This window comes from Thermobia domestica, chromosome 8, assembly GCF_964235325.1.
Source record: "Thermobia domestica chromosome 8, izTheDome1.hap1.1, whole genome shotgun sequence".
NCBI classification, from domain to species: Eukaryota; Metazoa; Arthropoda; class Insecta; order Zygentoma; family Lepismatidae; genus Thermobia; species Thermobia domestica.
The window spans coordinates 76,563,318-76,707,496 of record NC_137461.1 but is presented as its reverse complement, the minus strand read 5'-3'; positions in this window follow the sequence as shown (position 1 = coordinate 76,707,496).

Sequence of the window (144,179 nt, the reverse complement as noted above, 5' to 3'; positions counted from 1 at the left end):
AGAAATAGAATTTTCATATGGTATAGCGGGACTTGGTCAAATACCCGTGATACTTCGGAAACAGCCTTTTATACCGTCATCCTTATCAACTGTTGGAACACTTACATTTTTGGTCAGGCCAGATTTTGGGTACAGCGATATTTTGGGGCGCGAGGTTTTGGAAAACGAGGTTTTGGCTCGGCGAGATTTTGGCCCGCGAGGTTTTGAGTGACGAGGTTTTGGCCATGCGAGGTTTTGTCCCCGCGAAATTTAGGTCCGCGACGTTTTGGGCGGCAAGGCTTTCGCCAGGCGAGGTTTCGGCCCGGCGAGACTTTGGGCCGCGAGGTTTTGGTCCGCGCGGTTGTCGCCGCGCGGTTCTGGCCGCGAGGTTTTGTAAACTAACCGGTTCTGGATATTATCGATACAATGTAATTTGAACTTCCTTCACTAGTTGTCTTTAGCATATAATTTTAATTCCCATTGAAGCCTTTTAAGGTCTATTGCAATGTCGATAGTTGGAAACTCAATGTCCATTTGATCACAAATAAACTGTTTATCAATACAGGTATGCACCCACGAACGATGTTGACAACTATCACAACATCTAGATACATGTTGTACAATATGCATGACACATTTCTCAAAATAGTACTTTTTCAGGAATATACTTCTTTTTTTTTTTGCATACTTCCACTACATGTTTAACACATTGGAATACGTTAATGAATTTGTTCCATTCCGTTTGCAATGTACTCTTGTAACAGCACCATCTTCTTCTCAAGGACTGTACGTAGCAGCACCTAATGATTTGAGCCTAATGATTTGACTATGGTCACATTTAGCTCATCATGAAAAATCATTCATTTGGTCGATTCGTGAACATAATATTTTCCGTTCTTCACAGGTCAGTTGTACACCAAATTGTTCTGCTTTCCTTCGAACCTGCTTTGAATTACATGTTCAAATGTTGTAGCACTGATACCAATCATCACATGTATGGTTTGAAACATATTTATTGGATAATAGCTTACTAAGAGGAATTCTTTATCGTTAGAAGTGCACATCTTTCCTGCTGAAGCTCACTTGCTCAAATGATTTCATGGGCTTACACTGCATTTGTTGATTTCATAGAGTTACGGTTGACGTCATTGGAGAGGAATGTGCTGACGTCTAAATTCATGATTTCATCACATTTGCTGACATCATGCTGACCAACCAAATTTATAGATCGCATTCTGTGATACAGATTTCACCATACAGCTACGTCTGATGTCATTGAAAAGGGATGTGCTGACGTTTGAATTCATGATTTTATCACAATTGCTAACGAATCCAAATTCACAGATGAGGCTGTGTACTAAATTCAAATTGACGACTTCGACCCAAGTATCCTGTGTAGCATAAAGATACAGATCCAGTATTTAAGAAACGTAACTGTTCTTCTTGTTTTGATGCTTCGATGGGTAAATATCTTGCTGGTATAATTATATTCTTATCATCTTCAAGCTTCACTACGACTCTTAATCCAAACTTTGTAGGTATTATTTGGCTAGCTAAGATTCTATAAGGTACATTCTGTTGTAAATCAGTAATCTTGGTAAATGATTTCATCACATCAGGTGTGTTTAGAAACTGCAGACTTGTAGCCATGATGATGTTATCATGAATACTAACTCGAAAGATACTTGGGGCCGCGGTGGCTCAGTGGTAGAGCGTTCACCTCTGGTGCTTGGGGTCCCGGGTTCGATCCCAGCCCCCGCCAAGTGAATTTTGTGGTGGACAAACACCGTGTGCGTGGGTTTTCTCGGGGTTCTCCCGTTTCCTCCCACTTTCTTCATTCCACCATTTCATTCATTTCTCATAATCACCGTCTCCTTTAGCCTAACCGGCATAACCGTGGGACGTAAAACTCAAAGATTTCATTTCATTTTTTCGAAAGATACTTATATACGATGCAAAACTGATGACTTTGCATTAACATGTTCAGACGTGTATTATTGCATCATCATAAACAACGTTGCCAGATGTTTTTGTTCAAACAGTTCCGGTTCTTTACTAATGAATGCACAATCTTAAAAAAATTGAAACAAAAAATTTTCAAACGAAAAATTTTCAAACAAAAAATGTTCAAAAAAAAATTTCAAAAACTTTTTAAATGTTAAACAAATCTCAAAACTGAATGCAGCAAATATTTGAAAATCATCAACCAATCAGATTGCACTAAAGATGGTGATCAGCCAATCAGATTACACGAAAGATAGTGATCAACCAATCAAATTGCAACAACAATAACTCTGCCAGTGTTGTAGCATGTATTGACTTTCGTCAATAAGTCATAAGATTCAATAAGGTAGCTATGAGATTTCTAAAGCTGAGGGTCAAATCAACCACCACCAATGATCTTAGACTATGAGCTTAACTAAAGTCCAATGTATTGTTTCAAATTTCGCGCCTTATGTTAAAATTCTGTTTATCACAATTCCCAAATTTAAATAATATTTCTCTCGATATACCTGTCTTAGAATTAATCATATAATTACATGTTGTAGTTAGGTCTCAATTAGGTCAATTGTTTGTCTTAGCAGAACAGTTGTCTAGAAACGTCTTATTTGATAATTTCAACGAATTTTGAAAAGGAAATGATTCCCTGTACACTACCTCATCAAGGTCAATCACGTGGTACATCGTATTGCTTACGTTTATATTTGGTCCATAGGCTTCAATCATCAAACCAATGACGTAATTTCATTTGACAATTCTCAAATTATCCTACAAAGTTGAAATGTACCTATGTCCTGAACACCTAAAACAATCATAGGTCAATTACAGATCACGTGATCAGACTAATATTTGACAATGATTTACCCAATGAATGAGATACCATCCAAATTTTAAGAACAATTACCAATTATTGATATGACAATAAGAAATGTACCCTTCCCAAAATTTAAATTTAAAAGGGAACATAAACATATAAAGGTAATAAACCTCTGTGCATACCCATATAACGTGCTAAATCCTTATCAAAGGGGACAGTAACCTCGGAAATTTGATTTTTTGGTAGATTTTTACCCATGAAAGGGAACGATGTGGACCATCCAAATTTGTAGTGATACATATTGAAACCCTGTACTATGATACCAAATGCTTTTATTAAACAATTTCTAAAACTGAGTGCATGAGCCAGGATACCCCCTCCCAAATTTTTAAAGGGTTTATCAATGTATCCATGTCTTATGATAGGAAATGAACCTATATACATGACCATATAACCATATAAGGTAATAAGACCGCATCAAAGGGGAGAAATTGGGGCAAAAACCAAACACGTGGTACAACATATTGCTTATGTTCATATTTTGGCATTTTTTTACCCATGAAATGGAACAAGATGGACCACCAAAGTTTATCATGATACATGTTGAGGTCATGTACTATGATACCGAATGCTTAAATTGGAAAATTTCCAAAATTTAAGGGGATAGGGAACGGAACCCTATATATGATCGTATAACCATATAAGGTAATAGAACATCATGCAAGGGGATAAATTGGGCCCAAAACCAAACACGTGGTTGTACTAAAATTTGGCAATTTTGTACCCCGAAAAGGGAACAAGTTGGACCACTCAAATTTATAGTAATACATATTAGGGTTCTATACTATAATATCAAATGTTTAAATTGGGCAACTTCCAAAATTAGAGGTGTGGGCCAAAGTACCCCTCCCAAAAATTTAAAGGGATGCATCATTATACCCATGTCTTACGATAGGGAATGGACCTCTATACGTAACCGGATAACCATATAAGGTAATACGACCTCATCCAAGGGGATAAATTGGGCAAAAACCAAACACGTGGTTGTACTAAAATTTGGCAATTTTGTAACCCTAGAATGGAACGAGGTGGACCACCGAAATTTATAGTAATGTATATTACGGTCCTATAATATAATACCGAATATATAAAATGGGCAATTTCCAAAATTAAGGGGGTGGGCCGAGGTACCCCTCCCAAATGTTTAAGGAGGTGCACAAATGCACCTATGTCTTATAATAGGGAATGGACCAGTATACGTGACCATATAACCATATAAGGTAACAGAACCTCATCCAAGGGAATAAATTAGGTCAAAAACGAAACACTTGTTACAACGTATTGCTTACGTTTATATTTTGGCAATTTTGTACCAGTAAAAGGAAAGAGATGGACCACCCGAATTTATAGTAATATATATTATTGTCCTATACTATTATACCAAATATATAAAATGGGCAATTTCCGAAATTTAAGGATGGGTCAAGGTACCCCTCCCAAATTTTTAAAGGGGTGCACAAATGTACCTGTCTTATGATAGGAAAAGTACCCCTATAAATAACCATATAACAATATAAGGTAATAGGACCTCATCCAAGAGGATAAAGTAGGTCAAAAACCAAACACATGGTATCCTCGTCGCCATAAGTGCCTTTACATCGCAGTGACGGGTATGTGACCGCGCAATACTCCAAGGAAGGGATGGTTGTATAAGAATTTGTGATTAATTTTGAAGAGTTTTTATTTTGACTAGGGAATTAACATAGGTGAAGGGAGAAAAGACACAGATTTGAAGCATCAGTGCACTGTTATTGAGGCATCAGTGCACGAAAACATTCGTATTCTCAGTTTTTCTATTTATTGTTTTACTAGCAGCGTTCACCCCGCTTCGCTGCGGTCACCCCGGAACGCAATAAACGTTGTTACTTAGATAATTTTTACTTTTTCGCTTTCAAGTGATATGATAAAAACCATAGAAGATTGCAGTAAATGTTAACATTATATCGCCTGTCATTTATGTTAACCCGCCCCGCTTCGCTGCGGTCACCCCGGAACGCAATAAACTTTGTTACTTAGATAATTTTTACTTTTTCGCTTTCAAGTGATATGATAAAAACCATAGTAGATTGCAGTAAATGTTAACATTATATCGCCTGTCATTTATGTTAACCCGCCGAGTGACACGGTCATGCGGGTTGCATATAAATACGTTTATTTTTACCTATGATGAACTAACAAAGGATTTGTACGTTATGGACACTTGAATGGTCAATTATCTCAAGACACTGGTAATTAAAAATTAAAGTGATATGATAAAAACCATCTAGGGTCCAAATCCTAATAACCCCCCAAAAATGAAAGAAATTGGTTCAGCCGTATTAGCGTGATGAGGGAACAGAGGATTTGTGCGTTCTCTTTTATATATATAGATATGTTAAGTTAAACACCACAATATGTATCACTGATATCGCAGATCGTATTATTTTTAAAATCGTGTTTGTAACCTATTGTCAAAACATTCATCTCCAGACATGATGTAGAGAGAAGAGAAAGAGATACGACATCTGTAATATATGTATATGTGATTCACTAAGTAACTGTAGAAATTAGTTAAAGGACACATAAGAGAGCGAAAAGCAGGTCTAGAAGTCTGAACTTTTTAAAAACGTCCTAGATAGGTGAAAATATAGTTAAAAATTGCGAAAGGTATCATGTAATTTACCTTTCTTTTCTAGTATACTTTTTCTTTCACATCCAAACATCTCTATTCAGAATTACGAGATAAAGGTGAGGAGAGAAACATTTCCATTTCAAGAATTATATCAGGAAAAAAATCTTTTGACTTAGACTGGTTTCGAACTCGCAACACTTGAATCCATAGCTCAGCGCTATACCGACTGAGCTAACAACTTCTGCAGGAAAAGCCTGATTTCTACAACTACCGGTTGCTGAATGGTGTGTATTAACCAAGTTGGCCGAGATAATTGCTTCACATAGCTATTGCAATAATAATAATAATAATAATAATAATAATAATAATAATAATAATAATAATAATAATAATAATAATAATAATAATAATAATAATAATAATAATAATAATATAAAGCAGAAGAACATAATTTAAAAAGTCGCATATGTTAAAAGTTTGACGTGCAGAGTAAGTCCTAATATGAGATTTTATTAATTATATATAATCAATGTAAGCGTGGTTTATTCGTGCATGCTACTCAAACTGCGCAACTCACTACCGTAGTCCCATAAGGGTTGTACGCGCATGGTACCGTAGCCTTGCGTCCTCCAACCGTGAAGAATGTTTCGGTTTGAACCTATGCGTGTCCTAAGAGGAAGGAGGAGATTCAAAGAAAGAAAAGTGGTTTAGAAATTATACAAACGTAGAATATCTCACGAGGTGAGGTGATATAGAGTTCAGCGTGTCTTTCAGCTACTACTCTATACAAGACGTGCATCTACGACTTAACGTGAAACCCGAACCACACGACTCCTGACGAGAATCGAAACCCGTATCACCTCTAATTCTATTATGGGAGACACAGGAACATGTAAAAATAATCGAAAATGAACTATATTAATGTTAAATCCATAGCTTTTGAGTACAAAATTTCTCAAAATTAAATCCCCACGTTAAGCGGGTTTGCATATCCAGGCTCCTAACTATGAAAACATTTACGATCACTCTAACCCCAATCATTTCACAGATTCAACCTGTTGTATATAAGTTATTAGGACGTAAAATTGAACATAATTTATACGAAAAAGACTTTTATGCATTGCAAGACCTGTAACTGCCAAATATTCACCACAAACTTATAGTCGTATCGACATAAACAAAAAGAAGTGTGAAGCAGGAAACTACTTTACCCAAAAGTCAAAAGAGACACACTGAAGACATAGGAACGGGTTGAGCGGTTTGGGTCATTCTTCTTTCAATTACAAGTTTTTGTGTTCAAACCGTGAAGTGTGTATTCGTTTTTTTTTCTTTTTTTAAAAGTGTGTTCCTATTTTCATGAGAGAACTGAGAACATTTCTTTAAATAAATCTTTGGCAACTACTTTTCTCTCAAATTCCATTAGAGGGGAACATTATATGAATTGCAAATCTAAACTCCACAGCTGAGAACAAAATATTATGTTCAATATTTCATTATTATCCTTTGATTTGTAATGAAAAACTAACTATAAGCATTGACGATTTCAGAAGATTCTCCCCCGGTAATGGTCAATATATGAATGAGAGAAAACTGATAAAACATTATTAGTCCACTTTGAGCATGATCGAAGATAACTTATGGCCACGAAAGGGGAAATTTATGTCGACAGAGTCTCAAATTCTCCCACAGGTCATGCCCTGAAATCATCACTGTTTGAAAGGTTTCCTTAACAAATAGAATATTACATTTATTTCTCGTTCTACGTTTTGAAATGGAAAAATCATAATTTTAAAGTGAATTATAATACGATAAACATAAAGATTTATAGAACTAATGAAGTAAATATTCTTGTGTAAGTTATCGATTTCTAATCAGATTAAAACTCGAATATTCGTTTGCATCGCACTTTAAAGTAAATCCTCTCTCTATATAATTCTTACTGGAAAGTATGTTTAACTCCAATTACTTAATCAATATTTTTAATAATATATTTTTATTGTAATACTTTTACTATTCAATGTTGTATACACTTCATTTCCCAAAGCAAAACCTCGCAAATGTATAGTGGACTAGTGAATATTATCAAATAAATTATCATTTTGTTTACGTAAATACTTCATCTCCTCGTTTGCAACTTCGTACTTTAAATAATAATAATAATAATAATAATAATAATAATAATAATAATAATAATAATAATAATAATAATAATAATAAAATCATAGCCATACCTTTATCAGAATTTCAGGCTTAGTCAATAAATGAATACAACGTGGTCTCTATTCGAAGTTCTATTTAATCGAAACCGATAGGAATACAGAGAGAAACTTCGAGAACAAGTAAAAGAAAAATGTTACTTTGGTGGGATTGGAAGTATCTTTTACAGTGCATGAGAATTATCCTGGCAGTGACGTAGACTTCGCTCTTGTTCAAATGCTATCCCAGTGGTTAAAGCAGACGCTTCGTTCAATTTAACGTCCAATCCCAGGAAAGAGAAAATGCGCGAACAGAAATACCAACTTAAAAGCACGCTCCGTTCTCTACAACAGGAAAGCTAAAGGAAATGAACCGAAATGGGAGATTCGTTTTTGATAAATATACTTCTCATCTTTGTATAACGATAACTGGAGTTCGAGGAGACATAAATGCTACATTTTTTGCTATTATATTTATATAATTTTCATGAAGAACATGGTTATTTTATATTTGAATTTTATATTATAAGTATGTAGAAAATAATTTTAAATGATAGCCATTTATGTTTATTCTGTTCTAATAATACTCAGATTTCAACATGCTACAAACTTTCGTTCTATTGAAGATAGACACAAACATGCTGTGGACGAAATGAGAAGGGGGAGTCCAAAGTTTGTTTTAAAGAAACTCCCATGTCTTTACCTATCACGGTTCTTGAGTTAGAGGATGATATATGAATGTGTTTCCTGGTCGCGGAAACAGAACGTGGGGGTTAGTGAGTGTAGCTTCGAAAAGTATAACATTTACCAATAGGACATAAGAACAGCATTCCAGGAAAAACACACAAACAAATTAAAAAACAAAAGCGAAATGAAATGAACTGAAAAGCGCGTGTTTTCTTTGTGTAGGGCTGTACAGTCTATGCTGACTGGTGAAAGTTGTCAATCCTTTGTTTTATTCTCGTTCTCGAAATTTAGTGTATAAGAATGGGTGATAGTACCTTAAAGAAAGGCAAGCCGTTGCATTGTGATGCAGGAGACATTGTTTTTAATGTTTACAACTTTTCTTGCAGCAAACAATAATAAATCTGACAGTGTTCATGAAACCTCTCGAGCAACATGTGTCAGTGAGAGATCCGTGTGGCGAATTGTGAAAGAGAAGGAGTAAAGTCTGGACAACCCGTCGTAACACCCTGTAAAGCAAGGCCAAATATACAGAAAAGACAAATAAATTTAGATTCTTTCGATGAAGTAGTAGTTCGTAGAACAATTCACAATCTCTATGCTGAAGACATTGTCGCCACCTTAAATAAATTATTGTGCGAACTTAAGAAAAGCATTGACTTCAAAGGTTTTGAGTGGGCATTACAACAAATACTGCGCATGTTGGGACTTAGTTTTTTTTTAAAAAAAATCTATTGGAAATAGAAAACTGCTTTTTAAAAGGGAAGATATTGTTGTTTGACGACATAAATATAGGATCTAATCTTATTTTTTCTTTCTTTGTCGTAACAATGCACATATATATGCTAGCATTATTCAAATACATTGTTATCTAAATTCTCTCTAGTTCGCTACCAGCATTATTTTACGACGTGGCGTGCGAAGCGTACCATCTAAGCACTATTTGTGAATAGCGTAAGTTGGTAGCCTTGCAACTGAGAGCGTTGACGTCACTGCCAAGATAGTTCTCGCCGACTGTAGGAGTTCTTTACAATTTACAAACAAATGCCTTAGACAGTTTTTTCTTTTCGTTAAGTTAACTTATTCACCAAACGTATCTGAGTAGCTTGTCTCTATTTTCTACTCGGTTATATATGTTTTACAATCATTTCCGTTAATCTTGAACGACAGGAACACGAATACAAAAACATCTAAGAGAATTAAAATTCCAAACTACCTCACCGGGAATCGAACCCGGGACCCTATACAACTAAAGCACACGTGCTAGCCACTAGACCAGCGGGGAAAGCAAGTAAAATGCATTTTGTAGTATCTGAAGTTTACACCTATTTCTTCCTGCTGTAATAATGTTTACCGTAGGTTCTCTTACGTATTCGTCTGTAAATATTATATAAATTATCAGAATTATTCATGATCTTTCATGGAAATTCACTGGTGCATGCGCAGTAGAAACAGAAGAATGCAGTTTACTGATATTAGTCAGAATGCAAATTTCTAACAGGCTATCAGAATTCCTTATTTGAAAGTAGTGGTTCCCAACCTGGGGACGCGCAGCTTCCTCCTGAGTAAGCATGAAGTGGGAGTAAGGGGGCGAAAGCTACTGGCAGAAATGAATTGTGAAATAAATGATTATTATTATTATTATTATTATTATTATTATTATTATTATTATTATTATTATTATTCATACCACTAAATCAATTTCTTCACTGCTTTCTCGTCGCAACCCAAAACCCAAGCGATCTGAATGAGAGTTTGTTCCACTTTTACTCGACTATAATTTCTCCTCGCAGACTAACAGATAGTTCTCTACAGCCTTTAGAGCTAGGCATTTTGACAACTTGTAGAAATTTGCATTGCGATTCGTATTAGCAATGACAGTAAATGGATCTTTCTGTTTCTTCTGTGCATAATCAGCATCATTATATCAGAAGTATTCCGCCATTACCAGCGGTCACTTACCGTAGCTGAGAAGCTGCCATGCTCCACAATCTTCTGTTAACCTCTCCATCTTCACATACGATTTTTCTGTTTTGATATCGCCAATAGCCTAATTATGTTTCTATATAGTCTAATTCGTCCCCTCCATCTCCAGCACATCCCTCATGATACAGTTCCTTCCTAACCAATATTCCAACCAGTTTCTCTTCCTCTTCTTAATAATATTTTTTTCCTTCCATTTCCAACCATCTCATTCGTTTTCCTCTCGACCCAACTATTTCTCTCCATTCTTCTCCACGCACATATTTCGAAAGCCTCCAATTGTTTCTCATCATTTCTGCGTAATGTCAATGTTTCTGTCCTATAAACACAGTAAAATACAGTACACGAAGCATTTTATGAGTCTTTTCTTTTCAACTCTAAGGCCCCACAAAATAGTATTTTCTTCATCCTAAAGGCTTCTTTCACCATTTCTATCCTTGCTTTTATTTCACGTTCGCATGTCATATCACTAATAATACTATTCAGACATCAAAAACTAGTCACCTGTTTTTTTCCCCGCTCCTACTTCTATATTTGACACCGATCGCTTCGTTTCTATCACTATGGATTTTGTCTTTCTAACATTTATTTTCATTCCATATTCTTCAGAAGCCTTTCTCAAGTTTTCTACATCTTAATTTTCTTTGTAGATTCTGCAACAACTATCATATCAACCCCAAACCGTATACACCTCATCATTCTATCTCCTACCGAAATTCCATCTTCATTATGAAAACTCATTTTTTGCTATCTCTTCTACATAGCTATTAAATAATGTTGGCGAAATATATAATATCTGTTGAACTCACCTTTCAATTACACTGCCTGTCTACTGTGCATGCGCCAGTGAATTTCCATGGAAGACCATGAATAATTCTGATAATTTATATAATATTTACGGACGAATACGTAAGAGAACCTATATGAATAACATATATCATTCCTCTAAGTAACGAATACGGTAAACATTATTACAGCAGGATGAGATAGGTGTAAACTTCAGATACTACATAATGCATTTCACTAGCTTTCCCCGCTGGTCTAGTGGCTCGAATAACGTGTTTGGTTGCTGGAGTGTGTGGACGTGTGCTGCGCGCTCTCTGTGATTGATTCACTTCGTAGTGGTTGGTTGTCAAATACCTCGCTTTCTACGTGTGAGTGTTTGTTTTCCCATTGTTTGATATAGTGAAGCTTCTATTAATTTTTTCAAGTTTTTTTTTTGTTTTGCTTTTCTTAAGTTTTCGTTTTCTTCCTTTTGAATACTGTGCTCCATTTAAAGATGTCAACTCTCAAACGAGTAAACACTCTGAAGTTTGATTTTGGCCCTGTCTCTGAGCGCCCTACGTCTCTTGTAATTCATGAGTGGTTGCATAACACCTTCGCCTTTACTGTTGATCAAGTGTTGAGTATCGAAATGGACATGTATCGTAAATGTATTTTTGTCAAATTGGTCTCTTTACATTTATGTGAAAAAATCCTTCGTGATACAAATGGTGTTGTAAAGTTTCGCGGTTCACAAAGTTCATATGACATAAAAGTAACTTGGGCAAATGTTAGCATTCTAACAGTGAAACTGCATGTAACTCCCTTGGAGTTGTCACATAATGAAGTCAGGGATGTCTTTGAGAAATACGGCAAGATATATAGTATACAGGATGAACTTTATTCAGCCGACCATGTCTACCCTATACGAACAGGTACTAAGTTGATCAAAATGGAACTGAAACATGCCATCCCTTCGTTCATAAGTATTCAGAACAGTAGATATTGTGTTACCTATCCCGGTCAACAAAAGACATGCTTACGCTGCAATTCTCTCCAACATCTACACTCTGCATGTCCACTCCGTCCTCCCCCACAGGCTGTTTCTGGTACCTTGAGTTATGCTGGACGAGTATCTGTTCCAAAGCCCTCCAATTTGACATCACCGCCGGATTTTGTTCCGAAATTTTCCAACCTTGCCCCACCTATTCTGCCACGAGGAAGTGAAGCAAGTTTACCTGCAGTGTCTCCAAAGGTTTCAGTGTCCGAAAGTTGTGTTTCCCATGTTAGTGAGCATCATACCGTAACACCTGTGTCATCTGATATCAACAATACCAGTGATTTTCCACCCCTTATGTCTCAATGTGCTGCTGATCGTGACAAAACCTTTTCATGTGATAATGAGGCTGATGAGCGCCCCTCTCTGAACAAACAACCAGGTGATATTCCGGAGGCAAAACCGCAACCTCAACGTTCAACTCCCTCCCCACTTGGCACCCCTTCAAATATGGTTACTTCCTTTTACCCTCTTGTCCAGAAGATGATTCCAGTACCATGATTACCGATGAAAGTGCAACCCCCATTCAACCAATCTTAGGAACTCTCAGTGCTTCGTCTCTGTCTTCCCCCGTTCTCAGTCTTCCAGCAGATGATCAAGTGCAGGCCTACCCGTCTCCACGAGAAACAGTAAGAAGTGCACCCAGTTCCCCCGACCATACTAAACGTAAACGCACCAAACGACAAGAACTGAGTAAAGCCCTCTCTCAGAGAAGTGATCAACAGTCTGAACATAGCGTTTCTACATGTTTCTCCGATAAAAAGTAAGTACTTTAACCTTAGGTTAGTTGTGTACAGTATACGCTTCGTGTCTGTTTCCTGTTTGTCAATTTCTTGACAACATTGAACGTTGTATGACATTTCCGTTTCCAGTAATAGTGCAGTTTGTAGGATATTTCTATTCAGCATATCGATTCTTCCTGATTTCAATAGCTTGTGTAAAATATGATGTCCTTACAAACCGATTTACATTTTTCTACAATGTTTTTCTTTTTCATCATCATGTCTATTAAAATAGCTACTATCAATATTAACAACCTGCAGTCACCTACGAAAGAATTTTCGTTACGTGATTTTCTAAGTCAGTCGCATATAGATGTCGCGCTACTACAGGAAGTTGGCTTAGAAAGGCTAAATCTCGGTGCAGCTTATACAGTTTATAATAATTACACCACCAATGGCACAGGTACTGCAATAGTGGTCAAGAGTGACGTAAACTTCACACCTGAAATATTTCACCCAACCGGCAGAATAATGACTGGCACGTTAGGAAACATAAAGCTCGTAAATCTGTATTCACCATCCGGATCACAACATCGTGTAGAAAGGAATGAATTTTATGTACATGATGTTCCATCTGCCTTCTCCTCAAACACTGACCATTTTTTACTGGCTGGAGATTTCAACGCCGTACTCCGTCCTGAAGACCAATCTCCTGGTTTTAACTACTGTCCTACCTTAAATGAACTGGTTAAAGGGTTTCACTTACAAGACAGCTGGCCATTGAAACGTCCACATGAACGTGGATATACTTACGTTCGGAATAATTCAGCTTCAAGAATTGACCGTATCTATTTGTCTCCCAGCCTAGCTAAAAAGATTATAGACGTAGAAGTAACTCCTACCATCTTTTCTGATCATCACGCATACGCCATATCTTTGAAAATTCCTGATGTCAAAATTGAACGTGGTAGAGGATACTGGCACTTCAACACTTCCCTTCTCGCTGACACTAATTACTGTGAAGCTTTTACAGCTAAATGGCACTATTGGGTGACACAACGACGACATTTTCGAACGCTCAGCGAATGGTGGCATCAATATCTGAAACCTCGTGTTTCTAGTTTTTCCAGATGGTATTCGTCAGAGAAGAGTCGAGATGATCGTAACCTGTACAATTTTTATTACAGATGTTTATGTGATGCTCAACATTCAGCACTTTCTGATCGTACGCTTCTATGTACTGTTAATAAATTTAAAGCAAAACTTTTAACCATGACCAGAAACAGAATGAAAGGTGTACTTATCAGAAGTAAATCTCCTATATTCGACCTCGAAGAAGAGCCATCCCTACACCATGTTATACAGGAGTATAAGCGTGGTGCGAGTAAATTAGTAGCACGCATTCAAGATGACGAAGGGAACACATTTTCCTCTTTCTCTGAAATCAAAACAGCGTTTTACACCTACTATTGTTCCCTATTTGGTGACTGCGGCGAAGCAAACACCCAACAACAGATTTTCCACAACCTTTCTCCAGTGCTCGATTATGATTCAGCTAGAGCGATGGACACCCCGATTTCGAAAGAAGAGGTAGAATCTGCTGTGATGAATGCCCCTTCTAACAAATCTCCTGGTCTAGATGGACTTCCAGCAGAATGGTACCAACGCTTCTTCCCTTTGATAGGAGACACATTAACAGACATAGTCAATGAATATTTCAGTGATGCGCTTGTGCAAAAGTATAAATCTCCAGGAGTGACAGTCCTTATTCCCAAAGTAAATACTGCGACTTTAGTTACTGATTACCGACCCATCACACTAATGAACTCTGACTATAAAATTCTGGCCCGCTGCTTGAATAACAGACTACAACCATATTTGGAATCCTTGGCAGGGCCATACCAATTTGCAAGTGTAGGAGATAGGAAAATCTATCATCTTCTGCAAACGATTCGGGATGTAATTGCTAGTTTCCAAGCTTCCTCTAGCACTCCTGCGGTTTTATCTATTGATTTCCATCAGGCATTTGATAGAGTAAATCATGCCTATTTATGGGCGCTTCTACAAAAGTTTGGCATAGGAGAGAAATTCATCAGATGGATTCGTGTACTCTATGATGAAGCACAAACAAAACTTAAACGGATTTTTGAGTGAGCCCATAAAAATCAAACGCAGTGTCCGACAAGGCTGTCCTCTGAGCATGACCCTTTTTATTATTTCCCTTAGTCCTCTACTCTGGCACATTGCAGCACATATACAAGGGATTTCTTTTCATACTAATGGATTAAAAGTTTGCAGTTATGCGGATGATGTGACGGTGTTCTTACGTGACCAAGAGGATCTTCATTCTGTAGAAGCATGCATTGAAGATTATGTGAATATGTCTGGCACACTGGTAAATCGTGCAAAGACTAAAATACTGCCACTTGTACAGAACTCTTTTATCACACAAATACAAACGGTCGACCAATTAAAAATCCTTGGGATAACGTTCACGCCTCTCCTTGCTGAAACCATACAGTTAAATTACAACCAGTTAGTTAACACTGTGCGACATGTTCTCCCACTTCACAGATCCCGTCAACTCAGTTTACGGTCCAGAGTGTATTTTCTAAATGTCTTCGCATTTTCCAAACTATGGTATCTAGCCCAGATCCTACTTATGCCCTCACACATTGCGAAACGTCTTACCAGTGTTGGAAATTGGTTTCTTTGGCACGGTCACGTCTTCAGAGTCAAATACCCATATACATGTCTACCCACCGGACATGGAGGTTTGGGTCTTGTTCATATTGAATGTAAAGCTACTGCTTTATTCAAGTTTCGATCATCAGAAAATATTCAACACAATGTAAATTGGGTCAGCCATGGTATCTTAGCTGATTGTATCGACCGTATAGGTAAAAACTTGCCTCTCCATATTAATTCAATCCCTTGTTGCTACTGGTATTTCAGAGACGTGGTTGCTGATTATATTTATATGAGTGCTGAACAACAAGCATCAATAACTTCATTGAAGTGCTTTTATATATTGCTCCTCAACCAGCTGAACCTTGAGCCTCCTCGTATGGAACTGAAACATCCAAACAACAATTGGTCCCAGATTTGGGGCAATGTGTTTGCTCGTCACATTCCACGATCTGTTCAATCGACTTGGTACACTGTTGTCAATGAGCTTCTCCCCACGAATGCCAAAAAGCACCGTCTCAAATTTAGTGACACTACTAGTTGTGTCACATGTGGTAATGAAGATGATATTGTGCATCGCTTAATTCAATGTGGATCTGCAGCGACAATATGGCTCAAATTCCAAACAACTGTCAGCAAAATCTGCCGTACAGTTCCTACTCTTACCAAAGTTCGCATATTCGTTCTACCGGACTTTCACTTTTATCCAACCACTAAACTTAATTCAATTACCTGGTTAGCAGCTCATACGATTGAATACATACTACAATCCTCAAAACTACGCTTTGTAACAGACTATCAAGATTTCTTGTGCGCTCAATACAGACACTTTCCGCCCGCTAGAAAGAAAAAGCTATTTGCGAACTACCTGGACATTGTACTTTCTGAATATATTTGAAGTTCAAAAATAGCATGGTAACATTCTACTTCTCTCCATCAAATCACGATTTTAGCACTCTTGTAACCTATTTGTCGATATCTGTGTGACACTTCTCTACTGTATAAATGCTGTAAATATTATTTGTATATTCATCCTGTAATCATGTAATACTCCTGCTGTTATAGTATATTGTATTCCATATGTAATTACTCTGTAATCCTTAAAGAACAATCAAAAAGTGAAAAAAAATTGGCTAGCAAGTGTGCGTTAGGTGTATAGGGTCCCGGGTTCGATTCCCGGTGGGGGAGTTTGGAATTTTAATTCTCTTAGATGTTTTTGTATTCGTGTTCCTGTCGTTCAAGATTAACAGAAATGATTATAAAACGTATATAACCGACCAGAAAATCGAGACAAGTTACTCAGATACATTCGGTGAATCAGTTAACTTAAAGAAAAGAAACAAAGTGATTAAGGCATTTGTCTGTAAATTGAAAGGAACTCTTAAAGGTTAGTTCCAGTCCCACCAAGGTAACATTTTTCTTTTATCTGTTCTCGAAATTTCTCTCTGTATTTCTAGCGGTTTCGATTAAATAGAACTTCGAATAGAGACAACGTTGAATTCATTTATTGACTAAGCCTGAAATTCTGATAAAGGTATGGCTATGATTTTATTATTATTATTATTATTATTATTATTATTATTATTATTATTATTATTATTATTTAAAGTACGAAGTTGCAAATGAGGAGATGAAGTATTTACGTAAACAAAATGATAATTTATTTGATAATATTCACTAGTCCACTATACATTTGTGAGGTTTTGCTTTGGGAAATGTAGTGTATACAACATTGAATAGTAAAAGTATTACAATAAAAATATATTATTAAAAATATTGATTAAGTAATTGGAGTTAAACATACTTTCCAGTAAGAATTATATAGAGAGAGGATTTACTTTAAAGTGCGATGCAAACGAATATTCGAGTTTTAATCTGATTAGAAATCGATAACTTACACAAGAATATTTACTTCATTAGTTCTATAAATCTTTATGTTTATCGTATTATAATTCACTTTAAAATCATGATTTTTCCATTTCAAAACGTAGAACGAGAAATAAATGTAATATTCTATTTGTTAAGGAAACTTTTCAAACAGTGATGATTTCAGGGCATGACCTGTGGGAGAATTTGAGACTCTGTCGACATAAATTTCCCCCTTCGTGGCCATAAGTTATCTTTGATCATGCTCAAAGTGGACTAATAATGTTTTATCAGTTTTCTCTCATTCATATATTGACCATTACCGGGGGAGAATCTTCTGAAATCGTCAATGCTTATAGTTAGTTTTTCATTACAAATCAAAGGATAATAATGAAATATTGAACATAATATTTTGTTCTCAGCTGTGGATTTTAGATTTGCAACTCGCTAAAGCTCGCTGGGGGCTCCGCCCCCAGGCCCCCGGTCAGGCCTTTGCCATGAGGTGTCATGTTCTAGAAAACTATTCCTTCAGGAATTCACTTCCCTTTACAGCAGACACCTGTTTCCAACACATACTTCAATTCCACCCGTTATTATTCCTTCCATGTAACTTTGAAAAGCAAATACACAATTTATTAGAAAGAACTCTATTACTACTTCTACTCTGGTAATCATGTGCATGGCTTATTATGTACACTTTGCGCACACCTATACATGTTAGAGACAATAACAGAATTTATTTTCTCAAACATAAACAGCGGACACTGTCTTCCAATAGCCTACCTATTAAACCTTGCATTTTGCGAAAACACTCACTGTTTACAAATGTGATTTTTGCAACCTTTCAAATATTTATTCGTAGCATTTTTTAATATTATGTTTTGCAGTGTAATTTAGTACAATGTAATATAATAGTGTCCTTGTAGTTAATTGTACATATTACCAGCAGGAAAAGTAATTCATATCTGTGATATAAGGGTGGGAAAATATTTCAGTCTTCCTGCACATTTATTCTTGTATTTACAATGAAGACTACATTTTACTAGATAATTTACAAATATAAATATTGTTGGAGATTGTTTAAATTTTTTTCATAGCATTTGAGTGAACACTACTTTTGTACTATAATGTAGTACAGTGGATTATAATGGAAACCATGGGCATAGTTGTACATATTACCTCAGCAAGATTTCTTGAAAAGCTTCATATATACTGCACAAATTCTTGCAGTATCCCTGTATATTTATTCATGTATTTTCAATGAAGACTACAATTTGTAGATGATTTACAAATATGATTATTGTTGGAGGCTTTTTAAACATTTGTTGGTATCATTTGAGAAAACACTATTTTGCACTGTAATATAGAAAAGTCCCTTATAAAAGAACCCTTAGGCATAGTAGTACATATTACCTGCAGCAAGACTTTTTGAAATATTTCATATTTACTGGACAATTTCTCGGAGTCTACCTGTATCTCTCGTCTTGTATTTTCATGATGACTAAATTTGTTAGTAATTTACAAATATGAATTTTGTTAAGGCTTTTTAAACATTAGTTCATAACATTTGATTGAACACCAGTTTTTGCACAGTAACGTAGTAAACTGTATTACAATGCTGTCCTTTGGTACAAAAGTAATTATTGGGCAGCAGGACGTGTTGAAATGATTATTTATACTGGACAATTACATACAGTCTTCCTGTATCTTTACTCTTATATTTTCAATGAAGATGTTTATTTACTAGGTAATTTAAAATATGAATATTATTGGAGGCTTTTAAAAAAATTGTTTATAGCAACTTAAACAACACCACTTTCTACACTATAGTAAAACATTGTACTAGAATCGTGTCTTTCCAATTTCTTATTACAATCAAATAACAAGAGATCATTTCCTTAATCATCCTAAAAAATACATATATAACACGATTACTATTCCGATTTTAGAGGTGTAATTCCACAGACGCGGGCCCGCTACGTACCAGTACTATGTGAGCAGTAAGTAGGAAATCCAAAATCTAAGGTATTGAGTAGTGTAGGGGAACGACGTGAGCCTATTGTGCAAAAGACCTGGGTTCGATCCCCAACAAGTTTTTCTCTCACTTTTTCTTTCTATGAAAGTTTATTTTTATAGCATAGGTGATTGAAAGTAAGCTTGACTTTATTATATACGGCATTTCATTCCAACCGTACCCGCAACTAAAACTATTAAATCGAAAGGGGCACTTTTCCACGTATCTTATATATTAAAATTATGTACGCTGCCGACGAGACAATATTCAAAGGTGCCCATTTGTGTGTGTGCGTGTGCGTGTGCGTGTATGAGCGTGTGTGCGCAGTTGCGTACGCAGGAATTTATTTCGGGAAGGGCCAAACTCAATATGAGTGTATTTTATATTGAAATTCCTAAACTTGTCCCAAAAATTAGGCAAAATTTACTCAAAAGTTGGAATTTCGGTGGTGGTCCGGACCCCCAGGACCCACCCCCTGCGTACTTCCCTGTGTGTGTGTGTATTTCCTTAAAATTAATATTTTATATTTTCCATTTGTGGTATTCACTTCAAATTTGGTATACGCATGTATCTTAACGAGGAACATGAAAGGGGAGAGAGATATTTTGCAATCGTTTCTGGTTTGAAGCAGACACTGTTGTCGCGAGACAAAATGTATTGTTTTCTTGTATGGACACTATATCGTGAAAATGATGCCCAATGTTTCTTTCAGACTCTTTTTGGGGGACATTGCCTCCTCAGAGCGCCCCTGGCGAGATCAAAATAATACGTTTATAATACAATAACAAATAGAATGTTATCAGCAGTGCCCCCGGGGTAATACTCCCCCCGCAACATACCGTGGGACGTAAAACTAAAATATTTCATTTCATTTCATTCCCCCCCCCAACATTGCTTCCGATAGAGACACTGGTGATGCTGCATTTCCAAAGCTACATATGTCTGATTTTAAATACTTCAGTATCGTCTCGAAACTTTACACGAACATACTGCCTAGTTTCGAGACCATCTCAACAGTTAGCGTATAAATATATCCTTTCCGTCTGTCTGTAATAACGAAAATATTTTGTTCACGCAATGCCAACAGAAACTATTTGGTAAAATGGAGCAACGTGATAAGAAAAAAATGCAAGATAAAACATGGTCTGCGGGGATTCGAACCCAGACCTGCTACTCAGAAAGCAGACACTTTACCGCGGAGCTAACTTACTACGTTGAGTTCTGCTTGTTTTATTCTCCTCAATATACCACATAAGAGGCCAAATGAAGGCAATTCAAAAATATGGCAATTTTGCATTCAAGATGGCGACTTCTCCAATGATTTGTTTATTCACTTAAACTGAACTACGTCCTTAATAACATAGCGAAACCTGGCTTACCTACCAAGAGCACAACTTACAATTTTTATGGTTACAAATTTTTGAGCCGCCATTTTGAATCGAAGATGGCGGCTTTTCCAACATGTCGGATTTTTCCCCTCATATGCCCTGTAATCTACACACTTGAACGCAATTTCGTGATTCAACCATATCTACAAGTTGTGTAGAATTAGACGTCCCCTTATAACATTCCTAGCACTTTCTGACACCGAACATGACTATTTTTTCAAGTTTAAGGGCGGATTCGCAAACTACGCATCAGAATAAACATCACCTCGAAATTTCAACATCCTACATACAGCCATTACAAATTTCACATTTTTTCGATTTGCGCCGCGAAACGAAAACGAATTTTAAAGCTCTTTTTTCTATCATAAACTATGTGCCTAGCTTCACTGCCTGACAAAACATGACGTTTCTATGGTGTGCGGAACTACTCTAAAAACCAGCATTTCGAAACGACGAAAAATTTCGACACTTCATTTACATGGAAAATGTCGCCTTTCTCGTGACATCGGAATTTTCCCATTACTCACATCCCATGACGAACAAGTATGCAAAATTTGGTGTTTGTATGTTTTGTGGAACTATGCAAACAATTAAGTGTGTTTCCGATTATAGAGGTATATAATTCCACGGACGCGGGCCCGCTACGTACCAGTACTATGTGAGCAGTAAGTAGGAAATCCAAAATCTAAGGTATTGAGTAGTGTAGGGGAACGACGTGAGCCTATTGTGCAAAAGACCTGGGTTCGATCCCCAACAAGTTTTTCTCTCACTTTTTCTTTCTATGAAAGTTTATTTTTATAGCATAGGTGATTGAAAGTAAGCTTGACTTTATTATATACGGCATTTCATTCCAACCGTACCCGCAACTAAAACTATTAAATCGAAAGGGGCACTTTTCCACGTATCTTATATATTAAAATTATGTACGCTGCCGACGAGACAATTTTCAAAGGTGCCCATTTGTGTGTGTGCGTGTGCGTGTGCGTGTATGAGCGTGTGTGCGCAGTTGCGTACGCAGGAATTTATTTCGGGAAGGGCCAAACTCAATATGAGTGTATTTTATATTGAAATTCCTAAACTTGTCCCAAAAATTAGGCAAAATTTACTCAAAAGTTGGAATTTCGGTGGTGGTCCGGACCCCCAGGACCCACCCCCTGCGTACTTCCCTGTGTGTGTGTGTATTTCCTTAAAATTAATATTTTATATTTTCCATTTGTGGTATTCACTTCAAATTTGGTATACGGATGTATCTTAACGAGGAACATGAAAGGGGAGAGAGATATTTTGCAATCGTTTCTGGTTTGAAGCAGACACTGTTGTCGCGAGACAAAATGTATTGTTTTCTTGTATGGACACTATATCGTGAAAATGATGCCCAATGTTTCTTTCAGACTCTTTTTGGGGGACATTGCCTCCTCAGAGCGCCCCTGGCGAGATCAAAATAGTACGTTTATAATACAATAACAAATAGAATGTTATCAGCAGTGCCCCCGGGGTAATACTCCCCCCGCAACATACCGTGGGACGTAAAACTAAAAGATTTCATTTCATTTCATTCCCCCCCCCCCAACATTGCTTCCGATAGAGACACTGGTGATGCTCCATTTCCAAAGCTACATATGTTTGATTTTAAATACTTCAGTATCGTCTCGAAACTTTACACGAACATACTGCCTAGTTTCGAGACCATCTCAACAGTTAGCGTATAAATATATCCTTTCCGTCTGTCTGTAATAACGAAAATATTTTGTTCACGCAATGCCAACAGAAACTATTTGGTAAAATGAAGCAACGTGATAAGAAAAAAATGCAAGATAAAACATGGTCTGCGGGGATTCGAACCCAGACCTGCTACTCAGAAAGCAGACACTTTACCGCGGAGCTAACTTACTACGTTGAATTCTGTTTGTTCTATTCTCCTCAATATACCACATAAGAGTCCAAATGAAGGCAATTCAAAAATATGGCAATTTTGCATTCAAGATGGCGACTTCTCCAATGATTTGTTTATTCACTTAAACTGAACTACGTCCTTAATAACATAGCGAAACCTGGCTTACCTACCAAGAGCACAACTTACAATTTTTATGGTTACAAATTTTTGAGCCGCCATTTTGAATCGAAGATGGCGGCTTTTCCAACATGTCGGATTTTTCCCCTCATATGCCCTGTAATCTACACACTTGAACGCAATTTCGTGATTCCGCCATATCTACAAGTTGTGTAGAATTAGACGTCCCCTTATAACATTCCTAGCACTTTCTGACACCGAACATGACTATTTTTTCAAGTTTAAGGGCGGATTCGCAAACTACGCATCAGAATAAACATCACCTCGAAATTTCAACGTCCTACATACAGCCATTACAAATTTCACATTTTTTCGATTTGCGCCGCGAAACGAAAACGAATTTTAAAGCTCTTTTTTCTATCATAAACTATGTGCCTAGCTTCACTGCCTGACAAAACATGACGTTTCTATGGTGTGCGGAACTACTCTAAAATCCAGCATTTCGAAACGACGAAAAATTTCGACACTTCATTTACATGGAAAATGTCGCCTTTTTCGAGATATCGGAATTTTCCCATTACTCACATCCCATGACGAACAAGTATGCAAAATTTGGTGTTTGTATGTTTTGTGGAACTATGCAAACAATTAAGTGTGTTTCTGATTATAGAGGTATATAATTCCACAGACGCGGGCCCGCTACGTACCAGTACTATGTGAGCAGTAAGTAAGAAATCCAAAAATCTAAGGTATTGAGTAGTGTAGGGGAACGACGTGAGTGGGATTCGCGCTGTGAACGTTGTCGAGTAAACACGTTCTCTGTGCTCTCTGCTGCTACGCTTGTGTTGTGTGAACTGAGTCAAACTCACCCATTAAGTGAAGCATTTTTTTTTCTTTTTTTTTTTTTTTTTTCGTGTTATTTTTCACTGTAATTTTTGTGGATCTTTCGGCGACAGTTTTGGTGTTTTTTTTTTCCCTTGGTTTGTGACTGCGAATAACTTGAATATGTCTACACGTCGAGTGAATACATTGAAATTTGATTTCGGAGCGGTTAGCCAGCGGCCTACCTCTCTGACAATTCATGAATGGTTATATGATCGTTTTGCCTTTCCTGTTGAACAGGTTTTGAGTCTTGAACTGGATATTTACCGTAAGTGTGTGTTCCTCAAACTTTCGTCTCTCGCGTTATGTGAGCAAGTTTTGAATGACACTAGTGGTGTAGTTCAATTTACTGATCCCTCAGGCACATATGATATACGGATTTCTTGGGCTGATACTCAGGTTGTTACTGTGCGCTTACATGTAATTCCTATGGAACTCTCCAATGACACCATTAAGGATGTAATGAGTCAGTATGGTACTATTTATAATATCCATGATGAACTATATTCTAGTGACCATGTTTACCAAATTCGAACTGGGAGGAAATTATTACGAATGGAATTACAGAAATCGATTCCATCATTCGTACTGATTCAACAGCACCGTTACTGGGTCACTTATCCTGGACAGGAGAAAACTTGCATACGGTGTCACAGTACCCAGCATTTACATTCAAAATGTCCCCAACGTCCCAATAACGCACCTCGCAGCTCTAATAGTTATGCGGGTAAATTGGTCCCTTCTACTACTAGTTTGGATGCTGCAGTGAATTCTTTTGTTCCTCACTTCTCCAGCCTACCAGTGACGTCTCAGGATCGGGTTCCCAACCTATTGCAATCTGAGGCACCTCAGTCCCATCAGATCTCCATGGACATGAATGTTCCTCAAACAACAGATAATCTTCATGAGAACCATGCACCTCGTCTTCAGGATAGCGACTACCCCCCTCTCCCCTCTGTTGCCATCCATCCGGATGATGTTTCTTCAGTTCCGTCTGTCGCACAGCGCAGCTTATCAACATCTGTCGATGATCGTCCCCCGATAGTCTCCTCATCCTTGTCATCTTTGGTCGTCAGTGATTCTCCGCATACTTGTGCTACAGCAGCGTCAACTCCCGACGTCCGATTGGCCCCTGCGATTTCTTCGGCTTTACCCACCACAGGTATGACGACCAGTGATAGTGCGTTCAGTGCACGAACTCTCCCTTCTGTGAATGTTTTGCCAATTTCTACCAGCTCTATGGCGCCGGCGGTCTCTGTGGTTTCCTGCGTGCTCGGACCTGGCAACCCAGAAAGTGTCGATGGTGAGAACGCTTTGTCACCTTCCACTGTTACTACTGTTCCTTCTCCTCTCGTTGTGGAACCTCCAGTTGTGGGCGCTAGTGTGAACTCTCCTACTTCTGCTTCTGGTACTGGCGAACGGTCTCGAATTAAACGTTCGAGGCGCCAAGACCTCAGTGACAAACTGTTCAAGAAAAATAAAGAAGAGGCTGAGATCCTTCCTGACGTTGATATTCCAATTGTCACTGCTGCTGTTGACTCTCAACCAGATGATTCCTCGCAGAATCAACTCTGATGCTATAATATTTATAGGTAATCCTATTTTCCTTTGGCACATTTCTTGCTCCTGATGTTTGCTTTTTGTGTGTGTGTATTGCAGTGCTGGTGCTAAGTGCGAATTGTGACAAATGTGTTATTGTTTGCCTCTTTTTTTTTTTTTTAATCTCTGTGCTCCGCCCTTGTTTTTAGTGCCTATTTGAAAGCTCTGTGATGTGAGCGTGCCTGTCATGCACACTTTTCATTTCTATGTATGGTTCCTTCTTTCTTCAATGACATTGAAGATTGCCACTATTAATATTAATAATTTACATAGTAATACCAAGCTATTCTCGCTGCGTGACTTTTTACAACAAGCACATATTGATATAGCATTATTGCAAGAAGTTGGATTGGAAGTGTTAGACCTTGGTCCTAATTTTACTGTTTACAATAATTTTACTGTCACTGGCACTGGAACGGCAATTGTTGCTCAGCATCATGTTCAGTTTTCCCCTATATTACTACACCCAACTGGCCGTATTATCAGTGGTCGGCTCGGTAATATTCACCTTCTCAATCTGTATGCTCCTAGTGGCTCTCAGGCACGTGTGGCTCGTAACAATTTCTTTGCATCTGATGTGGCTTCCTGCATTCTCCCCAACAGTGACATGGTTCTTCTTGCTGGTGATTTTAACTGTGTTTTAAATCCTGGAGACCAGTCTCCGGGGTTTAATTATAGTCCGACCCTGCAGGAGTTAACACAAGGTCTTCATCTCCAAGATAGCTGGCTGTCTACATCTCCACGTCACCAAGCCTTTACTTATGTTAGCCGTCATAGTGCTTCTCGCATCGACCGCATGTACATGTGTCCCATGCTCATTCGCAACATATTTGACGCTGAAATTGTGCCTACCATATTTTCTGATCATTGTGCTTATATTGTTACCTTGCGTATACCTGATGTCAAGGTTGAACGCGGGCCTGGTTATTGGCATTTTAATACTTCTCTTCTTGAGGATAACGAATTTTGCGAATCTTTTATGACCAAGTGGACGAAGTGGTTAACCCAGCAGAGACATTTTCGCACTGTTACTGATTGGTGGTATCAATATCTCAAACCACGTGTTGCCAGCTTTTGCCGCTGGTATTGTGCTGAGCGGGAGCGTGATCACCGAACTCTTTTCCATTTCTACTATCGTTGTTTGGCTGATGCTAAAAGTGCTGTTCTACATAACCCTTCTGCCTTACCTCTCATGAAGCAGTATCAAGCTAAATTGTTGTGTCTGACCCGCCGTCGCATGGAAGGAACGAAAATCCGCAGCAAATCTACAGTCATCGACCCTCAAGAAGAACCGTCGCTCTACCATGTCTTGGCAGAATATAAACGAGGTACACGCAAATATATTGAGAACATCAAGGATGACGAAGGCAACATCCACCATACTTTTGCAGGTATTAAGCGGACTTTTTACACCTATTACTCCACCTTATATGGAACATCGGACACCGTTGACATACCATCTTCCTTCTTAGATCGCCTCCCATGTGTGCTCGATCAACGTGAAGCGCAATCACTGGAAACTCCATTCACCAAAGAAGAGGTGCAAACCGCAATTATGAGTGCTTCGTCTGGAAAATCTCCTGGAATTGATGGTCTTCCGGCTGAGTGGTACAAACGTTTCTTTCCACTTATTGGTGATACCTTAACTGCTATAGTGAACGAACATTTTGCTCCTGCTGCAAGGACCCCGTATAAAGCTGCTGGCGTGACTATCTTTTTACCGAAGCAATCACATCCTACTACCGTTTCCCATTACAGGCCAATCACCTTGCTGAACTTTGACTACAAGATTCTCGCTCGCTGCTTGAACAACCGCTTACGCCCCTATTTAGGCAAGTTAGTGGGTCCTCACCAATATGCGTGTGTTGAAAACAAGAAGATCTATCATCTTTTACAGTGCATTCGTGACGTTATTGCTACCCTTGAAGACTCTTCTGCCTGTCATGCTCTCCTGTCACTTGATTTCCATCAAGCCTTTGACCGCGTACGTCATGATTACTTGTGGAGTATACTCTCCACCATAGGTCTCGGGGAGCAGTTCATTCGCTGGATTCGTATCTTGTACGACAATGCTCAAAGTAAACTTAAAATCAATGGATTTCTCACTGAGCCTGTGCGTATCAAACGAAGTGTGCGTCAAGGGTGCCCATTGAGTATGAGCTTGTTTGCCATTTCTCTTTGCCCTCTTCTTTATAGTATTCATGCTCGTCTCTCCGGCCTTTCCCTTCATGGTCATACCTTACGAGTCTGCAGTTATGCTGATGATGTGACAGTTTTCATCCACGATTGCAGTGCTATTCGCACCCTTGATACCTGTTTGATGGAATACACCGCCTTATCTGGCGCTCAGATCAATCAGTCGAAAACTAAGCTTTTGGTTCTTGGCACACAAGCTTCTTCTGAGTATCCACTTATCACTAACGTCGTGCCTCAGTTAAAAATCTTGGGCATCACATTTTCCTCTACCATTTCTGAAACAGTCCATGTGAACTATAAGATACTCGTAAACAGCATCCGGCATATTCTCCAGTCTCATCGTTCACGCCAGCTGTGCTTATTGTCTCGGATATACTTTGTGAATACTTATGCTCTATCCAAATTGTGGTATGTGTGTCAGCTGCTTCCTATGCCCAGTGACATTGTTCAACGCATTACAAGTGTTGTTAATTGGTTTCTTTGGCATGGTCACGTCTTTAGAGTTAAGTATCCCTTCACATGCCTCTCACCAAAAGCTGGTGGTCTCAACCTTATCCACGTTGGGCTAAAAGCTCGGGCTTTGTTTCTGCTCCGAGGCTTCCAGAGCCTTACAACCAGCCTTACGGGAATCAGCCATGCCCTTCTTTCTTACTGTCATGACACTGTATCATATACATTTCCACTTAATGTCTGCCATATTCCTGATATTTATTGGTATTATAGTGATGTTATTTGTTCCTATGCTTATATGACTGCCGGTCTGACGGCTGCGTTGACTAGTTCAGTGAAAGACTTGTATCAGTATTTACTTAGCCAACTTTCTCTCCCTCCTCATCGCCTCTACGAAAAGCACCCTGCACGACAATGGACGAGAGTATGGAGTAATATCTTTGCCTCTCACCTTTCTGGACCGACAATCTCGAGTTGGTACGTTGTGGTGAACGACCTTGTGGACACTCGTGCTAAACGACATCGCTTACATTTCAGTGACAGTGCCCTTTGTATCAAGTGTGGTCGTGTCGATGATTTGGAACATCGATTAACAATTTGTTGTAATGCAGCTCATATTTGGGCGAAGTTTCAACGAATGATCAGTACTATTTGCCGTACAGTGCCAGCTTCTGTTACCAGTGATCTCGTCTTATTTCCTGATTTCCGTCTCTTTCCCAGCGCTAAACACAACTCAGTGCTGTGGTTAATATCGAGTACTGTTCATTATATCCTTACTCCTGAGTTACGCCGTATCACCGAATACCAGGATTACTTGTATACCAGATATAGACATTTTCCACCAACCAGACGAAAAACCCTATTTGCACATTTCCTCGATGTAGCTCTTGTTCAAGCTTATAACTAACGCCCTGACCTTGAACGTTCTACCACAATGTAATCGTGCATTCTGATCTCTGTCAATCTACTAATAGAAAACACGGAACTGTTCTCTGATACTCATGTAATCTGACTGTACTTTATGATTTATATGTAACTCTACTGTAATAAAGAAAATGAAAAAAAAAAAAACGTGAGCCTATTGTGCAAAAGACCTGGGTTCGATCCCCAACAAGTTTTTCTCTCACTTTTTCTTTCTATGAAAGTTTATTTTTATAGCATAGGTGATTGAAAGTAAGCTTGACTTTATTATATACGGCATTTCATTCCAACCGTACCCGCAACTAAAACTATTAAATCGAAAGGGGCACTTTTCCACGTATCTTATATATTAAAATTATGTACGCTGCCGACGAGACAATTTTCAAAGGTGCCCATTTGTGTGTGTGCGTGTGCGTGTGCGTGTATGAGCGTGTGTGCGCAGTTGCGTACGCAGGAATTTATTTCGGGAAGGGCCAAACTCAATATGAGTGTATTTTATATTGAAATTCCTAAACTTGTCCCAAAAATTAGGCAAAATTTACTCAAAAGTTGGAATTTCGGTGGTGGTCCGGACCCCCAGGACCCACCCCCTGCGTACTTCCCTGTGTGTGTGTGTATTTCCTTAAAATTAATATTTTATATTTTCCATTTGTGGTATTCACTTCAAATTTGGTATACGCATGTATCTTAACGAGGAACATGAAAGGGGAGAGAGATATTTTGCAATCGTTTCTGGTTTGAAGCAGACACTGTTGTCGCGAGACAAAATGTATTGTTTTCTTGTATGTACACTATATCGTGAAAATGATGCCCAATGTTTCTTTCAGACTCTTTTTGGGGGATATTGCCTCCTCAGAGCGCCCCTGGCGAGATCAAAATAATACGTTTATAATACAATAACAAATAGAATGTTATCAGCAGTGCCCCCGGGGTAATACTCCCCCCGCAACATACCATGGGACGTAAAACTAAAAGATTTCATTTCATTTCATTACCCCCCCCCCCAACATTGCTTCCGATAGAGACACTGGTGATGCTCCATTTCCAAAGCTACATATGTTTGATTTTAAATACTTCAGTATCGTCTCGAAACTTTACACGAACATACTGCCTAGTTTCGAGACCATCTCAACAGTTAGCGTATAAATATATCCTTTCCGTCTGTCTGTAATAACGAAAATATTTTGTTCACGCAATGCCAACAGAAACTATTTGGTAAAATGAAGCAACGTGATAAGAATAAAATGCAAGATAAAACATGGTCTGCGGGGATTCGAACCCAGACCTGCTACTCAGAAAGCAGACACTTTACCGCGGAGCTAACTTACTACGTTGAATTCTGTTTGTTCTATTCTCCTCAATATACCACATAAGAGTCCAAATGAAGGCAATTCAAAAATATGGCAATTTTGCATTCAAGATGGCGACTTCTCCAATGATTTGTTTATTCTCTTAAACTGAACTACGTCCTTAATAACATAGCGAAACCTGGCTTACCTACCAAGAGCACAACTTACAATTTTTATGGTTACAAATTTTTGAGCCGCCATTTTGAATCGAAGATGGCGGCTTTTCCAACATGTCGGATTTTTCCCCTCACATGAGCTGTACTCTACACACTTGAACGCAATTTCGTGATTCCGCCATATCTACAAGTTGTGTAGAATTAGACGTCCCCTTATAACATTCCTAGCACTTTCTGACACCGAACATGACTATTTTTTTCAAGTTTAAGGGCGGATTCGCAAACTACGCATCAGAATAAACATCACCTCGAAATTTCAACATCCTAAATACAGCCATTACAAATTTCACATTTTTTCGATTTGCGCCGCGAAACGAAAACGAATTTTAATGCTCTTTTTTCTATCATAAACTCTGTTCCTAGCTTCACTGCCTGACAAAATATGACGTTTCTATGGTGTGCGGAACTACTCTAAAAACCAGCATTTCGAAACGACGAAAAATTTCGACACTTCATTTACATGGAAAATGTCGCCTTTCTCGTGATATCGGAATTTTCCCATTACTCACATCCCATGACGAACAAGTATGCAAAATTTGGAGTTTGTATGTTTTGTGGAAGTATGCAAACAATTAAGTGTGTTTCCGATTATAGAGGTATATAATTCCCCACAGATGCCGGCCGCAACGTACCAGTATTATGTGAGCAGTAAGAACGAAGTCGAAAATCTAAGGAAATCTGTAGTGTAGGGGATTGACGTGAGCCTACTGGACAGGAGACCTGGGTTCGATACCTAACAATCTTTTTCTCACTTTTTCTTTCTTTGAAAGTTTATTTTCATAGTATATATTGTTTGCCTATAGGGTTGAGTCTATTATAAAACGCATTTCACTCCAACCGGTCCTGTAAACAAACTACTGAACCAAAAGAGGCACTTTTCCACGTATCCCGTATATTATAACTATATACGCTGCCAACGAAAAAATTGTCAAAAGGTGCGTATATATATATATATATATATGTGTGTGTGTGTGTGTGTGTGTGTGTCTGTGTGTGTGTGTATTTCCTTAAAAGTTATAATCTTATACTTTTTCAGTTGTGGTATAGACTTCAAACTTGGTATACGCATCTATCTAAACGACCAGTATAAAAAGGGAGATTGTTTGCAATTATTTCCGGTTCGAAGCACACACTATCCTCGCGAGACAAAATGTATTTTAGTCTCGTCTGTATACTATATCGTGGAAATGATGCTCAATATTATTTTCCAAAATGTTTTTGGGGGGTACACTGCCTCCTTGGGGCTCTTAGAGTGCCCCCGCAGGAGACCAAATAATACGTGTATAATAGAATAATAAATAGAATACTATTAGCAGTGCCCCTGGGAATACTAACTGTGATCCTCAGGAACATTGTTTCTGAAAGAAACACTGGTGTTGCCCCATTTCTAAAGCTACATATGTTTCTTTCTAAATAGTTGAGTATCGTCTCGAAGCTTCACACGAACATACTGCCTAGTTTCGAGACGATATCAACAGTTAGTGTATAAATATATTCTTTTCGTCTGTGTCTGTAATAACGAAAATATTTTGTTCACGCAATGCCAACAGAAACTATTTTGATAAAACGAAGCAACGTGATAAGAAAAAAAACGTAAAAAGAAAGAAGGTTCGGCGGGGAATCGAACCTAGACCTGCTACTCAGAAAGCAGACACTTTACCGCGGAGCTAACTTACTACGTTGAATTCTGTTTGTTCTATTCTCCTCAATATACCACATAAGAGGCCAAATGAAGGCAATTCAAAAATATGGCAATTTTGCATTCAAGATGGCGACTTCTCCAATGATTTGTTTATTCACTTAAACTGAACTACGTCCTTAATAACATAGCGAAACCTGGCTTACCTACCAAGAGCACAACTTACAATTTTTATGGTTACAAATTTTTGAGCCGCCATTTTGAATCGAAGATGGCGGCTTTTCCAACATGTCGGATTTTTCCCCTCACATGAGCTGTACTCTACACACTTGAACGCAATTTCGTGATTCCGCCATATCTACAAGTTGTGTAGAATTAGACGCACCCTTATAACATTCCTAGCACTTTCTGACACCGAACATGACTATTTTTTTCAAGTTTAAGGGCGGATTCGCAAACTACGCATCAGAATAAACATCACCTCGAAATTTCAACATCCTACATACAGCCATTACAAATTTCACATTTTTTCCATTTGCGCCGCGAAACGAAAACGAATTTTAAAGCTCTTTTTTCTATCATAAACTATGTGCCTAGCTTCACTGCCTGACAAAACATGACGTTTCTATGGTGTGCGGAACTACTCTAAAAACCAGCATTTCGAAACGACGAAAAATTTCGACACTTCATTTACATGGAAAATGTCGCGTTTTTCGTGATATCGGAATTTTCCCATTACTCACATCCCATGACGAACAAGTATGCAAAATTTGGTGTTTTTATGTTTTGTGGAACTATGCAAACAATTAAGTGTGTTTCCGATTATAAAGGTATATAAATAATTCCACGGACGCGGGCCCGCTACGTACTAGTACTATGTGAGCAGTAAGTAGGAAATCCAAAATCTAAGGTATTGAGTAGTGTAGGGGAACGACGTGAGCCTATTGTGCAAAAGACCTGGGTTCGATCCCCAACAAGCTTTTCTCTCACTTTTTCTTTCTATGAAAGTTTATTTTTATAGCATAGGTGATTGAAAGTAAGCTTGACTTTATTATATACGGCACTTCATTCCAACCGTACCCGCAACTAAAACTATTAAATCGAAAGGGGCACTTTTCCACGTATCTTATATATTAAAATTATGTACGCTGCCGACGAGACAATTTTCAAAGGTGCCCATTTGTGTGTGTGCGTGTGCGTGTGCGTGTATGAGCGTGTGTGCGCAGTTGCGTACGCAGGAATTTATTTCGGGAAGGGCTAAACTCAATATGAGTGTATTTTATATTGAAATTCCTAAACTTGTCCCAAAAATTAGGCAAAATTTACTCAAAAGTTGGAATTTCGGTGGTGGTCCGGACCCCCAGGACCCACCCCCTGCGTACTTCCCTGTGTGTGTGTGTATTTCCTTAAAATTAATATTTTATATTTTCCATTTGTGGTATTCACTTCAAATTTGGTATACGCATGTATCTTAACGAGGAACATGAAAGGGGAGAGAGATATTTTGCAATCGTTTCTGGTTTGAAGCAGACACTGTTGTCGCGAGACAAAATGTATTGTTTTCTTGTATGGACACTATATCGTGAAAATGATGCCCAATGTTTCTTTCAGACTCTTTTTGGGGGACATTGCCTCCTCAGAGCGCCCCTGGCGAGATCAAAATAATACGTTTATAATACAATAACAAATAGAATGTTATCAGCAGTGCCCCCGGGGTAATACTCCCCCCGCAACATACCGTGGGACGTAAAACTAAAAGATTTCATTTCATTTCATTTCCCCCCCCAACATTGCTTCCGATAGAGACACTGGTGATGCTCCATTTCCAAAGCTACATATGTCTGATTTTAAATACTTCAGTATCGTCTCGAAACTTTACACGAACATACTGCCTAGTTTCGAGACCATCTCAACAGTTAGCGTATAAATATATCCTTTCCGTCTGTCTGTAATAACGAAAATATTTTGCTCACGCAATGCCAACAGAAACTATTTGGTAAAATGAAGCAACGTGATAAGAAAAAATGCAAGATAAAACATGGTCTGCGGGGATTTGAACCCAGACCTGCTACTCAGAAAGCAGACACTTTACCGCGGAGCTAAATTACTACGTTGAATTCTGTTTGTTCTATTCTACTCAATATACCACATAAGAGGCCAAATGAAGGCAATTCAAAAATATGGCAATTTTGAATTCAAGATGGCGACTTCTCCAAGGATTTGTTTCTTCACTTAAACTGAACTACGTCCTTAATAACATAGCGAAACCTGGCTTACCTACCAAGAGCACAACTTACAATTTTCATGGTTACAAATTTTTGAGACGCCATTTTGAATCGAAGAGGACGACTTTTCCAACATGTCGGATTTTTCCCCTCATATGCCCTGTAATCTACACACTTGAACGCAATTTCGTGATTCCACCATATCTACAAGTTGTGTAGAATTAGACGCCCCCTTATAACATTCCTACCACTTTCTGACACCGAACATGACTATTTTTTTTCAAGTTTAAGGGCGGATTCGCAAACTACGCATCAGAATAAATATCACCTCGAAATTTCAACATCCTAAATACAGCCATTACAAATTTCACATTTTTTCGATTTGCGCCGCGAAACGAAAACGAATTTTAATGCTCTTTTTTCTATCATAAACTATGATCCTAGCTTCACTGCCTGACAAAATATGACGTTTCTATGGTGTGCGGAACTACTCTAAAAACAAGCATTTCGAAACGACGAAAAATTTCGACACTTCATTTACATGGAAAATGTCGCCTTTTTCGTGATATCGGAATTTTCCCATTACTCACATCCCATGACGAACAAGTATGCAAAATTTGGTGTTTGTATGTTTTGTGGAAGTATGCAAACAATTAAGTGTGTTTCTGATTATAGAGGTATATAATTCATATAATGTTCCCTTCTAATGGAATTTGAGAGAAAAGTAGTTGCCAAAGATTTATTTAAAGAAATGTTCTCAGTTCTCTCATGAAAATAGGAACACACTTTTAAAAAAAGAAAGAAAAAAACGAATACACACTTCACGGTTTGAACACATAAACTTGTAATTGAAAGAAGAATGACCCTAACCGCTCAACCCGTTCCTATGTCTTCAGTGCGTCTCTTTTGACTTTTGGGTAAAGTAGTTTCCTGCTTCACACTTCTTTTTGTTTATGTCGATACGACTATAAGTTTGTGGTGAATATTTGGCAGTTACAGGTCTTGCAATGCATAAAAGTCTTTTTCGTATAAATTATGTTCAATTTTACGTCCTAATAACTTATATACAACAGGTTGAATCTGTGAAATGATTGGGGTTAGAGTGATCGTAAATGTTTTCATAGTTAGGAGCCTGGATATGCAAACCCGCTTAACGTGGGGATTTAATTTTGAGAAATTTTGTACTCAAAAGCTATGGATTTAACATTAATATAGTTCATTTTCGATTATTTTTACATGTTCCTGTGTCTCCCATAATAGAATTAGAGGTGATACGGGTTTCGATTCTCGTCAGGAGTCGTGTGGTTCGGGTTTCACGTTAAGTCGTAGATGCACGTCTTGTATAGAGTAGTAGCTGAAAGACACGCTGAACTCTATATCACCTCACCTCGTGAGATATTCTACGTTTGCATAATTTCTAAACCACTTTTCTTTCTTTGAATCTCCTCCTTCCTCTTAGGACACGCATAGGTTCAAACCGAAACATTCTTCACGGTTGGAGGACGCAAGGCTACGGTACCATGCGCGTACAACCCTTATGGGACTACGGTAGTGAGTTGCGCAGTTTGAGTAGCATGCACGAATAAACCACGCTTACATTGATTATATATAATTAATAAAATCTCATATTAGGACTTACTTTGCACGTCAAACTTTTAACATATGCGACTTTTTAAATTCTGTTCTTCTGCTTTATATTATTATTATTATTATTATTATTATTATTATTATTATTATTATTGCAATAGCTATGTGAAGCAATTATCTCGGCCAACTTGGTTAATACACACCATTCAGCAACCGGTAGTTGTAGAAATCAGGCTTTTCCTGCAGAAGTTGTTAGCTCAGTCGGTATAGCGCTGAGCTATGGATTCAAGTGTTGCGAGTTCGAAACCAGTCTAAGTCAAAAGATTTTTTTTCCTGATATAATTCTTGAAATGGAAATGTTTCTCTCCTCACCTTTATCTCGTAATTCTGAATAGAGATATTTGGATGTGAAAGAAAAAGTATACTAGAAAAGAAAGGTAAATTACATGATACCTTTCGCAATTTTTAACTATATTTTCACCTATCTAGGACGTTTTTAAAAAGTTCAGACTTCTAGACCTGCTTTTCGCTCTCTTATGTGTCCTTTAACTAATTTCTACAGTTACTTAGTGAATCACATATACATATATTACAGATGTCGTATCTCTTTCTCTTCTCTCTACATCATGTCAGGAGATGAATGTTTTGACAATAGGTTACAAACACGATTTTAAAAATAATACGATCTGCGATATCAGTGATACATATTGTGGTGTTTAACTTAACATATAAAACAATAAATAGAAAAACTGAGAATACGAATGTTTTCGTGCACTGATGCCTCAATAACAGTGCACTGATGCTTCAAATCTGTGTCTTTTCTCCCTATACCTATGTTAATTCCCTAGTCAAAATAAAAACTCTTCAAAATTAATAAAAAATTCTTATACAACCATCCCTTCCTTGGAGTACTGCGCGGTCACATACCCGTCACTGCGATGTAAAGGCACTTATGGCGACGAGGATACAACGTATTGCTTACGTTTATGACTTGGCAATTTTGTACCCCTAAAAGGGAACTATGTGAACCATCCAAATTTATCATGATACATATTAGGGTCCAGTACTATGATACCAAATATTTAAATTTGACAATTTCCAAAATTTAAGGGGTGGGCCAATGTACGCCTCCCAAAATTTTGAAGGGTGCATCAATATACCCATGTCTTATGAATGCTAATGTACTCTGTATTAGTCCATGTAACTATATAAGGTAATATCACCTCATCAAAGGGGACAAATTAGGTCAAAAACCTCCGAAAATTAATTTTTGGCAATATTTAACCATGAAAGGGAACGACATAGCCCCAATACTACTAGATGTTCATACCATCATCCTAGGCTACCATACCAAATTTTTAGATTTCCAAATTTCCAAAATTTAATGGGGGTGTTCCTATGTACCCCTGCCAAAATTCAGGGGGTGGGCCAAAGTACCCATGCCGAAATTTAGAGGGGTTGTTCCTAGGTACCCCTAAGTCAGTGAACGCGGGCCAAGGTCATTGACCTTTGAGCCAAAATGGGCGTCGAGAGCCCAGGGCGCAAAATTTTGGCGGCGGCGAGCTCCACGCCCCAAGAGGCGGAAAGATTTGCCTCAAGTCATGCGAGTACTTCTTTGGCTCACCCTTAAAGTTAGAAAATTGCACAATTTGGTATAATAATACATTCTTTAAATCTTGTTCCCTTTCATGGGTAAAAAATCGTGAAAAATGTAAATGAACCCTTTGATAAGGATTTAGCACGTTATATGGGTTTGTACCGAGGTTTATTACCTTTATATTTTTATGTTTCCTTTTAAATTTTGTTGTGGTACATAGAATTATTCCTTAAATTTGGGAATTATAAAATAACAAAATTCGGCAAACGTTTTCTAGGACCCAATGTAAAGGTTGGTGTCACCCTTATGACCAAATATTCAAACTTAAGGTTATTGACCTTTTTTTTATATTTTTGATACGGTTTTCTTATTGAATCAGTACAGGATTTTTACTTTTTCATAAGACACAGTTGTATTTGTGTTCCAATCTCATATTTTAGGAGGGTTATGTTTCTTATTGTCATATTAATAATTGGTAATTGTTATTAAAATTGGGTGGTGTCCCATTTTTTGGGTAAATCATTAGTATGATTACGTGGTCAGTTATTAACCTATGATAGAATTAGGAGTCCAGGACACTGGTACATTGAAACTTTGTGGGATAATTTCAGAATTGTCAAAATGAAATTACGTCATCGGTTTTGATTATTCCCGAATTTAGGCCAATATAAACGTAAGCAATACAATGTATCACGAGATTGACCTTGATGATGTAGTGTACAGGGAATCATTTCCTTTCCTAAATTCGTGCAACTTATCAAATAACAGAATTTTACACAACAGTTGGTTCTGCTAAGGTAAACAATTGACCTAATTGAGACCTAACTACAACATGTAATGATATGATTAATTCTAAGGCTTAGGTATATCGACAGAGGTACGTAGGACCATTCCTTAAATTTGGGAATTGTGATAAACAAAATTTTATTATGAGGCTCGAAATTTGAAACAATACTTTGAACTTGAACTTACAGCTCATAGTCTATCATCGTTGGTAGTGGTTGATTTACCCTTGAGTTTCAGTTATCTGATAGCTAACCATATTGAAACTTATAACTCATAGTCTAAAGACAATACATGCTACAACACTGACATTTAGTCACAAGATGATGCAATCTGACACGCAAAGTATTGTTGATGCAATTGGATTGGTTGGTCACTATCTTTCATGCAATCTGATTGGTTGATCACTATCTTTCGTGCAATCTGATTAGCTGATGATTTTCAAATCTTCGCTGCATTTAATTTCAAGTTTTGTTTAACATTTATTGATTACTGTTTAAAAGTCTTGGGTTTAACATTTTCGTTCAACGTTTTGCACTCACTGATAAATATGATCAGAACCGTCTCTTTGTTAATCGAATAGTTAAAAACAGAATAAAGTTTGATGGTTAAACGTGAAACGTGAAATTATTTTCGTTGATATTTTTGGTTTGAAAACTTTACCGTTTGAAACTTTTTTACTTTTTTTAAGTTTTGTTTGAAAATTTTTTGTTTGACAACTTTTGTTTTAAAATTTTGTTTGAATTTTTTTTGAAAATTTTCGTTTGAAAATTTTTCGTTTTCAATTTTTGTTTGAAAATTTTGTTTTTAAATTTTTGTCTGAAAATTGTTTTGTTTCAAACTTTTTGTTTGAATTTTTTTGTTTCAAAATTTTTGTTTGAAATTTTTTCGTTTCAAAAGTTTTGAAAATATTTTTTTTAAATTTTTTTCGTTTTAACATTTTTGTTTGAAATTTTTGTTTGATACTTTTGCTTTAATATTTTTTTTTAATTTTGGTTTCAAATTTTTAAGTTTGTGCACTCTTTGGTAAAGGATCGTTTCGTAACTCTTTAGAACAAAACATCTGGATACATTGTTTATCATGATGCAATTGTACACGTCAGAAAATGTGGTTATACTTGAAATGAAAAGCACAAATCATTGAAATTGATCATTTTACTACTCTGTACTCACTAATCACATACATCCATACCAGATAAAGGATCTGGATATTGTCGATACAATGTATTTTGAACTTCTAACCTTAGTTTGTCTTTAGCGTATACGTTTATGTTTATTTTTGTATTAAGTGTTAAGTCATGCAGGAGACTGTTGTTCTTTCGTTTGATCTGCAGTGTTTACAGCAAATGAGTGTTCACTGAATGTGGAATGTAGATGAAACATTCATGAAAAAGAAAATAGATTTTTTGTGGATGGTCGAACGGCACATGACTGATCACTTAGAATGGATTGACCCATATATAAAAAATGGGTCACCTTCAGACTTTCAAAAATTTCTCCTGACCTTAGTTTTCAAGATACAATAATAACGTTTTGCACACGTATTATGTACGCAACGCTTTTTTTTTAAAGTTCAGATCCATACATGAACTCAAGCCCAGGCCAGAGGAGCACAACATTTTCGAATATTTTTTATTCGAAAAATATCCCGGTTTTCTTCGATGTTTCCGTTTCCGATGTATAATACGGACAAGCGAGTAGTACCATTGGAACGTATGATCTATCCTAAGAAAAACAGGTATGAACCATGATCCTACAATAACTATTCAGGAAGCAGTAGCTGTTTGAGTGAAAGTCTAGAATTTACCTCAAAAGGTGGAAATCCTAAAAGTTAAAGAAGTACATATGAACATTAATAAAATTATTTCTATTTGTTTTACTGATGTAACTTCAGTCAATACAAACACCGAAAGAACTTTGCTAATCAATGTTGCCACAAACACTACTTCGATCTTGATGCTGAAAGGCACTATTTCACATCATCCCATGGGAAAAAGGCATGTGATGATGTGGGTGGAACTACAAAACAAAGTCGCAAAAGCAAGTTTGCAAAGGACAATAAATAATCATATACTCAAAGTTTATGACATGTTTTCATCTTGTAATGAACATTTACAAAACATAAAATATTTTCTGGTGAAATCAGATGAAGTAGCTAAGATCTTCGAGACTATACAAAAACGTTTTGACTGTTGTGCTAGATTTGTTGGTACTACATGGTATCACAAATACATACTATCTCCGAAAGCATTGCCAGATGTTACGTTACTTCAGATTCAAAGGACTATGACGACTAGCCTATGTTATGTATTCTGCAACTTGCACTAAATTACTTTGTTAGAATCTAATGGAATTGATATATTGCTAACATGCAGTTACGTTTCTTGTTTTTACAACAACAATACTTTAAAAAAGTACTACCTTTTTATTGCAATCTCAGTTTTGCTAAACGCTTCGATTAAGGTACTCTCTCCAAAATACTAATAGGTTAATAATATTGTTTAATCTCCATGTATTTAGGAGCTGGGAACAGGAAAACCCAAAATACATAATTATTGTTCAAATATTGAAACAGTACAGAACATATAGGACAAGTATACCGTATATCAACGTGCTCTGAATACAAGTAACTTTCTACATAGCCCTCCTTCAGTGCGCCAAAACGATATCACTGCAATGGAGTATTCATTTTTGAGAGGCTATAACTTTTGTAGTATTACATTACACAAGAATGTTTTTTTATTTGTAATAAACATATACAACAGCATTACTACATCCTGTGCTAATTTCAGATTTTTATCACAATCCTCATCAGAGTTATTTGAATCCAAACTTCGGGTTTTTCGACAAAACCGGGATTTTAACACAATCATAGAAGCACAAGGATAAGTATATCGTAATCATTTCTTTTCCTGGTAAAACTACTGATATATCTCTTGATTTCACAAACTAAATCAAACTGTGTTACACCGCTATATCACTATTGCTCCTTCCTACTTACAAAACATTACAAAACGTGAAATTGCACCGATATTGATGTTTACGTTTACTTGTAAGTTTCTCATGGACAGGAGAAACATAGGTAAATAGCTATAGACTAACGTTTACTTCGATTCATTACCAATCAAATGATTTATGTTTTATCCTTCTAGACCAAGTACTTGCTTCGTAATGAACGTTTTTGTTAACTCTTACAATCGTGAAAGTTGACGCGCGCCTCGAAACAAACTTGATCACCACTGGCAAACCGCTTCAAATAAACATATTGCAAACTTAGCCTAATTTCTTAATACATGAACCAAGCTACTGCGTAGGTTTCATAATTTCCAAAAATGATCGAGCAAACAATTTTTTTTCTGGGTCATTTCACATGGATTGAATAATTATTGTTAACTTTGCACTACTTTGATAGTGCAATACAAAATAATTTTTCTCTATTTTACATACACCGTGTATATAAGTTATACATATAATAAAATCATTTAATTTTAAATCTTTCCTTAATTTTCTGGAATGCTCAAGAATTATTTTTCAAGAAGGCAGACAGTGCTTCACATATCTCTAAATATCAAGAAGAGCAGATAAACACAATAATAAAAAGATATGTTTAATATACTGAATATTCATTTCTGTCTTTCTATTATTCCGGCAAAGATAATTTCATGAGACCAAACACCGGAGTGGCGCATTGTAACACTACAATATTTTTCTAACGGGATTTAGAATATACAATCTTCTTTCTTGCTAAGTGGAAAGATGGAAGAAACATTGAAATATGTATTATGAATTGAGAAACATCATCTCAGTTTAGTTTTAAGAAATAATAAGAGATTTCAAGGCTAGTTCAATACAAAGAGGCAGGACGTAGGTTTCAAACGTGTCCAGAATGATCATATGATAATATTATGTTGATAAACGTCATGCGGACATGTTGGGAGTTGAAGAATTTCGTATGACTGTAAGCCCTTGTACGGTATATATTGTACAAGGATAGCGTCCGTTTTGGCAAACAATACAAAAACATTTCACGCACGGGAGATATCCAGACGTCGGTGGGCCTATTTACTCTCGTACGCGTAAAGATATTTACGAAATTTGAGTTTTAATACTATTTATGATATTAAATTTCTTAATTTTCCCCAATATAAATAAAGAGCTTAATTTTTCTGTACCAGAAGTAGCAGTTCTTAATTGCTATTCTTCAAACGTATACCCCATCATCGTGAAATACATCTATTCTATTGTCCCTACACCCCTATAAAAAATGCTCACATGTCAGAAGAAATCTGCTACACATTCGTTCTCACCGCCCCATTTTTGGGACACACACTTTTAAGTAACACATTTATGAACACAAGGAAATTGACTAGCGTGAAAGAACATTCTAATGAAACAAGGACTTCTAACAATTTAAAATATACCACAAGTAAATGCCAACATGTTTTAAATAATTTAAAACCGAACTGCCTTTCGTTTTCAGATATTGCGCAGAAAAACCGCCAAATTTACTCCCTCATTGTCCTAAAACGTAGAAAGCTGCCGACGAGAGAGCGTACTGCATGTGTTTCCAGGTACCCCCATGTATTAACTATGTGTAAAACTACAGAGCTGACAAATTATTGAACACTTCCTGTAGGGCTACAATGATTACGTTTGGAATGATTCGGAATAAATTTGGGATGATAGCTTTTCGGGACTAACCGAAAGAAAATATGCCAAAAGTGAATATTTTTAATTTTTAGGGGGTCTAAAGGCGAGATGAAGAAATTTCTCATGTTATTTAAAAGGGTCTTTTTTGGAGATATAATCTCAAACTTTTGGTACTTGGAATTGAAATAAAAACTTGAAATTCGGTATTCTTATCGTTTTAATTAGCATTGCCTAAGTGAATCATCAGAAAAAAAAATTCCAACTATAGAGTGGTTTTATGGGGAACTGAAAAATCTTTCCCATGTTATTTATGTGGGACATCTTTTACACCCCAAAATGTTTAGGCAATTTCGGCAGGATTAGAATGATGAAATTTCGCATGATTGTAGCCTTGCGGGACTAATCTACAGGAAAATTGCCAAAAGTGAATATTTTTTGTCTTTAAGGGGTCTAAGGGAGCATGAAGTAATTCCATGTTATTTAAATGGGCGATTTCTTGGGATATAAAAAAATCCTGTAGATAGTTGAAATAGGAAAAGGAACTTGAAATGCCGTAGAATTCTGGTTTTAAGAGGTGCGAGGCCGTTAGCCGAGCAAAGGCGCGAGTGTAGGAGCGAAGTCCCCAGCTGGGCAAATTCAGAAAATATGAAGAGCAAATGCACGAAATTCACTGCTGATGCAAAGTCTGATACATAAGAGATGCTCGGAGCCCCTAGCTAGCAAAAGGCTACTATATATATATATATATATATATATATATATATATATATATATATATATTCTTCGTAAAGAATTCGAAACAAGACAGTAATTTCATGATAAAATATTATAAGCACTGCCCCCATTTTTCGCAGTGGGAATAAATGGGTAAGACTGTAGCATCAAAGCACACAAGTCCAATGAAAAGAGAATGACCCATGTATTAAATCATATCATCATATCATATAGTAAAAGCTAATCAAAGAACATAAATTATATAAATAACGGAAAACGTGGCAACATTAATATTTGGAAATAACTAAACTAAATAACTCTATGGCCTATGGAACATAAGTTTCCACGCACCGTTCACAAAAGCTCTGGACTGACTTCTATCCTTAACCAACTGGATCCAGTTTTCTACTTTGTGTTCCACTTTCTGCGAGATCCATTTTAATATTGTCCTCCCATCCGCGCCTAGGTCTATATGATGTTCCTACATGTTAATTCTTTTACTCGTTTTCTCATTTATATATATAGGGTGTTAATGAACTATACCGAAACATTTTAAGAAGTGATTTCTCACACCAAAATAAGAGAAAAAGATCATATGAACCTATGGCGAAATTTCATAGTTTTAGAGCTAGGGCTGACAAAAGTCACGAAAAAGCCAAATTTCAAGTTGTCCTGTTTCGAATTCGAGAGACTTTGGATGGTGGCTCTTCTCAGCGTAAAGGGAGTCACGCATTCTCAATCCAAAAATGCATATTTAATTAATGTTCAATAGGTTTACGGATTATTCCATGCACCGTGAAATTCCCAGACATACCGTCAACCGAATTTTAAGATATGCTCTGACTTTATGATTGGTCCAAAGTAGGCAAACGATAAACCTTGATAGCAGAGAACGCGTTATCCTTTGACGCAATGTTGGAAGTGTTAAGAATCCTTACCAGCAATATCTCGCGTACTCGGGAAAACGCATGATGCTATGTTTTCTTTCACCTTTACAAGTGAAGAAAACGTGAAATATACCGTGACGAAATACATATTATCACACGTTATGGAGAACACAAAGACACATGTAGCAGCCAGTTCCTAACACTCCCGCATTCGCTCCGAAGCATTGGATGTCCATTATTGTCAAGGTTTATCTCCGGCCTACTTTGGACAATTCTTGAAATCACGGTATATGAAATCTCTATTGAAAACATATCTGAGAATTACACCCTATAGAGATAACGCTCTACACCTATTGACAATTGATGAAATATGAACTTTGGATTGTGTATGCCTGGCTTCCTTTACACTGATAAGGATCGCCATCCGCAGTTTCTGGAATTCGAAGTAGGGCCTATTGGAACTTAGCTTTTTCGCGATTTTGGAGAGCCCTAATTCTGAAACTATGCACTTTTCGTCATAGGTCCATATGAACCTTTTTCTCCTATTTTGATGTGAGGAACCACCTCTTACAGTTTGTCGGAATAGTTCATTAATACCCTATATATATATATATATATATATATATATATATATATATATATATATATATATAACTCTTTTGACTATAACGTAACTCAATTCTGGTCAATATAAGAAACTTTGTCATTAATTTTTATGAAACATACTATCTTATTGAGGACATTCAGCATTCTATACTCTGCACGCGTGGTGGTAGCGGACTTTTATAAATGAGGTTATATTTCAGATTTTGAAAACAAAATAAATGTAGTAAGAAGTCTTACCTCCTTTACTGTTATACAAATATTCAATGAGTGGAAAGCATACACGTCCTTCAGTCTTTTTACTTTTAAGCACTTGAAGAACTGCTTCTTTTTTGCTCAGAATTATCTGAATGAACCCCATTTGGTTAAAAGTAAGTTCTGATCCATATTTAGTGCGAGCATACATTGCCATCTTACTCCATGAACGTAATTGTACCCAAAGGTAAGCAAACATTAGGAAATTTCCAAATAATGGAATGGACATTGGAGCTAAGAAAGAAAAAATTAAAATTGCTTAAATATAACTGAAAAATTCAAAGATTGAACTTTTAAATTGGTACGTAACCGTAAGCAAACCGGTTTAAAGATACGAAGGAATTTAACAAATATTTAGAAAGTATAAGCACAAAGTTTTACAATAAGTAGTTTGGTAAAATATTATTATTGCCTTCCTTTATATGCATATTTGCTAAACCTCATTCAGATTTTTAATATTAAAATCTCTATTACTGTCTGGAAAAATCACAATCAACCAATGTTTATTGATGTGTGAAGTAACATCGATTGCTCAAAGTTTTCTTGAGAGAAAACCAAAACAATATTACAGTAAAATACTTCTGATTAATATCAAAAGTTATCACATTTATCTAAGCAACTTAGTAATTTACCTTATTATTAGTTCTAACATTTTCATTGAAAAAAAGAAAACGTTGGTAGTCGATTTGTAATGTAAATAGCGCCACTCATTTTATAGCGGAAATAATTGATACTAGTAGCCTAGTTGGTTCGATGTTTGTAGCCAAACGCATATAATTGCGACAAGGATGGAAAAGTGGACACAGTCAAATTCTCATGGATCAAGTATTGTAATAATTGGTCTTCGTAAAATTTACTATCAAATATTTATTCAGTTAAAGTGAAATAGTGGAAAAGAATACAGAATTCTGAATAACCGAATACAGGATTATACAGGATTAATATTACACTGGATTATGATATCTATTTATCGTATATCGTCAAAAGTTTTCTGTAATAAATTTATGCTGGAACTGGAATAAATAACGACCGATAAGCAAGAAGCGGTATGTTGTCGGGAGATGTTGAATACTACGAGTATATAAACCTGTGCTATTACGTTCGACTTATCGCTTTATGATTCGTGTTACTAAATGAATTTTCCTCAAATGTTTCGAGAATTTATTACATTTTGTGAGTGTAGAGATATTAGTGATTTTGAAGATATTGAGTGGCAAATTAAATTCAACTCATATTTATTGTGATTACGGCCATAAGGTTTATTATTATCAGTTCCGTTTGAGTGAGTGTTGTGTATCAATTAATGGTCATTAAAGTAGATTTAGTGGTCCATATTTACTTATTTTGGAATAAAAACCACAAATGCATTGTATAAGCACGAACGTTGCTATGGAAGAGATTTTATTGAGATGCGGAAAACTTTGGTAAGTATTAAGTTTGTAACTGAACATTCGTAGTCTTAAGGTTATTGCATTAAATTCTTATTTTTCGGTATAACCTATTTTGACGTTTTTTTTTAAATTCATTCAATTCATTGAACTTAAATCCCTGGATTTCTTTAGCTAATCAAATATATGTTATTTTTCACTGCAGATTTCAATAGCGATATTGGATGATTTATTCTTTCATTTGTAATATCAATTATGTGTTTGTTCTTTAACAGTACACTTCCAATGGCGATAATTTTTGTGGGAATATTTTTAACCACACACTCACCCTACGTTACATAGTATTAAGTATTCTGTTTTTGGCAAGTCCTAGACTAATAAGGATTTTCTTTTACTTTTAGTTTTGGGAGGGAAATGTTTGTTCCATGTTTCTCGATTTTCAGCTTCCTCTTTCAACTTTTAATATTTTCTTCTATTTCTCATATCATCGATCAGTTGTGTTCTTCTTCCTATTCGTCGTTTACTTTCCATCTTTCCTTCTATGGCGGTATGAAAAAAATCTATGCATGATGTATCCAATTCAATTGGTTTTCCTACGAAGAATGGTGGCTAGAGTTGTCCCCTTCTCTCCTATACGTTTCCTACGTTTGTTGCTCTCTCAGCCCATTTTATCTTCTCCAATTTCCTCCAACACCACATTTCGAAGCTCTTCAAATACTTCTCCTCTATCTTCCGTAATATCCAAGTCTCTGAACCGTACAGTTCAATGTTCCGTATATAGCATTTGTCCAACAACTTCATAAGTCCAATATTAAGCCTGCTAGTTAAGACTGATCTTTCTTGTTCACTGCTTCTTTCGTTATGGCAATTCTTGACCTAATATCTTCGCTTCAGTAAGCGTATCTCTACTACCCAGATCTTGACATTATCGATCTCTTCAAGTTCTCTATGTTCTACTCTGATTTAATTAACTTTATATTACTAGTAATTTGAATATGTAATACACACACACATATAGTGTATATGCAGGTATATATATATATATATATATATATATATATATATATATATATATATATATATATATATATATATATATATATATATATATATATATATATCGAGACCAGAAGAAACAACGAGTGTTTCACCTATCCCGAAATCGAATAATAATAAGAGTGAAATTAAAAACTATAGACCTATCTCAATCTTAAGCACCTTTGCTGAAATTTATGAAACAGTCTTATACCAGCAGATAATAGCACACGTGAGGTCATCTATATCAGAATCACAACATGGCTTTCTTACAGACAGGTCAACGGTCACAAATCTTAGTCTAATATCTACATTTATAAGTAAAACACTAGACTCGGGGGGGGGGGGGGCAAGTAAATGTAATATATGTAAATTTCGCGAAAGCGTTCGACAGCGTAAATCATAATAGATTGCTCAGTAAGCTTAAACAATTTAGCTTCAGCAGCGAACTTATTGATCTATTTAAATCTTACTTGGAAAACAGAAAACAATTCGTCCTGTACAAAGGTTGTAATTCTCAGGAGTATGTACAACTATCATGGGTGCCACAGTTGTCGAATTTAGGGCCATTGTTGTTTCTACTATTTATCAATGATCTACCGCAAAGTATACAAAACTCTCACACTCTGATATTTGCAGATGATGTTAAAATATCATGGCAATAGAAGCATTTAATGACTATAAAATGCTTTAAAATGAATTGAATGAACTGATGGAATGGTCCAAAGAGAGCATCATAAACGTGAACACTAACAAATGCAATGTAATGTCCTTTACAAACCGCAAAACCCCTCAGAAAATTTCGTATAAGATGAATGACATCACTTCACCAACCTCAAATGCTGTCAGGGACTAAGGGGTGGTATATGACATAAATTTAACGTTTAATAATCACATAAATCACATGATTGTCCAGGCGTACAGAAACCTTGGATTCAACATCAAGATCAGTAAAGAGTTTACTAGTATTACCGCTATCCGAAAGCTATATGAACACTACGTACGTACAAAACTCGAATACGCCGCCACTATATGGAACCCTCACACAAAAACAAATTTAAATAATATAGAAAAAGTTCAGAATAAATATCGAAGGTACTTGACATATAGGGAGACACAAGTGTATCCGAAAACATATAATAGTCAATCTTTAAATTTAAAATTTAATACATTATGTCTACAACAGCGACGAATAATGCAAGATATGTTGTTTCTATATAAGTTATTTAATAATAAAATCGACTGCGCTAATTTATTGCAAGAATTTAAAATACGCACTCCTACAAATGTAACTCGTCTTGAAAATTTCAATTTCTTTTATTGCGACAGATTACAGACGGATGCAAACAAGAAGTCACCAGTATGGAGATTGAGTACAACCTACAATAGGTTAACAAAATACACAATGGATTTGGATATTAATAGTAACAGCGTAAGTCAATTCAAGGAAATTCTTTGTAATGTAATAACAAATAATTGTAAATGAAAGAACATCAATGATATTGCAATAATAGCATAACTATAAGTGTATTATAATATGAATGTGTTATAGTCGCTTAATACGTGTAACGGACACCGTAATTGGGTTATGTTGCCTGTTGTGTCTAGAAATATATATATATATATATATATATATATATATATATATATATATATATATATATATATATATATATATATATATATATATAAAGGGTGTTAATGAACTATACCGACAAACTTTAAGGGGTGATTCCTCACATCAAAATAAGAGAAAAAGTTCATATGGACCTATGGCGAAGAGTACATACTTTAAGAGCTAGGGCTGGTCGTAATTGCGAAAAAGTCAAATTTCAAGAAGACCTATTTTGATTTCGAGAGACTGTGGATTTTGGTTCTCCTCAGCGTAAATGAAGTCACGCATACGCAATCCAAAAGTGCACATATCGTTAATGTTCAACAGGTGCACAGATTATTTCCTGGAAGGTGAAATTCCCAGACATGCCATCAACAGAATTTTCAGATTTGCTCTGATTGTTTGTTTGGTCCAAAACAGGCAATCGTTAAGCCTTGATAGCAAGGAACACAGAATCCTTTGCAGCGATGTCGTAAGTGTTAAGGATCCTCAGCAGCATGTCTATCTTACTCGGGAAAACGCATGGTGCGATGTTTTCTTTCACGCTTATAATTGAAGAAAACGTGAAATATACCGTTATGATATACATATCGCACGTTATTGAGAACACGAAGAAACATGGAGCCCCTTCCTAACAATTCCGCCTTCCCTCCAAAGCATTGGATGTCCATTGTTATTGTACCTTCTGCCCACTTTGGACACTTCTTGAAATCACGGTATATCTGAAAACTCTATTGAAAACCTATATGAGAATTGCACCCTATAGGGAATACCCTGTACAACTATTGACATTTGACGAAATATGCGCTTTTGGATTGTGTATGCATAGCTCCCTTTATGCTGATAAGAACGATCCACAGTTTCTGTATTTTGAAATAGGGCCTATTTAATTTAATTTTTCACGATTTCGAACAGCCTTAGCTCTGAAACTATGCACTTTTCGCTATAGTTCCATGTGAACTTTTTCTCTTATTTTGATGTGGGGAAACATCTCTTACTGTTTGTCTTTATAGTTCATTAACACCCTTTATATACGAAATATACACCGGATGAAACATTTAAATGGTGGTAAAACACTGTGTGCGTGGGTTTCCTCTGGGCTCTCCCATTTCCTCCCACTTTCTTCATTCCACAATTTCATTCATTACTCATCATCACTGTCTCCTTAAGTCTAACCGGCATAACCGTGGGACGTAAAACTCAAAGATTTTATTTCATTTCATGAAACATTTAAAACTGTTTTCGGAAATATCTGAAGAACTAGAAATCCGATTTAAGGAAAAACGTTGTAACAAAAGTGGTTTGTCTCGAAGGGAGACATCCAACAGTACCGACTGGACCCCTACTGCTCCTCCGGAGACAATAAGGGAGTCAACTTACAAATCTTAAATACGAACACCCATTTGCTATTACAGGTTCGGATTCTCAGGGGAAAACAATACTTAACGTTTGTATTGACATATTTTTTCGTTTTGTAATATGTGACGCTGTAATAGACGAAAATAAAAATGAGTAAACACCGCTCACAAATGATAAGAAAATGCTTGAAATGGTGACTGCGATATATTTTTTATTATTCAAATTATTGTCTATGAAGCTAGACAGCTACCATGTGTCGCAGTCCGTAGTTTGACTTCCGCTGTAGATGTAACACTTGCAATGTGTATTGCAGAATTACGGGGGCCATTTCGAACGTTTGTTTCCATACACAATTGAGATTTGTGAGAGACAAGGCGACTCCCACCAAACAAGCATCTTGATGATGAGAAGCAAGGGATTCACCTTAAAGACCTCAATGATGAGACGCAACGGGAAGCACCTGTAACGAGGACTTTGATAGTAATAGGCATGGAGAATCACATTAAAAAGCACAACGAAGGGAATAAACTATTTGATACTACGTCCGCTTCGTTGTTAATGGGGAACAACTACATTTTAAATCATTAATAAAACAAACTATGAATGTTTCCAACTGGTGTCCATTTCACCTACATTGGTGACTGAAATTAGACCTACACCAACAATACAGTGGCCAAAGTAATGAGTCATGTTCTGGAAGATCAACTGTTTCTGCTGTGCAATACCAGAAAAATGTAGAATGTCCCCTTTCGAAACAATGTAATGTAGTCTAAGTGGGGGGTTCAAAATATTCCTACAAAACGTCAAAATAGGTTCCAAGGTAAATTAAGAATTTAATGCAATAACCTTGAGATTACGAATATTCAATTCAAACTTAACAATCATCAAAGTTTTCTGCATCTATACATAACCTCTTCCATAGCGAATTTCGTGCTTGTACAATAAATTGATTGTTTATATTCCGAAAGAAGTAAATATGAACCACTAAATTCACTTTAAAGACCATTAATCGATACACAACACTCACTCAAATGGGACTGATAATAATAAATCTTATCGCCGTAATCACAATAAATATGAAAAGATGAATTTAATTTGCCACTCAATATCATCAAAATCACAAACATCTTTAAACAACTCACGGAAAGAAATGAATTCTCAGAAATTGAGGAAAGTTTATTTAACAACACTAATTATAAAGTGATCATTTGAACGTAGTAGCACTTCTTTTCTATATGATTCAATTTCCCCGACAACATACCGCTTCTTACCTATCCAGTTCCAGAATAAATTTATTACAGAAAACGTTTGACGATATCCGATAAATAGAATACTACTTACAATTCTATATTATTGTCCTCCATTTCAGTTTAACTGAATATATAACTGGTAGAAAATTTAACGAAGACCAATTATTACAATAGTTGGACTATGAGAATTTGGCTCTGTCCACTTTTCCATCCTTGTCGTAATTATATGCGTACGGCTTTGAACATCGAACCACCTAGGTCACGAGTACCAATTATTTCCGCTATAAAATGAGCGGCGCTATTTGCATTACAAATCGAATACCAACTTTTTTTCAATAAAATTGTTACACACACCCATCAGTATATTTAAAAAATATATGTAATATATTTTTTTCCTAATTATGAATGTAAATATACAAGTCACCTCCCGAAAACAAAATTAACAATAAAAATATCTATGTTCAAATACCAACTACAAAATAAAAAAAATAAAATTTCCCAAAATACACAACCTAAATACAAACTGCAAGTCCCAAGTCTAAACGATAAAACGTAATATATAGTCATAATAGTCCAAGCGCTAAACACATTAATAAACAAACACCTAATAGAAATGAGAAATAATGATTAAAATCAATTTTTCTAAGCTTATAAATGAATAAAGGTACCTTACCACCAAAATGGTGTTATAATTTTCATACGAAAAGTCAAAATCCTGAACACTTACATCACTCCTTTTACAAGAATTATATTAACCGTGAATAAAACCGCAATGAAACATTATGAATTACCACAGAAAATAACAATGTGAAAAGAATATCCAATCTCCCAATTTATGCTATTCCTTTCAATTTAATCCATCAATAATAAAAGACAGTTGACTTTAACGATGTCTAATCAGTAGACTAACAATTGCTATATCTGAAAGGGATTTACACCCCTTTCACAAATGTTTTTCCAGGCCTGGAATTATAAAAACATGTTAAAATATCTAAAACAACAATCATCCAATTCACTATCATACAATGAGTAATAAAAACAAAAATGAAATACACAATGATTAATGGAAATTCACTATGCTCCATCACAAATGCAATTCAGAACTATATATATATATATATTAATATCAACTTCTAAAAGATCAAATTTCATAATTTGACCTAGGTTCCCTAAACTTTTTGGTCATGGAGACATGCACTTTTCTAACATCATTATCATCTTCGACTGATTTAATCTGGACATAATTCGTGTTCAAGAGTTTAATTATGAAGTAAGGTCCAAGCCACCTATAGCACAAGTCTTTAGTTATTTTATCAGCCAAAGAGGACTGAAATTGTGACTTATTAAGGAATTTATACCCAATATTATACGAAGTTCTTTCTCTATTTTTATCATGAAGTCGCTTTCTATGCTACCATGCTAATTCCATGTTACGTAAAGCTTAGCAGATTTTTTTCCTAAATTTTAGTAGAATCAATATTCTATTGCACGTCTAATGGATCACGCACATTATAAGTATACACTATTTCCGTTGGATTATGGTTGAGTTCCGAAAGAATTGCTGAATTTAAAAAGGATTCATTCTCATGTATTCGTTTGTTCCACAAATGTTTGTTTTCAAAGTATGATTTCAAACTATCTTTAACAGATCTAATGTACCTTTCACTCAAGTTTTTAGCACTGTGGTAGGGAGAGATTCGAATTTGTATGATCCCATTGCTAAATAGGATATATTCAGATCTAGCTGAAACAAACACACTATGATTTTCATGACTTAAAGCGTGCGGAAATCCGTGTCTGCACATTAATTTATACAATTTATTTATAAGTACCTGACTAAATAAGGACCGAAAGGGCTCTAGATACATAAATTTTGAAATCGAGTGTACTACTATTAAACAATAGCAGGCAGAGCTAGAGTTCACCATTGGCCCTATTATGCCACACGCGCAATTAATATTTACAAATGTTTCGTAAGTAGAATCTAATTGACCCATAACCTTCTTATTGTTACTTTTGTTTTTTTCTGACAATGAATGCAAGAGCTTACATAATCTTTAAATTCGGATATCATACCATCCCATTAATAACGAGTTGAAATTTTTGCTATGGTCCTAGAAACTTCAAAGTGCGATCCTGGCAAGATATAAGAATGGTAGAATTCTATGATATTTTTCGATAGATACTTAGGAGACAAATCTTGTAAGGATTATGGATAGCTCGAGTCTTCTTACACAAAATCCCCTTTATAATTTTTAAAACCGGGAACGTCTTCTTTATTGTTTAATCTTTCAATGATATCTTTTAATTAAGTTTCTAGTTTCTGATGTTCTGCTATTGACAATTGACCATAAGCCATGTTCCATATATATAGTAAAAATACATTTATCACCTCTTCATCCAAAGAAGTATCTTCACTAAATTCTTCCAAATCATTTGTATTATGCAAACGTGAAAGAAAATTGGCTGGAACATTCAATTTTGATGGATCAAATTTTACTGTAAAATTAAACTTAAATAGATTGTACAATAAACTCCCATGACGTTTAATGCGTTTTAAATTGCGTAAGGCATACGCTAACAATAAGTGATAAACTTGTAACTCAAAAGGAGCTTGTAAAGAAACCCAAAACCATTCCATGCATTCGACAGCAACTAATAATTCCGAAAGAAAAATCGGCTTATTCATATCGTATTTACATAATTTTCTGCTGAAAAACGCTATTGGTACTAAGTTACCTTCTGTATCATACTGATACAACGTTTCTCCAAGAGAACGCATGGAAGAGTCTGATGTAATTACAAACTTACCATTTAAATCTGGTAATTTAAGCACAATATAACTCACAAATATTTCTTTTTATTTGTTTAAAGATTCTTGTTGTTCTCTATCCCAATAAAAAGGAAGCCTTGGAGATCTTAATCAGAAAATAGGCTCTACTATTTCTTGAAAATTAGATATATACTTACTGTAATATTGTGCAAAATAACAGAGAGCAATAACTCTACTTCTACCTTTTAGAGCTGGTAGTTTACAGATTACCTCTAGTCTAGCCGGATCCATACAAATGTTTCCAGTCTCTATATGTCCTAGGAATGATATTCTCTCTTGAAAAAAGAGCATTCATTCAAAGATACAGTCAAACCATTTTCAGTTATTTTTTTAAATACAGCTTCTAAAGTTTATTTATTAGCTTCTATATTAGATGACTTTACTATGAGATCATCAAAATGACACACTGATCTTTCATTAAATAAAATATGTCAGTCAGTATCTTACTTAATACAAAAGATCATGAAGGTAATAAAAATATGATATACCGAAAATCAAAAAGTGCTCTATGTGTAAGAAAGACTGTATATTTGTAAGAATCTGGACTAGGGCTGTGCGATATCGAAATTTCGATATCGACATTCGATATTTTTCTGATATCGATATCGAATAGAAATATCGATATCGACAATATCGATATCGATATCGACAATATCGGATATCGCTATCGACAATTTCGAATATTGATATCGACAATATCGAATATCGGATATCAACAATATCGATATCGATATCGATATCAAATATCGATATCGATATCAAATATCGACAATATCGATAATTTCGAATATCGAATATCGATATCGACATCAAATATCGATATCGACAACATCCAATATTTATATCGACTACATCAAATATGGATATTCAACATATTGATTGGTCTTGAATATTCATGTTGATACAGACAATCTGGTCTCAAAACGTTTCAATGGGGGATATCTCAGAATACTTGTTAGTCACAGAAAACAGACTTGTGTTCCTTCTAATCCACCGCTCTTTCCTCAGAAAAAGTTAATAAAAATAGTCATTTAATTTCTTTCCCAGCTATCATATTGGTTATCATTGCGGAAATAATAAAACAGGATGACAGAATATGCGTGTTTTATTTGCGTGTAGGTGTTTATTTCATGTATGTGCATTTGTGAATGTGCACGTGTAGCGGTATGCGTTTGGGAGAGAGATAAGTTGTTTCTATAACATAACACGTGCGTGCGTTGCATTTTAAGCTGACGCACAAACAATACTTGATCCAGATATGGACGATAGGGGTCGCGTTGGCTCAGTGGTAGAGCGTTCACCTGTGGTGCATGAGGTCCCGGGTTCAAACCCTGCTCCCGCCAAGTGAACTTTGTGGTGGCAAACACCGTTGCGTGGTTTTCCTCGGGGTTTCCCCGCTTCCTCCCACTTTATTAATTCCACCATTTTCATTCATTTCTCATTATCACCATCTCCTTTAGCCTAACCGGCATAATCGTTGGACGTAAAACTCAAAAATTTCATTTCAGATATGGACGAATGACGTACCCAATCAACAAAAGCAAAAATCAGGGAATCCCCGTTTCTCTTTTGTGCTAATCCTTTGATGCCTCACTGCAACAGAAAATCGATGCATATCTTTCAGTGCCATCTACAGACTGTGGTGCTATTCAGCCGGTTCGCACCGATTTGCTAGAACAGGTTGTTAATATATTTCGAGTTTGCTAAACCGTTTGTTATGCTCAGACATAACAGTAAATTTTGTCCAGTTATACCCAAGAACAAGCAAGTTTCAGTTTGTTTAGCTTTTTTCTTAGAAATTCTTACAGCTACAGGGTTAGATATATGATCTCTCAGAATAAGGTATAAGCGATTTTTTCTTAATTTTAAATGGGCTGGTTAGATATCAAGAATGAAAACTAGGATCACATGAGTGCAGTGGTGAGGGTTATTTAAATTTGAAACACATACATACCATTATCAATAATTGTTAATCCGTTGCTGGGTTAAGGTGTTTCCAATACTTCTTGACAAACATCTATTTTGTATATTTCGTTTCCAAGATATTCTCAGTGCGACCTAATTTCGTCACAACACCTTTTATTAGGTTGCAGTGTAGGTCTTTGCTTGTCACTTGTGGTATCCAGTGAAAAAATTGCCTTTGTCTATCTTGTGTGATTTGCTTCTTAAGAGAGAGGGAGAGAGACAGGGGCGTAAAAAAGGGCCCCGAAGACCCTGCATTGCGGGGGACCCAAGTTATCACGAGGCCCCCAAATCGTGATGTAGGACGTAGAAAAGGGGCCCCATTCCACGTTATCTGCGCGGTGGACCCCAAGCCCTTCGTTACGCCACTGGAGAGAGATATCTTTCTATGTATCCCAGGGTGGGCCATTTTAATCAATCCACGGAAATATCTGAAAAATGATAAAACATAGAAGAAATGATTGAATTACACGTTATATATTGCTAAGGGGGAAAACCAATTCCGCCAAAAGTACCCCTCTCCGCCCCCCGTAATTGGGGGAAACGGGGAGTAACTTTGAAATGTCAAATGGGAACATGGGTCGAGTAATACCTCTTTCGAAATGTCTTGAAAAACTAAGTCACGCTGTTTCAAAAGATCTTTCATATGGAGCACCAGTTTCAAAATGGCCGCCATGATATGGTTCGGAAACTCCATCACCCTTAGTATGAAAACCATGGAAGGTAAATGAGTGGAACAAAATTGAAATACGTAAATATCATAGGGCATATCGAATGATGTGATCCCTATGATCCCAGTGGTGTCCCTGAAGGGGTCTTGGGGGCTAACTTCAAAATTGCAAATAGTAACATGAGTCGAGTGGTACTTCGTTCGATAAATTCTGCAAAATCAAACATCTTGCAGAGAAAACTATTGAGGTGAAATGGCAGTGTTCTCAAAAGGCCGCCGAAACATAGTATCCGTGTCAGAGAAAAGGTTTAGTACCCATAGAATGAAAGCGATTGGAGATAAATCAACAGAAGAAAAACTAGAGTAGGTAACTGACGTAAGGCACATCGAGAGGTGTTGTCGGGGTGACTCCTAGGGCCAACTGAAAGGTATCCGGGGCCAACTTGAAAATTTCAAATAGCAACTTGAAGCGAGTAACATCACATTACATAGACAAATGAATATCAAACAGATTCTGTAAGAATATTTTCGACATGAGACACCGTTTTCAAAATGATCGCCAACACATGGTGACTGTGTCTAAGAAAACTTCTAGTGCCCATAGTATGAATGCGATTACAGATAAATGAAAATAACGAAAATTAAATAGGGAAGCCACGGAGGTGTTCCAAGGCTCGAGAATGATACAACAGAGATAAAAATGTTAGAGTAAAAGTGCCATAATGTATAGAGAGAAATCCAAGTCCTGCATAATAATCTCTCCTTGCGCTCTGTATGTGAGTGGGGTGGAAACTAGCTGTGAAAGTTCAAATGAGAACTCTACTTTAATTCGCTAATTAAGGCTACGCTACAAATAGGTATGGTGTAAGTTGAAACATTTGTTTGTAAGAATGACGCTGTAGTGACTAAAAAGGGTGAAATTTTATTGAATGGTAACGCATATCTGTATTGCTGAGTATGATTTGATGCGAAAACAGAAGGAACGTTATACGAAAGATGTTGTCGAATAATGCAGTTGCTGGAACTTACAAACGTGTGAATTTGCTAATCTCCATCGCCACAGAAACTTTTATGCAATGCGTGCTGGTTATTCGGAAAGCATTTCGGGGATATACGTACACACCGTTTCGTCCCTCAAGCTCACAATATTACATGAGTACTAATAGTTAATCAAAATGTAAATGTAGCCATCCGCATTAACTCAGTGCACCAATTCTCTATCCATGAAGTCTGCCTTCCAAACAGCATTGGGTAGGTAAAGCGTACGCCCGAACCGTTGTCCGGTCGGACATTGAAATTTTGAAGTTAGCCTACAAGACCCATTCAGGGAGGCCGCTGGGATCATAGGGATCACATCATTCGATATGCCCTATGATATTTCCGTTTTTCAATTTTGTTCCATTCATTTACGTTCCATGGTTTTCATACTACGGGTACTGCACTTTTCGAACCATATCATGGCGGCCATTTTGAAACTGGTGCTCCATATGAAACATCTTTTTCCACAGCGTTACTTAGTTTTTCAAGCCCTTTCGAACGAGGTATTACTCGACCCATGTTCCCATTTGATATTTCAAAGTTACACCCCGTTTCCCCATTTACGGGGGGCGGGGAGGGGTACTTTTGGCGGAATTGGTTTTCTCCCTTAGCAATATATAACGTGCACTTCAAACATTTCTTCTATGTTTTATTATTTTTCAGATATTTCCGTGGATTGATTAAAATGGCCCACCCTATATGTAACCAGTCACCAAAAGTTAGAATAGCACCACTGCCTACAGATATGGAAGAAAACCTCCTTCACTGGAGGAAATCTCATGACAGTGACTTTCCAAAATTAGCTCTTCTGACTCGTAAGTATTTGTGTAGGTACCAGCGTTCTATCGGATAGAGTATTTAGTTGTGGATCAGTGTTGCCACAGTCCTGGCTCTGGAGTGGTCTGAAAAATAGTACCAAATTGAAACAAAAGGGCTGAATATATTATTGTATACCAGTGTAATACATGGCTCTGTAACATGAAACTAAAAGAGGCTTTATAACATGTTCTGAAGCCCCCCCCCCCCGTCTTCTGAGTCCAAATCAAGAAAGTGTTTTTTTAAAAATTACTTTTTTAAAAACATCCAAATAGGAGGACTCCGAACAACCGCTGAAGTAGATGGAACTTTTCTCGTACGAAGGGAGTATAACAGAGGCAGCATATTACAAGGCAAAACAGTTATCATCATCGGTATGTATTGTAAGGAAAGCAAAAGCGCATCTATTTCAAAGTGACCAATAAATCAAAATGAGGAACAAATCAATCATCTCCCAGTTCGTGAGTAAACAGTACCTTATAATAAAATATTAAAATATAAATTATTGCATTTTATTCTCGCTTATTTCACAACCGAAGGAGGATAATAACTGTAAGAAGAATATTGTGCTACTTTTTGTTTTCAAGATTTCAAGCTAAAATTTCCACCACACTGCTCCTTCCTCGTCTCTTTCATGTGCGGCGCGGATACGCCCATCTAGCGTAAATTGTTTCTTGACATAGTTCGAATAACGAATTATCCACACAAAGTCCGTAGCGTTATGCAGTGTAATATTACAGAATGAATGTTCAACAGTTTTTTTTAAAGTCCAACACACAGTATGAGTAACGTGAGATGTAAGAAAAGTCTTACTAACACTTTTAAAAGTATTTATTAAATGGGGCTTAATTGGGTAGAATTGTACCAACTTTTTCACAAAAGGGGCTGAAAATACCAGCGTGGTACCAACGGGCCGATGAATGGCAAAAAGGGCTGAATTTGGTACAATTGTACCAAGTGTCGCAACACTGTTGTGGATGCAATATCGTAACTGATTCTCATACATCACTTACAGTTAGTGCAGAAAATGCGAAACAACTGATTTTCTTTCTATGAATAAAAGAGCTCGTTCCTAAATAGCAGTGTCATGAACTTCAATGCATCATACATTTTTAGTTGAAAACAGTGCTAATAGGCATATTTCTAAACAAGACAGTTATTGTTCATTTTTCTTTGTATGTGTGATATGTGTTTGTGTTCTTCTAAGTTAATCCGTTGGCTTTACAAATTAACACTTGGACTTATTCTTTTGTAGTATTCTATGTTAATATCCAATTAAAAAAAAGCACACTATCAATCGAGATCTCTTTCATGTTATTATTAAATTGATAATCTTTTTGTATTAAAGAGCTTTACGCAAAGACGTGACATCTCCCACATGAACTTAAGAGATTTCTTGTTATTGGTTTTGTGCAAACTCATATCTAAAAGTGTTCATGTTTTCATTAAATTTACGCTAAAGTTTATACCATTATTCAGTTTTGCTTATGAAATCAATTTAGAAAGGTTCTAAATCATTCCTAATAACAGTGCACCTAATAATGCATATTCTAATACTTAAGCAAATCCAAAGAAATAGGAAGGTGTTTATACTACATAAAGAGAATATGTAGGTCTGTGCAGTGAAATGACAGAATGGAGGCTTTTGTTTGTTTTAGTGGGCTGAGTTACGTGGCTCAACTTGCATCTAGTAGCCACATACAAATAAACGGAAAATTACTACTTTGCACAAAAAACTAGTAATTTCTTGTTTCACTGTCTGTTTAGATTTAAGCAAATTTTAGCACAGGCGTTTGATGTTTCACTCGAAATGGCAATACAGCACAAACATTAATTGTAGTGAGGATACCAAGTTGACTCGGTTAAGGAATGCAGCCATGGTCAGAAATATTATGGAGGGCATAGCTCACCGGCTCTGCACTGGTTTTGGCTTCATCTTTTAAAGGAACATAATTTCTGCCCAATACAATTTTTGCACAAAGTTTGGTTTGATTCGGTGAAGAAGTGTAGCCGATATAAGTTAAATATACAATATTTAGGTGGATTAAGTAGACGTAGAAACATCCCTACCCCACCGCCGATTTGGACTATCTTCAAAAGGAACCACATTTTTAACCCATACTAATCCTCTGTAAATTTGGCTTCATTCTGTTAAGAAATGAAGTCAAAAGTGTAAATTAAATATTAACATGGAATGTTGGGAAGCATAGTTCTCAAGCCCTACATCATTTTCACTCATGAAACGGGGCGCTTTTCTGACTCATACGAGTATCGTGCAGTTTGGTTTCATTCGGTTAAGAAATGCAAATGCAGCTGCTATATATATAAAAAGCAAAACCCGCCGCAATTTTTTGGAGGAAGTGTGAAACACCAATATCGAATATCGACGATATCGGATATCGATATCGAATTTCGACGATATCAGATATCGATATCGAAAATATCGGATATCGATATCGAATATCGACGATGTCGATATATCGACGTCGATATTTTTGCGATATCGATTATTGATATAAGATGATATCGATATCAACGATATCGATATATCGACATATCGCACAGCCCTAATCTGGACTCAATTTAAGGGTATATTACGCTTTCTTTATATCTAATCTTGACATCACCACGCCACCTGATAATTCTGCAAGAATGACCTCGATTCTAGGTGTAGACTGAGGATTTAAAATCGCATTACGATTAAGATCGATATAATTCATTACTAGCCGTTTGAAACCATCCTTGTTTCCCACCAGGAAACAAGGAGAGGAATAATTACTAGTACTAGGTTGGATTATTTTATTTTCTAATAACTCATCTACTAACATCAAGTTGTTTTCGAGCAACCCATTTCTCAGGGTATGCATTATTTTTAATAGGTGTATAGTCTTTTAACAAAATATTATGCTCGAAGATTTTAACTCCACCTACAACATTATTAAATACAGTATTATAAGTTTTATCCAAACCATCTACATACTCTTGTAACGTAGGATCCTGTTCCATAGGATGAGGACCAATGTTGACTGAAGGTTCCCTTGACTCCTTATTAATTGTCTCGTAGAATAAAGATGATAATTGTTTTGCAGAATGGCTGGCAACACTGCAACTTCCGGAACTCGGTTCCATTTTAAAAGCCCCACCCCAATAAACGCTCTTGGATTGGAGTCCATTTCAGTCCATTTGGTTATGATTTGGATTTCCATTAAACGAATAGGATAAATCATCTCGTACAAACATTTGTGATGAATTAGTTTGTGACTCAATGTAATCTGCCAAATTATTAACATCATCATGTTCTGGATTATCGAAGTTAATTTCAGTAGAAAATGGAAAAGACGTATTATAACGTAAAGCCACCACACACTGTCCAAATCTAATTTTAAATTATTATTATTTAAATCAATAGTGGCTTTAATAGCTATTAGTTCGTTAATTCCGATAATAAAAACAGGTTCTAAGTTGGAAACCAAATAAAACTTAAGTTCATAAACCTGACGCCAAAAACGTAGCGGAACATAAACAGCACTGTCTAGTTTTATTATCTTTTGATACACTCCCCACCACTGAAATAATCAGATAAGATTCACACAGGATATACCTGTTTCGAGTTTCATTGCAAGAAACGTTCCTTGTTTATTAATGACACAGTACTACACGAGTCCAAACCACCGATAAGATTTACATCCAAAATATACGCAGATATAAATGTAGCAACCAACTTCTTTCGATCAGTTAAACCAGTTTTGATAGGTGTCTGTTTCTTACCCTTATTTCCTACAATCTTATAATCTTCACTACTCGTGGAACGAACTGACGTCCTCTGTCCACTAGCACCAGAAGGCGAGCCCTGTTCACCCGCTGTCATAACTTGAATCACAGATTATTTATTATTTTTAACTTAGTTTTTCTGCATTGACATATTCGTAGAGAGAGATTCGTGTAGGGAGAGATTCGAATTTCTATGATCCCATTGCTAAATAGGATATATTCAGATCCAGCTGAAACAAACACACTATGATTTTCATGACTTAAAGCGTGCGGAAATCCGTGTCTGCACATTAATTTATACAATTTATTTATAAGTACCTGACTAAATAAGGACCGAAAGGGCTCTAGATACATAAATTTTGAAATCGAGTGTACTACTATTAAACAATAGCAGGCAGAGCTAGAGTTCACCATTGGCCCTATTATGCCACACGCGCAATTAATATTTACAAATGTTTCGTAAGTAGAATCTAATTGACCCATAACCTTCTTATTGTTACTTTTGTTTTTTTCTGACAATGAATGCAAGAGCTTACATAATCTTTAAATTCGGATATCATACCATCCCATTAATAACGAGTTGAAATTTTTGCTATGGTCCTAGAAACTTCAAAGTGCGATCCTGGCAAGATATAAGAATGGTAGAATTCTATGATATTTTTCGATAGATACTTAGGAGACAAATCTTGTAAGGATTATGGATAGCTCGAGTCTTCTTACACAAAATCCCCTTTATAATTTTTAAAACCGGGAACGTCTTCTTTATTGTTTAATCTTTCAATGATATCTTTTAATTAAGTTTCTAGTTTCTGATGTTCTGCTATTGACGATTGACCATAAGCCATGTTCCATATATATAGTAAAAATACATTTATCACCTCTTCATCCAAAGAAGTATCTTCACTAAATTCTTCCAAATCATTTGTATTATGCAAACGTGAAAGAAAATTGGCTGGAACATTCAATTTTGATGGATCAAATTTTACTGTAAAATTAAACTTAAATAGATTGTACAATAAACTCCCATGACGTTTAATGCGTTTTAAATTGCGTAAGGCATACGCTAACAATAAGTGATAAACTTGTAACTCAAAAGGAGCTTGTAAAGAAACCCAAAACCATTCCATGCATTCGACAGCAACTAATAATTCCGAAAGAAAAATCGGCTTATTCATATCGTATTTACATAATTTTCTGCTGAAAAACGCTATTGGTACTAAGTTACCTTCTGTATCATACTGATACAACGTTTCTCCAAGAGAACGCATGGAAGAGTCTGATGTAATTACAAACTTACCATTTAAATCTGGTAATTTAAGCACAATATAACTCACAAATATTTCTTTTTATTTGTTTAAAGATTCTTGTTGTTCTCTATCCCAATAAAAAGGAAGCCTTGGAGATCTTAATCAGAAAATAGGCTCTACTATTTCTTGAAAATTAGATATATACTTACTGTAATATTGTGCAAAATAACAGAGAGCAATAACTCTACTTCTACCTTTTAGAGCTGGTAGTTTACAGATTACCTCTAGTCTAGCCGGATCCATACAAATGTTTCCAGTCTCTATATGTCCTAGGAATGATATTCTCTCTTGAAAAAAGAGCATTCATTCAAAGATACAGTCAAACCATTTTCAGTTATTTTTTTAAATACAGCTTCTAAAGTTTATTTATTAGCTTCTATATTAGATGATTTTACTATGAGATCATCAAAATGACACACTGATCTTTCATTAAATAAAATATGTCAGTCAGTATCTTACTTAATACAAAAGATCATGAAGGTAATAAAAATATGATATATCGAAAATCAAAAAGTGCTCTATGTGTAAGAAAGACTGTATATTTGTAAGAATCTGGACTAGGGCTGTGCGATATCGAAATTTCGATATCGACATTCGATATTTTTCTGATATCGATATCGAATAGAAATATCGATATCGACAATATCGATATCGATATCGACAATATCGGATATCGCTATCGACAATTTCGAATATTGATATCGACAATATCGAATATCGGATATCAACAATATCGATAATTTCGAATATCGAATATCGATATCGACATCAAATATCGATATCGACAACATCCAATATTTATATCGACTACATCAAATATGGATATTCAACATATTGATTGGTCTTGAATATTCATGTTGATACAGACAATCTGGTCTCAAAACGTTTCAATGGGGGATATCTCAGAATACTTGTTAGTCACAGAAAACAGACTTGTGTTCCTTCTAATCCACCGCTCTTTCCTCAGAAAAAGTTAATAAAAATAGTCATTTAATTTCTTTCCCAGCTATCATATTGGTTATCATTGCGGAAATAATAAAACAGGATGACATAGAATATGCGTGTTTTATTTGCGTGTAGGTGTTTATTTCATGTATGTGCATTTGTGAATGTGCACGTGTAGCGGTATGCGTTTGGGAGAGAGATAAGTTGTTTCTATAACATAACACGTGCGTGAGTTGCATTTTAAGCTGACGCACAAACAATACTTGATCCAGATATGGACGATAGGGGTCGCGTTGGCTCAGTGGTAGAGCGTTCACCTGTGGTGCATGAGGTCCCGGGTTCAAACCCTGCTCCCGCCAAGTGAACTTTGTGGTGGCAAACACCTTTGCGTGGTTTTCCTCGGGGTTTCCCCGCTTCCTCCCACTTTATTAATTCCACCATTTTCATTCATTTCTCATTATCACCATCTCCTTTAGCCTAACCGGCATAATCGTTGGACGTAAAACTCAAAAATTTCATTTCAGATATGGACGAATGACGTACCCAATCAACAAAAGCAAAAATCAGGGAATCCCCGTTTCTCTTTTGTGCTAATCCTTTGATGCCTCACTGCAACAGAAAATCGATGCATATCTTTCAGTGCCATCTACAGACTGTGGTGCTATTCAGCCGGTTCGCACCGATTTGCTAGAACAGGTTGTTAATATATTTCGAGTTTGCTAAACCGTTTGTTATGCTCAGACATAACAGTAAATTTTGTCCAGTTATACCCAAGAACAAGCAAGTTTCAGTTTGTTTAGCTTTTTTCTTAGAAATTCTTACAGCTACAGGGTTAGATATATGATCTCTCAGAATAAGGTATAAGCGATTTTTTCTTAATTTTAAATGGGCTGGTTAGATATCAAGAATGAAAACTAGGATCACATGAGTGCAGTGGTGAGGGTTATTTAAATTTGAAACACATACATACCATTATCAATAATTGTTAATCCGTTGCTGGGTTAAGGTGTTTCCAATACTTCTTGACAAACATCTATTTTGTATATTTCGTTTCCAAGATATTCTCAGTGCGACCTAATTTCGTCACAACACCTTTTATTAGGTTGCAGTGTAGGTCTTTGCTTGACACTTGTGGTATCCAGTGAAAAAATTGCCTTTGTCTATCTTGTGTGATTTGCTTCTTAAGAGAGAGGGAGAGAGACAGGGGCGTAAAAAAGGGCCCCGAAGACCCTGCATTGCGGGGGACCCAAGTCATCACGAGGCCCCCAAATCGTGATGTAGGACGTAGAAAAGGGGCCCCATTCCACGTTATCTGCGCGGTGGACCCCAAGCCCTTCGTTACGCCACTGGAGAGAGATATCTTTCTATGTATCCCAGGGTGGGCCATTTTAATCAATCCACGGAAATATCTAAAAAATGATAAAACATAGAAGAAATGATTGAATTACACGTTATATATTGCTAAGGGGGAAAACCAATTCCGCCAAAAGTACCCCTCTCCGCCCCCCGTAATTGGGGGAAACGGGGAGTAACTTTGAAATGTCAAATGGGAACATGGGTCGAGTAATACCTCTTTCGAAATGTCTTGTAAAACTAAGTAACGCTGTTTCAAAAGATCTTTCATATGGAGCACCAGTTTCAAAATGGCCGCCATGATATGGTTCGGAAACTCCATCACCCTTAGTATGAAAACCATGGAAGGTAAATGAGTGGAACAAAATTGAAATACGTAAATATCATAGGGCATATCGAATGATGTGATCCCTATGATCCCAGTGGTGTCCCTGAAGGGGTCTTGGGGGCTAACTTCAAAATTGCAAATAGTAACATGAGTCGAGTGGTACTTCGTTCGATAAATTCTGCAAAATCAAACATCTTGCAGAGAAAACTATTGAGGTGAAATGGCAGTGTTCTCAAAAGGCCGCCGAAACATAGTATCCGTGTCAGAGAAAAGGTTTAGTACCCATAGAATGAAAGCGATTGGAGATAAATCAACAGAAGAAAAACTAGAGTAGGTAACTGACGTAAAGCACATCGAGAGGTGTTGTCGGGCAGACTCCTAGGGCCAACTGAAAGGTATCCGGAGCCAACTTGAAAATTTCAAATAGCAACTTGAAGCGAGTAACATCACATTACATAGACAAATGAATATCAAACAGATTCTGTAAGAATATTTTCGACATGAGACACCGTTTTCAAAATGATCGCCAACACATGGTGACTGTGTCTAAGAAAACTTCTAGTGCCCATAGTATGAATGCGATTACAGATAAATGAAAATAACGAAAATTAAATAGGGAAGCCACGGAGGTGTTCCAAGGCTCGAGAATGATACAACAGAGATAAAAATGTTAGAGTAAAAGTGCCATAATGTATAGAGAGAAATCCAAGTCCTGCATAATAATCTCTCCTTGCGCTCTGTATGTGAGTGGGGTGGAAACTAGCTGTGAAAGTTCAAATGAGAACTCTACTTTAATTCGCTAATTAAGGCTACGCTACAAATAGGTATGGTGTAAGTTGAAACATTTGTTTGTAAGAATGACGCTGTAGTGACTAAAAAGGGTGAAATTTTATTGAATGGTAACGCATATCTGTATCGCTGAGTATGATTTGATGCGAAAACAGAAGGAACGTTATACGAAAGATGTTGTCGAATAATGCAGTTGCTGGAACTTACAAACGTGTGAATTTGCTAATCTCCATCGCCACTAGCCCAGTAAATAAAGGCCCAAAAAGGGTGTCGAGCTGAAATAATTTAGAAAAAGCTGAAAATTTCAGGATTTGTTTTTCATGTGATCTTAAATGAAATATCAAAAGTCCCCTAAAATCCCGTGTGCGCTTCATCCTCAAAATGGCGGCCAAAAATGGCTGCCGTCCGGAATGCGCATGTCTCTCGATTTTAGCTTGTAACTCTGAGACTATTTAAGATATTCCAATTCTGTAAAAACACTTTTGTTCTAGAAGCTCTAATCTATAACTTTTCTTAATACTTCTTTCTCGTAAAGTTTGACACAAAGCCACCATTTTCCATTAAAGTATAAAGTGATACATTTTGGAAGTCCTGCTCTTGGATTGGTTGTAGGAAATCTCCAAAACCGTTAGGAATTCGCAAACATTGCTCGGAATAGTTTCGATTGAACATTTAATTAGCTTTGTTTTAAAAAAAGAATCATCTAAATCGGAATACAATTAGTCGAGAAATTCGATGTTTTTAATTAAAAGTAGTTGGATAAAAATCGCTATTATTCCAGCACCTAAAGTTTCGGAACTCATAGTTGTGCTGGATTTATGGCATTCATGCCTTGGATTCCAAACTGAAATTTCAAAACTGTCATAGAACCTATGTGAATTTCATACCAATTTGGCGCCCTAAGAGGACACTTGTCCGACATGTCCCCCCCCCCAAAAAAAAGAAACTAACAGCTAGAAAAGGGATTATTATATTTTAATTCTGTAAAAAGCACTTTTATTATCAAAAATAAAAGCCCTATTCTGTAAATTTTGTTAAGAGTAATATAATTTTAAGTACATTGAAAACAGTAGTGGTTCGTTATGCAACCGGTGGTGCACACGGAATAACTAAGGATACCAAATGGTCAATTTGCATTGAGTCTACTTGTAGATACACAACCCAACTTACAGTTATGTAGTGTGCCTCACTAATTACACACCAACGAGCCACCATTGTTGAAAATTAAGTATCCGTTTTTACATCTCATTTGAACTCCTTGTACAGTAGATTCTTCGTTGTAGATAGTCAAAAAGGGAGTGAAAAGTTTTAAAAATATGTATTACATACATGAAAATTTTATTGTCTTCAGAGTCGTCAGGAATTAACATATTTGAACAAATATTTCCCCGACAATTGAAAGGAAGTTTGGAACAAGCCAGCCCTGCCTTTCTATATTCACATTTGCTGTCACAGTCTTTCTGCGTTCTGATCTTACATGGGCAAGATATAGGTTCAGTAGATTGTCAGAAGCAGCTTTTAAGTTTATTGCACTGGAAGCAATTTACCTTCTATTAATTGCCACTGGAAGCAATTTACCTTCTATTAATTGCCACTGGAAGCAATTTACCTTCTATTAATTGCCACTGGAAACAATTTACCTTCTATTAATTGCCACCCCCATTTTGTTGGGTTCAAATCATTCCCCAATCATTGGTGTACTTGAAGGTAAACACATACACTGTGTTGAGAGGCAGCAGCACTTGTAAGAGGGAAATTTGCCAAATTGAATTTTGAGGATTGTTTTCTAGTCATTATCCTGTTGTAGGCTTATATCAAAGTTCGTCTAAAGAAATTTGATTGTGTTCTCCATACAACCGCGTAACCAATCTTTCTCCTATTTTAATGACTGTTTGTGGATCTAAATTGGGTGGTGGAAGACTGTGACCGCTTTAGATAGTTCTTGCTGCTTCTGAAGAATTTTGATGGCAGCCTTTGTTGAAAAAAGATGATGATGTGTTACACCCTGCGATAGCATGAAGACACCCTGTGAAAGATGTCCTTCAGTGACTCTAGTTTCCTTTGGATGTTGCCAATGTGGAAGCATTTCTATTCAATTTTGTTTGTTTTCGGCCTCACAAAGTACACTGTAGTGTCAGCACAAAGTACACTGTGTTCGAGCAATTAAGATGGCCAATAAGTCAGAGTCAGTTCCTACTACTACAGCAACAAAAGTGTTTTATTTACTTAGATTAATAGCTGTGCCGACAATCAGAGCATCTGCATCTCCTTCAGTTTCGTACACTGTAATGCTTGAAGAGTTAAAGTGGGTTTTGAAGAAATCAATCAAACGTCTTTTATTTTCAGAGTTCAGTGCTTGCTCAGTGGTTACTTTCGTATTTTCATCAAATGCGATTGTAGAGACATCTTTGACATTGCTCTTCTCTGTCGTTCAACATTTTTGGTGTTATTGCCTGTTGCATAGCCATCAAAAACTGCAGCTCTGCACGGAGAAATGTGTTTCTGTATACATCGTACATATTTTTCAGAAGTATTTGCATATGTTAATATCGGACAAACAACCGCATGAAGTAAGAAACCACCGTCTACAACGTAACTCAATTCTGATAGAATTTTCATACAGGGTTCTATAGGTCCTACAATGTTCACAAGTACAGATTTTCTAGTTTTTCTAATTGAAATTTCATCAAACAAAGAGGGAAGATAAGGTGCTAGTTTATATTTTAAAAAATAATGCATCAATTCATATGATTGCAATACCGCAGCAAATCGGCTGAACAATTAAAGTGAGCTGATGGTAACAGCTTCCTTCCTAATATTAATTGTATTGCTTGTCGCAGACACACAACCTTCGCTTTTCTTTTTAGAACTACGCTACCAAAGGTTTTACCTATCATTTGAGATAGTGATTTTGATCATATCATATTTTCTGCCGGTATCAAACTCTTTATTTCAATATTTAAAAGTTAATTGTTTGTTGGTTTGTTATAAAATTTAATATACCTTCTAGCAAGAGCGGATATATAACTGCTGAAGGCAGTGCAGCACGTTCTATACGTAAATCTTGTCTATTTATTTTAGGTGTGCATATTTTAATCCCACCCATACTGTGGAAAGTACCGTGACCATCTAATGTTCTCGCTGCATTATCAAAAACAAACTGAATCAAATTTTGAGAATGATCGGTTTGGATTGGAATAATAGAACACATTCCAGAATATGCATATCTTCTTACTTCAGCGTAGCTGGCTGATATTTCAAAACTATGCAAATATATCTATCTATATATTGACGAAATCCATAGTATCGCAAACAGTAAACACCAATTGCTAGATGGATTGGTGATATAAACGTACGAGGCCGACACATTGAAATAATTGAATGGCAGATCATGATATGCATCCGAGATAACATATTTGAATCACCTTTCTTACTTCTAGTTACATTTGCAACAAAAAATTTTAATGATTGTAGATCCTCGGGAGCAACTTTTTTCCAATGAAGGAATTGCTTCTTTCTAGGTAGACGCGATACGAATGCATTGTTGATGCTTCTATTTTTAGACATGATCTGCTTTTCTTTTCTTGTTTGCTTCATTCTTTGAGATAAGAAGGCAGGGGTTTGCTGTTTACTTTCATACCACTATGAACCACATTAGTTTAAAATTGATGTATGTTTAGAACATAAAAAATATATAGACTACCAGCTGTTACGCCAATGATGTTAAGGGTGAGTCTACTGAATATATATATACATATATACTTAATTTCTGCTACTAAAAGGAAAAAAAAGGAGATTTAAAGGAACACAGTATGGACAACTGGGTAACAAGAAGGCAGCTCTGTCCACGTATATTTTTCAAAAACGTCGAATTTCTCGACTAATTGTATTCCGATTTAGATGATTCTTTTTTTAAAACCAAGCTAATTAAATATTCAATCGAAACTATTCCTAGCATTGTTTGCGAATTCCTAACGGTTTTGGAGATTTTCTACAACCAATCCAAGAGCAGGACTTTCAAACTGTATCACTTTATACTTTAATGGAAAATGGTAGCTTTGTGTCAAACTTTACGAGAAAGAAGTATTAAGAAAAGTTATAGATTAGAGCTTCTAGAACGAAAATGCTTTTACAGAATTGGAATATCTTAAATAGTCTCAGAGTTACAAGCTAAAATCGGGAGACATGCGCATTCCGGACGACCGCCATCTTTGACCGCCATTTTGAGGATGAAGCGCACACGGGATTTTAGGGGACTTTTGATATTTCATTTAAGATCACATGAAAAACAAATCCTAAAATTTTCAGCTTTTTCTAAATTATTTCAGCTCGCGGTCCTTTATTTACTGGGCTACACAGAAACTTTTATGCAATGCGTGCTGGTTATTCGGAAAGCATTTCGGGGATATACGTACACACCGTTTCGTCCCTCAAGCTCACAATATTACATGAGTACTAATAGTTAATCAAAATGTAAATGTAGCCATCCGCATTAACTCAGTGCACCAATTCTCTATTCATGAAGTCTGCCTTCCAAACAGCATTGGGTAGGTAAAGCGTACGCCCGAACCGTTGTCCGGTCGGACATTGAAATTTTGAAGTTAGCCTACAAGACCCATTCAGGGAGGCCGCTGGGATCATAGGGATCACATCATTCGATATGCCCTATGATATTTCCGTTTTTCAATTTTGTTCCATTCATTTACGTTCCATGGTTTTCATACTACGGGTACTGCACTTTTCGAACCATATCATGGCGGCCATTTTGAAACTGGTGCTCCATATGAAACATCTTTTTCCACAGCGTTACTTAGTTTTTCAAGCCCTTTCGAACGAGGTATTACTCGACCCATGTTCCCATTTGATATTTCAAAGTTACACCCCGTTTCCCCATTTACGGGGGGCGGGGAGGGGTACTTTTGGCGGAATTGGTTTTCTCCCTTAGCAATATATAACGTGCACTTCAAACATTTCTTCTATGTTTTATTATTTTTCAGATATTTCCGTGGATTGATTAAAATGGCCCACCCTATATGTAACCAGTCACCAAAAGTTAGAATAGCACCACTGCCTACAGATATGGAAGAAAACCTCCTTCACTGGAGGAAATCTCATGACAGTGACTTTCCAAAATTAGCTCTTCTGACTCGTAAGTATTTGTGTAGGTACCAGCGTTCTATCGGATAGAGTATTTAGTTGTGGATCAGTGTGCCACAGTCCTGGCTCTGGAGTGGTCTGAAAAATAGTACCAAATTGAAACAAAAGGGCTGAATATATTATTGTATACCAGTGTAATACATGGCTCTGTAACATGAAACTAAAAGAGGCTTTATAACATGTTCTGAAGCCCCCCCCCCCCCGTCTTCTGAGTCCAAATCAAGAAAGTGTTCTTTTAAAAATTACTTTTTTAAAAACATCCAAATAGGAGGACTCCGAACAACCGCTGAAGTAGATGGAACTTTTCTCGTACGAAGGGAGTATAACAGAGGCAGCATATTACAAGGCAAAACAGTTATCATCATCGGTATGTATTGTAAGGAAAGCAAAAGCGCATCTATTTCAAAGTGACCAATAAATCAAAATGAGGAACAAATCAATCATCTCCCAGTTCGTGAGTAAACAGTACCTTATAATAAAATATTAAAATATAAATTATTGCATTTTATTCTCGCTTATTTCACAACCGAAGGAGGATAATAACTGTAAGAAGAATATTGTGCTACTTTTTGTTTTCAAGATTTCAAGCTAAAATTTCCACCACACTGCTCCTTCCTCGTCTCTTTCATGTGCGGCGCGGATACGCCCATCTAGCGTAAATTGTTTCTTGACATAGTTCGAATAACGAATTATCCACACAAAGTCCGTAGCGTTATGCAGTGTAATATTACAGAATGAATGTTCAACAGTTTTTTTTAAAGTCCAACACACAGTATGAGTAACGTGAGATGTAAGAAAAGTCTTACTAACACTTTTAAAAGTATTTATTAAATGGGGCTTAATTGGGTAGAATTGTACCAACTTTTTCACAAAAGGGGCTGAAAATACCAGCGTGGTACCAACGGGCCGATGAATGGCAAAAAGGGCTGAATTTGGTACAATTGTACCAAGTGTCGCAACACTGTTGTGGATGCAATATCGTAACTGATTCTCATACATCACTTACAGTTAGTGCAGAAAATGCGAAACAACTGATTTTCTTTCTATGAATAAAAGAGCTCGTTCCTAAATAGCAGTGTCATGAACTTCAATGCATCATACATTTTTAGTTGAAAACAGTGCTAATAGGCATATTTCTAAACAAGACAGTTATTGTTCATTTTTCTTTGTATGTGTGATATGTGTTTGTGTTCTTCTAAGTTAATCCGTTGGCTTTACAAATTAACACTTGGACTTATTCTTTTGTAGTATTCTATGTTAATATCCAATTAAAAAAAAGCACACTATCAATCGAGATCTCTTTCATGTTATTATTAAATTGATAATCTTTTTGTATTAAAGAGCTTTACGCAAAGACGTGACATCTCCCACATGAACTTAAGAGATTTCTTGTTATTGGTTTTGTGCAAACTCATATCTAAAAGTGTTCATGTTTTCATTAAATTTACGCTAAAGTTTATACCATTATTCAGTTTTGCTTATGAAATCAATTTAGAAAGGTTCTAAATCATTCCTAATAACAGTGCACCTAATAATGCATATTCTAATACTTAAGCAAATCCAAAGAAATAGGAAGGTGTTTATACTACATAAAGAGAATATGTAGGTCTGTGCAGTGAAATGACAGAATGGAGGCTTTTGTTTGTTTTAGTGGGCTGAGTTACGTGGCTCAACTTGCATCTAGTAGCCACATACAAATAAACGGAAAATTACTACTTTGCACAAAAAACTAGTAATTTCTTGTTTCACTGTCTGTTTAGATTTAAGCAAATTTTAGCACAGGCGTTTGATGTTTCACTCGAAATGGCAATACAGCACAAACATTAATTGTAGTGAGGATATCAAGTTGACTCGGTTAAGGAATGCAGCCATGGTCAGAAATATTATGGAGGGCATAGCTCACCGGCTCTGCACTGGTTTTGGCTTCATCTTTTAAAGGAACATAATTTCTGCCCAATACAATTTTTGCACAAAGTTTGGTTTGATTCGGTGAAGAAGTGTAGCCGATATAAGTTAAATATACAATATTTAGGTGGATTAAGTAGACGTAGAAACATCCCTACCCCACCGCCGATTTGGACTATCTTCAAAAGGAACCACATTTTTAACCCATACTAATCCTCTGTAAATTTGGCTTCATTCTGTTAAGAAATGAAGTCAAAAGTGTAAATTAAATATTAACATGGAATGTTGGGAAGCATAGTTCTCAAGCCCTACATCATTTTCACTCATGAAACGGGGCGCTTTTCTGACTCATACGAGTATCGTGCAGTTTGGTTTCATTCGGTTAAGAAATGCAAATGCAGCTGCTATATATATAAAAAGCAAAACCCGCCGCAATTTTTTGGAGGAAGTGTGAAACACCAATATCGAATATCGACGATATCGGATATCGATATCGAATTTCGACGATATCAGATATCGATATCGAAAATATCGGATATCGATATCGAATATCGACGATGTCGATATATCGACGTCGATATTTTTGCGATATCGATTATTGATATAAGATGATATCGATATCAACGATATCGATATATCGACATATCGCACAGCCCTAATCTGGACTCAATTTAAGGGTATATTACGCTTTCTTTATATCTAATCTTGACATCACCACGCCACCTGATAATTCTGCAAGAATGACCTCGATTCTAGGTGTATACTGAGGATTTAAAATCGCATTACGATTAAGATCGATATAATTCATTACTAGCCGTTTGAAACCATCCTTGTTTCCCACCAGGAAACAAGGAGAGGAATAATTACTAGTACTAGGTTGGATTATTTTATTTTCTAATAACTCATCTACTAACATCAAGTTGTTTTCGAGCAACCCATTTCTCAGGGTATGCATTATTTTTAATAGGTGTATAGTCTTTTAACAAAATATTATGCTCGAAGATTTTAACTCCACCTACAACATTATTAAATACAGTATTATAAGTTTTATCCAAACCATCTACATACTCTTGTAACGTAGGATCCTGTTCCATAGGATGAGGACCAATGTTGACTGAAGGTTCCCTTGACTCCTTATTAATTGTCTCGTAGAATAAAGATGATAACTGTTTTGCAGAATGGCTGGCAACACTGCAACTTCCGGAACTCGGTTCCATTTTAAAAGCCCCACCCCAATAAACGCTCTTGGATTGGAGTCCATTTCAGTCCATTTGGTTATGATTTGGATTTCCATTAAACGAATAGGATAAATCATCTCGTACAAACATTTGTGATGAATTAGTTTGTGACTCAATGTAATCTGCCAAATTATTAACATCATCATGTTCTGGATTATCGAAGTTAATTTCAGTAGAAAATGGAAAAGGCGTATTATAACGAAAAGCCACCACACACTGTCCAAATCTAATTTTAAATTATTATTATTTAAATCAATAGTGGCTTTAATAGCTATTAGTTCGTTAATTCCGATAATAAAAACAGGTTCTAAGTTGGAAACCAAATAAAACTTAAGTTCATAAACCTGACGCCAAAAACGTAGCGGAACATAAACAGCACTGTCTAGTTTTATTATCTTTTGATACACTCCCCACCACTGAAGTAATCAGATAAGATTCACACAGGATATACCTGTTTCGAGTTTCATTGCAAGAAACGTTCCTTGTTTATTAATGACACAGTACTACACGAGTCCAAACCACCGATAAGATTTACATCCAAAATATACGCAGATATAAATGTAGCAACCAACTTCTTTCGATCAGTTAAACCAGTTTTGATAGGTGTCTGTTTCTTACCCTTATTTCCTACAATCTTATAATCTTCACTACTCATGGAACGAACTGACGTCCTCTGTTCACTAGCACCAGAAGGCGAGCCCTGTTCACCCGCTGTCATAACTTGAATAACAGATTATTTATTATTTTTAACTTAGTTTTTCTGCATTGACATATTCGTAGAAATTTGACTAAATTGTTTACTACTCTGTTGAGATACTAGTTTCTTATGTAATATCTGTTGCTTACGAATCCAACAATTTGCCACTGGATGAGGGCCATTACACTCATAACACTTTAGGGTAGATTTATAAGATTTACCCTTTAAAAATTTATCACCAGTCTCACTTTGCACTAATGCGGAATCAATACGTACATTCTTTCGATGGAGTTCAAATTGCTTGATCATGTTTACTAATTTCGAAAGGGAATTCGGGCGGGAATAACCAAAAACTTCATATACGATTTCTGGATTTAGCCCGGGCAATAAAACGTGTTTCACAGCACTGTCATTTAAATTGCTCATAACGAATTGCATAACTATCCATGATCCTGTTGACATATTCCACTGCATTCTCAGATGGAAGTTGTAAGTAATTCACATATGAATTAAGAATAAATTTACGTCTTATAGGTGTTACTAGCTTATTAAATAAAGAAAGTTGTTCTTAACCAATCATGTGAGTAAGTAAAAATATTCAACAATTCGCTATGGAAGTTACCTATGGCTTTTCATATAGCTGCCATGAGAATGCTTTCATTAGGAAAAAAAAATAATTTAGATATTTTATAAACTGACAATAGAAATTGAAATAATACATAGTGATCTTGAATAACACAAATAGAGATTTGTTTACATAAAACTACCCGAAGCAATACCTATAGTTACTTTATCTAAATTAGTATTAAAAGGCATAAATAAATTCTCTACACGTGAATCAGCATATATAATTCTCCAAGGTTTAAAGGCTAAAGAACAAACGCTTTCATTTTCCTTCGACTTCAAAACGGCTGATTCGCATGAAATCCTGAGTGGGTTGTTATCAGCCAAACCATCTAAAGAGCTCGCGTGAATGACCTTTGGCTCTATGTCCACACATACACGATCAATCAAAGCCTGCCCCGTAAAGCTATCGCTACTAACCAAACAACTGCTATCGTCACCCTCTGTTCCCAGGAAAGGACTAGTATAAATAGCTCCAAAAGACGATTGGGACTGTTCGTCAGTCTGATTACAAGTATGTATAGTTCTCTGTACAAAAAGTCCGTGCGAGCCATTAGGAAAACCATTTAACATTAACCGACCTGGATAAGATATTTCTGAATGCTCAGGTTCCGTTATGAACAATAACTACAGAAAAGTCAACTAACTCAAGGCACTCAAGTCGGATTAGGAAGGACGCGTCTATGGCTTTCGTTAATGTACTATCTCGATTTTCATACGTCAACTTAGTCTCAAATTATCGCCATTATTTTGACTATTCTTATCAAATAATAATTAAAACCGAAGTTTATAAAAATTAAAGTAAATTATAACAGTGTATAATGTGTACAACAAACTATTATTGAAACTTGTACAGTGCACAAATATAATTGCAACAAGTATTTTGTGTAACGTAGTCTGAGTGGTGGGTTAAAAATATTCCCACACAAAATATCGCCATTGGAAATGTACTGTTAAGGTACATACACACAATTAATATTAAAATAAAATAATAAATCATCCAATATCGCTATTGAAATATGCAATGAAAAATAACGTATATTTTGTTAAGTGAAGAAAATCCAGGAATTTAAGCTCAATAAATTTATAGAACAATTTTTAAAAAAACTCAAAATCGGTTCACGGCAAAATAAGAATTTAATGGAATAACCTTGAGCTTACAAATGTTCAAATACAAACTCAATACCAAAGTTTTCCGCATCTAAACATAACCTCTTCCATAGCGAATTTCGTGCTTGTACAATGAATTTATGATTTTTATTCCAAAATAAGTAAATATGAACCAATAAAGCAACTTTAAAGAGCATTAATTGGTACAGAAAACTCACTCAAATGGGACTCATAATAATACAACTTATCGCCGTAATCACAATAAATAGGGGAAGTTGAGGCACGTTGCAACAGGGGATACGTTTCAACAGCGCTTTTACTGCTTTAGCGTTGGCTCCACTGCGTTGTATTGTGGCGTGTTTGAACACGAAACGGAAGAGGTCTCTCGTGATCAGTTTAGCAACGGAAGTCCAAACGTGCTGTATTTTTTAAACATTTGTCTTTCTTTACTACATCTTGCACATATCTGACAACAGTAAATAATATGTGATGTCCAAATAGTATCACAACTGAACTACAACTACATTATATTTCTGTTCCCGTGTTATTTAGTGGCGAGGAGAGTTTTGTGTACAAACATGTCGATGGGCTAAATTGCAACATCTGTTGCAACATGCCCCATGGCATTAAAAAATATATTTTTGCCGGTTAAGCATTGTTATATGCAGAATTGATGTTGGTTATAAAACAAAGAGTATTATGATTGTTGTTGTTATTACTGTCGTTTTTATTATTATTATTATTATTATTATTATTATTATTATTATTATTATTATTATTATTATTATTATTGTAAAACAACAGTGATGGCTTATGGTTGTAGTGCCAAGTAGTAGTTGTTTCCCCTCATCTTCTCAGTTAGAATTTCAGACTGCAAGTGAAAGTGAGCGTCATGGATCACCTGCAAACGAATCTAATAACATAGTGCAGAATCCTTCAGATGATCAAATACCAGAGTCGAGTAGTCTTCCAGACAAACCTGGATTTGTATGGTCCTATCCAAAAGCTGGACCTCAAAAACTGATAGCTCGAAAAAGGAAGAGATGTGCTATTCTCACACTTCAGAAAATAGTGCTATCGAAATAGAAAAGAAGTGTCAAAAAAGTCGGAAATGTGAAATCAGTAGCTAATAAGAATTTATTCTCAAGTCCTTCCACAAAATATTGTATCTGTTTCGTGAAGAACCGTATGAAAAAAAGGATGAAGAAGAAGACTGCATATTAATTGTGAGAAGAGGTCTTATTGATCGTGTGCCGATCGAAACTAGATTTTATATCTAGATTGGAACTAGATTTAAACCAAGTTCGATTGTTCCAACTTACCCCACATGGTTTTGCGACTTACCCCATGGGTGGGGCAAGTGTCAACAGTCGGACTTAGTTTAAAAAGTTGGTGCTATCAGATGTACCGTTGGTGCTATCAGACGCAGCGATGTTTTGCGTTTATTTTTTTGGTATGCAGCTAAGATATGTACATTTTAGTCCACTCAATATAGTTTTTGTATCGATAATATTTCAAAGTAAAAAAGTCAGACCTGAAAAGTATTGCAAGTACTTTCCCTTCCTCTATGAGAAGTTGAATTTCATTTGCCACTCTATATCTTCAAAATCACAAATATCTTTAAACTACTCGCGGATTGTTGTAAATTCTCAAAAATTGAGGAAAAATCATTCAAGAACACTAATCATAAAGTGATAATCTGAACGTAGTAGCACAGTTTTTTTTGTATAGAATTCCATTTCCCTGAACACTTACCACTTCTTGCCTATCGGTCGTTATTTTATCCAGTTCCAGAATAAATTTATTACAGAAAACGTTTGGTGATATCCGATAAATAAAATACTATTTATAATTCTATATTCTTTCCCTCCATTTCAATTTAACTGAATAGGCAACTGGTAAAAAATTTAACGAAGACCAATTATTGCAATAGTTGCCTATCCAATCGACTACCAGCTTCTTTTTTCTTCAATGAAATTGTTACAACGAACAACTTTTGTTACAACTTTTTTTAAAAAAAAAATCGTTTTGTATTTTTCCGGATATTTCAAAAAAAAAGTTTTAAATGCCTCATTTTTCAACGGTTATTAACTTATTTTGATTTTTTGGATTAGTTTAAAAAGTTGGTGCTATCAAATGTACCGTTGGTGCTATCAGACGCACCGATGTTTTGCGTTTATTTTTTTGGTATGTAGCTAAGATATGTACCACCTATCACAATCGAGTACGAGTGTTACTTTTTGCTTCGAAATGATGGAAATTTTCCGAGTCATAAAAAGTTCTTCCATTTTTCCATACAATACAGAAATTATTTCGATTCACGAAAAATTGTTTAACTTGTTCCTATATAGTACTGAAAATTGTGTGAGGCATAAAAATTTTCAGACTCTTTAAAAGATGTTTCACTTTTTAACATTTCTATACATGATTAAAATCAATTTATGATACTGAGGAACTGTTACTTGATCACTGATATTTGTTAAAAACGAAAAAGTTTCCGGAAAAGATATAGAAGAAAATTGTACACCTCACATCAGTGCTAAACAACGATGTAGGAACCAGTGGAGTATGTTTTTATGAATCGGAAAATTTTCCGTTTCAAAATCTTCCGGAAACTTTTCATCACTGTACAGGACAGACAATTTTTCGATTCAGGAAAGAGCGTTTCACATGTTCCTACACAGTACTGAAAATTGTGTGAGCCATGAAAATTTTCAGATAACTTACTTTAAACGATCTTTCACTTTTTAACATTTCTATACATGAATTCAATCAATTTCATGAATACTGAGGAATTGTAACTTGATCACTGATATTTGTTAAGAACGAAAAATATTCCGGAAAAATATAGAAGAAAATTTCCCACCTTACATCACGGCTAAACAACGATAGAGGAATAAGTGGAGTGTATTTTTATGAATCGGAAAATTTTCATCAGTGGTTGTGACCAACTCAAGGACTTCAATATCGTACATGCTAAGACCGGTTAAATTAACATTTTTCTTTTGTATATTAAACATGCGTTTCCGGTTTGAAAATGTGATAATAATGCACCATGAAATGCTTCTACTTTTTTCAGTAAAGCCTCCTGGTAAAATCACTTTTTGCCCTGCTTCAAATGTCACACTAACCTTCTTTGCGTATACGGTTGTAATTAATTTGCAGTCTACAATACAATAGGTTTTATTAATTTCTAGGTACTGTAATTTTGTAAAAGATACTAACGACGGTGCATTAAGTTTAGTTAATAAATTCATTGACGATGCCATCTTTCACTAATAGATCTAAACGACAAGTCTCTCTCTAGAAGAAAAGATAGTGTGTTCTCTCTCCAAGACGTAATGTATATGTATGATCACTAAATCAGCTTGTTCTCATTGTCTTAAGAATTCACAGGATACCTTTCTTAACTGTCTGCGTATATAATGAAGCACTCTCGTGCGTGAGACAAAAAACTTAACACATTCACACATGATTGAAAATTTCAAGCTCATCAATTCTGCTGAGCATATTCTGAGAACATGATGTCTTAACAAATCACGCGAACAAATGCCATTTCTTTGATCACATAGAAAGTAAATCCTAAACGAAATAAGAATAAGCTGAATTGAATAAATAATTAAATTTGCAACTAAGTAAGTCAACGGAGAGTGTAATGAGAAAATTTGCTTATCATGGGTACAAAGATTTATTAAATTAATTTTACAACTAAAAAGTGCTAAAGCTATATACAGGCACATCAATTATTTATTAACTTGAGAAAGGCCAACGACACGAATACGTGGGAAACATTGTATAACATTCTTAAGGAATTTGGAATACCGAGAAAAGTTATTTAAACTAATTAACATATGTTTAAATGAATCTCAAAGTAATAATTTTTTTCTTAAGGAACTATGAGAATGGCCTGAAACAAAGAGAGATGCGTTGACGTCCTTATTATAAACTGAGCACCTAGACTAGTAATAAATGGATCTACAACTTAATGTATGACTCGAACTAGATGATGAGGCAGAGTGTGTCAATGATAGGTTAATGTTTAGGGTCCCTCGTTCTATCTTCGACGAGTAGATTTCTGATGAAGAAAGTCGTATCCATGAGTTTTCTTGGAATACTCTCTTTTACATTCTAATTCCACCGTCATTCACTTACGTTAAATATTTGTCTCCCTTAGCCTAAAGAGCATATTCATGGGGCGTTAAATTGAAAGATTTTATTTTATTTTCGAATCAGATAAGCTCCCATTGACAATTACATTTCTATCTCTCATATCAAATATACGACTGCTATATATATGGTCAGGAGAGGAATCATATGTAAATGAAATTAGGTTAAGTGTCCTCAAGTTAACGCTATGATCTTCTTCTCAGAAATTGTTTTGAATATTAACTCTTCAAATCTAGTTTGTAAAATTTCGATTCACGTTGAACAGGGAAACAAGTGTGCAACGATTAAGATGAAATCTTTCAGTTTAACGACCCACGAATATCTCTTTTAGGCTAAAGTGAAAGGATGATTAAGGTAAAGTGAATAATGTTGAAATGATATAATGAGATGAAGCAGAAGTATCCCAAGAGAATCAACTGACACGAAGTTGTCCACCACAAATTTACTTGGCCTGGGATCAAACTGGGATCCTATGCAACAGAGGTGAGCGTTGTACTATTGAGCTAGCTACTATAATAACGTACAAAAGAGCATGATCTGAGAGATGAGAAACTCTATAATCTATACAAAGTTCACATTGAGATCCAGGAAGGTTGTGCTACGTGTTTTGTGGGATTGGAAGGACAAATTAAAGCCAGATGAAAGGTTAAGAATCTGCGAAAGGATAACATCTGGGAAAATTATCTCATACGTTAATCCTCTAAACGAACTGAAAGTTGTACAAATTAACACTTTATGGTCTCAACGATGATTAACATAGACCAAGTGAGTTTCTTTTGTTATATCTTACCGCTGTTGCTATATAGTGATAATATTAAAATCTAAAATGTAACAGTTTTGTACATGATGTGGTCCCCTGGAAAAATAAAGATCGTAGATTTAAATATATTCTTGCTGAACCAAATTCACATCAAAACTGTTTCTGTTATCTATTAGATATCGTTTTTGCTCTATAACGATCAACGTTAAAACCAGCAGCAATTTCTACCATTTGCAATTTGAAACGAGGGTTAAAAGAGATGAATTGTTTTGTTCTATAAAAACATTTGAAGCAGTAAGTGAAAGTGTATATTTCTAACACTTGTAGGTTTAGTGAAGAGAATAGGACGAATATGATACATATTCTTACGTCATTACACTGCTTGTTACCTTTCTCTTAACCATCGTTATCTCTAACCGTTTATACAGAATGACGATCAAAATTTAAACTGGAAATAGTTCTTTTTCCTCTCTGTGATTGAATAGTGATTTGTTCAGCTCAATAAGATTTATCGATTAATATGAATATTTGACTTCGGTTCACTCTTGCACCAGTAGGAAACCACAACCCTAACCATTCATCTAAACCGTTACTTATTCTTGATCACCTAAATAAAGAGCCTTTTCTCCTCAGTCAAAACAGTAGCATATTAATAGTCAAACTTGTTGCAAAGCACAGGACCATATAATTGAGGACTCGAAGCTCATTATATCATGGTATTCACTAAATTATCAACATGTTATACTCGCATGTTATACTTGTAAGCAAACTAAAAACGAATCAATTTTCGCGTACTGGTTGCACCTAAGAAGGTTGCAAGACTACGGAATTCGGTCTTAGCGGCCCTTCCTGCAGAGTTTCATCACCTACTCCCGGCTGTGAAGAGTTTTTATACGATGCCCAGTCTTATATCTAAATTTCCATCTAGAAATAACAATTCAAGCGGGCGAAAAAAGAAGCAAGTGATGAAATAAATATTAAATGGTTAGAATGTAATGACGTGATTACATAATTTACTAAAGGTAAACCGTGCTTTCAAATACATCAGAAACTAAATCCATATATGAAGTAGCTAATCCTTAATAGCCTATAGGCAAGTTAGTTTACAGTGTTAAAAAGTTAAATGTAAACAATTGGAACGTACAGTTAAGCAATTTTAAACTATAACGTACAGTAAGCCAGAGTGAGGAGGACAAATAGTAGTAAAAAACTTCTTTTAGCTTTTTCTGCTGGTCTAATAGCTAACACGGGCCTGTGATGAGCGTGGTCCTCGGTTCGATTTCCGGAGGGAGAGCATTAAAATTTAAACGCACTTCACTTGTTTGTATTCTAGTTTTAACTGTTAGTTCATGCCTCAAATGGTCCGATACTGAAAAGAAAATATTTCAGTTTAACGTCCCACGATTATGCCCACTATGCTAAGGGACGTGGATGATTAAGGAAAATGAATGATTTAATAATAGATTAAATGAGAATGTGACAGTAGCCCGTGAAAATCCACCAACACGATGTTGTTCACCATAAGCTTACTTGTTCGGGATCGAACTAGAGACTCATGCACTAGGTGTAAGCGCTCTGCCACTGTGAAGTAAAACTAGTAATAAAAAACTTCTTTTAGCCTTCCCCGTTGGTCTCATAGCTAAAACGGACCTGTGATGAGGTCATCCTGGGTTCGATTTCCAAAGGGTGGATTTCCTCCATATGTAATGCAACATATTCAATTTCTACGTAGAAATTCACTTTCTTATCTGAAAATGTACTTGTCGATTCGAGTGTTGTCTCTTTTCGTGCTGTGAAGTTTCTCGTTTTGTTGGCAATACTTCAGCTTCAGATCTTCCTAGCAAGTCTTTTGATGTAATGAAAGAGTGGGAGGAAACTGAAGTGCCCCGAGAAAACCCACAGAAACACTACTAGATTCTAGAATATTATTTACATTAAACGAGAACAAAGTGTGCAACGATAAAGATAAAATCTTTCAGTTTAACGTCCCACGAATATATCTTTTAGATTAAGGTGGAGGGTTGATGAAGGTAAGTGAAATGATATACTGGAATGAAGCGAAAGTATCGCAAGACAATCAACGGACACGATGTTGTCCACCACAAACTTATTTAATGTCCCACGATTATGCCAATTGTGCTAAGGAAACCATACAGCTAACTTATTCGGGGGTCGAACTAGGGACCCCATACACAAAATGTAAGCGCTCTGCCACTGTGCAACATGGTCCCCTATCCGTCACTCAGTAGGAACACTCGTGAAAACCCCCGAACACGATGTTGTCCACCATAAGCTTACTTTGCTCGGGATCATTTAGGGACACCACGCAACAGATGTAAACGCTCTGCCTCTGTGCATGACAACTAGTAACAAAACTTCTTTTTAGCCTTCCCTAGCGATTCTAATAGCTAACACAGACCTGTGGTGAACGTGATCCTGAGTTCGATTTCCGGAGTGAGAGCATTGAACATTAAATCATGTGTCCTCTTAGCGAAAAAGGACATTTTTGTGGGACGTTAATCTGAAAGATTTCATCTCTCTCTCTCTCTCTTTCTCTCTCTCTCTCTCTCTCTCTCTCTCTATCTATCTATCTATCTATCTTAATGGGTATTATCAGAATTTCTAATAATTTAAATGAAATATTTAAAAATTTACAATTCATGATAAGCTTTTAAATTTATCGTTTGATATTATCAATGCTAAAACTCACACACACATCTCCATTCATATTATAATAATGATTTTTATTAGCATACGACAAGTGACAATCATCTTAGCCTGTCTCTTTACATCTACAGATATCTTCGTGTGGTAATAACACACACACACACACAAACAAACACGCACACAGTAGCTACGAACGAGTGTTATTATCAATGAAATGTGAAACTACAGAGTTCAACCAGACATTGTCATCCCGTATTGCAATCTTGGAATTCATAAAAGTGGCAAATGCGTAGCGAAATTAACAACAAGATAGGTAGTTGTACGTGTTTAAGAAATAAATAATGTAGTACACTTAATTTCATGCTGCTGATTTCCAAAATAGCAAGCTAGACGGTTAGGCTTAAAAGGGTTTTGACATGACAACCTTAGTGTTTGTGATCGTTTCCTTAATTTTTTTTATTCTAGTATGTATTTAAAGTAACAGTGTCGTTATAATACATTTGAAGTCGTCATGGATAATGTATGTTGTGCTGCGAGTACAAAAGGATTGCGGATTATTTCTCTTATACACTAAGTATCCATCTGAAAGAACAAGTTGTTGGTAACACGAATGTACTGTGTTACATCCTACGATTATACAAGTTAGACCAAAGGAAAGGGTAATGATAAGACATGAATGAAAATGATGAAAAGAAAATTGCAACAACGAGAACATCCACGCAAACGATGTTTATTCACCACAAAGTTCGCTAGTCGTGAACTTGGATTTAACCAAGAACGCCATGCACGAAAATTTAACACTTTGCCACTGATCCACCGTGTACCTGTTTTGTGCTAGGATGAAAAGAGAGAGAAAAGGGAAAGAGAGAGATGTGACGGGCCAGTTTAAACTATTGTTTCATGCCTCAAGTAGTCCTGGTACTGAAAAGAAAGTACTTCAGTTTAACTTCCTACGATTATGCCAATTATAGTAAGGGAAACGGATTATTAAGGTAAGTGAATGATTGAATGAGTAGAATGAGAATGTGTGAGTGGCCCATGAAAACCCGCGGACACGATATTGTTCACCATATGCTTAGTTCTTAGGGGATTGAACTAGGGACCGCATGCATAGGATGTAAGCGTTCTGCCACAGTGCAGGACAACTAGTAATAAAAAACTGCTTTTCCCGCTGGTGTACGTAACGCCGTCATACTTCTCTCAGAACGAATGAATATATCACAGCTGAGAATGTGATAAGGATAGTTCTCAGAAACGAGATATGTATATTACTCATTCGCAGTCGGAAATGCTATGACATTGCATTTTATCTACAATCGCACGTATGTATGTTCGTATGTGGAGAGAACAAGTACTGTACTTCTCACGACAACAAAAAATACATGTAATATGAAATGCTGTATACGTACAAGTCTTCAATTCTCATCCTACGTTTGAAAAAAAATCATGCGGTACTAAAAAGGACACTAAATTCCAATCTAACGAATATGAACTTCCCTGTGTGGTATTGATTCTAAGATGATGAGTTCGGTTTCGTTGAGGTGGAGAGGGGACTTGAGGATGCAAATTTTCCTCCTAATTTGTCAAAACATTATGAAATTCTATGAGAAGCTTCCGTTAATTGATCATGCCCAATCAACGGAATCCAACAGGTTTAAAAATCATAAACTATGATATTCATCTTAGCAACCCAACGCCCAGGGAACGTTCCCAGGGCGAAAAGTTTTCCATGGGGGTTCTTAACACTTAGCAACAGCATGTTTCATGATTCTGAATACTAATCATCGTTTTCTATGGGAATGTGTTTCGAAATTGCAGCTGCATATTCGGTTTTCAAAAAAATCATGAAATACAATATTCACCTTAGCAACTAAAGTCAATTTCATACAGTCTGGTGGAAAGCTACGATCATTGAATATCACAGATTCAGTTCATAACCTAGGGCCGTTTCAGTTTGGTATACAACCAATGCTGAAACGCTTGAGGGAGTGCGGCGGTAGGGGAACAAAAATAGTTACCCAATGCTATGTGAAGCATCTGTCGTTAGCTTCGCAGGAGGGACGAGGGCTGTGGGGGTCCAAAATAGCTCCCCAATTCTATGAGAAGTTTCCAAGGGACAAGGATGGGAGGTACGAGCATTGAGCACTTGAAAGCATTATAGTGATTCGAAATGGAGAGCGTCGAACGATGAATAGCATATCCTATAATATTCGAGATAATACAGAAACATCCGAGACTCGTAGGCAATACTAGTTAAGCCAAGTCGGGTTCGATTCTCGGTGAGAAAGCATTAAATATTTTAACACATTAAGTTATTCGATCCTTTCTGTCGTTAAACAAAATCAACGCAAAGTGTTATATACGTGAAATTCTTTTTTCATGCAAGAACTAATTCAACTCTAAATCGTGAAGTACCAAATTCCATCCCAGCTTCCACCAAAATGTATTTTGTGTACAGAATCTTTAAATCGTAGGTCAACGAAGCTACAATCAAGGTTAGTTGTCTGCTACATTTTCAGTCCCAATAATAATAATAATAATAATAATAATAATAATAATAATAATAATAATAATAATAATAATAATAATAATAATAATAATAATAATAATAATGCAATGCTGTATTTTTTATTTATTTTTAAGTTTGTTATATACGGCCTAAGTTCGATTCCGGTTGAAAGCAAAACATATTTTCTTTTCTACGTTTTCATATCACTTTGTTAAGCGTTTGGTTGTTCAATTATAAATGCATACAACCATTAACACACCATTAACGTAATTTCATACTTGTTCTATCTGCAAAAGTGATATATATTTTTATTTCAAAGCTTTTTTGAAATAAAAGTCTAGTCTAGGCCCTATATGCGGGCACTGAGTCTCAGTGGTAGTGTTCACCTCGAATTGGATTAATTTTATGGTAGACAACATCGTTTTCATAGTTTCTCTCCGGGCGTTCGATTATACATACAACCATTAACACATCTTTTCGAAGCTGGATTAACGTAATGTTATACTTGGCCTATCTGCAAAAAGTGTCTTTGAATACTAATTAACACATCTTTACTTACATGGGAGTCCGGGTTCATTTCTCGATGAAATAGAGAGAGATAGATCGATAGAGAGAGAGAGAGAGTGCATTGAACACTTGAAAGCATTATAGTGCTTCTAAATGAAAAGCTTCGAACGATAAATATCATATGCTATACTTCAGGGGTCAGATCGCCAATCAATATATAAGTATGCTCTTCGCCAGAGCTGCTAAGTGGTCTAAAATAGCTATCTAATACAAGACGAGAAGACTAAGACCAATCAATTGGGAAGCTTCGAACACTGAATATCAGAGGGTTCGGGTGGGGTCCACAATAGCTACCCAATGCTATGAGAAGCTCCCTTTCTTAGCTTCGCAAGAGGGGCGTTGGGTCCAAATAAGTAGCCAATATACGGTGAGAAGACGAAGAAGGCATGTTTCTTCTTGCTTCTAGAGCCTATATTATGAGCATATGGCAACATACTAGCTTAGGCCGGTGTAGGCCCCCAGGGAACTTTCCCAGGCCAGGCCTAAAGGTCAGAGGTCAAATCCACCTAGCCTAGGGTTATTATACTCTTATGACCTGCAGCACGCACCTATTTTTAGGAAGGAGAATTTACTTTGCAAGCTTTAAGAGTACGTACTCGATCTTTTTCGCATTTTTAAATATAAAATGTACAAACACGTCAAAGTGCAAACACAAATCTCAGCTACTGTAGCAGCACGACATTCATATTATCACAGGCATTAGAAGAATACAGACGTCAAACGCTCCTTTCTTTTCTTTTCTTTTCTTTTTTTCTTTTTTTGGTTGGGCCAAGGTCATGGTGTTAAATATACACATTAGTAACTGCATACAGCAAAACATATGTAAATTCCTTGTTGTTTTGTTGTGGGACGCCCATGAAACTTGATATATCATGTCTTCGTAACTAGTATATGTGAAATCCCTATTTTACCTCTGGCAGCATTATCTATCTAACTCCATGTGGGACGCTGAAGGGATTTTCGTTAATATAGGTTAAAACGTATTGTGGTATACACGTTACAAGCACTGACCGTAGAATGGATTTCTTACACTCACCGGGACATTTCGGCAACCTGGCTGAACATCGGGAATACACTCTGAAACCGGGACGTAACAAGACTACTTATATATATATATATATATATATATATATATATATATATATATATATATATATACTTGGTTCGAAATGAAATAAAATATCACTAATTGACCTTAAGCGGACAATCGTAATTTAAATATTTGTAAATCAGAAGAGGTGTGAAAGTTAAGAATAAATAGTAGTCTGTGAGCTGTTCGGACATGTTTTCGCGTCGCTCCGGAGTGCATTCAAGTCTAACGCTATGGGTGTGGACATTGTATCTTCGAGAGGCCGGATAGGAACTTTTGTGGCCAAAGTGAAAATCAAGTGTAGCAAACTATACGGAAATTCTGATTTTAGTGTCTCGGTCCCGAGAATGAATTCTCAAGGGCTAATTACTGGAATGCTGTTAGTTATAGGTGGAATTGAGATGAATCCTGGACCCAAATCCATAGATGATCTGAACAAAAAACTTGAGGAAATGGATCAAAAAGTAGTTAGTATTTTCAAAACAACTAGTGACCTAAATTCGCAACTTGAAGTGGTAATGACAGAATTAAGTGCAGTGTGGAAAAGGAAAACGAGAAACTGTAATCACAACTGGCTTTTAATTGTGAACTTTTGGACAAACTTGAGAACCAATCGCGTCGAAATAATCTTATATTTCGGAATATTGGTACATGTAATCGAACTGAGGCATTGGAGGAATCGGAAGAACGTGTAAAGGAAATTGTGACCAAACAATTAAAAATTGATTTGGATACCTTAGCAGTGGAAAGGGCTCATCGTCTTGCACGTGGACCCAACAATCTTATCACTGTGAAATTCTCGTCGTACAAAAAGAAAAGTGAGGTGCTTAAAAATGCCTATCGAGCAAAAGGAACTTCTGTAATTATTACAGAAGATTTCTCAGCATCGGCAAGGCAAATGAAAAGACATCTCCTACGTTATTTGAAGGATGCTCGCTCGCAAGGTGACCGTACAAGACTTCAGTACAATAAACTGTGTATACATGGGAAGTCATACACTCTAGAAGAGCTTCAAGTACGCAATAAAGAAATGCCAGAACGTCACGAGTTAATTCAAAGTACGACAACAAAGGTTACAACGTTGTGTGTGGACAATCAAAGTGCTTCCCCCAAAGGCTTGTCTAGGTAGAGAGAACCGCCCCCCGCTGAGAAAAGACAACAGAAGAAATCAACCCGCGCGACCTTGAGTCAAACAGCCAGATATAGGGATTGGCAGAGGAAGAAAAGTGAAGAAACTGAAGGGGCTGTGGGTAAGTCTTCTTTCTCTCAAAACAGTGAAGTGTACAATCAAGTGGTATGTGAAAACAGTAGTGACACTAGAACAAGGAGTGCTTTACGAGTCTATTATCAAAATGCAAATAGTTTGCGTGGTAAAGCCAACATTTTTTCTGCAATGATCTGTAGCATGATTATGACATTATTACAATAACAGAGACATGTATAAATGAAAAGCACTATGATGCGGAACTATTTGATAATAGATATACTGTGGCGCGTCAGGATCGCAATGTTGATAAACTAGGCAAATCTAGGGGCTTCTTGTGGCAGCTTTGCAGAAATACAATATCAGTATAACAGACAGCTGTGATGATGAATTTGATTGTGTTACTCTCAAAATCATGACTGGGGATAAAACAATTTTTATGTGTGTACTTTATTTCCTACAAAATTCAAGTATAGATGTGTATAATATATTTTTTGAACGTATTGAACGCAAGTGTCCCCACGGCTGTTCTGTTCTACTGATTGGTGATTTTAACATTAGAGAAATAGAAAATAATGAATTTAATCTGGAAAATAGTATGATATGAACTCTCTTAATTAGATATAAAACAATAATAATTGTACTCTAGATCTACTTTTATCAACACTAGAATCTGTTGAAATTATCAGGGAATTACTCCCATTAGTGCCAGAAGGTCAACATCATCCTGCTATAGTAATAAATGTGCATCATGAAAGTCGTTCAAAAGTAGGTCATAATCATAACATTTCTGGTAAAATTTTAGAAAGGCGAATTTTATGAAATTATATATTAGTTTAATGTGTGTCGATTGGGAATGCCTGTGGGAATACAATAAAAATAATGACCTAGTGAATAGGCTATATGATATTATCTATGAAGTATTCGATACTTATACCCCTCGCATGAAAAACTCTGCCTCGAAATTTCCTTGTTGGTTCACTAAGGATATAATTAATAAATTGAAGGCCAAGCCAAGTTATCGTAGGAAATATCAACTAAAAACTAGCAATAGTACCTCCTATTGCATGGAATTTGCTCGTTTGAGAAGAGAAGTTAAAAATGACATCAAATTAGCCTATGAAACATTCTTACATAATACAGAAAATATTATTACTAAGAATTCAAGTGAATTGTGAGATTTTATTAAAAATAGGAAAAGACATCTACCGTCGAAATCATTAAAGTTTCAGGGTCATTTTAGATCACTGTATGTTCCTTCTTCAGAAACGATACTTGATCCCAACATAGATCTGGGAGATAACAGATATGGAAACATAGGATCACTAAATATTTGCCAGATAGATTTGAAGGGAATAGAAATGGCTATTAAGAACCTTAAGTCCAAAACGGCAGTTGGTTCTGACGGACTTCCCTCCTACATTGTGAACGGTTGCACTGATATATTTAAATATACCCTATTAATTGCATTCAATGTATCACTAAGAACAAGCACTTTCCCAGACAAAATGAAAACAGCTTTAATTTGTCCAATTCTGAAGTCCAACAATAGTCAAGATATTACCAACTTTCGACCCATAGCAATATTACCTGTTTTTACCAACGTATTTGAGCATATCTTGTATCGACGAATCCTTAATCATCTAAAATCGGTCATCTCAATTAATGGCTTTAATTCACAAAGATCCACAATAACGAATCTTGCAATTATTACAGATTTTATATCGAATTCATTAGATTTAGGCAGTCAAGTAGATGTGATTTATATTGACTTCGAAAAAGCATTTGATAAAGTTAATCATAACATATTGCTAGAAAAAATAAAGCTTTTCCACTTTTATCCGTCCCTGATTAAATTCTTCTCATCATACCTATCTAGTCGTAAACAATCCGTTTTTTAATGCATACAAATCTAAAGAATATATTGCATCCTCAAGAGTCCCTCAGGGTTCAAATTTAGGACCATTGTTATTTCGCTTGCTTGTTAATGACTTACCTGACAGTATTCACGACCACGAAAAATTACTATATGCCGATGATATAAAAATATATGCTAAAATCAATTCTGTGGACGACAACATAAAGCTGCAGCAAGATCTACGTAGATTATATTGGTAACTGGTGCTCTTCGAATCAACTTGGGGTCAATGCAAGCATGTGCAAAGTATTATCATTAACTAGGAGCAAATCACCTCGTCACTTTGATTATGAAATTAATAAATATACAGTAAATAGGCATGATTCAATTAAAGATCTTGGTGTTACGTTTGATTCTAAGTTAACGTTTGACAATCACATTCTAAATATAACAAGTGAAGCTTTAAACCTATTAGGATTCATAATTAGAACGGGAAAAAAATTTAAGAACTGTTCAACATTACAGAAGTTGTACAATGCATATGTTCGCTCAAAGTTTGAGTATGATACTACTATTTGGAATCCGACTCTCATTAAACATCGTAAGCAATTAGAAAGAATACAGACAAAATGTTTTAAATTTCTAGCATATAAAGAAACTCACATTTATCCTACTTACGACAGCTGTAAAACCACACTTGTTAACTTTCATCTTCCTACACTAGAACAAAGGCGACATATGATTGATTTATTATTCATTCTAAAGTAACGCAAAATATTTTGGATTGTACTGATTTAGTTTCTGTATTGAAGTTTCATGTCTCCACATTAAAAGTACGTAGAAACGCTGGTCTTTATTACTGCAGAAAATCAAGAACTAATATAATGATGAAATCACCAATCTGGAGGACAACAACTTTGTATAATAGAAAGTGTACAAATAACAATTAATTTGATATATGTGATATGTCGCCTAAGAAATTTCGGAATGCCATTACCATGAGTTATCAACAGTTATGAACTCATGTTATGAAGAGTTATGAACATGTAATTGCGTAATTTACAACACTGTAATTGGGCTATAGATTCTTATGTTGACAATAAACAGTAAATAATAAATAGAGATATATCCAATAATTCTAGAATGAAGAGATTAATATGCAACCTAAAGATGGCAATAAATTCTTTAACGTTTTCAAAGCTAAGATTAATCTACTGTTAATCTTCTTCTTGAAAAGGGTTTCCGACAGCACAGAAAATTGTAAATCCAATTATTGTAAGTAGTACCTCTGACAGTCCAGTATTTCACATCACCAGCGGCTTTCATCCTGAAAAGTGGGCAATACCCACGATGACCTCTGACAGTTCCAGTAACATCAATATCTCACTTTGGGTTTCAGTGAACCTTGGCTATTGCCATCAGCAGCTATTAAAATATCAGAACTTATCTCTGAACTAGATAATGTGGTTAACTATGGCTTCTCGTCTATAGAAAACATAGGGTGCATGGTATTATCACAAGGAAAATTTGACACGTAAGACTCGGATTGTCAGTATTTAGGAGTAACATTTAAGATAATCAGTTACCTTACTTGTGTCCCCGTTTAAGCCGAAAAAGCCCGCAGGCATAGTCAAATCATCTGCTGCAGTAGCTGTGGATAGTTTGCTGTGACTGTCTTGGATTCGAATCCCGCTTCGGCATGGTTTTTTAACTGTCCTCGTTTATTTCTACAGTATGTATGCGCAGTATCGTAATGCTTACGGTATAATCCCTGCAAAACATTCAGCAGGTTAAGTAGAGATAATTTGAAAAAATCCGGTTACCTATTTAAAAAAAAACAGTGCTTAGCACGTCCTTCGGTGCCCATGGTCACAGGTTCAATTTTCGAAGAGGTACTCAAAAACTTCGGTGTTGATACAGCATTCTGAGGACAATTGAGGAGTTATCTGAAGTAAGAGTTAGCTGACGTCAGTCTAGAAAGTCGGTATTAGGAACTTTGGGTGAAGTTGAGCTTACCACTCATCCCCACTTTGCCCGCTGGCAGGTCCAGATTACATGGGACTGTTGCGCCAAGACTTAGTTTGTTTTAAATTACAAGAGTTCCTTTGTTTATTAAATTTTAGTCAATATTTTCTTTTTTGCTGGTTTGCGGAACTCAGCGCTACATGTTTTCTTTTCAATTCATGTTCATAGTTAGCGCAAGTAATCACTCGGAAAAACATTAATTTCAATAAAATTTTCTCGCATCTTTCGTAGCTTTAAGTTACTTACTTTAATTTTTTTATTATTTTAGGAGCATTTTGTCATTTTCCCCTCGTTTGCCTTCTTTTTTTATACTAGTTATACCTATCTTTCAAAACACGGACGTTGCTCCCATAATTTCAGTGTGTTCGGTTACAAAAGCGTTCGGTTAATGTGTATCTTTCTTGATACACATTAAAATAAAAACGTCCTATATCAGATAAATATTAATTGACGTAAATAAGTGAATATATCTGTAATGAAGTCATAATTACTCAGTTTTTGCATCATAAATAGTTCCGTCATCTTCCTTTTCATTAATATTTCACTCCCGCTTCCTGAATTCCAGTTTAATATTCCTTCTTAAGCAAGGCCCATTTAATGGTAATTGGGACCGGGGGATTGATATTTCAAGTAGGATTGTTAATTATAACATTAGTAATAAAGAAAGTGTGGTTTAATTTGCACAAATTTTAGAACATTACATTCTTAATAATAATAATAATAATAATAATAATAATAATAATAATAATAATAATAATAATAATAATAATAACACCGAGCAAGCTTAGGCTACTTGTTAATGTTCTTGCTTCGCAGTTGGGTGATACCGAGTTTGAATTCGGATTCCACTGAGGATTTCCCAGTGTTGTTCCTCAGTTACCCTAGACAAATACCCAAGCATCGGAGGTCAACGCTCTACCACTGAGCCACCGCACCCCCCTAAAGACGTGGGTGGTATGTAGGTACTCCCAAGATAAATAAATCCTTCACGTTTTAAATCTCAACTCACATTGGTTCATGAGAAATGGTGGGAAATCAGAAAAGTGCAATTAATTTATTTCTCAAGGATGGCTAGATCGATTTTCTTCAAACTTGGATGCATGTATAGGTGAATACAAGGGCCTCCCTGGAAAAAAATTAACAGCTCCCCCCGATAATTTTCCTCCTCAAAAAATTCGATTCAATATTTTGAGCTCCTTTTGACCTATGATGATCTACGAGCACAATCATGAAAAATAATTTTTCCATGTGGCTTTTACCCTATAATCACATTATATTTTTTTCCAAAATTGTAATACGGGTACGCCATGGTTAAAATTAGCCAAAACCAACCATACCACACCTACAAGGGTGCAATTGCAAAGAGAGCACCTTTTGATGTAGCTTTAGCATATTTGCTACGTGAAAGAATGAGAAATCAAATCTGAAAATCGACAAACTCACTGAGGCTCCATTTCATGGTTTGTGGCTTCCCCATCCTCATTTGATCCAAAGTGAAACTGTTGATATTGATGTTTATTACATATGAATCAATCAGCCTGAACATTATTGTGAGGTTAAAATTGCCATTGGATCCCCGTAAGTATCCTATTTCAGGATGCCTGAAGTTTCAGTGTGAATGTTCATATAAAAAACAATGATACCTATAGCTACAATGCCAAATCAAAGTGAAATAACCTCAGATGGAAAGAGAATAATCATGAACAACAATATGATGTAATGCAACTTTGTTGTACAGTATCCCATAGGGCCTGAGAGGGATGATGAGGATAAGAAGTATAGTAGTGGGAAGCTGCAACATTTGAATAAAAGGTACTTTTCATCCAAGAAATAGAAGAAAATATAATGAAAACGGAAATTAAGTTGCATGTAAGAAGTACAAGTAGTTCAATGTGTGAAATAAATAGGGATGAAAAGAACATTGCAGTTCGTACTTCAGTCCTAGACACTGTTTTTATTTATCAGTACACAAATGTTGTTGTGATCGAATATCTTGCTCAATATTTATGCTAGTTTTCATATCCTCGACAAATATCTTCCATAACTTAGGTAAAAAATAATGGCTGCAACATGGGAGCAAGAACCGACTGTTCGCAATCCATTTGCAGAATCGCAACAATACCTATGACACTTTTGTAACCTTCTGTATTTGGTTTAGATTAAACATATGCATGTCTTGCTTTGCGTATGTCTGGAATGCAATATCGTTTACAGTATCTTGTCGTTGTCTTTAATATACTGCATATTAATATTGCCTCTTTCATCCAATATTTCAGCCAAATAACAAATTGCCTGTTTATATTGGAAGGATCCACTAAACAATTGTTTCAAATATTTTCGGTCATCTGAGGAAAATCCTCAAGAACCTGTAAATAAATAGATGTAAACGGAAGTTCACTCGTTCGCAATTTCTTGTATTCAACAAAGGCAGCAAAGGTGTTTTCTTTTCCTTAAATTGTCGCAGATTTCATGATTGCGATGACTGCGGAGTGGTTTTCACCTGGTGTCACACGAATGCAGAATTTATTGTGTAGAGAACTAGCAATTTTATAATCCGGGCCAATACTACCTATCATTTCATTGTCAAATATTTCATCCAACAGACGGTACATTGCTTTCAGCATTCCATGTGTAGTTTTAATTGCCCAAAGACTTCCTGTAACAAACCTAGTATCATTTGTTTCTGCAGTGGCCAATTGTTACTTTTTTGCATTTAAATGCAAGCATAGGAACTTGATAACCTTTGTCCTCAATAACAGTTTTACAGGGTCTATATTTTAACACATTGACTACTAATTTACTAACATAAAACATACAATTCTTATGTAGATGCGGGTCTTGTCCTCCAAATAAAATTGCAACAGACGCTCCTGGCTGTCAGTATTCCTTTTTTCGCGAAAATTCACGCAACCAGAAATATTCATTATTTCGCGTTTGTTTTCAAATTATGAGGGTGTTCATTCCCAAATAAACTGTTAAGAATCAACAGTTTCACCATATCCCAAACTAGGGATAGCGGCGCCAAGGGCCATCAAATGGGGCCTCAGTGAATTTGGCACTTCAGGTATTATTTCTCATTCATTCACTTAACAAATATGCTAAAGCTACATCAAAAGCTGTTTTTTTTTTTTTTTTTTTTGCATTTTCTCCGTTATAAGTGTTATTGTTGGTTTTGGCTAATTTTGATCATGGTGTACCGGTGATACAATTTTGGAAAAACATGTGATTGTAGGGTTAAAGCCACATCTAAAAGTTATTTTTCATAATTCTGCTCGTATACCATCATAGGTCAAGAGCGGCTCGCAATATTGAATCTGCTTTTTTAAGAAGAAATATAATCGGGGGGAGCTGTTATTTTTTTCATACAAAGCTCTTGTATACACCTATAGATTCATTGAAGTTTGAAGAAAATGGATCTAGCCATTGTTGAGAAATAAATTAATTGCACTTTCCGATTTTGCGCCATTTCTCATAAACCAATGAGAGTTGAGGTTTGAAACGTGAGGAATTAATGTATCTTGGGAGTACCTACATATCACCCAATGTCGTTCTTAGATTCATCTAGGACTATTTCACTTTACTTATCCATCCACGCCTTTTGTAAGTAAGTCTACATTATATTTAATATGCTGTAGCTAGTGTTTAAAAAAACATTTTCTTTCACATGGGAAATTTGGTGAAAACAACGTTTTTATTCAGTTTTTTCAGTTTGGATTTCATTCGCTTTCTTTAAAAGCTATTTGGTGTAAAAGAGAAAGTGAGAAATAACTGTGTATTTTAAGTCACGAATAATAAATAAATATTTTTGTCAAGAAATCTTAAATAAATTAAGTGCAATTTCAAAGAAAATCAGTCTTATGTATAAAGGTAACCCAAAAAGTTCTGTCCTTTCTGTGAAGGTATGTGTTCAATTGGCACGCACACCGTGAGTTGAATGCGAATAAAGCGAAGATCAGTTGTTGGTGTGGGTATATCCAATATACCACCTGGTTGTGGTAGTTAACTTACACCGAAAACTTGCGTGAGTATAGAATAAACATGGAACCTCCACAGAGAGCCATAAAGCGTGATTGTTGCACAACTTCAAACTGTGGTCAAATGCCGCTGTAACGGGGCGGAAGATGTTCCGGGCCTTTGGTAAGTGTGTGGTGACTACGCAAACAGGTTGAACGATGGTGTATGAAGATACAGGACGGTGACGAAACACTCGAAGACGCACCAATTGTCGGGAGACTAACACATGTACAAAATGAAGATCTTCAGGCAGCAATTGAGGCGAACAATGGCCAGACTGGGACTACAATTCAGTGTGAGTGAAGGAACAATTCGGCAGCACCTCCATCTACTGGAAGTACGTTACAAATTGGGTCGATGAGTCTTACGAGATTTGCCTCCGGGTCAGAAAGCAACCCGAGAAAAAGCCTGTTTCTTTGCTGTCTTGTCTTAAAAAGGAGTCATTTCTGAACAGGGTGTAGACATGTGATGAGAAGTGGGTCCTGTACGAAGCTCCACTTCGCCGTCATCATTGGTCAGCATCCCATGGACCGGGTCGAATACAGCCGAAACCAGCTCTCCACCAGAAGAAGGTCCTTCTGTGTGTTTGGTGGACTGCTCGCTGCATCGTGCATCGGAAACTGCTACTAGCTGGTCAGAGCAACAATACAGCTGTGTATTGTCAGCAGTTGAGCCGTGTTCAAGAGAAACTCAAAACTCTGGCGCCAGCACTTCTGAATCGAAAAGGGGTCCATCTGTTACAGAATAACTCTAAGCCCCACGTTTCTAGGATGACTCGGGTCAACATTTTTCGCCTTGGATGGGAAACACTTGCAACTGCAATACTCCCTGGATATTGCTACTTCCGATTATCACCTGTCCCATGCCTTGGAAATTCACCTTAAAGAACGCCAGTTAAAATCCCTAGTAGAAGTTCAAAATGCACTTGATACCTTCTTCGCTTCATGGCCCACCAAGTTCTACCGCGATGGAATCAATGCTCTTACAGAACGTTGGCATAAGGTCATCGATGGAGATGGCAACTAGATTTGATTTTCCAGGCACGTCTTAGGTGACATATGTATATGCAAAGGTGCTGTGTGAGAAAGCGATAGAACGTTCTTAGTTACCTTTATTGATAGGTTCTGTGTACAAGGATTTAAATTTAAATAGTTATGCACAAAGGTATAATGTTTGCTGCCAGGCAGTAGTTCTTAGTTAAACATAATAAAAATACCAGGAATATAATTTATGAAGAAAAAACAATAAATAAATAAAATTAATAATAATAATAATAATAATAAACTAAAAACAATGTTTTTACATTTCCGGAAAGAAAGCAACATTTTCCATTTTTTTAGGCCTCAGGAACAGTAGCTGCAACACACTTTTTATTTTGTACATTGCAGCTGGCCCCCGTTCAAAATCGACGGGCCCTCCTACCAAACCCTGCTGGCTACACCCCTGAATAGAGCGACCAACTTCTGAGTAGTATCACCGTATAACAATTTATAAAATTTTGTGGCATTCTTTTTCATTGTAAATTTCGTTCGCGTTTTTGCTTTTGAAGAGTCGACATCATGTAAGTATAGAAAATCTTAATAGCCTATTTAGTTTGCAACTTTTATTTTCCAATAATTAAAACTTCAATCGTTAGTCTTCACACACGTACAAATGTATGTGCCCTTAAACCGATGGACATATTTGGAAGCTGTAAGAGTATTTATCAAAAAGGGAAAAGAAGAAGATGAATACGAAGCCGGTGATTCCTTCACTAAAAAATTTTTTATCAATTAAAAGTACTTTGCCAGCAATAAGTATTTAATTTTTTTATCATATTTAATCATTGAGACAAGAATTGTGTCCTGCGCATGCGCATATCTTTTACACTGGTTTGCTAGTGAGTATTAAATGTAAAAAAGAATATATATTAAGAAAAATTATATAATGGATTCTAAGGTACATTTAATTGTTGTACTGCAGTTCTACAAATACAGTTTTCAATTACTTCTTAGTTATTTTTCTTTTTACACTTCAAGGATTTTGATTGATACATATTATGCATACAAGTGACTGAGATTTCTATCTTTTTCTTAAAGGCATCCAACAATACCATGAACTTTGGAAATCTATTGTGTGGAATGCTGAGAACAGAAATTTGATCCTAAGTCTGATTAGTTTAATCAATCAAACAAGAAATGTATCAATTTGTTTTAAATAGCAAGAAGCATTGAATCAATCGAATAATTATAATTATTATCCGTATTGCCTCGTTTACAGAATAAATTTCTGAACAAACTTTCCTAGTTGAACCAAGTGTCACAAATCGTATCTATTGTCCAAATATCACCTTACTAACTTAAATAGTTTTGTTTTCATGTTCATCATAGACTCAGTCCTTTCTTACGTCAGTCATGAATGTCTGTTATATATATAAGACATGCATGCCTGTTAAAATCCAATGCCAGTTAAGAAGAAATTATCTTCTTCACACCTCCATAGAGGGAAAGATATAAGGAAGGCGAGGAATAGGATGAAGAAGCCCACAACTGATCGATGATTTGAAAAATAGATGAAAATATTGGAAGTCAGAAAAGAAAGCTAAAGATTGAGAAATACTTTCATTCCCGAGCCTAAGAGAAGAGAACTAGTTAGTCCCAGGCCCGTTTAACAGGTAGAATACTCATTAATAATAATAATAATAATAATAATAATAAGTTTGTAACCCGAAAAGGAAAACATTACGGATTTTCGGATAAATTTGTATTTACCTTTTATTCACTTTCGACTAAGCTGTGCTGATATTTTAGGCAAATACATTCTTTTTTATAAATAGTACAAATTTATAGTGACCTTCAAATTTGAATTTTGGTTACAAGAATTTAAAAAGTAGCCTCTACGCGAGCGCACATATTTCGGGACGACCAGAAAGATGTTCATCCGAAATTTACCTAAAAGAAATTCATAATTTCACTGAATTTTATAATTGTAATAATATACAATTTCGAAAAAAAAGTAATTCCGAATATTTCATATTGTAAATAAAAAACTAATTTATAATGCAGTCAAGGAATTCTAAATCGTGTTTTTTTTATTCTGGTTTTGCTCGTAATTTCGTTATACATAAATAACGTTTGATATTCTTCGTTGATTCCACTGCATCTGATTATTCTAGGTATGTTAGTTACTTAATGTTCTAACATAATATGAACATGTGTCAAAACTGTAAAACATTTGTACGGCTGTTTCATTTCGAATCATCTGTAGGGCTGTTCGCATGCCCATCGACCATTTTGAATTCTTATGAAAAAAATATATATTAAAAATGGATAGGAAATGAATATAAAAAACAAAATAGTTATGGTCTCGGATGAATTGCAACAGTGTTGCAACCTCTTAAAAAGCCATCATAGATAATCACTTTTGCAGCAAAGTGAGGAATTGGTGTTTTTAAGGAATTATTAAGAAAGAACAAAAAGTGCTAGAATTCTTTTTAGTTGTTTATTTTATACTATGTTTTCAACTCTTTCAAACCACACCAAAGAGAGACATTAGAAGTATAACATAAACTGTAACAAGATTGTTGAACTTGGAAAAAACTTTGTTGTGCATGAAGTTTGGATATTTCCTGTGCCTAAATGAAAACCTATAAGATTTGTTTTATGCTATTAATAAATACTGTGAAAACATGACATTAGACCCTAAAGTAAAATATTATTTCATATCTATCTGTACACCATAAGTAAAAATTTAGCATGAAAAAAGTGAAAATTTTAAAATTGGACTATTTTCAAAAATTAATATCTCAAAAAACTATTCTTGAATTTTCATAAAAATAACAAAAAGCATGCACACACATTGTTCTCCAATCCTGTGAAGACAGACTTCGTATTATTCTTCTGCGAAAGGAGATACTAATTTTTATATTGCACCTTACACAAGTTGTGAAATAACAGTAAAGTAGTAAATAAATATTTGATTTGCAACACTGCTTTTGATTTAAATTTCACATCCAAGGTGTTGTATCACCATAGTGATAATGTAAGTGAATATATTGACCAAGAACAGGTTCAATGAAATCTAGTGTCAAAAATACGTGACTGGCAAACAATTGGATCGTGTATGGGGTATGTCATCAATCTCGCATTAGCCCTTCTGGAAGCCCGGGTTAGAAAAATATGTGGTCCCTGCTGATTTCCCTAATGCATTTCTGCACAAATACCGTACTAACGTTCAGGAACCATGTTTCATATATTTTGAATATTTTTCTTACAATGATGGTTATATCTTGTATGATACTTTTTACAGTAGACAGCAAGCTGAGATTTTGATCAGAGTGGAGGCTTCTTTCTATTTCTAAACTCAGGGCTTCAGCCCTCTAAGTCCCTTCCTTAATCCGGCCCTGTGTGTCTCGCTCACATTCGCAGCTTTCAAAAAAAAAAAAAAAAAAAAACCGTTGCTGCTGAGAAAACAAGCGATACTTTGATTTTGCATTTTGATTTTGCAGAAAATGCATGGTTGTGTTTCAGGAAGAGATACAAACTTATCATAGGCAAACATATCAAATCTCAAAAATGAAATGAAATTTTTGAGCTTTACGTCCCACAATTATGCCGGCTAGGCTAAAGGAGACAGTGATGAAGAGAAATTAATACATTGGTGGAATGAAGAAAGTGGGAGGAAACCGGAAAACCCCGACGAAACCCCCACACACAATATTTGTCCATCACAAAGTTTAGATGCTTTATGCGCTGTTCATTTTTTCTTTAGTTGATCATGCGTGAAATATCTTCACTGTGTGATGGACACGCGTTTTCTACCTACGTATTTGTATCTGAGAATGCAGCCTCCCATTTCAAAAACATATCAGATATTTGAACTACAACGTATGAGTGACAACGGTACAAGGAAATGGCTATTTTCAGCTACTACCCATGGAAGAAGGTCCCTGTGATTGTGTAGGTGGTTTAGTAAAACACCATGCAATTAAATTTAATCTACAATATAGCCTGTTGATGCAATTAGAGATGCAAGAGGATGCGTTGAAACTGTCTATACATTCATGAAGAATACAACATTATGTGTATTTAGACAAGTGTACTGACGAAGAATATCGTTCAATTAGAAGGAAAGAGTAGATGAATGTAAACCGGTAACTAGAAATCAGTACAGCCAATTTTGGAGCACATTACACGAACTTTCCATTGTCAGAACTGCTGCTTATACAAAGAAACCTCTTATTTTTAGTTTCATAATCAAACCTTGATATACTGTGATAGATGGTGTACGTGATTTTGTATTGTGTGTGTAGACAATCAGTGGTGGGTGATACAAATGGCGCAGGTATCACTCAAACTAGAAATGTTAACATCTCTCTCATGACTACACATGGTCCTGCAAATGGTTTCAAATGGTACTCAATGCAAAATGTCTATATGATTCCCTATACTACTCACATGAATTATCCTATTCCCGATTCTCTTCGTCTCCACAAATTTCCAGCAACCCAACTAAAGCTTACAGAAGACGTTTTTGCACAGCTGTGATACACTAGTGAGTGCTTATACATAAAATAAGTCTGGAGCTCCCTCGTGGCTAAGCGATTCGCGTACGCGCCTTTGGCGTGGGAGACCCGGGTTTGATTCCCGGCGGGAGCACCTGTGGTTCGGATTCCATGTTAATCAGTAGTTCCACGTCTCATATAGCCTCGCTGCTGAGCGGGACGCTAAACTAAAATGAACTCAACTCAATAAAACAAGTCTTTGTAATTACTTAACTTGCTATTGTTCAATATATTTACTAACACTGTTAATATGGCGATACAACACCTTGCATGTGAAATTTAAATCAAAAGCAGTATTGCAAATTAAAGATTTTGTTCACTACTTTATTACTATTACTCAACTTGTGTAAGGTGCAACCTAAAAATTCGTATCTCCCTCCGCAAAAATATAACAAGTCTGTCTTTACAGAATTGGAGAGCAATATTGTGTGCATGCTATATGTATTTTTTTAAATGAAAATTCAAGATGGGGTTTTCGAGATATTAATTTTTGAAAGTAGTCCAATTTTGAAATTCCCACTTGTGTTGTACAGATAGGTATGAAATAATATTTTTAATGTAATTTGACACTTCCATTGTATTTATTCATAGCATAAAACAAACCTTATAGATTCTCATTTAGGCACAGGAAATATCCGAAATATGTGCACAAAGTTTTTTTCCAAGTTCAACAATTTTGTTACAGTTTGTGTTACACCTCTAATGTCTCCGTTTGTTATAGTTTGCAAGAGTTGGCAACATAAACAACAAAAGAAGCTCTTAGCACTTTCTGTTCTTTCTTAATACTATCTTCAAAACGTAATTCCTCACTATGCTGAATAGTAACTATCTGTGGTGATTTTTAATGGGTTGCAACACTATTGGAAGTCAACCGAGACCAAAACTATTTTATTTTTATATTCATTTCATGTTCATCTTTAATATATATTTTTTTCATACAACTTCAAGACGGTCATGGTACAAATTTAGGTATAACGTGTACGATTTGAAATGAAATGGGGCTGTAGTGAAGTACATTATTCCATATTTCTATGATTGGGTCAAACAGAATTTTATTATTTTACAAGTTTTGTAAAACATATTCACCTCAATTATAAAAATATCCTTGTATTGGTTTGGGTACAAGACCTCGCGGGCAGAACTTCTCGGAGAATACCTCCTAGAATGAAACACCGCTTGAGCAAAACGTCGCTGCCCAAAATCTCAGTTGACCGAAACTTCGACTCGCCGAAAATTCGTCCCCAATCCCCGCGAGCCAAAATTGCACTTTACTAAAATATCGCCCGGGCAAAATACCGCCTAGCCGAAACCTCGCCTTAAAAATTCTTGCGTTACAAAATGTTGCCTGGCCAAACTCTCGCGGTCTTAAATTTCGCGACACAGTATCTTGCCTAGCCTAAACTATCCGGGACGTAATCTCACCTGGGACAAATATGTTCAGGGTCTCAATTTAAGAAAAAAATAACGTATCAGTGACTTTGATCGGAAACGCTTAATTAAGGACATAGGGCCAGCTAAAGGAAGTTAGAGAAACAACCTTTTTCAATAATTTAATTAGCCCTGTCAGTAATTAAGTCGAACGTTTTACTTGTATTCAGATCCTGAGCAAGTAACTGAAGTATATCAGTTTTTTCCATTCAGTGTAGTCACTCTGTGACCAATTTCGCTAATTAGCTTCAGCTATCTCTATCGTCATAATTAAGCTTGTGCCAACAAAGTTACTTTCCCTTGGTATAAAATCACCTGCTCCGTTATAGAAATGCTTTGGCTTGAAATGGGAGCTGAATAATGTATTTTTCTTTTAACTTCGCACAAATACATGAATGTCCGTAAATCAAAATACGTATTTAAATACAAAAACTATACACCCTTGTACAACTACAACTGCTGAGGTCATTTTTACCTCTATGGTTCAGAGCTGAGGTTATTCTTTGTTTCGGACCACTTTTCATACATCCATTTACGAAGTGCATTTTTGAAGGAAACGACCTGTCCACTTTTTCCTGTTATGTTCAACTCCCAAACTATAAAAGGCAATTCTTAATCTCGATCAAAACTCATATTATATATATATATATATATATATATATATATATATATATATATATATATATATAAATTTTCTTTGAAATATTCACACCCTGCTAACCGACCCATTTTGAGTCCAAGCAGTAAAGATGATCGAGAATTACCAGAAAATTGTGCACTATATTCCACTAAATTGAATGATTTTATTTTACGAAAGTTTTGTGCCACATTTTTTGTAAATTATATAGCTCACATGAGGCGAGTAATGGTAAAGAGGAGGAGGTCAATTCACTCTTCATTCCTCACCGACTTCAAATCCAAGGATTGGAGATTATGGGTTTATTTTACATGTGTATGTCCATTCATTTTTAAACTCGTCAATATCTTTACGCTTTCAATCTCTAAAGTAAACGTGTTACTTAAGTTTATTATTATTATTATTATTATTATTATTATTATTATTATTATTATTATTATTATTATTATTATTATTATTATTATTATTATTATTATGGAATTACATTTTAAGAAACTCACTGGTAAATTTTATAGAGAGGTTTCACCGTACAAGATGTTAGCCAAGTGAGATTTAGGTCTGCCAGGGTTTGGACGCCGAGGATTTGAGCAAGCGAGATTTTGGGACTCGAGGTTTTCAGCGACAATGTTTGAGTCAGGCGAGAGATTGCCGAGATTTTGTCCCCGCGGGGTTTTGAAAGACGAGATTTTGGTCGCGCAAGGTTTCGAGCGGCGACGTTTTGGTCCGCGAGATGTTGTCCGTATACCGTTATTATTGTCTTTTCTGCTTTAACTATAAGGCACATTCATACTTCTTTATCATTTGCATTTAACTATTTTGTTTTCTTTTAATTTAACTTTCACTTAGCACAGTTATTTATCTACGTTAAAAATGCAATGTAAACAAAGAATGATAATCAAAACGAACAATCAAAGGATAGAACACAATTGAAAATGTTATTTAAGTAGTCATATGTTCATTTTAGTCACTGTATATTAATAGCACATGAAATTCATAAATAATTATGTTGTTATGCCACTCATAAGCAAATTCAAGTACGAAGGTAACAGCGACAAACCTCTTGAATTTAAAATTAAATAAACTGGCGTATTAAAATTTATATCAAATTATACTTGTTCTGTACAAAATAAATAAATAAATTATGATAATATATATGTAAAGAGTGCATCAATGTGCCCCTTTTAAAATTCATAGGGATGTAGTTTCATTGAATGTGAGACGGAAGGTACAGATTAGACCTAGAGGGACACTTTTGGGAGAATGCCAAGCGGACGGCCATCTTTCATACAAAAGTTTTGTTACGAACGATAAATGGGTAGTGTGACATACGAGTGTGACTATGGGCTTCAAGTTTCTTAGAATTGAAACAAGCAATCAAATTTAGTATAGCTTAAGTTGGTGGCAAGTTATTGGCAACTAAAAGTTATGATTACTTGTTACATAATGTGTTCTACATACTAAAATGAACACATACTAAGTTTGCATACTATTGCCTTAATTGCTGTCTACACGAAGCAGAGTATCGGGTGAAATTTGAGCACGGCAGCGCCGATATGTTGTTTCAGGTGACAAAGATTACGAATTTTCACAGTATAAACTATAGTTCTAAAACGTCCTAAAGGTAGAAATCAAGTAGCGATATGTCTAGTGATCGGACAAGCCATTAAATTGGCACACATTTACAATTCATATCCCAGGGAATTTTTCATCCAAGTAGTGACGCACTACGACGCTATAAGGGGCCATCACATTGAAACAAATGGTAGAAAATACATTTCCGGATATCAAAACTGGCAGTATCAGTCCTTTAACAGAGCAAATAATCTATCTGGAGTAAACGTTCCTCCAATAAAGAAGAAAAGCTTATTCGAGTTCCTATATTTCAACACATAATTTTCTCTGCATGGTGATTTGGTAGGGATCTGTTTATGCGGGGTTATCAGGTGACCCAGTGGCGGCGATTGGAGTTAAGAGTGGGGAACAAGGCATGATCTGAATATTTGTTTATCAATGTTAGTTTTCCTGATTGTTTTATACACTTTGTTTGACGAAAGGTTGTGTAACTAATAGTATACTATCTTTTTAGTTAAAATACCATATATCGTATTTCATATTTTATTAAATAAAATGACAAGAGCAACGCAAGTGGCTACTCATACATAACCAAAATGTAAGAAGATATTTGATTCTTTGCTCATGAACATCTTAAAATTCTGTCTGGAGAATTGTGTGATCAGATTATTTAATAACAAATTTGCAAAACAAATAAGTAGAACGATAATATTAACCATAGTAATGAATAATGAAGCTTGTTTTGTAGAAGTTATATTGAAACTGGGGATTAATGAACAACTTGTATTTTTAATTCCACACATGCCGTTAAATGTATGTTATTACTCTTACGGTTTAGATAAGGCAAGACAGTAAATACTACAGGGATATCCTACGACATTTAAAAACATGCACAATAGCAATATTAATTGCTTTTAATTGCAATTAAAATGCAATACTTGAAGCTTTCTTAACTTCACGGGAAGACAAATAACAAATACGTACTCACACAATGACAAATATTATATGGCACCATTTTTTCTATGAACCAGTAATACATACAAAAACTTCATATTTCCAAATGAAACAATATACATTACGGGGTCACTTCAAAAAGTGAGGCGGCAACTGTCCCCTCTGCCCCCCACGAATGGCCGCCCTTGAGGTAACCTATAATATATGTTTTGCCTATCAATCGCTCTATTTACTTAGAAGTGAGTTTCATTCGAATGAGGTATCTGCATAGCAAAGTTAGAGTTTACCCGTAAAGTCTCGATAACCTATTCACAAAACTGATCTCAGAGAACAGGGTGCTCCTCGGAGAGATGTTGCTGCATTTGTATCTTATACGAATGCCACTTATACATGTGAAGCACCCTGTACACTATACTTTGAGTCACCCTATATTGCACTGATAAATGACGTGTTCTTCGTCGAGTTTAGATCTAGAAGGAGGCAATTACTGACTTAGCTCTTCCTTCATTCGTGGCTGTTCGCTGTCGCGTTTAATAATTGTGGCTTTGCAACATGTGGCACAGGATCATGTTGCTAATGATGCTGGTTGAAATCGGCAGCCATTACAAGATGACTTGTTTCACCTCATAGTTTAATTATATCTAGATGAGCTCCTCTGGTGTTAAAGATGTAAACCTAACATTCATTTGATAATAACTTTACATGCAATTAAATTACATAAAATCTGATTGCATAAGTGACATAGTGAAAAACCCCTAGCTCAAGGCCATATAAAACATATGTTGTTCATAATAAAAATTTTGAATTCAAGATGACGGAAATAAAATGTCGGCCGTCCATATGACATACTCCTGAAAGTATCTTCCTAGGCCGTTATGTTTAGCCCATGTCATATTTATTGAAGGGTAAAGAACTTTTGATATATCATTTAATTTTATTTTATATTCATCATACAGGGAAACGAAACTTCATGACATGCACACAGCAGTGAAGTAATCCGTCATTTTTATCACTTTCAGCTTCTAATTGGATAATACCTGAATACATTTTATGGTGTGCTTCGAAGTAAAAACTTTGTAAACTAGAATTGGCCGTTGTTGAATATAACATAAACGTTGCTTTTACTTACTAGTCTGTTGGTATCATATACACTCAGGAAGTATTCCCAGTTCCACGTAGATTAAATTTCATATGACAGATCTCCATTACCCTTTTCTTAGCTTTGATAATAGCTTAGTAACTTCAATATATTCATACTCACCTGGTGGTAGTCGCTGCTTTTTCAAAGTTCGCATGTATATGATAACCACAAATAAAACAAGGCACAACAACCACATTCTGGCTTCTATGCGTAAAATCTGAAGTTAAGAACGTAAAATTATATTGAAGACAATTTATAATATAAAATTCTAACATAGATTTATAACTCTAGTCGAATGAAGAAGATTGAACGGCGATTGATAGAATATTATGACAGGAACAAATGTATTGTATTCTATATTTATCGTTCCATTTTCCTTTTTACTTATATTCATAGATTAATGTGCTATGTATACCGAAATTTACAAAATTTAATTGTGTGCTTGAAAGTTTAGAATTCCCATAAAATAAGTATTGTTGGTTTCAATATCACATTCGAAGGAAATAGAGTGGTGAAGCATTCTTAACAGATTTCCCTGTTTGCTGTTTCAAATATTCAACTTCTGTTTTCTTACTTAGTGCAATGTAGGCAAATACAGAACGATTTAACATGTATTAATTAAAGAATGGACACATGCTTTTTGAAGAAATAAAAATCGTACAAGAGTAAAGAGAGTTGTAAGGAGTGTGACCAATACAAATACAACTGAATAAAAACTCTGCAGTTGTTTCGACAAAGTATTTTTCAGCACTTCGTGTGTAATACTTTGCGTTTGTTAATAGAATCATTGATGGCAATTTAGCCTATTTTTGGCTAAATCTAGCCCTAAAGCTCTACTTGCTGTAGAATACTTTGTTATACACAATAAGAAGTGTTTTGACAACCATAAAGCTAGTAACAACACTATCCACTGATGACGAAATCCAATATTTTTCAAAATATTGTACACTTTTCTGAATATAGTATCCTTCAGTTGATAAATAAATCAATAAATACCGTAAAATAGAAACATACTCTCATTTCTACACTAAAATCTTTCTTATGTACTAATTGTAGAAATTATCCAGTACTTTGGGGAACAGTGCTTTATTTTCAATTCCTAGTAGGGAATAATGAAAACTTTTAACGAAATATAGTGGTTCAAAATCAATTTTAAACTGAAGGTCCAAATCTCGAATAGTCGTTATGCTGTAAAGCACAATGATCTTCAATCTAATTAACAAATTATAATTATATGGTTCCTTGATCATTGAAGAATGCTTGAACAGTAAAATTTTGGTAGTTCAAGACGGTGAAATACTCCAATGTGCGTCCGAGAGGAATTCATTACATTTTTGAAAATATTGCCTTAATTGTGTTCTACTTACGAATCCTCACCATTTGAAGAACGATTCAATAGTTTTGTAAGAAAGTTGCTCTATTTTGTGTCGGTAGAGTAGTTAATAAAGGAGAACAAATAGGCACAATTTACATTAAAGCTTAAATATTTGTTCTGTAACCGTGGAGTGTAAATGAACAAATTTTATTCCGAAAATTTGACACGGTTCATGGAAACATATATTCTATAGGTACTTGTTACTACTTGATTAAAGTATCGAATGATCAAATAATGACTAAATGCTTTCTAAAATGCTTGAATATTAGGTAAAATTGTCATCTCGTGCTGCAAAATACTATTAATTTAGGAGTATCCTTTTAATCAAATTCAGAATTTTTGAAAGACCTAACTAAAAGTAGAGAAAGTACAAATTTAATAATCCACTGCTAAAATAGATTACAAATTGAATAGATTTATTTCTTTTAGATTATATAATAAAGTTTAAAATATAAAGTTGTAAATATATAAGTTAATATTACCGAAATGAAATTGCAAACACTATCGTTGACGAAATGACGTGTTTATCTACTGAGGGACACTTAATATATTTGCAAAGGAAAGTAAAATCAAAATTATAAGCGTTTCTCAGCAATTAAATTCATTAAGGTGTAGAGATCAATGTCATAAAGATAATAGGTAAGAGAATTACATGTTGAACAATATGCTGATCTAGATTGCAGACGTAAATGTCAGGGACACAATGTCAACAAATGTATTATTCCTCTTTCTATATTTAGAAATAATTTGTCATTGTTCAAGGTTGGACTGGAAACTGAAAAAAATAATGTGTGTGTGTTGCACGCTATTCAGTCCATAACTATTATCGCCATTGGCGGACAATATTGTCACAGATTTAGGAATAGTATGTTGCTGAATAATACTGATCATAGTTATGCCTAGTGTTGTAAAATTTCCGAAAATTTTTAACAGAATGGTAAAAAACAGTTTTTCACGTTTCTTTCCAGAAAAATTGGGAAAACAACAAACATCTTTGTATTAGGTTAGTTTTGCTAGTAAAGGAATTTTTTTTTCTTCGAACTCGTGCAAAATATAAATTGAGAAATTTCAATATTGTGAATATTGAAAAAAAAAAAAAAAGAATAAGCATTCGAAAATAAAACTGTTGTAATTATACATCAAAATTAATAGTCGGAATTATTTTCCTTTATTTGCCTTTTAGTCTTTTACTGATGGTTGTACATGATTTACAGAGCTTTTAAAATTGCATACACATCTACCATTTCTATTGCAACAAATACTGCTCTTGAATGAAAGTGAGCTCTTAATGTGCTCTTTGATCCGGTGAAATTTTGTTAATTTTATCAAAATTACTTCCTAATCGAAAGCACAGTAGGCCAGTTTCACTAATCACTATATAATATTCTTATATTCTAATATACATGCAAAATTTTGTATGTAAGCAAAAGCCTGTTTTCTAGTGCAAGAAGTTATCTACATATATAAATATGAAAGTGTCTATTGTAACTTAACAACTCTTGAACAACCAGACTGTTCTCGATAAAAAATTTCAACATATATGATTTTCGGGAATGGGATGGATTTTACCATTTCACTCTCAAGTGCAGCTTGGAGGAAGGAAGTGCGGATATGTATTGAAAATTACCAATCTTAGTGTCGAACTCGTAGTGTCCGGAGTTGCTGAGGTAAACTATAACACTTTCGACAGATTTTAAATCCAAATTTATCCCTGCAAACTGGGGGAATATATATATATATATATATATATATATATATATATATATATATATATATATATATATATATATATATGCTGCAAAATAATCGATATTAGTGTGAATCCGTAGTTTCCAGGGCCGCTGAGATGAACACTGACATTTCGGAAATTCAACGGCGAAATTTTTTTAGGTTGGAAGAGGATGATACATAAGAAATGATCGAAAATGACTGATATTAGTGTCGAATCCATAGTTGTCAGGATCACTGAATTGAACAGTGATACTTCTAAAGCCGTTTAAATCCAAATTCAGTGCCGAGACCTGATGGCAAGGGAGAGGGGAGATACACAATGGATCGAAAATGACCAATATTAGTGTCGAATCCATAGTTTTTGGGGTTGTTGAGATGAAAAGTTACACTTCCGATGCCGTTTAAATCCAAATTCAGGCCCGCAACTTGGGTAGGAATATATATATATATATATATATATATATATATATATATGAATGAAAATGACTGATATTAGTGCCAAATTCATAGTTTTGTTGGTCGCTGGGATGAGCAGTCACATTTCCTATGCTGTTTAATTCCAAATTTATCCACGCTACTTGGGGGCGGAGAGATGTATAAATATGATCGAAAATGACCGATATTAGTGTCGAATCCATGGTTTTAGGGGTCCTCAGATGAACATTAACACTTCCGATGCTGTTTAAATCCAAATTCAGCGCCACAACTTGGGGGAGAGAGAAGGGGTGGATATATAAAAAATAATCGAAAATGGTCGATATTTATGTCGAATCCATAGTTTTCGGGGTGGCTGAGATGAACAGTGACACTTGTGATACCCTTTAAATCCAAATTCAGCCCCTATTAGTTACTTCTAAAGGGGGAGAGTGACATGTAAAAATAGTTGAAAATGACTGATACTAGTGTCGAATTCACATTTTTTGGAGTCCCTAAGTTCATTGGTGACAGTTTTTGTGCCCTTTATACTCAAAAGGAAACGTATTCTCCCCGTGCGAAGAACGGATATTCTGCTAGTTTTTAATAATGATGAACGAAAGTTTCCCTTTTTTCAATTCTTTAATATGTCTGTCTGTGTTCAAATTTACGCACTTCTGCGGTGTATGTGTGTATACCTAAATAAGATCATCTCTCTTTTTGAATTGTTCGAAAAATATATTACAAATAATAAAGAGGAAAGCTAAAAAATACAATTAAAACTGTTGTTTTATGTATCTTTCCTGCTAGGGAAATACGTTGTATATATATGCTGCACACGCGTTACAGCAAATACGCGTAAGTTAATATCAGGCGAAGAAATAATTTTTGAATCATATTTTCTGCATTTTGCCAATATTTTCGAACAAAAGATTTTTTCTAATGGGTTCAAAATTTCAGGAAATTTTACAAAGCACGAGGAAGATACGTATCTCCATAAAATATATATTTGATTTTAAGATGTCGTATTATCTAAAACGATTCTGGACACGTTATTTTAACACTTTCCTGCCATGAAGCGGGAACTTCGTAAGATTGCTTAAGATAATTTAAATGCGTCTATATTAATAAATGTGCTAACTTCAAAGGGATGGTGCACATATATTCGTTGCCAAAATTGTCCCTATTCGAATACAAGAAACATATGTGCCCAATGATCTTAACTCTAAACTAGTAAATATAAAATAGTTTTCATTTTAAAAGCATAATGTAGTAAAATATTCAAAAAATTCAATTTTTCCAAACTGTCTGGTTTGTTTTCAGGCCTTTACAACACTAATTATGCCTACAGAAACACAAACCTAGCTAAACTGTCGATGGAGAATGGTGCTTGGAACCAACCTTAAACGAAATATTTTACCCTTTTCCCCTTGCAAAATGTGCAAGGAATAGAAGAGAGAGATTGTCCTCTTCGAAGAAACTTGAGCAACTATTTTGTTTTTCGGTATGGAGAAGTCCCTTTGTTTCCTTCATTAATGAAATTTGCTGATGAGGGTGGATTCATGCGAGCTGGTGTGAACATCTCCAATGGGCAGAAAAAAATCCTACTTCAAGCTTGCTTGACACCAACATCAATTCTCGATTAATATGTATGCAGGCATATTGCAGGATGAACTTCTGGGGCAATTATTTTATTACAACGTCTCACAAATGCAACATAAATGTTATTCCTTCAACAAAATCTTTCGTATTGAGTGGAAAATTTTTCAATCTCGAGAAAGTCTCAAATTTGGTTTATTAATGGTGATGCTTCCCTACATTTTCTGCTAGTCGTTCGAGCGATTACTCATCAGCACTTTCCAGAGAAATGACAGGGTGTGAAGTATCAATATAGTAGCCTCCCCGTTCTCCTCACCTGAACCCTATAGACATTTATTTCTGAGGACATCTCAAAATTACAGTGTACAAAGCACAAATAAGCGGAATACACAAATGGGAGCAAATAATTCATGATAGACTTGCATTGCTTCGTAACACGCATATGCGTTTTAATCATGTATGAATAATTGTCACGTGGTGCAGAGTATAGTATTGATTCTGATTAGGGACACATTCTATTAATGTGCCATAGTACATAAATTAGTGGTGGACGACATCATATTCATGGGGCAACATCGTGAGATTTCCCGTTTCCCCCAAATTCTTATTCTAACCTTTTTTATCATCATTTACTTGTAATATCTAATGTACCTACTGCTAGATAGAAAACGTGAGACGTCAATGAAAGTACCATGAGACTTCTATCGGTAAGTGCTTGCTCGAATTCTTTAACCTGATGATCATTTTCACAGCATTTCGTATTTATGTGTCTGTGCAATCATTGGTTTACATTCTCTTGTTTGTATGAAAATTGTCTTACTTAGATCACAGTCAGAACAAAATACTTAAAGTTAGAACTTGGTTTGCCAACGTTATCAAACACTTTTCTTTGATTTTAAACTTTGCATTGTGTTGTTGCATACTTCCGGAAATTAAATTGGTGATAATGTGCAAGTGAGAAATAATAATATTCATGCGTACGACATAACAGCTTAATAAACCAGATACATTCTCTATCATAGAATTATACATTCTCTATCAGAACATATTTAATCTTTCCCTTTCCATATTTTAGTCAGAGTTCCGGTACTCCAGCTTCATTTTTAAAATCCCTTTCGTCAGCACAATCTAATTTTAGGGCATGGATCTTTAAGTAGAGTGTACTACTTTCCATGATATTTCTTCAACCACTTTTAATATATCTTATAGTTTTCAGTTAGGCAGTCTATAAGTAACACTGTTCTAGTGTTCGGTAATTTAATAAAAACGCAGTTTTCACCCTATGTTAATTTGAGCTATTTTAATTGTTTAGGTGTGAGAATTTTACCAGTGGATTTTGGATACATAATAAATGAACAATCTGTAAAGTAAGAAATAGTTAATTTCCTTCAATGTTTAGGATCGAAGGCTAGAGTCAACTAAACTAACACATAAATTCTTCACTACTCCCTAGAACAATATATAGGGTCTAACTGTTAGCTGAGTATACGGACGTGGGCATAGTGTATGTGTCCATGTCTGTGGATCGCATATGTAAATGTTGATTTAAAAAAGTAGATTGTCACCGATTTATAAAAGTAGTGAAAAACTTTGAAAACGTTTTCGTACCTAGGCTCCTAGAGACAGTTTGATTTAATAATATGCATAATCAATATTCATGAAAAGATACTTCGGAAGTACAAAATTAGAAGTTTGCACATTACACTTCTGAAAAGATATATATAATTGTATATGTTGATGACGCTAAAAATATTCTGTCAAAATGCTCAAAAATATATATTTTTTGGGTTCTTAGGATATGAAAACATTTATATATCCAAACTATAGTATGCATAAGTATCGGAAGCCATATTACGTGGTCTATCCGTCCACCTGACGACGGGTATCACAGCTAAAGTTGTAAGTTATGTTGAGTTTTTTTTAATTAAGTCAGCATTCCAAAAATATGTACCACCTCGTAGGTAAAACGCTCAATGGAACAGAATTGATCAATATTAAGAAGTTCCACTTTTAATATTATTTCGCAAAGGCCAGAAGAAATAGAAATGGTGACAAACGCCTTTTGGGAAATAATTCAGCGTATGAAGAAAATCAACTATCTTCACCATCTTCATTCTAAAACTGGAAGTCATAGAACTTTACTATAATTTTGTTTCGGGGGGGGGGGTTATTATTGATATCCGCGGAGTTACAAGAGTTTTAGGAATGATCAAATATGGGTCAAAACATTACGATCTTTGCCAACAATTAGTTTTTGGATCAAAGGCCACAAAAGTTTTGGACGGTCCCTAAATGGAGTTTTCTTATTTACTACGGAATAAACACATCACACTGAGTTAAGTGATAGTTTTCGTTTGGCTACACTATCTATGCCTTCACACTAGATCCTGTGAGCCGCTCCCGTGAACTATACCTGATAGCCAAACACGCTTTTGTGCATTGTCTTAAATGTACACCTTCACACACACGCTTCTGTGCAAGTGAGCCGCGACCCTGAGCTGATATGAAGATCATCCCGCCAATAGTCAGCTCTAGCGGGCTGCTGGGGGAAGAAAATAACACACTTCCTTATGAAAGCCCTTCACACGTGAGCGTGAACTCAGGTGCAATGAAGAAATATGTATGCCATTTGCAATGTATATATATATATATATATATATATATATATATATATATATATATATATATATATATATATATATATATATATATATATATATATATATGTATTGATCTTTTCTGATTTTGGTGTTACTCTTATGAAATTCACACTTTTTACTATTATAAGTTCGTTAAACGAAGATATAGACATCCTGAAGTAATTGAAAAATCTTCAAATTATTCAACAGTATTTATTATTATTTTACAGGAAGTCTACAGTATTTATTATTATTTTTATTAGTTATTATTATTATTATTATTATTATTATTATTATTATTGTTATTATTATTATTATTATTATTATTATTATTATTATTGTATTTTCTATTTTTATTGGATATAAAGTTCAGTACCTTCATAGGTACAAAAGAAATTAGCCATTTCTTTAGTCACGAAAGGTCACTTTACCAATCATTTGCCTCTTTTTTGATAGTTTCACCACAATCTAATCATTTAGTAGCTGCAAGCTTATCTTCTAGTGATAAAAGAACATGTTTTCTTTTTCCAATCATTCGTATAGATAGTCACGAGAACTAAAAGATACACCCACTGCCGCTCACACTGCTCTGTTGTTAGAAAAAATAGTCTTTTGTGATTTCGGGGCAAACGCTGATGCTCAGGACGTGCAATAATTAAGCTCGCTGGCTTAAATGTGGCAACGTTGGGCGGGGATCATTATCTTTACACTAGCTTCAATTTTGCTTTGTTTCTGCAACAATAGCCTGCAGACTATTGTTGCAACCAGACTAGCTCTAGAAATATTTTTGTTTGAATTAAGGTCGGATTACACGGAAACTCGGTTTATCAAAACACGGATAATCAAGATTGTACTGTATGCTGAAATATAGTGTATTTAATGACTGTAAATATTGTGTAATTAATATATACTTATCGTAGTAAGTAGCAGTCATACTTTTATATATGAGTTATATAATAGCACCGAAATCAGGCAAAATAAAACGTTCGTTATACTGTAAAATGAACATTCGTCCAGTCTTGATCGCTTTATAGGATGAATCCACATAATTGTATATGTTTGTTTTCCTTTTTTCTTGCAATTTATCACCAAGATGAATCTCTGACTCGAACATGGCTGCAATTAAGGTATCACTATCTTTTGAGCGTCTCAGAAATACTCAATCCCTTCACACTACAGGTTCACAGGAACGGCTCACAAGATCTAGTGTGTAGGCGCACAATATGTTCTTCAAATAGGCCTATGAAGCCTACAAGAAAATTTTTGATTGAGATATATTGGATCATTAGGATCAGTGGCCACAAAAGTTTTGAATGGCCCCTAAACCTAGTTTTCGTACTTCTTCTATTTGTATTTACCAAATAAGCATAACATACTGAGTAAAGTGATAGTTTGAGTGTAGTTACACTGTATGTATTTCTCCAGATAAAAAGCCTACAAGTAAATTTTTGATTGCAATATATCGGACCTTATGATTCAATGGTTCAGAAACAGTAAATGAGTTCAACAAGTTTGTTTCTAACATTAGCTATCTTCTAACATTGCATGTCCTAACATTAGATTTCATCTACTCCATTATCCTTCATGTTGAACAGGAAGTGACAGAAATTAAACATTTCTAGTTTCAACGTTTATTCGCATAGAGGAAAATTTGTAAGAGTTATTGACAAGTAGTCGTCTGTAATTAATTACACATTTCAAAAGTAGGTTACATCTCCAGTATATTCTCTGTACTAAAATAGTAATCATTAATAATTTACTACCAATTCTAGTGTCAATATTAATTCTCATTGAGCTAAAACTAAAAAGATTGCTAGAAACTGTATCCTGGAAGCGATTGGAAGTCCAAGAATATGTTTCAATACTTTCCTTTAGTCTCTTTTCGAACTGAAGGTAGTATAACGTTAAAGAAAGGCAGAAAGATTTTATAGAAATGCATGCAGTACCGCGAGAATACGTTCAAACTTCAAGTTTATTCTTAAATACTACAGAAAGATGTGGAAATCTAGTTCAACATATGGTGGGAATATTAATATGCATATAGCATAAACGGCAATCGAATACAAATAATGGCATTTTGTTATTTCTTAAGCGCCCAATGAGTAAGTACCATTTCTTACCTAATGCTCTTGTTACCAAGTGGAAGTTGACAAAATGGTATTAACATGAGATTTTAAGAAAAATTTTACTTACACTTATTCAGTTGCATTATCAATTTTTAATCATGATAAATTAGTTTATTAACTAAAGTTCAAGTTTATTTAGTTTAATGTTCTAAATTGCTGTTAGGTATGTGTATATAATATGTTCTTTGTATGTAGGGTTAATGAATACTACGACAATAAAAATCAACATGAAATATTTCTGCCTCTTCCAATAGTTCGGAAATGCACAAAAGCATTATTGCTCGGGTTTCAGGTCAGCCACAGCTGCAGTCCACCGAGTAGCAGTGTTGAAAAAATGTTGGCACAAAAAGTAGCTAAACATGAGGTGAAATTACTCCAATTTTAACAGAAAAGTCTCTAAAAAATTTATTCTTGATTTGCGTTGTGTATAAGCTCACATCATTGTCATCATGACGCAACTAATCCTTGAATTCAGGGATCATTTCACATTGTATACCGTAATTTTGTTCGTATTTTGGAGTCATAATAGTTCTGAAATAATTAGCAATACAGCACTCAAGCTATAGCTATGTTTTTCTTAAAGTGCAAGATAATTATAAGATCATACTGGACACATACGACTATATCAAATGCATACTTCACTTTTATAAACGCATAATATATAGCTAAACTCTGCTATCTGTAATGATGTATTATTTGTGCCTGTCAATGGAACCTCTGAAAACTAAATTACTTGAAGTTTCGAACTGTTCTCTGTTAAAGGGCACGGATAACAGCCAACAATGTAGGATTGTGGAGGAGTGATTACGCTGTATTCCCAAACTCATTATTACTTGCATTGATTAAAGCAATCAAAAGGAAAGAAAGTAACATGAAAACTGCTTTGAACTAATGATGCTTCTGTATAGATGAATATGTTTGCACAAAAAGTTGCTACATTTGTAGGTTGCTAAATCGTCATTTAAAAATCACACAGAAAGTCCCCAATCAGAAACAAAAATACTTTTTTTGTAACTATCGTGGAGGCCGAATCCCATAGATTTAGCGACTTTTCCCCAAATTAGTAACAAAGCCGAGTGGGCAAAAATTCCATTATTACCTAAAGACCAAAAATTATAACTGGCTAATCGAATCAGATTAATTTCTTTTATCACATTTTTTTACGGCAATAAAATTTATTCTTTTGGTACCTTAAATATATAAAGGGTTGTTGTAGTGCTTTCCCAGACGACGTATAGTTTTAGCAAGACATAAACAAGTTACAGAGGGTTAGTGTTTGTTAAAGACCTTATAATAAAGTTGCATCTTCAATTCAGGCCTACAAGAAAATTTTGGCGTGAAATATATTGGATCTTTTGATCCTAAAATAAATCTATAAAATTATGTTTTTCTCTTGTGTATTATTGATAAGAAAGTTCACATAATTATATGCAAAAAGTTTGAGATATAGCTGAAATGACATTTTAAATAAAGTATAACAACACAAACAACCAGAAAGGGAAAATAATTATTACGATTATTTTTAACACGAACGTTACGTAATGCATTTAAATGCACAGCACGTTTCCTGATACTCACATAAACTATTCACATTCACGCAATGCAATCTTTTAAAAGTACTTCGTTTCCTACCAGTTATCCTATTTTTATATGATATTCAACAGTATTACTTGTAAGCCTGGTTCTGTGTCCCTGACATTTAGAAGAAATGATATGGCCTTGTGCTAGTACAAACATGGAAAACGATACTTATTAACTTAAATTCTCAGATTTAGTTTTGGTTTCCTGTAAACAATTTGCATCTTTAACTTTAAATATAATACACTCTTTTCTTAAGTGAATAAAGTTGTGCTTTTCCTATGAATACTTTCAAACAGTTTACAAGATGTAAAATGCTACGTATTTTTCTGTTTGGATACATTAAGAAAATATGCTATGAATTATATTAAAGTACTTGCATTTGTGCCTGTTCTGTATACGTATTATTATTTATTCTTTTCATGGAATACATGTAGCGTAAAGAACTGGTTTCTGTGTAACAGCAAATCATTAAAGCAGTTGTTTTAACACTAGCAGGACGGCAATCTATATGTACTTGAAATACCAGCTGTAGGTCCTTTTGACCGATAACTTTCTTTGGTCCACTTAAATCTCAACATCGTAATTGTTTTCGATTAAAGTGTTATTTATTATTGAAAACAATAGAACACAAAAATCGAAAGGAACACCTTTGATGACTACTCTCGATAAGTCAAAGATATGGGCAAAACAGTAACTATAAAACAGTAACTATAATCGCCAATCGCACGTTAGGGAAATATTCTTTCCTTCCACAAAAGTCGACTCACGCAGTAAAAGGGTTAATATATTATAAAGAAAAAAGTGTTTCTTTATAGAACGCTTATATTTACCACCGTTTCTATTTATTAAATTTGTCGTAAGACTATTCAGAAATAGATTGATTTGCAAATTTGTTGTTATTATTATTATTATCACTACTTTTAGGTGAGGTTCATATTTACTTGTCTCTCAATCTCCCAGTATATAGTACACTTTGTTAGGCTCAGTTATTCTTTACTTCTTACACTTTCCCCATGATTGGAACAACTGGTAAAAACTTGAAACAATATTAAATAATTATGTTGTGTAGAGACGCGAGAGCAAGTATCTCATTGTATAGTTTAAGTCTTCTCCCCGATCTTATGTTCCATAACTGATAGTACTGTGTTCCATGTTGTTGTTCAAAAGTTAGAATTGCTAAGTTGGCAGACTAACAATATTCTATGGTTTAACAATTCATTTTTAGACAATGCAGAATGTAGTTTCCCTCCTTGTGCATTAGTTCATGTATAGCGATTAAGGACTGGCAGCTTGTCATTTATAATCACTTGAAATGGATTGAATATTTACTCATAAATTACATATTGAAATGATAAACACGTAGGTTGTACTTAGATACGCAAAGCATTGTGAGACGAATAACTGTACAGAATCGAAATATGATTCAGCTCAAGGTAACTGGTTAGAATCTTCTGATGTATTACCGCTTTCTTCTGAAGAACTAAATATATTTATCCCTTTTCGTGTTTCTCAGACATGTATCTCTATTACTTCCACTTGAGATAATAGTCGCTTACACTTGAGATTCAGCTAACATGTCGTCTCTGCACAGACATTTGGAACGACTTCATTACATGATATAAAATCTTACTTTACCTACTACAATGGAAGGATAATGTAATAAATATTCCAATAAAAGTTAATCTGAATACATTTGTAGTTCATGCAGAACATTTTATAGAAACTGGCTGTATACATAAAAGTGAACATATGATTTTCTTCCAATTGTTTAAAAGATTTGTTTACAGAACTTCGTACTCTTATGTATGATACGAGAGATAATTTTGGCCAAATAATATGGAAAGGTTTTATGCTCACCTAAGAAATGACCAAGATGAAAAATATTTTTTTTTATTATGGCTATATACAGTATATTGCTATAGTTGAATTATCAACAAGACAAACGACTTTCTGTTTGGAAAACTAAGTGTGAATGTAATGTAATGGAAAATGAATCTTTCGATCCTCATATTAGAAGATCCCTGTCTCGACTCGAGTTTTATCATAAAAGTGCTCCCCTCTTTTCTTGTGAGCATTCCATTCATTGTCTTACACTATTATTAAATTACTAATTGCTTTCGTTATTGTTGATAATGCAAAACAAGTGTATATTGTCTTCCTTTACCGTTTTGGAAACTCAGAAAATGTGACTGAATTCTTACTTTTTATGCGTTCAAAATGACCCATATTTGGCTTTATAAATATGCTTTAAAATTTCTATTTCATTTGGAAACAGAAGTAAATTTAACAAATAGCAGAAGTTAACGACAAGGGAACTTATAATTTCACAAAATTAGAAGTATGTGAAATGTGTGAGAGATGTCATTATTATTGCACGGTAATATTAGTAATGGATCAGATTTTCGCATCCTGTTATACTAATGTTAATGCAAAAATGAAATGAAATCTTTAACGTCCCACGGTTATACCGGTTAGGCTAAAGGAGACGGTGATAATGAGAAATGAGTGAAAAGGTGGAATGACGAAGGTGGGAGGAAACCCCGAAAAAACCCACGAGCGTGGTGTTTGTCCACCACAAAGTTCACACGGCGCGAGCTGGGATCGAACCAGGGAACACAAGCACCGGAGGTGAACGCTACCGCTGAGCCACCGCGCCCCCTAATGTTAATGCAGTATTACTTCGTGATATTTACTGTTCCAGATAGACGACGAAACTGTGACGCTCAAAAACACGAGACCCTACTCTTTATATCTCGCTAATTAAAACCCCAAACCATAAGAGAAACTTTCTAGTCTCGAACAAAGTAATCATTGTTTTCAAAGTGCAGTATTTTTGCGAGTTTTTCACGGACCACTTATTATTTGAAATCGATTCAGGGATTATTTGCTCAGTCACCAGCGATTCATTTACTCTCCAATCAGTAGATACTATTTTGAAACTTTACTCCATATTCCTATGAAATCGTGATGCCGATCGCTTAACAAATATTTTATTAATGATAGTGGGAATAAAGATAGTCGTCAATTTTTGTCTGACTTAAGTCCAAGCAGTAGAGATTGTGTCAAAGGCTTAATAAGTAAATGCACCAAAGTGTGTCCAAATCCAGTAATTTTACGGAAGCTATAATGCAACATATTTCCTTTTAAATATTTTATGTTTACCGCAACTAATCGCACGGTAGAAGAGCCAATTGTCTCGCTCATTCTTGAATGATTTTATCCCAAGTTCTGAGGATTGTGGAAAAATAGAATACCTATAGACGACAGTGATGAAGCAAACTTACAGACACATAAAAATGGCCATCTAGTCCAATGGTGAAGCCTTGGTAAGCGATGTTCAATAATTAGACATTTCTTTGGTTACTTGCTTATAGTTTGTAATTTTAATCATTTGCAGTAAAAAGTTTACAATGAAGTAGTATAAGGCATAAAATGGGATCCTAAAAGATTATTAATCCCTCATTGCTAATGTAGTGACAATCACATGCGTCTTTACTCCACGAAGTTCCATATTCGATTTCTAGTTGAAGAGCATACTGCAAATTTGAATTGTTCAGATCCCGCATTAAACTGTAGGTTTCTGCTTATATGTTAGCAACAGACATAAAAATAAATCTACAAAGCTTCCAAGAAACACTAGTTTAGTTTCTATCCAAGGCAACTAGTTCAAAATGTAATTGAATCAAGGACTATGTACACATAACAGACGTGTATATTAAGTACTAGACACAAAGGTACACTATTTACCGCAGTGCTCTTTATGTTCTTTATTACAAAATAAATGGTAGATTTATTGAGATTAACGGTTCGGCTGTAAGCACTCTCGTGCTTTGTTTGAGTACAGCAGCAGACTTACAAAACTGCAAGTTGTCGTTTCAAACAGATCAAGCAAGTCTCCACCTGAATACGTTTGTAACTTTAAAAAAATAGAAAGAATCTTCTGTACTGTTCACAGGGAACTACATAATCATCATGTTAAGTAAATGTACGTTAAAATCAGCCTACTTATTTGGAAACTATTCCAAAAGAACAAGTATATTTTTATATGTACTTTTCCCCCTATTATTTTCTTTGTAAAGCCGAATTAAAAATATAAGTTAACTACTCTGCTTTGTATGTATATAATGCAGAATTTTTGGCACTCTCCGAAACGTTAAGCATCAGTCTCAAGTGCGCAAGAATGTAGCTTGAAAGATTATGAGCAGAATACAATTGAGTCCTCATTGCAGTCAGTCTTCGGAAAAATTGCTATTGCAAAGGAAAACAAAATACAAGTTGAGAATTTTCGTTGTAGGATTCTGAGAAAATATTTCTACAGCAACTTAAATTTACAATTAGCGATGTTCTTATTAATACATAATATGCAAGATCATCAGAAAAGGCTTACTGACGTCACATTCTGAACCAAAGAATCGAAGACACCTGTATAATGCGCTCCACAATTTCAGTATAATTTAGAGGACTTCTTTGAAATTAATAAAATATTTAACAAACAATGTATAAGCAAATTAATTTACTTTCTGAATTATTTAAACAAATAAATTTAGTATTATATTTGAAATTAACTTTACTAGTTTGAATTTTATCATAACGTAAAAATGACATCCTGCTTGCTGGTGAATAAATAAGGTTTTCTCAGTGAATAAATCGAAGTGATTTGATTTGAAAATATTTATATTACCTGCCTTTTAGTATATAAGTTAATTTGTCTTCAGTGCTCTTGATTGAAAAGTAAACTTAAATGTTAAAACTTAAGGATAGAAAGCTATACAAGAACTAGTACATTACAAAAGATGGAAATCAATATTGTAATAGTGTGAAGTAACTGTGTATTGGATATGAAGTGACGATGAGATAATTGTATAAACTCTAATTGAATTCACTAAATCCGATTATTTTATTAAATTACATTATTAACGAAAGAAACATGAACTTTTGAAAACTCATTGAAAGAAAACTTTGATTAGAACTGTACATTTTTAGATATCTGTTGTAAACACCTTTTTGTCAATAAACTCGAGTAGCTTCCTTCTTTCCTTTCCGTATACCTTTAAGCACAGCCTAATACTTCCCGATTCATTTGACTCTTAGGTCATCATTCTTGAGCTGGACAAAACTAGGAGGAACACAACAACAAGGGGTATTCGTCACGAAGTTGAGGAAGGTGCAGGATCATCGGAGACAAGCAGATCCCACCATTGAAGGACTACCGACTCCAAATTCAAAGAATACTATTCTGTCGGTTCATCCCCGCAGATACTTTTGTGAGTTGAAATTAGTGTAATGATAATGTAAAAGGACATCCTAAAGAGCCATTATTGTAGAGACGCATCACGGAAAGAGTGCGACGCCCCTAGCAGTCTAGCCAGTGTTGAATTCAGACATTTTCACCCGGGGGGGAATGTCAACTCCTCGGGGGGGGGGTTGTTTTTCTGTATTTTTGCAAGAAAACAGCATATTTAACAATTCCATTCACATCCACATCTTACCTAATATTGAGACTAATTGCTGATAAATATTCAATGTGAGATTATAATTTAAAAAAAAAACAATCGTTTAATTTTATCTAAAACATTAAATAAAGACTGAAAAATATTTTACATTAAACTTTAACTGCTACTTACAGTAGCTATTTTTGTTATTATTTCCTATATTCAGTAGTTACTGTTTGTTGCTAATGTAGAAGTTTTTTTTAAAAAAATAAATTAACTCAAATATGTTTTGTCCTAAAATAAACATACATAGGAATATCTTAACAAAAAGTTATCATTCTTTCTCACACTTCTGATTCTAAATCAAGCATATTAGCTTTGGTTTCTTCACTGCATACACATAAAAAGTTTAGTTTACGTAATCTTCAGTAGATTAGTGCCATGTCGTGAAAAATCAGCTCTTGGAGCGAGAGTATACGACGGCACCCCCGTATATATGAGTGAGGTCGAGAGACCAGTAGCGAAAGGTGAGAAAATTTTAAAAAGTAAACCCTGCTTTTCCTTGATTTTGAGCACTTTTCATTACTTTTTTCTTTTCATTTTATATATGTGCACATGTGTTTCATTCATCTGTTTTTCTTTCCTTCTTTTCTTTTCTTTTTCCCTCCCGAATTTTGCACCTCTTACTTCGGCTCCCTGGGCCGTCGCCTCGCTTGCCTCTCCCCCATGGCACGGCACTGAACAGGATCTTCATCACCTTCAATAACAATCTTTCACTTATATACTACTATCATATTGATAAATTCTATATAAATCTCTAATCCAGGAAGGATAACTATTCCTCCCTGATCCCTCTAAATGACGCCCTCTGAATCTCACTCTTTAACTGAATTATATTTAATTAAAGACATTTGTGTTTACTTTAACAATCGTAAAACACATTTACGTCTGTTACTTCCAATGCGAGAAATGGGATTTAGGCGCCCTATTTCAAATAATGCAAGAACTGTACATTTTCAAGAACTGAAGTCTGCTGAACCAGAGATCATATGGAATGATCGAAAGACCTTTCCTTTCCTATCTCAATCTGTGTTAGTGCTACCTACTAATATATAATAGAGGGCGAGAGTATAGTACCTACTAAAATAAAACCCTTCTTCAATAGTTAACAATGCATGTTCTGCCAAACTCGGTCATAGCGTTAAGAAATACAAGTTTTATTGACTATTTAGTATTCTATCTTAGATGTTACATGTTTAATATTTATATAGTATGGGTCTGCGTCATTTATATGTATATTGAGAGATCGGATTTCGTCTGCACCGTGCACGGAAAGAAAGCAAATAATTTGATGAAGTAATTTCTACATTTTGTGACTGAAATTTTTTGAGTTTCTCCGGGGGGGATGAATTTTCTTCGGGGGGATTCCCCCCCGGGCTACCCACTGAATTCAACCCTGAGTCCAGCAGGATTGAGTTTCAGTTTTTGGCTGTTACCAGAACATCCAGGTTCCTTCACGGCAAACCCTTCATCGTTCCAGATGACCAGGACGACGCTAGTCTCGATGGATCTATCAGGCTAGTGCTCATCCTTTATCTTTCTATGATAACCTATTTCTCTCTCTCACCTTTTCCCTACTAGTCATCTTCAAAATTGAAACATTTGAATTTCATTTAAATTCAATCATAATTTCGTTATTAAGTACCGTGTTGTGCATCAGTTCTATCCCCTATTGTTACATTATTCTATGAATATAGGAAGTATTACTCAATGCCAACCCCTTTCGCTTCTGGTACAGTGTTGAGGGTTGTGATTGAATGTTCCCTTAATGGTCTGGAAAGTTCCTTGCAGAAAGGTCCTCATCGGAATAAACTACTATTTATTTTGATGGTGATAAAAATTGAAAAAAAAAAAAACTTGTAATAAACGTATGTCCGGTTGGTAAAATTGCTTTACACGAGCTTTACGCTCTAGATTTGTTTGAAACAAGGAGGCTCTGGTCCTATTAAACTTGCAGGAAGAAGTAAATGCAGACTAAACTACTAGCCAGGATGGTAAAACTGCAAGTTATGAATGTTTAAAAATATCAAATAATATTTGTTGGAACTTGCATTCTTTCAGATGTCTAGACTCAATATTAATAGACCAAGATCATACCAACGAAGAAATTAATTGTCGATTGAAAGCATGGATTTCTTTTATTTCAAAATCTTTTGTCGTTATGAATTCTGTCAAAAAATTGAGGTTAAAACACTTAAAACTATAATAATCCCTAGTATGCTGTATGGTTGCTAATCATGGGCGCTTACTCCGAGGAAAGAGCACAGGTTGAAACTATTTGAGAATAAGAACAAATATTTGGCGTCGAAATAAACTTTAACGGTAAGAACTTCATTAAGAAGAACTGCATAATTCTTAATCTTTTACCAAAAATTGTTAGAGACATCAAGCTCCTAGTTGTAGTTCAATGTTTTAACTGAAACTCGAATTGAAAAATGGCCATTAGGAAGACGTAGGCGCAGATGGAGGACAATATTAAGATGGATCTCTTTGAAACTGGAATACAATGTAGAAACTAGAACCTGTTAGGTGAGGACAGAAATCAATGTAGAGTAATAGTGAACGAGGGATTCTACTTTTGGGTTCCATCAGCCAAAGAATTACTTTCATTTTATCAGAATATTAATATTTTGAATCTCTATTAAATATTGTAAGTACTCGTTAACATAATCATTTCACTCTATGCAAAGAAGGACTAAATCAAAACAAGCCACAAATCTTGTTATTTGCTTTGGAGATGATTTCAAAGTTTCAACTTTTCCTCCCAGTAAAATTAATTTGAACTGCCAAATGAATATGTGGATTATATTTAGTTTTAACGTAATTTTAAAGAATCTGGTAAGCCAACATAAGATTTCGGTATAAGGTACCATTAAGATTTTCTAAGCATATTATACCACTAATAAAATACGCACTTTTTCTTAGGATATTTTCCCCAAATCATTTTATTGAAGAAATTGCCTTCAAAAATGTAGTTCAATACCCGTTTTCCAGCTTTATTAATTACACTTCTAAATTTATTTGGTACAGACTTTAAACATGAATATCATTAATTTGAAAAAAAAAAATTCTACTACTCCAATCTTAACCTGAGTCGTTCCTAAGATTACAACAGGTTTTACTAGTCGGTTTCTCTGGTAAAGTTATATTAAAATATAATGGGCATGTAAACATATACAAGTGTATGAATATAATCAAACTATTTTTAATAATCGTCGGGCTTACTGACTCAATAATTTTTAAATTATTTATCTCAATTAAGGTAATCTAGTACTTAGGATACGACAATACCTAAATTACATAAATTTACATAATGTAGATGAATCTTTCTAAAATATATGTTTCAATGTGTAAGAAAGTTTATCATTACTATCACTATACTAACGTGTAAGCTAGTCAAATTAAGACTTCACTAACTAATTGACATATGGGAAAAAATAAAAATAAGTAAATAAATATTACTAATATACGAAATTATCAATAAATTATGATAGTATTATAGAAGATAATACTGCAGGAAGAAAATAAAAATGATATTCATACACCTGTCAATTATACAATCTTGCAGAAGCCCACTAAATAAAAAAATGTTGAAGGCCTCTGTGCTAGAGTATAAGGTGGAAGGAAAAACAGAGAGTTAGCCAACGTGTGCCTACCACTGACAAAGGGGTCAAAACAGGAAACTCATCTGCGAAAACAAGAAGCTTAACGGAACACCCTACTATATGGAAGCTTTTTACACGGGAACTTCAAGAGAGTTGAGTTGATTTTGATTTTAACGTCCTTTACAGCAGCGAAGGTATATGAGAGGGCATTCTCGTGTACACTAATTCTCGTGTAATCTAAACCACATGAGCTCCGGCAAGGAAGCGAACCCGGGTCTCCCACGCCAAAGGCCCGTATGCTAACCGCTTAGCCACGAAGGAGCTTGAACTTCAAGTGATGCCAATAAAGTGCCGAAGAATCGATTATCTTGTTAGGTAACCTTAATCATACTAAATATCAAATCCATAAATATCAAAACATAAATTTGACATCTTAAAATTAATTCTAGAAAATCGACATTAATCGTTCTGCGAAATGAGGCCAAAGTGCATCATTCGGAGCATAAAATATGAATTAACATAAGTTCTTAATCGACCAACGTAGTAAAGTTAATCTTCAGAGAGCCATTTCCGACAAAATTACCTCCAAGCTTTAAAACCTGCAACATCCACATATACATCCTTTGGTACACTGTGGACAGAAAGTCATACTGCAAACCTAAGGCAGAAAAGTCTCATACGTAGAGCATCCATATTGCACATAAATGATGTCTAGAGGATCTGGTACACTCCGCATCAAAAGAATTGCGACAGCTAACGCCGGGCAGTTAAGCCACCCAATATATACCTTATCCCATAATCGTGTCAAGTAAAGAGACCACCTCTCTCTTCCCCTTTCTTCCCTCCAATACCTAAATTAGCTAACAGCATGAGCGCAGTACTTATTTCAAACTACACATGTTTTAGTTTCGAAAAAATGAAATAACAAAACCGAAATGAAACAAGATTCATAGGTTTATGTAGGGAGATACTGAAACACACACAATGAAAAATTGAAACCAATGGATGTCTATTACACAGAGATTGAGAAATGAGGCAGAGAGAGAGAAGATTAGAGAAGAAGAGAAAAAACGTAGAACAGATGAAACTGTGGAGTTCAAACGTAGTAAGAAAAGAACCTAACACTATAAAGTCCCGTTTCCAGAAATCCAACATTAATATAGAAATAGCGTTTGTTTTTACATATTTCTCAGAACTACTCGAATATATAGAGGGTGCTTTAAACATTCATTATGCCTCTTCATAATGGATTGCATACTCAATTTCAAGTAGAACTGTAGATCTCCGAGACGCATCTAGGGTAATGTCAAAGGATTCACACACTTACTTGCTTCCACGTGGTTCGATTGCAAATTCGGTAGATTTTCATTGGATGTATTATTCCAAAATACATTCTAATAAACCCAGTAGATAGCGTTAGTCATATTCCCTATTTCAAACTACTAATCCAATCTGAACAAAAATAAAAAAGACGAAAAGAAACGAAAAGAAAAGAGAAAGAAAGAAAGAAAAAATAGAAGGTTCTATTTTACTGCTAAATTTCCATTAGAAATACCCTATATTAAAAGTCCAAAGGGTATCGTAATGAAACTTTGCAAATGTTCGGAAGGAAAAGTTTATATTCCTCATGTAGCATGTTTCAAATTTGCGCTAAGGGCTCAAACGGATCATCATGTCAGTCGGATATGGTGGTTAGCTTATAGACCACCACTGGGGCGAGGATTCAAATCCGTAGTGACCCGATAATTCGACTGAGACTCGGTAACCCGAAGTTACCAGTTAATTAGATTCTCTAGACCAGGTATATCGAGCTCTTGCTCCGTTTTAGCTTTGGAACATGAAGTTCGTGTGTGTGAGGGAGGGAGAGAGGGGGAGAAATGAAAGATGCAAAGACAGGATAGGGAAACGTCAAGAAAGAGAGAAGGGGGGACGAATATAAATATGGAACATAGTTATCATTACAGTGTATGATATAGAAGGCACACACTGTGTATTTGAATTATCGCAGTGATGCCTTGTAAGTTCTCGATCAAAAGATAAATCTCTGCAGCCATTGTTTTATGCGAAGAAAATCATACTACGTGATGGGAAATCGAACCAAGATTCCCATGTGGAATTCTAGCACGTTACCACTACACCGCCGATTGGTTTAGCGAAACTGTTTATCAAATGATGTAGTGTTTCTTTCTGAGAACGATAACAAGAAAAGTGTATACTAGAGATCAATGATGTATTTGGAATGTCCTGGTAATTCCCTTGCCATTTCCTAACCAGCATTCGTAAATTGGCTCTATCATGAAAGAGGTGTTTGCTTCCACATTCTTATGTATTGCTTGTTCTGTATGAAAAGTCGATTCTTCACAATCACTTTCTACATAATTGACTTTGGCGTGAACATTATTTGAACCTACGATCGATGAAGTGTACATAAATGATGATTCGATCGTCTCAGCTCTCTCACCAATTGGACTCTTATCAATATGACACACCGGCACTTTTTCGTATTACTATTAACAACGTTATCCGTATGGACAATGGATTTTCATATTGGTGACCGAGATGAGCACGTGTTTTTCGAGGAGTGTCAATGGGTTTTCCCGCGGTTCTCCTATTGTCTTGCATACTCTAATCCTTTCAACTCTTTTCATTTTTCTTTATGTATCCCCTTCCGTTAGCCGAAGAGGCAATATTGCGGAATGTTAATTTATTTGAAACACTCTAGAAGGATAAGTTATCAACTCTTCTCGAGAAACCTTACTTCTCAACTATTTTTCCCTGCTTGTTTACATAACCAGTATTGTTATTTTTATGTCATCACGTCTTATAGGTTGTCAACAATCTGTTGTTCGCATCGTCGAAGGGGGATAGGAGTTAGTGTTAACCCAGTAATAGTGTCCGTACATATGGCAAGGGGTCCCACTTTTGATCCACGACCAAGTGAGATTGTGATGAAGAACTCTGGTTGATTTGTTTTTCTTTCTTCTTTCGCTGTGGGTACTGAAATTTTCTCGAAAATCCTCATTGCACTAATTCTTCCAAAATCATTGCGGATTGTTAATATATGTCTCTTTCAGCACATAAGTCCTCGTTGTGCAGATCTAATGATTTGATACACTTCATTTTATACACTTCATTTAGTCCATACTGTCGTTATGCAAACAGACAGAACACAACAAGAATCATTCATTATCTTGATTCTGATCACAATGCATCAGAAGAACGAATTTTAATTTTCTGTCATCGAATTTTTGTTACTTGCTAGGACGTCATTCAGTCTGTCATAAAAGCTTCATAACGCACTATCCGGGACCCCCACTCCCTGCGGGAGATCCCTTGCGCTCTCACTAAAAGATTCAAAATCATGCATTTTTGGATAGATTATAACAATTCTAAGACAATAGTATGTCACCTTAGCTCAATGGCTAATAGTTTTGGATATCATCGCCGCCAACTTTCATTTGCCCACGGTTTTATGCAGTCATAGATCTGGAATTTTTCACTTCTGACCACAGATCAATCTAAATATGTTCCTTATTGTTGATGCTCAGAATTTAGAATTCGTGGATATTGTTTGTCCAAAAACAATACGTTCGTATGTTTGGTTTGTAGGTCAATTATTCTCAACTGATAGGCCGAGATCCACCAAATGTATCGAAGTGATTTTTGATCCAAGTTTGTCTTATTATATGTTATTACTGGTATTTATTATAGGGAAGAAAATGTCTATCGGACAAGCAAATGTGCAGTCATGGTGTTCAAGAACCTGTGAACTACTGTTCTAGGTAAATTGTAAGGAAATGCATATTGAATTAATATTACATTAAAGTAGATTCGGTATACAAGTCTTACACATTTTAGCCATATCAAGGACATCGCTGTGATTCAAACAGTTTTCTAATGACGATGAGATCAGAAAATACAATTGCACGATGCCAATTTAAGAGACTCCTAGCCAGATGAGAAAAACGCAACATAATGATTGTGGAAATCGACAACAAATAGTACCGAAAACGTCTATTGATAACTTTAATATCTAGTCTCCATGAGGATATTTCTTATTACCAATTTTTTAATACATTGTACAGTGAGGGGCACTTCTGGATGGTACAGGCATATGGAGATTTACAGCTAAAGTGCTCCACCAGTTGAGTCGAAAACATTTGCCGGGAAGTATGCAACCAAATTAGCTGTAAAGGAAGGCGGGTGGCATAATTGCGAGGCACTGAAAATTCCCGTACACTTGGGTGAAATTCCCACTACCGTCTACAGCATCATTTCTCCAAAATAAAATTAATGTTACACGTTCAGTTCTTATGCCAAACATTCTACTTGATATTCGTCCTATTCGTGAAGATAAAGTGCAACAAAAAATGAAAGTTCAATCCTGTTGCTGTTGGAATAAACTCCCTGTAAGTCGTTTGATCTGAAATGACGTTGCAGAACCTGAATAAATATTCTGTCACTTGGGAGGAGGGGTAGGAAGAGCGAATGCTCCCCTCCTACAGTATGAAAACATAAACTTTTAATCAAATGCTTAGCGAGAGTGAGCCCATTGGTATAGCGCTTCTATGATTTGAAATCTTGTCCCAAGCCACCTTATGTCCTAGCTGACAACATAGGAGAACGAGAGATGCAAATATGATGAAGAAGCGATTTATTTGTAGGGGCGAAGCTAGAAAAATTCCCCGTATCTAGTTTTTTCTTTCCTTGGCACTAACTTAATTAGTGTTGTCCCAGCCTGGGATGAATATTTTCCACCTCTCTAGAAAATTTCCTAACAATTTGCATACATTTTTAGCAACACGAAACATTTATTCATCGCTGTTCTACACAATTATACTTACACAAACAAATTATTTCCAATTGTATGAATTCCCGTACCAAGTAAACAGAAGTACTGAGTATGAAATCCTATATCTCACGAATAGCTTTGCAGAAAATACATAAACTAAATTTTCTATTTGGAACAGGGGGAAGCACACACGCTTAGGAAGAAGATTGCGCCCGTAAGATTTGTTTTGGTCACTAAGGGACATAAATTTACATTCAAACGGCAAAATCACACGTTTAATTATACCATAACTTTACTTTTAAGAGCGCCAATTGCGTAGAACGAATGCACACTTTTTGGCTTGGAAGAAAGAAATTATGGCTAAAGGTGGAAATGAACAGACTGACTATGATCAGGAACAATGGATGCTAACAAGCAGTGCCGCAGCCAGGAGGTGTGGAACCCCAGACATTTTTAAAAGTTGTTAATATAAGACCTAAGATTGCGGTTTTACTCAAACTTTTTCCCGGAGTGAACCCCCGGACACACCCCAAATGAACATTTAGCCATCGCCCTCCTAAAATCAAATCCTGGCTACGCCTCTGCTACCAAGTGATGTCACATAAGAAAATGCATATTTACTGTGGGATACTATATTTTGGGCCTTACTATTAGAAAGAAATCGCTACACATTTCTTGCTACCACATCGCGATTTAATTAAATGTTTTAAACGTTTTTAAAGCTCAATCCCTAACCAAATCGATAACTGCATGATCTATCTCTTTGCTGTTAACCGAAGACACTATAGAAATATCGTGAAACTTAATAAAAGGAAAAAATTGTTTCACAGTGTGAAACTTACTGTTATTATCATATATTTATAGCGTAGATATTTCGTGTATCTTATTCCGTAACTCATTGGATCAGTGCAGCATTCCCATTCCCGCGATCCGTGTCCGAAACCTTTTTTTTATTTTTATTTTTTTATTGATCAGGTAGGACTCCAGTAGAAAGAAATGATGGTTACAGTTTAAGGTGTGATTCGATTTATTTATTGTCAAGCGAAAAAAATAAAGTAGAGTTTTTCAAACGTAAAACTTCTAGATTTAATAAGAACTATGTTATTATATTCTGTTAATAAGAACTATGAATAAGTTTACAGCTCAAAATAAATTGAATTCTCTTCAATTGTAGTCCATAATTAGCTATGGTTAAGGAAATGGACTTCAGCTATTTTGTGTGTGATCAGCACATTGACTTCCATCATCCCTACTTCTGGAACTAAATATCACTAATTTTATTTTTTCCTTTATATAGAAAATTCTTAAGAAAACAAAAATTGCCCTGTTTGCTCTGTTTGAAATGAAACAAAAATATTTATTATGAGGAAAATTGTCTGCAGAGCTCTTTCTAGAACGTCTGTTATTAGTTGTAGAAGTTGATTTGATTTTAGCGTCACATTCAGCAGCGAGGCTATATGAAACATGGAGTTACAGCTTAACATGGGATACGAAACCATAGGCTTCTACTAAGAATCGAGCTCCGTCTTTAGGAAAAAAAAATCTGACCACAGTCAGTTCTTACCCGTTCGGAGTAGAACATACCCTATTATTATACTGCTATTTCGAAGCAGTGATAATTGGTTACGATATTCGTCACCTTGAAGCAATCACACTCGTGTCCCGGCATGACAGGAACAGACATGAACACACGAAACGTCGTCATACACACGGTGAATTTGCATGAGACTTTTAAACATTAAAGTTAATACATCATTTTTTATATCAATAAATAACTTAAATAAATAAAAAGACAGTATATCAATCAAAAATACGTTGTCTATCATAACGAAAATGACTAATGAACCGTTTGATATGAATTTTATTGACATAGTTAACCTCTAGCTTGGACTAGGTTGTTCAGGTCTAGCTCGGGAAAGTACTCCCGAAAGTAGTAACTAAATACACGATTCTGATTGGTTAGCGTTATCCGTATCTTGTTACGTAGGCTAAAACTCTATATAACTGAAATCATGTGCGTGTTGTTATCGATCCTCGTGGCTGTGACCGCTGGCGCTGTAGGCTGGTAACAAGAATTGCTTTTGGCGTGGGTTCAAACCCGGTCCAAGGAAAGTTTTCTAATTTTTTAAATCGTTCATAACACTTTTTTTCAATAAAACATGATGAAAAAGTACTCAAAAAGGTGATTTGCTTACTTTTGGGTCGATACGTTGCAGTGGTACTAGTAGTACAGAGGCGAATATATATATATATCTTTGCATGAAATCTTGAAAATAAAAAAAATAACTTCCAATCCTATTCATAAGGTAGGTATATTGGCACGTGTCGAAGCGAGTTGGTTGCCATGCGACGTTATGCCCTCAGGCAAACTACTGGCGGTCGACTAGATAATTCTTAAGGCCCACCATGAAGAAAGAAAGAAAGAAAGAAAGAAAAAGGTATCCTTATTGCATGGGAGAACAAAATGAAATAATGTATCTGCTCCTTGACATTGAATGTTTGAAACCAATGCTGTTATGAATATCCGTTTTCTAATTTCCTTAGGAGAGTAAAGGGAAAAGTTAATTCTCCTGTATAAGAAGGAAGAAAAATATATCTTATATAAAACACAAACAACGAAATAAAATAACATATTTATCTACGCTTTGGCGTTAAGTTCTTTAAAATTGTTCAGAATATTTTCCTTATTCCCATAGTAAAAAGAAAAATGGGAATCTTTACTTCCCATAGAAACAGAAAGAACACTATAATTATACTTATTAAACAAAAAGAAAAAAATAAAATATATTTATTTTATTTAAAATATATTAAAATAAAATATGACTAAACATTAATGAAACACTACCTAAGTTAAACATTTACCCCGAATAGTCTCTGCAAGTAATTTTTAGAAAATGGACAGAAATAATGAATATTAATTATTAGTTGTCAATTAAAAGTGTAGCAAGTGATAGTTCTAAATCCACGTAGAATATTCACTCTGCATCATCAAAATAATAAACAGTTTACAAAACTAATGATCTTTTGGCTGTATCTTAAATATATTAGTAAATAAATAAAAAATACATATGTATGATTTAATCACTGAACTGGATAGCTGATTGCGTGGGTGAAGATAATGAATATTACTACAAACTGTTACAAATGTGAGGGCCGCAGTGCCCAGTGGAAGCCGGTGGGTGTTGCTAAGCAGCCTGAGGTGTCAGCCTGTAGTGTTGTCAACAGCTCGAGCTGCTCGGCTCACGACTCAGTCACCACCGAGCCGAACCGAGAAGTGAGCCGAGTCCACACTTCAACCTACCGAGCCGGTTGGAGATCCACAAACGTGATTAGATGCTAATACAATATGAAGTATATGTTCTATAAGCTTTCCTCCCAATTCTACTGCTAGAGGCTGAAATTAGTCAATACCAAAGAAGTTGAAAATTGATTTGAAAACTGTTCCTCGAAGACATCTTTAAACAAATCCCATTTTATGAAACATAGTAGAATTGATCAAAGATAAGCATACAATTCGACTCAACTGACATTTGTGAGTATTTGCGGCCGTTTGCGTGTTCCACAACTATCTTTTTTGTTTTGGTTTCATTTTAATGAAAGTTGGCTTATGGTTTCAACTAAAAATCCTATTGTTTGAGATTTAACTATCAAGAATAAGGGGTGAAAGCTAAAACACTCACCCTTTGCACATATGTATACAAAACAATTTGTGTTATAGGCAAAACAACGTAAAGATCATTTGATTAGACAAAACAGCATATTTTTACTTAGGCCATCCGCATCATTTGAATTGGTTGCGGGTGAAATTGGCAATGGATAAGCGCGTAAAAATGACCAAGTTTCTTTGTACTTCGAAACTTCGTTTTTTAAATATTATAGTAAAGTATTTTTAAACATATCTTTCGCCATATTGAGTCAATTTCGATTCAATATGGCGTTTATTTTCTTTGAGGCTTCTCGATCATCCCTATTATACGAAGTCAATTGGAGTCAAGAGAAAAATGAAATTAACTTTTTCAGTTTTACGTTCAAAGATTATGCCCTGTAGACTAAGGATTGACGATGCTTAAGGGAAGTGAATTATGATGGTAGACTTGGTAGAATGAGAATGTGGGAGGAGACTGAAGTACACCGGCTGTCAAGAATTAGAGGTTGAATTACTTAACCTGGCCGTTTTAAAAATATCCAGTATAACTTCTGTAAAAGATATTTAATTTTTAAAGAATATGGTGCGAATATAATTTGCAATTATTGAACAAGTTTCACTTTTAGGGGTAAAATCAGTCAGGAATGACCAATCCTCCCCTCCCCATCATGTTGTTTTACAAAATTCAAAATATTATTTTGTAGGTTCCCAATTATCTCCGCTGTTTGGAATTATAATTGGTCAATAATAAAGGAGTAAGTTTCATTCCTCATCTGATGTAATAAGACATATTTTGTGCAAATTAGAGTTTTGTGAAACATATTGTGTTTTGTTTGGAATTACCGGCATAAGGTTATTGTTTGGAGTTGAAGTTGGAGAAAAAAGAGTGAAAGTGTTAACAATATTTTTTTCTCCAAAGTTCCCAATTTTCATGAGAGAGTAGGTACGTTTTTTGTGGCTGTAGTTAGGCCTATTTTTTATGTTGTTAGTCATGAGAGTTGGGGAAATTAAGCCGACTTCAAGCTTACATTTTACAATAACTTTTGCTTTTTTAAAACTGATTTCACGAGGCAACTTTTTTTTGAAAGTGTAAGAACTACTATTGTTGGTAGGGACTGAAACTGTTGAAGAGAAAGATAATGTATATGTAAAAGCTGAAAAGAAATCAGCTTGCTTCTTTAACACACAACACAAGTAGTGGCGATATAAACGTTATTTTGTAAAGAAGAAATAAAATATATAATTCTAGCCCTAAATGTCTTTTGGGCATTAATTAGGAAAAAAATAAAATTAAAACTAATTTTTCTAAAAACGATATAAAATGTTTAACTTTAGCTCCAAATGTCTCTTGGACATTAATTGGGATGAAAATAAAGTCAATGTTGAATTTAAAGAAGAAAACATAAGACATTTAATCCAGCTTCAAATTGAGAACAAAAATGAAATAAATGAAATATATAATTTCTTTACCATAGAACAAAAGACGAAAAGATCAATAAAAGGCAAATACTTGGAAATGAAAGAATTTTTGTATTTTGTGTAGTCACCTTCTGCTTCTATAACGTCACCCAAACGATTATGTATACTAGCTACAAGATTCGAGAATATACTTGGATGTTGTTGGAAATGGTTCCAGAGTTCTATTACATGTGCCTCAACTATTTCTTTGTTACGGTATTGTCGACGTTCTTCCCAATCTTTACCATTAATGCCCAAAGATGTTCTATGGGGTTAAGGTTTGACCATCGAGGAGGCCATTCTATACATATTAGATCTGGTTGACTTCCAACCATAGTTGAGTTTGCTGCTAGGTATGACCACCACTGTTGTCTTGCGCAAACACGAATTCCTCTTGTTCTGGAAACTTTTCGTGTAGAGACGGAAGCAGTGTATTCTCCAATACTTGGATATAAGTCGCACCAGCCATTCGTCCAGGAACAGGAACGATCTCGCCCGGACCTCCAGCTGTCATATAGCCCCAAAAATGAGCTGAAACTCTTGAATGTTCGGTACGAATGACATGTTGGGGAAGATATCGTGTCCCGCGTGGCCTGTATAATAGGGTGGGCCGAAAATTTTTTTTCAGATATTCAGGATTGAGTAGTTATCAAAAGTTGTGCATTGGTACGAAATGAAGCCATGTCAAATATGTTGATTTTAAAACGAGATTTAACCGGGTCCTCATGGCCCTAAAGATCCTAATTTTTTTTCTAATAAAATGGTTTCAGGAAATAATAACATTTTACCAGACAATACTATTAATACATAAAACATGAAAGACATGGTTTCAATATACGCAAATAACTATTAAGAGCTTAACTAACTTTCATAACTACCATATTAACCCACGAAAAACCTTTGTGTTGAGCCCACCTCAGAACTCTCAAACTTTAAGAGAATATCACTTTTTCGCATCTGGATGCAAAATACATAACACTGGGTTTCCGAAGGCGGCGCTTACATTGCTGAATTCAAATAAACTAGAAACAATATGGCTGCGAGCCTCTCTTCCTGTATTCTCTTGACTTCGAATTAAGCATATGATTTTGAATTACAACTCAAAATGCAGAACGATCATTAACCCCATTAAGAAATGAGATATACCCCATTAAGAGCCAAATTTAAAAAAAATTAAGAACGGTGTTCAGAAGTTATGTGATATTTTCTCTTGCAAATGCTGCGATAGATTAACCTGTAAGTGTGGTAAATCAAATTATATACCGCTTTTGGAGTGGGAGCTCATATTAGATCAGAGAAATCATAGACAAAAGACGAGTTGCAATGTAGATGAAGCAGAAACCCATAGGCTCAAAAGAAAGTATGACACACAGATCGATTATGATGCTGCGGTACCAATTACAAGAGGGTTACAATCGTTAGCCTCAATCCCGTACTTGGAACATACATTAAGCGCTTCCACCCTGAATTCAGACGATGAAGAGTTCGCATGGAGCTATCGTTTAGAGAATAAAATCTAAAGTAAACCTAAATAAACAATAGTAAGCCCTAAACAAATGAGTATCGCAAAAGATTTAACAGATATATCAAATAGGTCGGCTGCTAAAATTGTACCGCTGTTTTAGAAGATATGAATTTATTGAACAAAACTAACTAAGACAAGGTAGTAGATAAAAACAAAATCCGTACGAAACTAGCAAAAAGAAAAAGAAAAAGAAAAAAGAAACCTCTACAGTGTAAAACTCCTAATTTTAGGGTCTCTATTTTGATGGCCGAAAATACCAAACTATAGTTCTAATTGACAATTGCAATAGGCAAAGCACTGAAGAATATGTCAGAAGTAATAGTAACGAAACCTCCAATTTCGGCTAACGTATCAATAGAAGAACCAACCGAAATGATTGTAGAAAAGAGGAGGTTTCAGTTTGTCACGTTCCTCTTCCACATGCAGGTTTTGGAGAAGTGTCTAAAGGTAGTAACAGAATCTTCTTCAGAAGTATGCGGTAGTGTTGCACGAGACGGTTATATTCGCACAAAACTGAAAGCACGAAAGTATCTACCAAGCTTCGGACATAAATCTCAATATTTTGTTTCAAGATTCCGCTAAGGAGCTTTAAGTAAGAGGAGGGTGGGTGGGAGGAACTTCCTGTGTAGCCATCTCCACGTGGTGAGTTCTGCGCTGGTTTGGTGTTTGTTGATCAATTTTTCAACTTTACCTTATGTATTTGTGTCCGTACTATTATATCTACTAAACACCAATCAGGCGAAGAGCTGCACATCAGATCAGAACATTTAAAATCCTGGGGTCAAGTTAAAGTATTAGGAATCTTAACCAATTTTATATTCATACTTAAAATAATGGTATATATATATTAAACAAATAACACTTTTCGGACCCTCAGGGCCTGGTGAAATATTTTTATCTACCTCAGTTTTGGGGAAGAAACATAGCATTATACAACTTTTGCACGGTACTCAAACTTAACTTTCTGAAAACAAATATTTCAATAATATTTTCACTACTCACAACCATATTTTTTCAGCATTAACGTTCTTTTGGGCTCCCGGGGCGCGGTTAAATATCGTTCAATCCGGCTCTGTTTTGGTGGGGAAACATAATATAACATTATACAACTTTTGCACGGTTCTGAAACTTAACTTTCTAAAAATATATTTTAACAATATTTTCATTGCTGGCTACCTTTCTTTTTTTCAAAATTAGCGTTCTTTCGGGTCTCCGGGGCCCGGATAAATATCTTTTAATCCGGATCTATTTTGGTGAGGAAACATAATATAACATTAAACAACTTTTGCACGGTACTCAATCTTAATTTTCTAAAAAAAATCAATATTTTCACTACTCGCAACTATTTTTTTTCAAAATTAACGTTCTTTGGGGCCCCCGGGGCCCGGTTAAATATCTTTTTATTCGGCTCTATTTTAGTGAAGAAACATAATATTATACAACTTTTGCATGGTACTCAAACTTAACTTTCTAAAAAATATTTCACTATTTTCACTACTCGCAACTATTTTTTTTCAAAA